Here is a 107526-nt window from a genome sequence, read left to right as displayed (position 1 = left end):
GGCGATCGAGTCGGGCGATCGGCCCGATCCAGCCGTAGTGGGCACCCCGTTGACCAGGCGCAGGCCAAGGTCTTGACGATCTTTTCTTTCAGTCTGATTCTTCATCTTCACCTAAGCCCCCCCCCCCCTTCCTTTGCTTTAAGTTATTTTTCTTAAAATTCCAAAAATATGACGCTGGCGTACCTAGGACGATTGCTGAGAAAGTTTATTTCACAATATTTCACATTTCAAATGGCTGTCCAGGCTTAGCAGTAATAAGTACTCTTTGGCAGGTTATATTTTTGTAGCGTAACGTTACAATTAGCCTATTTTATAACCTTTATGGTCCTTTATGCCAACTGCAGAGATAGGGATTACAATTGAAAAAGGTGCGTGCCTATGAGTGTAGTACAGAAACTGTATACATGTATAGACAAATTATTATTAATTGCATGGTAGGGCTAGATCTAGGCCTAGATCTACTGTAACAGTTGTATCATTTTTTTCCAACCCCGTCAATCATAGGCTAGGCCTTGGGGAAAGAATGTTTTTAAAAAACCTGGAATAAGGGTTTGCCTCGTTTTGAATTTTAGCCAAGAAGCCATCTTGAATTATTTATCGACTTCCTTTCTTTTTTCCCCCCTTTGTGCGTTCGGTGGCGTGGGAAGAAGCGGCGAGGAAGACGCCTTGTTTTTAGTTCTGTAAGCCGATTTTGGTAAGTTATTAACGTTGTATTTATGTCTGTTGATTTGTTTACTTTGCGTAATCTTAATTATGTCTTACTGAGCGCGCGAAGCTTCAAGTTAATTTGAGTGGAATTGGCTACTTATTCACCACGCTATGTAATCTACTCGCCGCACGCCGGCCTGCCATTGCATTGATTTCCTGCGTCTGCGTGCGGGTTGAATTTGAGCTAGAATCTAGATCTAGATCTACTTCAAACACCAGTGACGCTTCGTAAAGAGGAGACAATGGGTTTTATTACTTTTGTCTTGCTGCATCTGATAGGGTTTATTTGACATCAATAGATTCTAGAGGTCTTCGACCATTGGTGAAATCTTATCCATGACCATATCAAAGGCGGCGGAACCTGGATAGCATTTAACCTCCGCCGGCTGCCAGATATGCCCTTCGGCGCCTTCGCCTTCTCATCTTTGTGCGTCGATTTCCACTTCCATGTTAGATCTATAGATATAGATCTAGAATCTAGACTCTAGAATATATTACATCTAGATTCTAGATCTAATCTAGAGTCTAGAGTAATCGTACCGGGTCAGGCAGCACGTTTTTTTAGCTGTCGAGCACTGGAGTAGAGCACTGGAGTACAAAAAGATCGTTTAAAACTTTGTTTTTAAATCTAGATCTAGATCTAGATCTAGATCTAGATCTAGCCTAAAAAGAGTGGCACACAAACCTAAAAGCAACCTCCTTTACTTTAGTTGAAACAACGGCTTACCTAAACAACAGTTACGGCGATATTTTGCTAAAAATAGTCCTTAAGACAGCTTTTTCTTCATCAACTGAGCAAAACAGCGTGAAGCTCTTTCCCCGGAAGAGTTAACATTGGTTGTGGATGAAGGAGCCTGTTGTGGCCTAGAATCTAGAGTCACGACCCCACTCGTGGGCCACTAAGCTACCCACGTAGGGAAAATCACTCTCAGACTCAAATCCAGTTATCAATGTTTTTCTTTTAGTGCTGTTATGAAGAGTAACATGTATGCCCTTGGACCATTTGAGGGGTGTCCCATGCTTGGCACTTGGTATTTTATGTTAGTAATCCAACCTTTTTTGGGACAGTGTCAGAAAATCCTAATTACCCCCCAAATGGGACAGGCTCCTCACATGGGACACTAAGGCACCCAATATGGGACACCCCTAGTTTTCAGCTTGTTGGGACACTAATGTACTCAAACTCAACATGTAATTTCATTGCTTGATGTTCTGCTTTCATTTGTGCATGTAAATTTCATTTTCACTTTAAAACAGTGGTACTGATACACTGAACAATGACATATATATAGGTCTATTATATATAACATCATGCTCCCAACAAACATGCATGCTGTAACAATTTCACAACACATGGTGCAGGACACTTTTGATACTTGTAAATCCTCTCTGGACACTTGAGCAAACCTGGATCAACTTTGCTAATGTCTTGTTTTGCTTTTTTAAACCAGTTCAAAATTTTTTTCTTTTGTGACCGACGCTCTCTGGCTCCCATTAAGTGCTTGGGGTGTTCTGATTGAAATGGCATCCTTTTGTCTCTAAATAAAGCATACAATTTTAATACTGCTTGAAGGCTTCCCTAAAGCTCTTTTTTTTTGGGGGGGGGGGGGCTGAACAGCATCCACTGTAGCCTGGATGGCATCTTCAGAGTTGGCAAGGCGCTTTGATGGTGCCATAGTGCTGAAGAAAAAACTCCACTCTAGCATGAAAGTTCAGAGATCAATGCCAATTTGTCCCACTTAAAAAGATGTCATGGGTCAAAGGGCACGGTGGCACGGTCGTGATGACTGAAAAACCCGGTAAGAGACGTCAGTCGATTGCTGGCAGTTGAAGAGTGAGGACGTAAAAAACTGAGTAGGGGAGCTCGGAAACCAAGAATAGCGGGCCACTAGGCACCAGGGGCGCCATAGCGAAAGTAGTTCCGACCGGTGGTCCGGTAAAGTACAGTCTTACCCATAAAATCCGTAATTTCTCATCCTTGAGGCACATAAGATAATATAGCGCCAATGGTTATACAATAAAGAATGAAAGTGGCTATTCTCACCCGCCGGAAGTTCTCGCAAGATCAACTCCTCCCCTCTTCTCTCTCTCTCTCTGTCTCTTTCTGAATACTGTCTATCGGTGTGGACGATCAAATTGACCAAAACAAAGTTTAAAAATGATGTTAAAACACAAAAGTAAATTAATTTGGTTGTCTACAAAGATGCTACGGCTATTTAACTTTTCGAATCGAGCCGAACTACGCGGGTCGCCATTTTGTTTTGCCCGGAAATTCTCGCGCTACTCCTCTCTCTCTCCACTGCCCACAGACAAAATTGTACGCTTTTAGTAGGCTACAGTTGTAATGGAACGTTTGTTCACGGCACAGAATTCTACAATTTTTCTGTTATCACAGTGTAGAATTCTGTGGTTTAGGGTGAACGCGCACCGGGTGAGAATAGCCACAAGACTCGCCTGCACTATTCTCACTCCGGGTGAGAATAGAGGTGGCCATAAAGAATCAAGAATTTGTGCGTAATCTGAAAACACTATCTTTAGTTTTATACATAGATCTAGATCTAGATCTAATTTGTGTCTAATGGGTCTATTTATTGTTCTCAACTAATTTCATAGGTCATAGGACAAGCATCTAGTCTAGAGCTACGGTACCAACTTGGCGTGTTTTCAATGAGACGTAGGCCTAGATCTAGGCTAGCCTTAACATACACTTTGGTGTAGAACCAACACAGGCAATTCTAGAAGTAGGTCACAAACGCTCACAAACTCAAGCAGAAATTCACGTTATATCGGGGAACATAAATCGGGGGGGCGGGGGTCAGAAAAAGACACACACACAGGGACAGAGAGGCGAACGCGCAACACCGAGCACAATAAGCAAGATCTACCCACCTACGCAACGCAAAAGAGCTCCAATTTACTCGGTGGCAATTGACAAAAAATCAATTTTTGTCAATTGCCGCCGCGTCACTCTGTGGCAATTGACACTACCTTTAACACATTACACCCTAAGGGCCTGGACGGGAAGTCCATTGTTAGATCCTAAGCAAGGGGAAGGAACCCACCTCCCGTGAATACTAGCCTTTAAAAAACACATTTTAAAAATACTAAACAAATTCCAAAAATCCTGAAAAAATAAAAGTTAAAAAGAAAACTGAATGTACTTTCAGAAAAATATAACTTTATGTATGCGCAAACTGTTGGAAATGTTCTAACTTTAGTTCAATCGGGTGTCCGACCCGTCACTCTCACTCTCAGCGTCGCGGTCGGGCCCTAGATCTAAATTCTATAATTTCTCCGTCTGATCAATCGGAATCGCCCCAAACTCTTCCTACGTTTTCATCAAAATCTGAGCCATCTGATTTGTCACATGCTCGTTTTTGCTCAAATCCATCGTTATTTCCGTTTTCGAACTCAATTGTGTCGCTTTTCAACAAGTCAAGGCACTTTCGAAGTGTCGGTAACGCGATCGCACTTCGATCAGCTCTAATACTAAAACTACTGGCCCGAAAAATTTCGTTTCGGTATCAAACAAAAGAAGAAACTTTTTGCTATACTATACTATGCAAATCAAAATCCCGGCCCCAGAGTCTCGTCAAGGCGAGACTTTCGTTTCTAAAGACGCTGGGTCGGCGCGGGCGAGTCAGGGTGGAGCGCGTAAGGGAATTCCCGGGCGAGTTAGGGTGTAATGTGTTAAATAATAGTAGAGTCAGATACGGCATATGAGCTCAGTCAGACACCAGAGTGGTAAAGTCAGATACCAGCGTGTAATACAGTCAGATACCAGTGTAGTCGAGTGAGCCAGATACCACGTAGTAGAGTGGGTCAGATACATATTCATCAAAATAGCTATAAATGGTGAAAACCACTTTAAACAAACTATCATTGTGTCCAAGTGTTGATAACAAGCATTAAAAATCATGTTATTAAGCTTGCAAAGAAACAAATGTGATAATAATTGAAAATGACTGAATGTCAAAATACTGCCCGAATCCATGAGAGAAAAAAAATGTCCGAACGGGTAAATAAATCGGGCGTCACTTTTGCACCCAGTAAGGGCCTCAAATATGAGAACAAGCGGAAACAGGTCATTCCTGGGGTCATCCAATCACAGGACTTCCTGTAGCTGGTTTCGGTTTGTCTCTAGGGCAAGGCAGATAGGAGATATAAAGCTTTAAAGTCGACGTGCCTGTTTTCGTCCTTATTTTGACCGAACCTGTAATTTTACTGTAGATATCTTGATCTAGTTCTAGAATCTAGATCTATACGTTTGATGCTTGGCAAGCTAAGATATCAAACCTAACAACTGCAAAACATCAAATTATGGTAAATTCGGGGGGGGGGGGGGGGGGGGCAATTACGGCTCAACATGATAAAAGGCATAGCCTACAAAACCATATATTTTCTTTAAGTAAAGGCCACCTCTATTCTCATCCGGGATGAGAATAGTGCAGGCTAGTCTTTTGGCTATTCTCACCCGGTGCGCGTTCACCGTTATAGCCTAGATCTAGGCCAACAAATTTTGCGTTCACCCTAAACCACAGAATTCTACACTGTGATAACAGAAAAATTGTAGAATTCTGTACCGTGAACAAACGTTCCATTACAACTGTAGCCTACTAAAAGCGTACAATTTTGTATGTGGGCAGTGGAGAGAGAGAGACAGAGAGAGGAGTAGCGCGAGAACTTCCGGTCAAAACAAAATGGCGATCCGCGTAGTTCTGTAGACAACCAAATTAATTTACTTTTGTGTTTTAACATCAGTTTTTAACTTTGTTTTGGTCAATTTGATCGTCCACACCGATAGACAGTATTCAGAAAGAGACAGAGAGAGAGAAAGAGGGGAGGAGTAGATCTTGCGAGAACTTCCGGGCAAAACAAAATGGCGACCCGCGTAGTTCGGCTCGATTCGAACAATGAAATAGCCATAGCATCTTTGAAGACGATCAAATTAGCTTACTTTTGTGCTATAACGTTATTTTTTCTTGGCTTTTATCAATTTGATCATCCACACCGATAGACAGTATTCCAAAATGAGGAAAAGCAGGTCTTGTTTCGCACCGTGTGAGAATAGCCTGCGCTGGCAAGTCTCACCCAGGGTTAAAGGTAGATCGTTTTTCTATTCTCACCCCGGATGAGAATAGCCACTTCCTAAAGTAAAAGCTGATAGAATGAGTGATTAAAAAAGGCCGGCTCTATTTCTCCGAACGGTTTCCATTCTCGAGATTTGTTAGACCTGCCTGTTTGCCGACAATCGTCTGAAATCCGACAAAGTCACGAAGTATACAGACCCGGTAGGGGAACTCTTTTGTGATTTCGGAAAGTTTCAGCGCCCAGACCCGGTATAGTGTTTGTGTGTGTGTGAGAGAGAGAGATAGAGGTGCTAGAAGTCCAGTTGGCAGGAGGGAACAAGAGAAAGATAGAGTGGGAAATAGGTGGGGAGAGAGAAAGACAGAGACAAACAAAGAAAAGGAGAAGGCGAGGGATACACAGAGGAGAGAGAGAGAGAAAGGCAGAGAAATAGAGAGGGTCACTGCGTGATTGAAATAATGCATTGCACTTTTCTTCAAATTGTGATTCCTACAACTCCGAAACGGAGGAAAAACGATCGTTCACCGAAAAGACATCCGCAATCTTCATTTAGATCTAGATCTGGGCTAGCCTCGAAACTAGATTAAAGATTAATGATTTATGTCTCTGTCAAGATCAAGAAGAACCTAGGTCTACCCTGAGCGGAGTTCCCCTACCGGGTCTGTATACTTTGTGACTTTGTTTCCGGTTACCGGGTCTGTATACACTCCCAAATTTTAAAGTCAGTTTGGTAGTAACCTTGGTGATTTGCCATTGATCCTGATTTTTTTTCTCCCTGAGATACTGATTTTTTAGATTTCATAGAGTGGCAGGTCTGCATATTCACATCACTAAGTTTGTATTTCTTTCAGTTCAGATTTGGCCCACTGTTTATTGCATTCTCTCTTTATTATTTTCAGGGTGTTTTTTTGCTCAAAGGCGAACACAATGACGATCAAGATTTTCTTGGGGAACTTGAGTTCCGATACCACATCTGATAAAATTCGACCTCTGTTCGAAAAATATGGGCAAGTTGCTGAGTGTGACGTTCTCAAAAACTTCGGGTTTGTGGTAAGTAGTAAGTGCTCTATATTAATTTAGATGTTGTCCACTGAAAGTAAGCTACTGGGTGGGAACTTTAAGATATTTGCTGGTGGGTGGACAGCTCTGGTAAAGTTGGACAAATAACAAGTTATTCATGAAAGAAATTTTTAGATTTCGTTTATTTAACTAATTACTTTGTCATTGCTCCAGTCACTTGTCTTTAAACATACATAGACCTGCATGTTTGCTGACAATCATCTGAAATCCGACAATCGCGAACCGGCCGATGCTATTGCTAGGCCCGCCTGTATCAGTCAACGTGCGTAGTGCGAGGCTTGGCTGACGGCCAGCGACCTCTTTTTCTCCCGTCGGCACTTTCGTTTTCGTGCCACGCACTGCCGACGTCGGCGTTTCAGACATAATTGTCGGAACCTGAGTAGAAATGCGAATACGAAAAAGGACAACTTAAATTATCTACTTTCAGTTTCGTGCTCGAGCAGCCATTTTGAATTTCGTTTGTTGACTAATTCAATTGTTCAGATCGTGTGGATTCATTCAAGTCCGACTCTCTTGTTCTAATAGAATCTAGATCTAGATTTATATAGATCATTATAGACCTCAATGGAGGATTCATATTCCAATTCTATTGTGTCAAACCCTATCATAGGTTGTGCTGTAATATTAATATTGGTAAAAATAAGCATTTCATTAGGTGCGTGAATTATTCATTTATTTAGATCTAGATATAGAATCTAGACTCAGCCGAGTCCCTCTGTTCGGAATCGGATGCGGATTTCTAGTTCTAGGCCTATTCCTATTCACTTGTTCTACAAGATCTAGATTCTAGATTTATTTAGATTACTAGTATCTAGATCTAGATGGAGGATTCATATTCCAATTCTATTGTGTTATTGTATCAAACCCTATAGCAATGTAGATGTGAGCCATATAGATCTAGAATCTAGATCTATGCTCCTTGTTTGTTTTGGAGTGTGGTTTTTTTATTTTAATTTTTTTTTTTCCATTTAGGAATTGTTTTGGCCTTTTTACATGAGGCCCGTTGCAGGTTTTTTTGGGGGGTTGGGGTTAGGTCTCTTCTTTATTGAGTTTGTTGGGGTGGTCGCTCGTTACTCAGATGTCCTTCCTTATGACACCCACAAAGGCTTGGGGGGGGGGGGGTGTTGCGCAAAATTATCAGACAATCTGGTTGAGGCTCACATGCAGGTCTACATACAAGTCGTTCAGGAGCATTGCTGTGTCACATTTCGGCAAATTCTGTTTTTTTGTGCCATCTTTTAGTAATCTTTGGAATGGAGAATGTCTCTCAGAAATTTGGTTTACTCCAGGGACGTGTTGACCCTTAAAGCACAGACTTTCCCCTTATGTTTTCCCTCTGTGCTGAATTTATTTTGGAGAAACGCCAGATTTTTGCACATACGCTTCTTTTTTTTTGCCAATAACTTTTTTATTTGTCAAAATTTCTTGTGAAGGTAAGAATAAAAGTTTTAGAATATTGAAAGTTCTTTATGATTATGTTAATCAAAAAGTATTTTGTGAAGTTATTGTTGTAGTAGTGATGTTGAAAATGACTGAATAAAAACTGCCGGTTCATTAGATCTCTGGATCTAGACCCGAGTCTAGATGCTTCGTAGGCCTACGTTATATTCCACAAAGTACAAAGTGTTAGCTCTAGCATCAAAACCCTCGAAGTCATCTTCCGATCCAAGGAAAAAACGCGGAACATTTTCATCTGAATCTGATGCGACACTATTTTCATGTTTGTCGCCGGTCGCAATTGCGAATTTTCTGACTTCACTTTCCTTCGACTTTGTGAAGCAAAAAACTCCTCGCGCCTCGATCGAACCCTGTGACAAGAAAAATGGCGCCCGAAATCAATTCTGCGTAGCCTACCAGCCAGCAGTATAACAATTAGTACTCCGTTCTTTTCGTACATCGCGAACATTGCTGGCAGTAACACTCTCTACTCTGTAGAGTAATCAATGAATTACTACTATGACATCTCATAACAGGAGTGAGAGGTGGTGTTGGTTTAATTTTCCATGTATATTGTGCAAACATGATATCTCTGTTTGTTCGATTGTGAGACGGATGGTAAGACTGCCAGTTTTAAGAAACCATAATACGAGATTGTTTATATAAAGGTGATACCTTAGAAATAACTCATTGTATACAGTCAAACACAGTGTGGTGTCATTTTGTGTAATCTAGGATGTATTCACTAACTTGCATTTCATTGACTTGATTTTTGCAGCATATGGTGAACAAGAATGAGGCCAACAAAGCCATTGCACAACTTGATGGCTACAGTGTTGACGGAAACAACATCCGTGTAGAGGTATGTTTTTCTAAAGATGTATTTTCTAAGGGAAGATTTTGTTGACTTCAGGAGTTGGGGAATTTTATTTGTTCTAAATTGTCACAGCCAGTGTGTGTATTGTTTATTGCTTACGTATTTTGATAAATCTTGTGCATGCACCGACAAGAAGGTTAATGTCGCTGTTTGGTGAATGATGCGAAGTTTTTTTAAAAATGGTAATGCGTGTCAAGTGACTTTTGTGAAATGCTCACATATTGTAAAAGAAAATTTTGTCGTGCGTAATTTTTTGTTTCTTTTTTGTTTTTGTTAAGAGAACCGAGTACATTTTTTTACGATGTTGTAAAGTGAAGCATGATTCGATATGCTGATATATGCAAAGTCAATGAAACCTGTCGTCTTTTAACAAAATTTATATGCGGTGTTAATTCTGCGAATTGTAGTTATTACATTCTTAATATATTGTAAACCGACCAGGGCAGGTTTCATTGCACAGGCGTTACATATTTATAGCACACATTTTCATTTTTTTTAATCTTGCAGCTATCGACCGGAAAGAAAGGTGGCGGCGCCGGTGGCGGGAAATTCGACAAGAAAGGGTTAGGAAATTATATGCGTTAGATCGTATACCGTTATTGTTCATCTCCGCTGAATCCTGGTTGTGCCGTGCCGATGCCGTCTGCGATTGACATCCTTCGATGCGTGAGACGAATCCGGATCGGTATAACCGTGCAGTGTTTCAGCCGTAATGTCGAATTCAAGCGATTGGGCAGACCTTTCTTAGCACTGAGTTCATGGAAGGGTTGCTCCCTGAGAATTATTAAGCTGGAGAGCAGTATTTGCATCAGCAAATAGAAATTGTTGCGAAAATATATTGTTTGCTTTTTAAATTTTAATTAACATCTTGGCAACCTTTCCATGAATTAATTAAAAGTACAGGTAAGCAGAATCGTCTTAAGTAAAGTCAGATCGGAATGGAAGGGTGAAGGTGTCGTTTGAATTCTGCGTTGGTAATGTGAAACAACCCCCCCCCCCCCCCCCCTCTAAAAAATTAATTCCTTAAAGTTCGATAGTTTGGTGCTTTAGCTTACATTTTTTACCTTCTTTTAGTAGTTTTTTTTTCCCCTCAGCATTCTGTTAAGTATCTAATAGAGCTTTTAATAAATTTTGCTATTTCAAAGTGGTAAGTGCACTTAACCTGAATTATTTAGTGTTTGGTCCAAATTTGTCAGTTTTATCAGCGCGTTTGCGTCGGTGATTGGAGTTACGAGTAATACTGAGTTTGTGCTCCAAGCATAGTTTCTATGCTGTTTCTGGAAGGTAAATTGTGTCCCGTTTGAATAGGAAAAGATAATTTTTTTCCCCACCATATTGTGGCAAGGCATTGAGAACAAGTAGCCTCTTTGTATAGGTCGCTTTTGTTGTACTCTCTGTGTGACACACTGCATTCCACTTTCAGGTTTGGAAATCAGAGGCCGCGGCCTTACGGGCCACCCCCACCTGGACGAGGAGATCCCCGTGATTTCGATAGATATCCATACCCTCCACCTCCTCCTCTCCCGTACGATAGGTATGATCCCTATTACCGTTACTACTTGGATAGAGAGGCCTACTATGCCAGAGTAGCTCCCCTGCCCGGAGACAGGGGTGCATACCCACCTGCAGCAGCAAGCCGGGAGCGCTACCCTCCAGTCCCTCCCCGTGATCGGATTGCTGACCGCTACCCTCCTCCCCCTGACCCTAGGGACAGACTCCCCCCACCTCGATCATACCTGGAGGATAGGGCACGTGGCATCCCCCCACCAGATCCCTACTTCAGAGAAAGGGACCCCCTTGGAGCAAGGCCTCCCCCAGAATATTATGACAGGTTGGTATCCTTGAATTATGCATTGTATTTTGAGGGGATCTGCATTATGTCGAGGAGCCTTTCATTTGATGCTAAACTTTGTTTGGTCTGTACTGTGATGCCGCTATTTTCTTGTAGAGTTAAAAATCTTTTAGATAATTCATTGTATGTTTGTCAAGGACCTTAAATGTATCGAGTATCAGCATTTCATTTTGTTTTACTGTTCATTAGTTGAAGATTTTGTCATGCGAACCTAGAAAAATGAGAAAAATCGCTTTTATTGATTTGTCTTTGAAGAATGGTTCGACTGGGATCATGAAACTTTACCATAGGCATTTTTGATTCACTCATAGTCCACTTGAATTTCTCCTTTGTAGTTTTGTCTTTTTTGCTCCTCCCCTCCACTTCCTTCTTTATTGTACTTCTGCATTAAACCTTGAACTCTTTGAAAAGTTTTCTTTAGATTTGTGAGATATATATTTTCTCTCTGAGAGTGTGCGATACAGCCTTTGTTGAAACAAGTCAGAACATTTAGATATCTACTCATTACAGCTGCTCCCTTCAGTCTTGTGTTGGCTGCAACATACAATGAGGTACAATCAATCCTGCTTTAATGACAGCTTGTCCTAGATAATCACTGATGCAAATTATTACTGTCCATTTTGCCTTTCTTTTTTTTTTGTTCATTATAAGGACACCATCCAAGACAGCCAGTTTCCTCCTTGATGATGGGTGGCTGTCCTGGACAATTTTGACTGTACTTTGGAAATTTCCTCTTTACTTTTTGTTGTTCAAGCTGTTTGCAATATTTATCTTGTGGAACACTTGTGGCATGCCTTTTGAGCATTCATTCTTTTATTTCCTTGTGGCTTCACAAATTCAAGTGTAATCAGCTTGAGCTCATCACAGGCTTGTTCAGGGGGGGCACAAAGTTGTTCTTATTTTGTTGGAATCTGGGTGACTCTTTGTGTTTAGGTGTGGAATCAGATTTCTAAGAAAGTTTAATTAATTTGATTGTCAAGGAGTTTGCAGGTCTGTTGGGAAACATGTGGCCTGTTGTCCTATATATTGGCAGTCTGAGACCAGTTCTTTTGATCTGAGAATCTTCTTTTTATGTCAATAGGAAGCTTCCCCTGGCAGGAGGCCGTGGTGCAGAGTCAGTTGGAGCGGCCGGAGCAGCTGCAGGCAGAGGTGCTGCGCCTGGTGGTTTCAACGGCGTAGGCAGTAGCAGCGATTTCTATCGTGGCCTGGACCGACCTGGTGCTAGCCTAGGAGGAGCTGCTGGTGGTGGTGGTGACTATTTCCGACAGTCTGGCGGTGCTGGTCAGCAAGGTGGATATGGCAGAGTTGGAATGGGTGGACCAGGTGGGAAACCGGACAGCCAGTCTTCATTTGCTACTGATCCTATCTTTTTTTAGGCAAGTGAACTTGTTTGAACAGTCGGTTTTTTGACGTTCTTTGGTGCTTTTGCTTGACGAGCTTTTGCCCATGTCATAAAACCGATTCCCGCTCAGCTAGGATTCAGCAGATTAGTGTGGCTTGTAGGGGTGGGTGTAGGTTTTAACACTTTGCCATCATATTTTGGGGAAAATTCAAAGAAACTGATAAACATCGCCAATCGGTGAGGTGAGGCGGCAAAGTGTTAAATAACATTTTAACGTCTGCTTTTTTATTTTGTTTGCGTAATGGTAGTTTTCTGAAAGGTCTGTGCTTTGATTGTTCTGATCATTGCTGTTCATCTGCTTTAGGTATAGGTTGAGTGCATGAACCATTTATTATTTTGGTTGACATCTTTGCTCTATTGGGATGGTTCCATGAGTATTCTTTTCTTTTCACCAGACGGTTGTTATTGTGTCAGTGTACTTCTTGCTGCTCAACTATTCCCATGGTTTACCTGTGCATGTTCCCTGCTATGTGTTCCCCTCTTACTTTTACATTTGGTCAAACATCCCACAACTGGGGAGCAAGTTGACATTGAAATATTTCTTGAAAAAAACTTTCAGAGAAGCACACTTCAGGAGGCTCAGTTAAAAACAATTTTTGGTTCTTGAATTCCTCTTGTTGAACTGTTCTTTAACATTTGTGGTGGGTGGTTGGCGGGTGCTCTGGTGTGGTTTGTTTCTTCTTTCCTATCAAACATGTCTTTTTCTCCCCTCCCTCTTTTTTATATTTGTTACTCTTATAGCACCTCTAATCTTCTGGCGCTCATACGACCGTATGCAGTTGCGAGCGTCGTAAAACCTTTACTAAAACAAACAAAAAACATTTTTGCCACCAGTTTCCAGTTTGTCTTTTCAGTTGTATCAACTAAAGATTTTTAATTCTTTTGCTGATATGGATTTTCCAGGCTCCACCCTGAGTTTTTTCCTCTTGTCACCCTGCCCTTGTTTGCAGCATTAGGGGAGTACTTGAACTGTTGGAGGTACTCCAAGACTGCATCTGACCCTTCATGCTGTAGCATTGTCATTCTATGTCCCTGGAAATATGCGCATGATCAGTCCCATTCAGTGGATTGTTCCCACAAGCTCTGTAACCCGAGACCAAGTTCTCGGTATTTCTCATTCCTGTTTTCCATCTGCTGCAATAAAAGCTGATATGGTTCCTTTCCGGCAAGTGTAGGCCTATCGAAAATAGGCTTTCGTCGTGAATTTCTTGACCAAACCCTTGAATTAAAAAAAATTTCTCCTTGAAATAGATGGGAAGTTCATGGCAGGAACCCTGTCCAGTTCTATATTCATTTATGGTTATTTTGATGTATCATTTGACTAGGTGCAAACATATTTTTTGAGTTTCACCAAAGATTATTAATTTATTTTCAAATTTTATCCGCATCCAATCAAAATTTTGTTGCACAAACGTTTCTTACAGGAACAAAAGTTGAAAAATACTTAAATAAACATTACAGATGTATTCTACAAACCATACTGAAAATATTGGTATATAATATGTTATTTATTTGAATTTGTGGCCCCAAAGAACTTTTAACTTCCCACTAGTCGTCATCTCATTCGCCCTCCCGAAAAAAAAATCGTCCACAGGCTGAAAATAATATTTAGCGAATGAGTTAAGCGTCACTCCCACCCCACTAGTATGTGTATCATCACTGGTAGTTTACACTTGACTTGCCTTGCCTTGCTGCAAAACCCTCCGGAAAGCTCTTAATGTTGTGGATGGTATCTCTGGGCATTTTTGTTCTTTAAAAAGTTTGATTATTTCTTGTTTTTATTCCTTTTTTTCTTTTAATTTTGAGAATTTGGGTTTTCCTTCTGAATGTTATTGAATGTTCCATTTGCTTTTGTTCAAAGTTAAATTAACAGCTTTCAATAGCTTCAGTGGTTATGAATCTATGTAGACCTGCATGTTTGCCGACAATCGTCTGAAATTCGACAATTGCGAGCCGGCAGATGCTATCACTAGGCCCACAGGTAGTCGGCGTTTCTGACATCAGTGTCGGAACCCGAGTAGAAATACGAATACGAAAAAGGACGACGACATAAATTATCTACTTTCAGTTTCGTTCGTGCTCAAGCGGCCATTTTGAATTTCGCCTGTTGACTGATTGTTCAGATAGGTCTATGTGGATTTATTCTAGTCCCACTCACTTGTTCTACTAGATTTAGATTTATATAGATCATTATTGACCTCAATGGAGGATTCATATTCTAATTCTATTGGGTCAAACCCTATTATAGGTTGTGCTGTAATATTAATGTTGATATAAAGCATTTCATCAGGTGCATAAATTATTTAGAATCTAGATCTAGACTCAGCTGAGTCCCTCTTTTCAGAATCGGATACGGATTTCTCGTTCATGGCCTATGCCTATTCACTTGTTCTACTTGATCTAGATCTAGATTTATTTAGATTACTATATCATGGAGGATTCATATTCCAATTCTATTATGTTATTGTATCAAATCCTATTATAGCAATGCAGATTTAGGCCATATTATGCTCCTTGTTTGTTTTGGAGTGGTTTTTTTTTTTTAATTTTGGACTTGTACTGCTCTTTTTACATGAGGGCCGTTGCACGTTCTTTTTTGGGGTAGGCATAGGGTTGGGTCTTTTCTTTATTGTGTTTGTTGGTGTGGTCGCTCGTTACACAGAAGTCTTTTTATGACACCCACAAAAGCTTTGGGGGGTACGCAAAATTTTCAGACAATCTGGTTGAGGCTCACATGCAAGTCTATCTATGATTTAACCCTATCCGTACGCCTGGGATAATTTTGTACCCCAAGAGTTTTATTCTTCACATTTTAGAATCCTTCTAGTGCGAAGATCTCTTAGAAACTTTCAGTATTTCTAAAAAAATCATTTTGATAGACTGCTATGTAAAGCGTACGGATCGGATTAACGAGTAAATTTCCGCTTTGGAAATTGGTGGCACTGAGTTCCCCAAGTCGTATGGATACGATAGTAAAACACGACATGCGGATAGGGTTAAGGAAGACCTTATGGGGTCTTGAAAATTAAGTGCATTTCTCTTTTTGAAGTAATGGTGGTTCATGAAAATGTTTCTAGCTGTTGAACTTTTCTTTAAGTTCACAACATGGTTTTTTGGGGTTTTTTTTTAATTTGTATTTTTTTTATTTGGGGAGGGGGAATGGTTGTATGTGATTATGATAAGTACGCTATCATTCAGCTGAAATGTTTTCATCTTTGGAACCATGTAGCCTATATCAAGGAAATCACGCAGCCTCACATTTTAAATTGTTTGTGTAGTGGATGTTGGTCTGGACAGTATATATATAATCAGTGTTTCAACTTTTCTGTCTTTTTACGGAAATCTGTACTTTCTGCCAGTTCCGTACTTGTTCCTCCATCATTATCAACTCCCGTAGGAGTGCCGAAATTCCGTAGCAAAAGATGCGTACTTGCCTTCGTATCGTCTAGTACTAGTATACGTTACGGTAATTCTCTCGGCAATAAGTTAATGTTATAGAAACCTGCCAGTTTGCGCTTTTTCTGCAATCGGCCTTTATTCTGCTATGCCCCATGCATTCATTGCGGGTTGGGCGGCAGTACATTTTTACCTGTGGATTGATCAAAATCTGGCGAACTTTTTGTGCCAATTTCCTCCTTTCTATCATTCACTCATTCCGTCTATCTTCGGATTGTAGCCGCGGCTGGAAAATCTGCTCGTTGATCAAGTAAATTGACTTGTGATCTTAGAAAATTACTGCCAGAAAGAAACTTTTTTACAAATTTGTCTCGATCTTGAGAAACGATCAATACGAAGATTCTACGGCACGGGGAACTTGATTAGGACCGTAATGAAAGGAATTTATGCTAAAACCAGCCTAAAACTTAAGGTCGAGAATAATTCGAAATGGTGTTTGGAGGTTAAGACATGCGTGAAATTTAAGGAAAATTGGGGTATACGCTGGGTAACTGTATTGTGAAGGTACATATCTATTCATAACTCCTAGGTTTGTCTTTTATCAATGGTGCGATGACAAATTAATTGAATTATTATAGTAACAATGGAAGGGGAACCTGCTTTTAAACATTGCCATCAATGGAAATATATTATGTAGATCTTGGTGAAGAAACCAAACAAGACAAAATGTTGGTGAAAAATTAAATGTTATGCAGCAATCTCTTCAAACCAGGCTCCCAAATGCGATTTCCAACCCTCTAAAAGCACTAAATTTCAGTTTCTTCGGGGGCTTCACCCCCTGAACCCCCACCGAGACTCTTGTCCCTGGCCCCCAGACCCCCGGCAGAATTTTCCTTACTTTTCAGCTTCAGCTCGTGGAGACACTGATAATAGCGCCGGAAAGTGTTCAAGTGATGTGTGGGGCATCGTGGTGAAATTAAGCGCTCGTCAAAATTATGAAATCAAAGAAGCTGGCATTTTTCTGACCGTCTGGCAGTTTTGTTCTACTTTTGTTGTTGACTAAACGCTTTTTCGTTAATTTAAAACACATTTCTGTGTGGATTTTTTTCTGAAAAACATTGATTAGAGGCTCAAAAAACGTAAATTTTTAATTTACGAGGCCTCTCAAGCTATGGAAGTTAGCAAACTGGCTATTTTCTCGCGAATTTTGCCTCTTCCTACCTTCCTCTGGCTGGCCTCATTTAGGAGGGCGGCAGTCTGCCGCAGGCAGACAGGTAAGCGGCAACCTCTTGTGGCCTCGTCCAGAGTACATCCGGGCCCGGTCTGGCGTTGTTCTCCATAAGTGGGCCTCGATGTGCTTCCCCCTCTGAAACCAGATGACCTTCACCTCCTTCAATCGCAAAAATATCTCGACTTCTATTCAACGTAATTGGATATTTTTTTCACCCAAAGTAAGGCAAATGAAAAGGCTTTAAGATGATATCAATAACCCCATGTGCCCAAAATTTCCATCACGCTGTGCCACTATTATTGCCTTGACTGCTGACCATATTTCCCACAGGTTAGGAAAATTCTGCTGTGTGCAAGACGTCACAGGTCACAATCTTTAATCGACAGTTGTTCGCTTGTAGTATCATTTCGATCGGGCTAAAATCTGAGAAGTAACTCATTTTGTCAGCGCGCCTCTCAAATGTTTTTTTTTCTTTGAGAGGTCAGTAAAATAATTTGTCATCACCTTGATATTTTTTTAAGCTAGCTGACAGCTTTTATTGCAAATTTTTTTGCGACAAAGAAGCTCATGTATTGTAAGATCAAGTTGTAGAAGTACAAGAACAGTGCATTAACACTTTCAGTACGCAGGGGATGCTGCAATTTTCTGCATCAAGGCGCGAAGGGTGCTACCCCAAAACGGCTGTAATTCAGTCAAATATTCGTTTGTGTGAGCACTCAAACCATGTGTAATTGTACAGAAAATCGAAATCCGTGTGAAAATGGGTGTAGATCTTGGGGGTTGACCTAATCGGTACCCAAAACGTCACTTAAGTGGCGATCCGGAATCAAAGAGTTAACTCACTGCAGACGGTTCACACAACAGTTGCGCGGCGCTTGTGACGGCTCCTACAAGCCCTGCGTGACCAACTTTGGAAATTTTTTTCCGCTCTACAAATCACGCTCGGATCGCGAGACCCGCCTCGTACCCTTGTTTGGCCAAACCTGAGCTACTTAGACTTCGTTTCGTATCTCTGGGGCCGGTAGTTTTTAACACATTACACCCTAAGGGCCTGGACGGGAAGTCCACTGTTAGATCCTAAGCAAGGGGAAAGAACCCACCTCCCTTGAATACAAGCCTTTAAAAAACACATTTTAAAAATACTAAACAAATTCCAAAAATCCTGAAAAAATAAAAGTTAAAAAGAAAACTGAATGTAGTTTCAGAAAAATATAACTTTATGTATGCGCAAACTGTTGGAAATGTTCTAACTTTTGTTCAATCGGGGTGTCCGACCAGTCACTCTTACTCTCAGCCTCGGGGTCGGGCCCTAGATCTAAATTCTAGATTTTCTCCGTCTGATCAATCGGAATCGCCCCAAACTCTTCCTACAACGTTTTCATCAAAATCTGAGCCATCTGATTTGTCACATGCTCATTTTTGCTCAAATCCATCGTTATTTCCGTTTTCGAACTCAATTGTGTCGCTTTTCAACAAGTCGAGACACTTTCGAAGTGTCGGTAACGCGATCGCACTTCGATCAGCTCTAATACTAAAACTACTGGCCCGAAAAATTTCGTTTCGGTATCAAACGAAAGAAGAAACTTTTTGCTATACTATGCAAATCAAAATCCCGGCCCCAGAGTCTCGTCAAGGCGAGACTTTCGTTTCTAAAGACGCTGGGTCGGCGCGGGCGGTTCCGGGCGAGTCAGGGTGGAGCGCGTAAGGGAATTCCCGGGCGATCCCGCGCGAGTTAGGGTGTAATGTGTTAAGTTATTGAAGGTGAAGGACAGTGACCCCAACTGGGGTTGAACAGACCGGAACTCGCGCTTTGTTAACGGTCGAAGAAGTCGCATGAACAAGAATCACATAATTTCGCTGTTTTCTATACTTCTGTACGTTTTACTAGTTCTAGTGTCTCAGAATATGATGTCTAATAGTTAGGACCCTGGATATGTACCCGAACACTGCCCGAGTCGTAGTTCTAGGGCTAGATTTAGCACTAGTACTGGTGTTGTTTTTCGCGCAACGAAATCACATCGTGCCGTGCATCGGTCTCATGTAATTCAGTGTATGGGTCTGAATCAATGCACAGACCAGCTTTTATATTTTCACCAAGCGCTCGCACATGGATACAAATCAAACCAGAACACTTTGAACGTTTATTTTTGTTGTAGTGAATTTCATTCTACCTGTCACGTCTCTGGAAATTTTTCGGAAAATCAAATTCATGCCAATTTTTAAAAAATCATACAAATTAAAGTATGACTTAAACAACTTAAGTTTTTTGTATTAAGATTAAGCTTGAATGTTACTTTACTGTGTCAAAAAATAATTACAATAGGGTAATTCTGAGAGTTGTGATTTATTTAAATACCCCCAAAAACGCCATTCTTCAACGCTTGTGACTGGTGAAAGGGCCCAGTCGTAAGTGAATTTAAAAAATCGGCATAGTATTGAGCTTAGCAAGTCCACTGTTTTGTTAAAAAAACAAGTTGTAAAATAAACAAATTAGGATGAAACTTGTAATTTTAATTTAAAAAAGAGAAATTTATGGTCTGTTTTTCTATCTCTAGAGTTATTGTCAGCTTAATGATTGGAAATACTATTGTGCTCTCCTGCTTTTTTAAACACTGGCTTTTATGTTTGCCATAAGTCATCGCATGTGAGTATCACGTTGAATTGTTGTATGTATGCACAAGACAAGATTGCATCTTTTGAGTAATTTTTTTTCCTTCCTTTTTCAGGTCAAGGTGGATACTGAATTAATAAAAATGGAGGCAGTGCTGGAACCACACAAAGAATGTTAATAGGTTTTGTTTCATTTTTGTATAGAAGACTTGGATCTGCAGCAAAAGTAATTTTCAACTATTAACAAGTTTGTAAAAAATAAGTTGGATTAAAGTTGGGGTGGGGGGTGGGTTTGCACATGGAAAAATTATTGGTCTATGAAGTAAAATGTAATTAGAAAAGTATAGGATATATTTTTAACATCTCGTTGCTGTTACCATTTTTAAATACTCATGAGTACACCTTTCTTGTCGTCACTTTTTATTGTCTTCCTCCATTTTAAGTCTTGTGGCTGATCAGGTTTTGTTCATGTTGTAGACACTGAGTGTGTGGTAAGCATACTGTCCATTCTCTGTCATTCGCTGTTGAGTTTTTTTATGGTCTGCACCACCTACATGACATCCCTTTCATTTCCATTCATGTTGTAATTCATACCGGGGTAGCTTATTTTAAATGTTTTTGTGAACAAATGTATGTTTTTAAAATTTACTACGTTAACATTCGTACAGTGCCCACGATCTACTTCATTTTTTTGGTTTGTTTCTTTTTAGAAAATATCGTCGAGTTCATGTACAATAACCGAACCTCATTTGACTGAATAAAGTTGTCATTTTTTGTAATCTGTAGTTACTTGCTTTTTGAAAAGATCTGTGAATGAATGGGAGTTTGGCATTGTTGTTCTGACATGCACTTTCCCTGGAGTATGACTGTTTTCCATCATGTTTGTATAGTCTTTTTTTATCTAGTTTTCATACCTACTTGTTGGTGGTTGACGGGGGGCTCTGGTGTGGTTTGCTTCTGCTTTCCTATCAAACGACTATCGTCTTTATCTCTCTCTCTTGCCTTTTGTGTTTGTTACTCGCTTGTTTCACTTCTAATCTTCGGCACTTGTATGACTTAATTGTGTTGGTAGTGCCGTACAACACCAACTTCATACCTACTTACTTGAGCTTGAACCAAGTTATGACTGAAAACATGAATAAGTTAGGTTAGTATGTTATTTATTCAAATTTTGCACGGGTCTTGCTGTTTCAATATATCATGTAGGCCTACTGCTTCTTCAGAACGTTGGGACAGATCGTATGGGAATAACAGATGAGCAGGTTTTACAGTGCTTTGTTTTTAACTTGTTGATCTGTTCAAATCGGACTCTGCTGTGGGCGCTGCTGCCCTGTCTTCAATCAGTACACACCAGAGGAGACTCCATTCCGAAACCTCCCATTTTCTCTGTGGAGGCCAGTCGTAGAAAATCTAACAAATCTTTCCTTGTCCTTTCCGACTGTCTTACATCACCTCACTAACTACACACTCCTACTTCCAAAAATAGTTCGGTTACAACAGAGGATACACACCTTGACTGAAACCGAGAAAAATAAAAGTATCGTGTTCGCATGGCTACCTAGCCATGTGGGCATCCGAGGAAACGAGTAGGTAGATCTCCTGGCGAAGGACCCCTCGTCCCTTCTGTTGGGATCAACGTAAAAGACGAACACTACCTCAGACTGACTTTAAAAATAACGTTAAAAAAATACACCTCCAGTCTGTGGGAGACTCGTTGGAGAAATCAAATTAACAATAAACTTAACTACACCAAGCCCAAACTGGGACCGCGAAATCCTTGGGGCCTCTCCAGAAGAAACGAAGTCATTTTTACTCGATTAGTAGTAGTAGTCGGATTACGCATCGGACACATGGCCCTGACACATAAATATCTCCTTCAGGGAGAGCAGAAGCTGTTCTGGGTAGGATGCGACACAGATTTTACCATTAGACACATTTTAACAATGTCTAGACTTCGGAGAGACCCGAAGGAAATGCAGTATTTTAGAAATGAATAGATGCAAAAAAGTTGCAAGATCTCTTTTCCGTCGTTGATCCCAACATAATTCTTGATTTTATAAATGGCACATTGTGAATAAAATTGCTATTAAAATGTTTAATGTTATTTAAAAGTTAGATCTATTTTAAAACTAAGAACTTATCTACCTCAAATTTTATACATTTTAAAATCTGATTGTTGACCCGAGCCCAGTCGCGTAGTGAACTGTTGTGAATGCAACCAACTTGTTTCGCGCGCTCACTCATATATGGCCGTATGCGCCGTAAAACTACTCCTACAAAAACCCAATAAATGTGAGGGGTCTGCTGTACGCCATGTGTTAGAGTTAGAGTAGGCAAGGCGATTGATTCAAAGTCAAAGGACTTGTGGTTTCATAACTCCCTTTTCTGTCGTACCTGTCTCCATTTCATCGTCTGTCATTAGCAATAGAAATAGAATGCTTTCATTCTCTTGCTCCAGAGGACGGACTAATACAAATGGGCCTTGTTTTAGCAGGGCGATCTGTTATAAGCAGGTAAAAGTACATTTTCCAGGTATGCAAAAATGTTACAGTGAGAAACTAACAAGAGGCAGACGGGAGGGGGGTTGGAGTTGCGGTACCAAAGACCGAGTTAGCGCGAGGAGCACACTATACACCAGCGCCAACTTTTTTGTTTCACCCTTGTAAGGCCTGTTTATGGCCGCTTCCTGAAATGGAAAGGCGAGGCACGGACTCACTGACCATGGCACTTGCCAGCAACAGATTAAGAATAGAATGGGATGGGGAAGGGGAGTGAGCGATCTGGAGTGGGGGTAGGGAGGTGACGCCCAGCGCGCCAGACGCTCACGTCTGTGAGGCAGTGTACAGTGTTGGAGACTACACTGTGTTAGTGTAGGTAGGCCCTACATCGACTAAAGCCTGGTGTGTCGAAAAGGCAACTGGCGGGTAAGCGGACTAAATGTGAAGAACTAATGCGTAGACCATTAGCGTGGCTTTTCCTCCCATTTATGTTCGTGGGCTTTGCCAGGTAAGCATGTCAATAAAGCAGAGTGGGCAGTAAAAAAAAGTCGATATAAGAGAAATTGTTTAATGACTTAATGAAGATATTGAAGGAAAAATTTCGTAGTTCTTGGAAAACCTGTCGATATGTCAAAATGTCGATACATTATTATATAAGTGCAGTGGCGGGAGGCCGTTGGTACAAGAGCTCCACCTAACCCTGGCCCTCCCCGTTTCTAATTATTCTAAACCAGTCAGTGCAGTCAGTGCTCTAGATCTACATAGGCCTACACGTACTAGGCCTAGCCTAGCCTACATCCTGGCGACCCGTCACCCGCTGGCTGCATGCGCGCCAGTGAAGAGACAGACAACGAGGAAGGTTTATCATGCTTGTCGCACCGCTTGTGGTCGTGTCTGCTGGGAGCAAGCAAAATCTTTGCACCAAAGTTATTTTTGTCACTGTAGAAAAATCTAGGCATCGTTCTTCCCGCACAAGAAGAAAGGTGCGTGAAACTCCTCTTTGCAGCACCAAATTGGTGCAAGCTAAAAATTTGATCCAAATTTCCGCTAGGCTAGCATCTTATACTACACTAGTCTACGGTAACTCAAAATATGAAGAATGGGTATTGAAACTGTTGAGTCCCTCTATTGTGTAGCAAGCCCTGTTAAGGTGAATTTTCAAATTGAGTCTGGTTGTTGGTGCTGCATGAAGTAGATCTAATTAGAAATCTTTAAAACTTCTCAGATTGCGAGCATAGTGAGTTGTTAGTATTGTTTCACTTTATTGCAGCTTTTATGCGGTTTCATCTAGAAATAGTTGTAAATATCGACAGATGTAGATTACGGGGTATCTTGCAGATTCTAACTGACTTTCTCTAGAAATCTAGTTGAATCACGTTAACGCTTTGCTTCTTGTGCCATTCAGCAGGCTACAGTTAGAAGTTAGAAGAGAAAGTGCGCATAAAATAGCTTGGTCCTCATTAGCCGCGGGATTTTGAGCTCAAGAATAATGTTCGCTCTTTTTCCTGTACGTAGTACATTTGTATGATAAGTATGAATGGCTTACACTGAGCTTGTCCAAAAAGAAATTGTACTGTTTCCATTGTCTGCTTTTTACTGATCGATCAGACACTGACAAGGATTGGTCATCAATCACACTCACTGTCTCTTTGCTTTTCTCTCTGTCTGTCTGTCTTTCTCTCTCTCTCTCTCTCTCTCTCTCTCTCTCTCTCTCTCTCTCTCTCTCTCACACACACACACACACACACACACACACACACACACACACACACACACAAACACGCACAGAGAAACTCACAGAAAGCAATAGAAAGAACAGACCACACCAGAGCGCCCGCCTACCGCTCATTACAATTTTAATAGTAGCTAGTAGTAAGCCTATTGCCCATTTGTTCACTTTCCAAGTATGCACCACCTTGTCTACAACCCACGCGACGCCACTGTATAAGTCTTGTATAAATGGATTATACTTTCCTGTAATGAAGTGTATCACTTCTTGTTTCTTGATCAAGTCTTATATATATATATGGTGACACAGCGTTACATGTGTTAGTATTGTGGTAAGCACAAACTGGTACCCGGGGGCTCTCGTGGCCTAAAGGTTAAGGTGTTGGCCTCTCATTCAAAAGGTCCCGGGTTCAAATCCGGGTAGCGACCGAAAAATTTTCTTCTCTAAATTTGTCTCCTTTCACCTCATTTCCTGCTCTCTAGCAATGTTCTGTCGTCTGCTTTCGACTCCTCTTTCTGCCCCCACCCCCTCACCTCCTTCCTCTGGGCTCCTGATTCTTTCTGCAGCCTTTCTACTCCTTCGCTTCTTCTTACTGCTGTCTTTCAGCCACACCCCTGATCTTCTGGAAGGAAAGATCTACACCTAGCCTTTTCGGACAAGGGCGAAAAATCCCGGAAGGCCCGTGTGCAAGTTGCGCACGTTAAAGATCCCTCGGCGGTCTAAAATCGATAAGAGTAGGCTTCGGCCGCCACCTGGGCAAAATTCAAAATTTCCTACCAACTGAAAATATTAGGTGTGTCCCGCGCGCTCATATTACCTTATGCAGTTGCGAGCGCCGTAAAACACTTTACAAAAACAAAACAAACAAACTGGTACCCCTTGATTTCAAAATTTCACGTGGGTAGCGGGTACTGTCGCCCATTGCAATGATGCAAGCTTGGCATGTTCTGAGCAAATTAATCTTAAATTTAATCGTTGTGGCAGTGAATTCCAGTCAAATCAAAGCTTGGCCCAGTCGTTGTACATGATGTAGGCCTACAATGTTAATGTTGTTTTGCGAGGTCGCTCTTAAGCCCTCAGGGTGACGTGTGTTGAGTAGGCTGGCAATGGCAAAACATTTACATTTTGCTGCTGTACTGTAGATATTGCACCATTACACGGACAATGTGTGGGTGCGCATTGTGTTGCTGGAATGTGTGCATACATTTTTAATGCTGTGGTCGACGCCAATGAGTACCAGAATGTTCTCCGGACGTACTTGGTTTCCTTCTTTCAAACCCATAGAGACGTATTATTTATAATCACAGCATTAAAAAAAATACGGCTAAGTTCTGCGGTTGGAAGATATTCAACTATATTACACTGCCACCTCCTCATCTGTCTATTTGAACTACATGTATTTCATGCAAGTCTGCTGCTAGTCTTTCTCTCCTTTATGCCTTCAAACTCTCCTTGAAGAGAACTCCATCCTAGATGAATGTGACAATTCGCCTAGTCAGTTCAAACGTAATTTTTGGAAAGGTGGAATGTGTTTTAACGCCTTTGTATCCTGCAACTGCTGATAACTCTTCCAGTGTCTGTATTGTATGAAATTGACCTGCACAGCTGGTCGTTGTGAGAAAGCGATATCGAAGATGCCAGAGCAGTATCTGTCTGTCTTCTTGGGCAGTAGAATAGAAACCTGTGGTCTGCTTGGTCTGGGTCTGTCAGGTGTAACTCCAGTGACTTGGAACCAATCTTTCAGGATATTGATGGTAGGATGGGAGCAATGATGAAGCATCCGTGCCACTCTACAGTACTCTACTGGCTGAGAGTGCAGCTTGGAGTATTCAAAATCCCCAACAGCGCTCCTCGGTGCTTAACCTTGTCATCGTGTACAGCAATTTAACTTTAAGTCAAGAAAAACCGGCAGGAATGTGTATGTACTTGTTTTTTCGTTCTATAATCGCGAATAAAAAAATATGTTGATCTAAACACAATTTAGACGATTTCATAATTTCGGCGGAATTTAAGTTACATATTACAAAACAAGTTAATTTGGTAGCCTACATGGTGAGTGATGTGCAAAATTTCGCTCACTAAGTCAGGTGAACAAGGGCACAGTTTCAATAAAAACAAAGTGGAAAATTTCTATTGCCGCTGGACACGTCCAAATTTCAGTAAAATCTGACAATGTCACTGTGGAAGTTGCATCCTGAGTCAGCGAAATTTCGACAGGAAGAAACTGGAGCTGGAACTGGAAGAAGTGCTACGGATAACCCCTCACAGCTGCTCACTTGCATCTGCTACAGTAAGGGGCTGTTCAAATATAATCTTACACCTGGGAGGTGGGGGGTTTGGCTCCTGTAAGAAAGGGGGAGGGGGGGGGGGGTCTTGAACTGATGTAATATTACACTTTTGTGAGGTGAAAAAATATTTTTGACATACTGAAGAACACTGCCTTTGTTGATGATAACTATAGTCTATATATATATATCTCTCTCTCTATATATATATCTCTCTCCATATATATATATATATATCTCTCTCTCTATATATATATATCTCTATCTAATTTCACTATTTGTTTTCAGCATAATGATCAGAAATACATGTAACAGATACAGTGGAATCCTGATAGTCAACTTGCTTTTAAAGTCAACTCTTGCTTACAGTCAGTCAACACCTCACTGTGGTCCCGTTTTTTACCTTCTTTGTGTAATTTTCAGTAGATCTAATTGTGTTTCTGATACGGTCAAAAGCTTGAGTGTTAAGCTTGCGTGAAGTCAGCAATTTGGGGCTAAATCCCAAGATGAATTCATTTAAGAAGAGATATTTCGCCTGAGCTAGTGGTGTACGCACCTCAAATTACTTTGTTCTTTCATTATCTCTTGTTTTGGTGACAACTTCAGAATTATTATCCTCCCTGAAATTGAGATTACATCTTGTTTATTACCAGGTAGGCTACTTTGTAATTTTGTAGGAGTCATCTTCAATTTTCAATGGCCAGTACATGTAGTAGGCCTACAATGGATAAAGTCAACCTTGCTCAAAGTCAACATTTTTTTCTGTACGGGGTGTTGACTTTATCAGAATTCTACTGTAACTTGTTTTTATTTGTAATCAAGGCCCTTTTGTCATTGACATGAGTTTCATTTTTTTCCTTATTAGTAATAAAGAGTGTATGCAACATTTTGCTTGAATGATTTACTCTTGTGAGGCACCGTGGTGAAATCAGGCGCTCGTCAAAATAATGAAAGTGAAAAAACTGGCATTTTTTCCGCAGGTTTGGGAACTTTTATTGAATTTTTGTTTTTTCGCTTAACACCATTTACGTCCATATAATAACACATTTCCATGCGAAATTTACTGAAAAACGTTCATTAAATGCACAAAATATGTTATTTTTCAGTTTTAAAGGCTCTCAAGCTATTGAAGTAATCTAACTTTGGCGGCCGTTTTCTCACTAAATTTAACTCTGACATCAGGTGACCCACACCTCCTTCAATTGCAAATATTTTGACTTCTATTTAGCATAGATGAATATCGTTTTCATCAAAAGGAAGGCAAATGGACAGGCTTTAACCCTCTAGTGCCCAGGTATAGAAATCATTGACAGAAAAATTTCATATTCACAGAACATGTTCAAAAGGAAGTACAATAACCAAATTTGAAAGTTTCTTTCATCTAAAACTTGTATTTAAAAAGTTACAGACCGTGCCATAAATGGCACATTGGGCATTTGGGTATTATGTGCCAGATATGTCACACTGGGTAGCGTTGAACAAATTTATCATGTTTTAGGTCTTTGAGTCACATCTGGGGCGTTTGCATTGGTGTCTGTCGGCGTGGAGAGGAAGACGATCCATGCGATCGAGCTGTGAGTCAACAGTTGGGAACTTCTCTTGAGTGCTAGAGTGTAAGAGAAACTAAGGACTCCCAGCTACAGATCGTCCTGGCAACCTGTCGACGGTAACCTGACTGTCAGCAATCGACTGATGGAAGTCACATAGCTTGACTGGGGACTGCTGAAGCATCCTGCAGTGACGACGATATCCCAACCAACTGGTGACTACCACCATGTTGATTGTGTCGTAGAACAAATAAATGTACCAATTTCGAGTCTTTTGCTTTGTAGAGAGCGGTGAGACAATGAAGTAAATCTACCTCTCCCATGTGTTTGTTGTACGTGCGAATTACAGCAGAGCAATTCACTGCAGTGTTTTCATTCAGTCTTTTGTCCCACCTGGTAACATTCTCAACAGATTCTGGTCCAACATATGACGAAATGACATCCACTTTTTTGCTGTCGTACCATCGAACGACGACGATATTGGAGTCAGCATCCACTAGACTCTGCCTTCAACCTTTCAAGAGGTTTTCACGGACGGTTCCCACTTATTGTAGTCCTTTCTCCTTCAACTGTTTCACCATGTTTACGCTCGAAAGGTGGTTGTCGACAAAAATTTTGCAATTCTTTCCATCCTTCAAGTTCTTCACCATGTCCATGACAATGTCACCTCCCATGCCTAGTTCAGATCTACGAGTATGAGCTCCATTTGAACCTTGATACACATCAAAGTCATGCAGAGTGCCTTCACTTCCGCAACAAGCCCACAATTTGAAACCCCATTTGTGGGGTATTTTCCGAATGTATTGTTTCAGATTACACCGACCTTTGAAAGATACCATAATTAATTCATGAACAAACTGATGCTTAGACGGAATAATCTTTTTGAAATTGGATTCTAGATCATTGAGCCACGGACGGAGTTTCCTTACACGATCATTGCTTGTGCTCTCATCATGAGTCTCATTGCTGACAAATTGCAATCGCTTCAAGAAAAAAATTAAGTACCGGTAGTGCGTGTTTCACAGCTTGTACAAATACACTTGTATAGAGTAAAATAACTTTATGAACCCTTACATACAGTCTAAAGGCTGCTTACTGTATGTATTTACACTGAAATGAAGTCAATCTGCTTTTTTATTTTTCCAGTCAACTTGAACTTTTTGACATTTTACATTGAAACAGGGCTATGTGATAAAAATCAGGACTCAAATGCCCAATGTTCCACATCTGGCACACAAAAACGTCCAGGGCTGCCCAGTGTGCCATATTTAGACCATACCTAAAAACACCCCCATAAATCAAAATGTAAATGTTGAACATGGAATTTGATGGTGATAATATCTAAATCTACTTTGTTTCAAAACATATATTAGGAAAATTTGTATTAGGAAAATTTGGCAAAATTATGTACCTGACGGTTGATGGTGATAGACTGAAGAAGAGTGGGTGCGGTTGTCTGTTTCAAGCACAAGTGGTGGTAAAAAACAGGAAGTTGAAAGGGGAAATTATTACAGAAAAAAATCACCCAAGGGCACTCAGAGGATGATTCTCCAGTTACCTACCTCATGAAATTACCGAACATAACAAAAATTAATTACTGTTTCCCCTGAAGCTGGCTATTTGACATGTGCCAGATATGGCACTGTGGGCACTAGAGGGTTAAGATGAAATCAATAACTCTGTATGCCTCAAAACTGACGAGTGCCTGATCCCACCATGTTGTGACACCTATTATTCTTTAGTGCATATTATATTATTATGTGCATGTATGATGTGTATGCATGTTTTTCACGAATATTATGCAATGCACATAGAACAATGATTGTTTCACAGATTTGCGCGATATAAAATATATCATATTATTTTTATCATTATAAGCGAACAATGTAATATTACGGTTGGGGGGGGGGGGGGGGGAATGGAGAGGAGGCAAATGTAAGAAAAGTGTAAGGGGGGGGGGGGGGGTGTCAAAAAGTCCCAAAAAAGGTGTAAGTAGGCTACTGTAAGATTATATTTGAACAGCCCCTAAGCAAAACAATGAAACAACCTGATTTTTTTCTATTATCTCTATTTTAATTTTAATTCAGGATTCTAGGGAGGTATGAAAAAAAAACCCTCAGGATTTTTAGGGCTAAACATGTTCTATCATCTGCTTACATCTCCACTTTATCTCCCCCCCCCCCCCCCCCCCCTATTTTTATGCTGCTCCTGGCTCCTTCCCTTACTGCTGCTGTCTTTCTTAACACTTATTTTCAAACTCAAACATCCATTGTCTTTTTTATCTATCTCTTTTCCTTTTCTTTGTATTGTATTGATCTTGACATGGTAACACACCTCTAATCTTCGGCACTTATGCCGGTACTTAAAAAAACTCACTCATATTGACCAATTTGTATTGTAAACACTGTGAAACTTCTACGAAAACTAAAACACACAAAAAAACATATATTAACTAAGTATTTTCAAATAATTTATTTACAAACATAGATTTCCCAGAATCATAAGATCAAATAAGATTCATTTCAAAGGTGTCTTTGTGCATTTTCAACTTGTCCAGCTCTCGCTTGATGTTGGCATTCACATCACTCAGCCCTTTCATCTTCCTTGCAGAAATCTGGAGATCAAAGTCAAAAGAAATGGTGGACTTGCTGTGTCAGTGTCACAGAGTGTTGTTTGCATTGTATCTTACAATCTAATATGGTGTCATTACAGTAGTCTCCGCCTAAACGCACGCTATACAAAAACATGCTCTGCTCAAACGCATACTTTCGTCATCTGACGGGATTTTTACTACATAATTTAGACATACAAATACACGGTCACTCCCTCTAAACGCACGCTCCGATCCATGAAACACACCGACAGGTTAAGCTGAACAAAGGGAAATCTGCACGGCTTGCATAAGACACGCCTAGACAGCATGATACAGTGGAATCCTGTTAAAACGAGAGGGATTGGACGGTACGAAATTTCCGTTATAGCAGGATTCTCGTTGTAATTGTAAGGGATCCAGTAATAAATACAAAGGAAATAATAAAGTAGGCCTAATCTATGAGTTAGGTGTTCTGTTTATTTCTTTTTGTTATCTCCTCTGATGATGGCTTTGTTCAACATGACTTCTAGGTCTTACCTGATCAAAAATTGAATCAGGTTTCTTTCTCTAGCGTTAGCGATGTTGGCAGCTGGGCGTTGGCTATCAGAACGAAAGTTCTCTAGGCTAACTCGCTCGCTGTGTTTTCCCCCACCCCACCACACCCTGTGGTGCGTTTCGGCGTCTGCTTGCGCACGTCACACATTCGTTCCATGATCCATCACAGCACTGTGACCTCTCCATCCCCGCATCGGAGAAGTGAGAGGCATGACAGGCCTAGATAATCTCGACAATCAGTATCAGGCAATGTGTTCTGCTTCACAACTGCTTGTGTGCGCATGCCACTCCCTCCCCACTCATTCGCTCCGGACTTCATCGTTGGCACACATGGGCTCTCCCATTCTTTGTTTCGCTTGATCACCAAGTTTCTCAACTGGCGAGGTTTTCATCAGGTATAAACAGCCTATGCACCGTGTACAGCAGCAGCAATATTCCGCTATAACCGACTCGCGCGTTTATCTTATTGAGCTAGAGCAGTATTTTATTTACAAAGATAAAGAAGGAAAAAAACTGGGTATTAGAATAATGTCTTTATAACAGACTCCTCGTTACTTCAGGACTCGTTATAAGTGGACTCCACTGTATTTGGTGAGACAGCCCCTCACGCCGAACAAAGAGAGTGATGGACAGCGTTTTCACACTCAACTTTCCACAGATAGTACACAGGTCTAGGACTGGTCGGTGAAATGTTTGGGGGTTGGGGGACTGAAATGTTACAGTGGAATCCTGTTATAACGAGAGGAAGGGGACCGGTGCCAAATGTCCGTTATAGCAAGATTCTCGTTATAAGGAACCCAGTAATAAATTCAAGGGAAATAGTAAAGTAGGCCTAATGTATGAGTCTGGTTTTCGGTTTATTTCTTTTTGTAATCTCCCCTGATGACGATTTGGTTCAACATTACCTTTACGTAGTTTAAGTCTTACTTGATCAAAAGTCGAATCAGGTTTCTTCTCTAGCCCTAGCGATGTTGACAGCTTGGCCTTGGCGATAAGAAAGAAATGGCTCTGGTTTTAGGCTAACTCGCCCGCTCTGTTGTCCCCCACCCTACCACACCTTGTGGTGCGTTCCATCTGCTTGCGCACAATGGGAACATACCACACCCAGCCCTTGTCACACATTCGCTCAGTCCATCACAGTACAGCACTAGACCTCTCCATCCCCGCATCGGAGAAGTGAGAGGCATGGTAGGGTTAGATAATCTAGACCAGGCTGGCCTATCACACGATGCGTTCTGCTTGTCTGTGCATTCCAGACCCTCCCTACTCATTCGATCCGGCCTTTATTGTTGGCACACATGGGCTCTCCCATTCTTTGTTTCGCAAGATAACCAACAAATTTCTCAACTGGCGAGGTTTTGCATATATATATATATATATATATATTATATGAATAAATGGCCTATGGGCTGTGTACAGCAGCAGCTATATTCTGCTATAAAACCGACTCATGTGTTTGTCTGATTGCGGTATATCAGTATTTTATTTACAAAGACAAAGAAGGGAAAAAAACGGGGTTTTAGAATAGTGTCTTTATAACAGACTTCTCCTTATTTCAGGACTCGTTATAAGTGGATTCCACTGTATTTGATTGGTCACTGGAAATGTATCTTGCTTTGAGAGAAGGTTCTGACTGTCGTTTGGGTGACTGCATGTAATGATTGTAACGTTTAGTTAGACCTAGGCCTATGATGCACAACACGCGTGAATGCTTGTCCATGAATTTACGGTTGGGGGTGGTTGCTTGGAAAGCCACGTGGCTGGGCCGTCGTCTCTATGACTATCACCAACAGTTTCCTCTTACGCTATCTGCTCCTGACATTTTATCATTACATTGAGTCTGTATTTCTTACCCCCCCACACACACACCCATTCAACACCTTGGTATTCCTACCTACAATCGGAGAACCCTTCACAAAATCATCACGTGTCGTCACATAATCGGCCCAAAGTGACCCCCGCCCCAAAAGGAGGTCACTACAGTATCAAGGCAAAGAGATGACTGCGTCCCTTCCTCCCTTTGCAAAGGTTCAGGTAAACGCACGCTCCGTATAAACACACGCTAGGGAGCTCTCCCGAGCACCGTGCGTTAATGCGGAGACTACTGTATAATGTACTCAAGGCAGGAAATGGGAGATAGCCGTTAATACAGGTGATTGTCTTGTACTATAAAATAGCCATTAGAGCAGGTTCGATTGTATTCTATAAGTCTTTATGATGCAGATTTCAAAGATGTAGGCCTACTTGAATTATATTTCAGGTCAAGCCCCCCCCCAAAAAAAAAGAAAGTTAAAAAAAATTAATTAACATTTAGGCCCTACTTTACAAACTGAAAAAGATCTTTGACTTTGTTTGCACTATATAAGGTGTTATGACCCAAACACTCAAAGAAATAAAGGCAGGAAGGTTTCTGTGAAATGACATACAAAGTCTCAAATAAGAAACAATGCCTGAGAGTAGAGACCACATCTGAGTAGTAATGCTGGATAAAGTAGACTTCAAAGTAAAGCATCTTCCCATGCACAGGTCAGAAAAACGATTTTCATTCACCTTCTTTCCTGCTAAGTGCCCCCCCCCTCCCCATTCTATACTCTTGACTCCTTATTACAGGTGTCTATTGCCATATTTGCGACTCCCCTGATCTTAGAGTAGGTAAGATCGAGCACCTAGCTTTCTTGGATAACGGCGAAAAAAAATCGGTGGTCCCGTGTGCAAGTTGCACGCCTTAAAGATCCCTTGGTGGTCCTAAAATTGATAAGGAGTATGTGTTGGCCGCCACCCTGGTAAAATTTAAAGTTAAATTCCTATCGAAACTGAAAATACCCTAGTCAGTATAAAATAAAAACATACAAAGTACCTTCGAAGTCGGAATGTGGCTGCCTGAAGTAGGTACCAGAAACTAAATTTTCAAAGTAGCTGTATGCCAAATTTATCTGTTCCATAAATATGAAAGGCCTATATCTCCTGAGATTTTTGATACCATTCTTTAACCTCTCAGTCAATTTTAAAGAAAATGGTAGCTGTTTTAAATATTATCAAGTTTGCTTAAGTCACTAACTGGCTGCAACCCCATGTTTGACAGAAAATAAAAGAGTACCAAGTGCACCAAACATCTCCAAATTAACAGAGTACAATCACTATAACAACATAGAATGTAGCCTAATTTTTTTTCAAGACTGTGAGATCGTTACAAATTAGTAATAGTATTTTATTGCCTCAAACACAATGATTTATTGTAATTTCGACAAAAAACACTGATCACTGACCTGGCCGGCCCCGCACCGGCCCCCGTAGTGAGCGAGTCGGTTCCATACTGCAGTGTACTGAGTGCTTCCCGTGTGGGGGGTCACATGCTTTCCGAGTTTCGCGGAAGGATTGATGCAAAATAATTCTAAGCCGATGACTTTATTCTAATAGAAAATGAACTGATCTGTCCTTTTTTGAGCCCGTATTTTACATATTTCGAGCAAAAAATGATCTTTGAAAACTATGACGGTAATTTTAACTCCCCGAGCACCGCTCCCGCAGCATGCGCGATCAGGTAAAATTCGTGTCGCGAATCGCGACCGCAGCGTACGCGGGTTCAACTATAATTGACTATAAAGTAAACCCAGCAGTTTAAAAATGCTTGCAAATAGCCCCAGTGGTTTAAACAGGATATCGACAAGCTAGTTCTTTGTGGTTTGTGTATATTCACCACTTTTAGTGCGAATAAGCGGGTTAGTTAATTGTCCAACGGACAGAACAACTGAAAGTAAGGAACTTCTACGCAGTTCGTTGTTGTTTCTCATATGCGAAGCATGGCACGGCGAGTTGTGTCGAAGTTTATTGAAACTCTTGATAATTTGGTGAAGATTTAAGTGACAGGTGAAGTATCAGATACAGTGGAACTCGGATTCAACGAGATGAGATAGATTCCCCGTTTTTTTTCTTCTTTAAAATCAATAAAAATAACCCAGATTCAACGAGCACTTAAATCAGCGAGCTCGGATTCAACGAGGTCGCTTCCAGGGTGAACAGTCCCTGTAGACGAGGCTTCGCTAATTTTTCTCCCTGAACGAACTTTATCTATTCCCGGAAACCATCCATTGCACCTGCATCGTGAACCATTATTCACTTAGCTGATTGCATGCGACCAATCAGCGGCCTTTTTTCATACCAACACATGCGTTGTTGGCACGTGCACGTGTCTACTCTGGCGTGTGTCGGGGTCAGATGGGAAGTGGAACGTCGCAGATACAAACGTGTCACAGTCTTTTTTTCCCCTCGGCAACTGATCATTATTACAATAAGCTAGTCTTGACGTAGATCTACGTAATGAATTGTACGCTGGTCTATGGAATCAAAAGTTGCCGTATGCTAGGCTCTACACAGCAACTTAACTTTTGGTAAACAATCGAGATGACACAGGCGTGTGTATTTGAACGAATCGGTCTTTTTTGTTTGTTTACACAGCTCATAATATGCAGGCATTTCAGGCACTGCTTGTGACTTCTCTTTTAATACATTACTTGCTTAGTGCCCGTAATTATCTACACAAAACCTCATGTTTGCTATAACGAACACTCGGATTCAACGAAATTTTAGGTCAGGCCCGGCGACCTCGTTGAATCCGAGTTCCACTATAGATAACTTCATAAATCAAAATGTGAATTCGCCTAGCAGTGATGAAGATGACTGATAAAATGACATTAGACCTAGATTTAGACCTAGATCTAGACCAACATCATCTTTCAATCGTGAATCTGACTCGTCAGCGAGTAAGTAGCCTAGTCCGGCTGGGGATGATGATAGATCTAGCCCCAGTACTAAACTCTAGTTCAAATCAGCCCTCAAAGTAGAGAAGATATATATATAATGTACTAAGTCCTGGGACATCTATAGACAGATCTAGTCCTAGCACTAGCAGCACTGACAATGAAAACACTTCTCAGCCTGTCACTGAGGTAAATCTAGATCTTGACTATATTTTTTTCCTTTTTCAAAATTAATTGTCACTTACATTTTTATGCCACTTCACTCTTCACACTAATACTTCGTTCTCCGACACACAAACAAACACTGCCACAACCATTTTGTGTCAGTTTATTTGATTTCTGCTTGCTTTGTCACATCACTTCCTTTTTTTTTCAAATTTTTTTTTCTGGGGAAAATTTGTCCCAACTTTCTGTCCCATACATTTTTTTGTCATTCATTCTCCACAAAATGTGTTTTTTGTGTCTGTTGAACCCATATCTTATTAAATAGCACCAAAAATTTCAAAGAAATAGCCTTTCATTTCAATTATTTATAGGAAGAGGCTAGCCGTACTTATTCTAAATATGATGGCTAGATTGACCATTAAAAAAAAATAGGCCTACTGAATTGTAAATATAAATTTAAGCCGTACTTAATATTGATGGCTGATAATTGTAAATGAAATTTTTAGTTTGCTATGCCTAAATTATTTGTATTTCAGACAAAACCAAAAGGTGCCTTACTGGCTTGCATGTATTTGAACCTGAATAGTTGCTAGATCTAGATCTAATGAGACCTGTGTACTTAACAGGCTTGAGTCGATAGGGCCAAACCTAAATCTAAGTACGGCTAGACTGGCAGTCTAGGCTAGCCACTTTGTTATTTATATATTTTCAAAAAGTGGGGGAAATGGGTGGTCCCCTGGGGCTTGGAGGCAAATCGGGCCATGGTGCTCGGTGAGTTAAAGGCTTTCTATTTAACACCAAAGGCCAAAAGTATACCACAGGAAAGCCCTTTCAAAGCTCTACAGTTCTCCGCCAATGAAAAGGCGGTTTTAATCATCAATCCTTCCGTGAAGCATTTGAATGCACGCGTGTCAATTTTTGAACTGGCTGACCACGCATTCCGACAGCGAGGGGCTTCGCTTTCCACGGCAATTTTCCAGCTCCTAAAAATCGGACATACAAACAACTTATACCATTGTAATGAGGAAAGGCTGAACTTTTACAAGGTGTTCAGCATGTGGAGTATTATAGCGAAAGAGCAAAGAAACAGCCATCTGAATTAAACCCCAATTTCACCAAAACCACGCGCTCGGAAGGCCGTGAGTGCCCGCGAGGCCGTGTTTATGCTACCTACCTGAAGGCAAGAGGCCCTATTAAGTATAAGGTAGGAAAAAAGTCACATACGTAAAAATCAGTTGCCCTTATTGAAGAATCGAAGAATACAACCTACAAATGAATCTATGGGTAGGCCGGTTACTTTTACCTCAATTTTCCAAACCAAATCAACATCCCACTTGTGAGCAACGAACGAGGTGACATGTGCGTTCCGCGCCGTACCTATACGTCCCACTCTGCCCACACGGTGGATGTAGTCGGACATGAACTGGGGGAAGTCATAGTTGATCACATGACAGACCTGCAGGGGAGACAAAACCATAATTCTTCACGTCTTCACATTCAAGTCAAAAGATAAACGTGGTTGGGACTGAATTTTGGAGTTAGCTGCAAGAAACTCAGCAAACAAGTTGAAATTTCACTAGACAAAATACTATTCAGTCACAAGTCTACCTGTTTCAATAAATTGACATGCTTGCATCCTGATGGAAAGATGAAATACACTTAGTCGATGCCGCAGATCTATAGAATAGAAGGGTGTACCACAACAATAGGAAAGTGCGCAAGATATTAAACATTGTTTTCGGCATGGTACCATTCCTCATACACATGTATTATAATGTATCTGACAGGGTGAGGCACAAAACATGGGAAAACTCATTGACCATGGTAGAGAACAAAAACAGATGGCAAAATGCTGCTATCTCTAAATGGCTCTAATTCACATGTTCCTTGGCTTGTCGGTTCAATCCAATTTACTGTTTCAGCCCCTAGTGGATGGTATAGAGCTTGCTTGGAGGTCAAGCCTATCATTAATTATGATTATCATTCCCATTATATATATTTCTGCCTCGTCCATAATTAACAGAAGATTGAATTAACTCTGGAAAACATGGAAGAGAATCTTTCCAAAGGCTAAAGGACAACAGTCATCTGTTTTGAGGAACAAGGAATCAAACCAACTATCATCACTATGTAATAAGCCATAAAAAGAAGGACTGCTACTGTTGTCCAACCACTAGACTTTGAAGCAAGTTGTGGTGTCAGAAAGAAACCATCAAACTTCTTTTCCACCTCTTCACTCACACTCTTTCAGTACAGTGGAAATCAATATATATATAACAGGCCCGGGGAACCGGTAATAACAGGGATTTTTTAAACCCCCGTTTTTTCCTACTCTTTGTCTCTATTAAAAGTTATGGGCAATAACAGGGCCTCACCGTCGGTTATAGCAGGGACAAAGGCTCGTTAACAATGTGTAAAAAGAGAGAGAGAGAGAGAGAGAGAGAGAGAGAGAGAGAGAGAGAGAAAGAGAGAGAGAGAGAGAGACAGAGAGAGAGAGAGAGAGAGAGAGAGAGAGAGAGAGAGAGAGAGAGAGAGAGAGAGCCCATGCAAGCCACGCCACTGCAAGCACATGCAGCAGGTGAAGCGAGAGAGGGCATGGTGAGCTGCAGACTTCGATCTAGCCCTAAGCCTAGCTACACGCACTCGTAATGTGTCATCATGCGCAGGCCTGCCACAAGAGAGGGCTGCGAAGTGGCAAGGGAAACTACCCATGAATAAATACAGCTGGATTTGTCCACAAATGCTCACCTCACTTGCATTTCTGATTTAACACGGATCTGATATGACAGGACTTTTTCTCTGGTCCCACCATCCCTGTTATATCAGGTTTCCACTGTAATTGCCGTTGACAGTGGAGTTCGCTGATACCAAACATGATTAATTTTAATCCAAAAACGCTGAAAGAATATAAAATTCAAATTCCTGATTATTTTTCTTCTAGATTTGAATAACATCTCTTAAAAGGTGAAACCTGGGTAAACTGAAGAAAATATAGCAGTCCCACAGATTTCTGCTTGAGTGGACTCCACTGTGTCTAATAACTTGCAGGTACAGTAGTCTCCGCCTAAACGCACAGCAGGGCTTGGGAGGGCTCTATAGCGTGTGTTTACACGGAGCATGCGTTTACATGAACCAGTGCAAAGGGAGGGAGGGACGCAGTCATCTAATTGCCTTGATATTCTAGTGTCCTCCCTTAGGGGTAGGGGTCACTTTGGCAGATAATATACCGACACGTGACTGTTTTGTGAAGGATTCCCCGACTGCGATAAGAATACAAAGGCGTTGAAAGGCAGGGGGGGGGGGGGGGGGGGGGGGGGCAAAAAGACAGGCTCAATGTAATGATAAGCACAATAAAATGTCGGGAACAGATAGTCTTTAGAAGAAGAAACCGTCAGTGATAGTAAATAGAGACGGCGGCGCAGCCATGTGGCTTTCCAAGCGACCATCCCCAACCGTAAATTCATGGACGACATCAGAATCAGAAATCTCTACATTCAGAGAAAATTTTCTTGTGATTTGTTGAACAAGTACGTTATGAGTTCTTCGAGTGCTGCTGATTAGGCGGACTTGACTAGTCTTTAATCCTATAGAGGCCTTTCTAGTGTTTTACAGCATTCATGCGTGTAGTGCGTCATAGGCTTAGCTAAATATTACATGCAGTCAGAAATCTTCTCTCAAAGATGCATCCAATGACCAATCAAATCAAAACAATTTCAGTCCCCCTACACCCCCTCCCTCCACCCAAACATTTCACCGACCAGTCCTAGACCTATGTATGTGTCTGTGGATTGTTAGGTGTGAAAATGAAGTCCGACACTCTCTCTTCTCTTTGTTTGGTGTGAAGGGCAGTCTCATATCCGGTTTTTAGACTTATCTTACGAAAGCTGTGTAGGCTGCAGCAAACATTTCCTCTTGTCAAGCTTTACCTGTTGGCGTGTTTCGCAGATTGGAGTGTGGGTTTAAAGGGAATGACCGTGCGTTTGTATGTCCAAATTATGTAGTAAAAAACCCGTCATATGACAAAAGCGTGCGTTTGAGCGGAGCGTGCTTTTGTATGACATGCATTTAGGAGGAGACTACCGTATACACAAAACTAAAAAGAAGTCTGATACCTCTATGAATACAGCACAAATGAAGCAGGTGTTCATCAGAAAAAAGACAGTAAATGTCTTGGAAGCCATTGATTCAAATTTGCCTTGGTAGAGTATGAAAGTACACCTTTGCATGATAGCCATGACTGTGTCTGACGATGTTAACTTACATTGACAGTGTCCAAGCCTCTAGACGCAACATCTGTAGCTATCAATACATCGGAGTATCCTTCCATGAATTTCTCCAAGACTCCATTCCTCGCCTGGAAAAAATCGAAAAAAAAAAGAATAACTGTCACATATGTTTTGGAAAAGATAACAAATCATCATTTAAGGAGCTGATTCTCATCTCTTGTCAGCCCAATCTTTGCCTCTTTCCTAGGACAGCAGCACACTTATTCATTCATAACTATTCTTCAGAAGATCACTGAAGGAAAGTCTTAGTACTTCGGATACAGCGCACTCATCTACAAAGAACATTTGGTCGCTTTTAAGGACAAGCGGGCTAACCCAGATTTCGGGAGTTTCCAGAAAGGCTGGTGCTACTGGCCCGATGTCGGGTGACTAGCGCCAGGCTACTCGCCTGATGTCAGGTGGCTAGCGTCAGTAGCCTGACGCTACTGGCCCGTGAGGATTTCTGCGACCTCGGGTGGCAAGCATTTTTGCCCATCCGGAGTCGGTCACCTAGATCTAGTCTTAGTCTTATACGTGGTGCTCACTATGGCTGGATCAGGCCGATCGCCCGACTTGATCGCCTGAAACTGAGTTTGCTTTTTAGGTGACCGAGTCTGGCAATCCCATCCGTACTGGGCACCCCGTATTATTAGGTAGCGTAAACACGGCCTCGTGGCCTTACGAGCGACGTGAAGCTGTTGAGAGCACCTATCACACCTCTGTGATTGGCCCAAAATAGATCATAGATGATGTTTTTCCGCCGTCTAATTTTGTCGTCTTCCGAGGTTTCCCTCGCAAGTTGACTGCACTGTTGTAGATCCCCTTGATCTATCACCCTTTATTATTTAATTATTATCATTCATCAGAATGCCAGTGACAAAGTTACTAACTATAGAAATGCAGCGCCGTGATGTTATTAAAGATTGTCTACTACCAAGATGTTTCAATTGCCCTATCTCGCGTCTGAACGAGACATGGGCGCTAGATCTACCTCGTCTTCTTAGCGCGTGACGGCCCGGGATACGAGTGTAAACAAACGTTCCAGCATTGAGTTGAAAGTGATAAATTTTGTCTTCGGGCAGAGAGAGAAAGACAGAAAGGAGGAGGGGGGGGGGGGGGGGGGGAGGAAAAGAGAGAGAGAGTGTGTGAGAACGAGAAAGAGAGAGAAAAGGAGGTTTGTTATTAGAATTATTGATTCCTGTCGTTCTCTCCCTGCGTCGGTTCACAAGCTGACCCGGTGCAATACAGTCATTATTGTACACATTATGGCCAGTCCCATATTCAGCTGCCATGTTGACCGATCCGACTCTTGACTTGGAGGACAAGGAGTGAATCTTGCGTGATTGATCACATGAATTTTAAAGGAGCATGCGCAGAAATCCCCATGGGCCAGAACACGGAACATCCCAGAAATCCCCAAGGGCCAGAAGCCGCAGGCCAGGCGAGGCTAATTGACCGAATTTGTTCGCCCGGAACATGCGCAGAAATCCTAGATCGGGTGAGTAGCCTGACGCTAGTCACCCGACATCAGGCGAGTAGCCACTCCGTTACAGAAATCTTGATTTACACCAAAAGTGGGCTTTGCCCAACCTATAGGAGAAGTTTGGTTTCATTAGTGTGTATATTTGTTTGGTTATAGAGAAGACTCTCCTTGTCTTTTAAAGAGACTGAATATGGATCCAAAAACTTTAACTTCGGTTTTCTCATAACAGCATTTATCGGGATAGCCCCCTTGTGCTTAAAAGCAACCATTTGGCCATGCTTCAAGTTGCACAATAACAGCATACCTTGAATCTAAAAATACATCATAAAGACAAAAGTACAGCATAACAACAAAGTACATTTTTCAAAGCTTCAAGTTGCACAATATGAGCGCACCTTGAATCGACAAAGAACATCATAAACACATTAAAACTGCAATATCAACAGCTAAATAGTAGTAGAGCATAAAGACAGTCACCTCAACAGGCATGTCCCCACTCAGTCTCAAGCAATCCAGTCCTGTCTCCTCCAACAGTTTGGCCACGTAGTAACAAGTTTTGTTGTTCTTCACAAACACCAAAGCCGGTTGCCTTTTCTCCATCCCTCGCTTCAGTAGCTGAATCAGTTTCTCTGGCCACACCAGAACAAGACAAAAAGCAAGATGGCAGAGGTCAATTTTTTTTACTGTGTACAAATTATTTTTGCTATGTGAGCGTTTATATATATTTAACAATAATTTAAGATCAATATGAAAAAATTTGGGACTGAAAATCTCTAAGCTGAGTGAGTTCACTATGTTTGTGCTGGACTCTATTGTTTTTATACATAACTACATAAAACATACTTTCTCCGGAAGTTCATTGTGACTGATCATGAGACCTTGACAATCATCAGCAAAACTAGATCTAACGTAATAATGTACAAGCAAGATATAATTTAACCAATAAGAATAAAATCTTTAGAAACAACTTCTTCCAACCCGGTCTTCAAAAATCTAAATCTAAGCTTTACAGGAAACACCTACAAGCACAGTACATCCAGTTTCGTAAAATGTTCAAAAGAGCCAATAAACACATTTTTGCTTCTCAACAGCCAGTAGCTTTGGATTTCTTCAAAACACTTTTTCCGCAGATATCAATACCAGACTAAGGCAGGAAGGTGCAACATATTTTAAACTATTATCAAGTGGAATTGATAATTCAATTTTGTCCAAAACTGGACATATTGTCTTTTAAGATAAAACTCCACTACTATAATATAAGGTTGTTTGGGACAATAGGGCAAAAAATTAGAATTTCTTGAATTTTAAAACAGAAAAAAAGATTTCATTCTCATTTGAGGGATAATAGATACACTTCATGTGTATGTAACAACAACGATATGGCTATGAAACTATTTTTTTTAAACAACAGCAGTAGTCACTGAAAGCTCTGGCCTTTTATTTCTTCTATGCATACATGATGTGAGGCATCGAGATGAAATCAGGCGCTCGTCAAAATAATGAAATCGAAGAAACAGGCATTTTTTCCGCCAGTTAGGCCATTTTTATTAAAATTTTGTTTTTTGTCTAACACCTTTTATGTTCATATAAAAACACATTTCAATGTGTATTTTACTTTAAAAAGTACTGAGGTACTGAATTTGCTCATTTTTTGAAATGGCAGTCAACTTAATAATCAAACTTAAATTTTGATAATATTGGTTCATTTACGTTTGTTTGTTTTTGTAAAGTGTTTTACGGCGCTCGCAGCTGCTTAAGGTCATAAGAGCGCGCGGGACACACCTAATATTTTCAGTTGGTAGGAAATTTTGAATTTTGCCCGGGTGGCGTCCGAAGCCTACTCTTATTGATTTTAGACCACCAAGGGATCTTTAACGTGCGCAACTTGCACACGGGCCCTCCGACATTTTTCGCCCTTGTCCGAGAAGGCTAGGCGTAGATCTTTCCTACCAGAAGATCAGGGGTGTGGCAGAAAGACAACAGTAAGGAGGAGCCAAGGAGTAGCAGTAGAAAGGCTGCAGAAAGAGTCAGGAGCCCAGAGGAGGGGGCAAAGGAGGTGAAGGGGTTGGGGCAGAAAGTGGGAATGAAAGCAGACAACAGAACATTGCCAGAGAGCAGGAAAGGAGATGAAAGGAGACAATTTTAGAGCAGAAAATTTTTCGGTCGCTACCCGGATTCGAACCCGGGACCTTTGAATGAGAGGCCAACACCTTAACCTCTAGGCCACGAGAGCCCCGTTCATTTACCTTTATACATTATGTTATGATCTATTCTAAACCTCATCACAAAGAAACTACATCACTTTTTAGAAAGCATGCCTTTTTTTCTGAAGGCAGCGTCAATCGCCACAGAGTGAAGCGGTATCAAGTCTGAAAACAATGCTCTATCTTTAGCTTTCTATTCATAATGTGTTACGAACACATGAATTAAGTTATAGATCAAACCCCCTCTCTTAAGTTGATAAATCTTAATGAGTCGTTACACACATTCCGGGGTTCGAAAGGTAATAATATAGGGAGGCACTAAAACGGTTGGGGCTGGAAGGGTTAACTTTTAGATAGATAGGTATTTTTCCATTGAAAACAAGACAAATGAATAAGCTTTCAGGTGACAACAATAACTCCACATGCCCAAAAATTGATTCCACCACGTCATGACACGTCATTTTACCTGGTTTGCTATCAGGATTTATCCTAATGAACTTCTGGGGCACATGAGGCATAATGTGATGAAGTGCTTCTGTTGTTATTTTGTGCATGGCATCGACCTGGAACAAAAGAATCCAAAGTAAAAAAAATAGTACCAAAAATAGTCTGGTAGTGCTTGAGATCAGTATCTGTCCACAGTGGTGAGGTCACCATACAGTGGAACTCAGATTTAACGAGGTCGCCGGGCCTGACCTAAAATCTCTTTGAATCCGAGTGTTCGTTATAGCAAACATGAGGTTTTGTGTAGATAATTACAGGCACTGAACAAGTAATGTATAAAGAGAAGTAACAAGTGGTGCCTGAAATACCTGCATAGTATGAGCTGTGTAAAAAAAAGACCGATTTGTTCAAATGCACGCCTGTGTCATCTCGATTATTTACCAAAAAGTTGTGTTGCTGTGTAGAGCCTAGCCTAGCCTAGCGTAGGGCAAAGTTTGATTCCACAGACCAGCGCACAATTCATTACGTAATCTATGTCAAGACTAGCTTATCATTGTAATAATGATCAGTGCGAAGGGGGGGAGACTGTGACGCGTTTGAATCTCAGTAACGTTCAACGCCCGGACCGCTGGTGCCCCCCCCCCCCCCCCCCCCCGTCACACGTGTGCAAGCCGCTCTTTCCGACCCCGACACACGCCAGAGTAGACACGTGTGCGTGCCAACAACGTATGTGTTGGTGTGAAAGAAGGCCGCTGATTGGACGCATGTAATCGGCTAAGTGAATAATAGTTCATGATGCAGGCGCAATGGATGGTTTCCAGGAATAGATAAAGTTCGTTCAGGGAGAAAAATAAGTGAAGCCACGTCTGCGGGGGCTGTTCACCCTGGAAGCGACCTCGTTGAATCCAAACTCGCTGATTTATGTGCTCTTTGAATCCGGGTTATTTTTCATTGATTTTAAAGAAGAAAAAAAAAAACGGGGAATCTATCTCCTCTTGTTAAATCCGAGTTTTTGTAGAATCCGAGCTCGTTGAATCCGAGTTCCACTGTATTTGTCTTAAAAGCTACTCAAGATTTTAAGATTACAAGAAGCCCAAGACGTGAAAATTGTACTCGAGTCTCAGCAAGTACACCAAATTAGATAAAAAACTGATGAAAACAGAACATAAGGAAAGGCAAAGTGTGATAAAGACAGAGAGACGGGGGAGTGTATTCCACCAATTTAACACATTTTTTGCTAGGCGCACGCAAGGTATCCTACTTTGCAATGCCCGAGATTCCCTCTTCTTTAAGTTTGCCCCTCAGAATTATGTTTCCCCTTTTCTGTCGTGCGCCTAAACATGCTTAGACGAGAGGATAAGAATTTATAAATAATCTGAGTCTTCCCTCCTGTACCTTATTCTTGAGATAGTTCAGAAATCTCTACATTACAGCCTGTACAACTGTTCTTTTAATTTTCAGAATTTTTGGATTTCTCAGACTTTCAGTTGAAAACTGCCTCAGAAAAACGCGAGGTTGCATAGAAACATAATGGAGTATAACTCTGGGTGGCTTTCCTTCACATCACTCAATAGTAGCCTTTCTTATAGATTCAATGTCACTTTTTCTGGTTCGGTATGACAGTCTCAACCTGACACTGTGCTTAAAGACTCAACTCAACGTGTCTAAACAGTTGCATGCTTATGGCAAACTATGACACCTTGCACACAATAATTGTGTGCGTATAGTAAAATTTGAATTTCTGTGCATGCAATTGCGTGCGCAGAGACTCAGCCGAGAGACAAAGGAAGGGAAGGAGAGAAAGATGGAGGGGGGAGGGAGATGTGCCAGTGGCAGAAACAAAGAGAAGTAAACTGACAGAAAAGCTTTAAAAAAAAAAGAAAAGAAGAACAGAACCTTTGACTCCCGAGTCCTGTTGCAAGAAAAAACAAAAACTGCAAAGATAAAGATCACTTACTGGTACAATAGACCCCAGCACCTGACCCACATTCCTGGGCATGGTGGCACTGACCAGCACAAGCTGAGTGCCCAGCAGGATAGAGCTGTCCTCCGCGACCTGCTCAGCTGGCATGATCTGCAAGTGTGAAAAGAACTTTGTTTTAATAAGCCTTATTATACGGCACTTGATTTGCTACACAATTAGGTCATATAAGTGTCGAAGATTAGAGGTGTTACTGTTACAAGAGAGTAACAAACACAGAAAAGGAGGCAGAAAGATAGGGATGAGTTGTTTGATTTGAAAGAAAGACCAAACCACACCAGAGCACCCGCTAACCACCCATGAAAGGAGAATACCAACAACCCATGACACCTATTTTTTTCATCAAGATTATTGTTCAAACTCAAAGTAGAGTAATAACTTGAATGTCTCAGGTAGACCTATCAGTGTGAGAGTTGTAAGAACTGAGGAGGGCAAGATGCAGTGACACTGAAAATCTGCCAATCTTGAACAGAAAGCTAAAATATAGTAATAATTTACTCTCACTATCACCCATTCAAAGAAACGCAAACACTTTAGGCTTACAAGGTACGGCGGATCCCCATTCCACACAAGGCCTGCACCAAGGTGCGATATGCAGAGACATATAATAAATTCTAAAACCTGTAACTTATACAAGATGATACAATGGTGAGTATGGATCCTTTGCCCCTGGAATTTCGGTAGCCCTACTTTTAACATCGCACTTTTTCACGGATGGAGTTGATAATGATGGGGAAGCAAGTACAGAATTGCCAGAAAGTACAGATTTCCGTAAAAATACAGAAGATTGGAAGCACTGCGTATGCCAAATTTATCTATTTCATACAAAATGCCTAAATGTATCTGGAGAATTTTTGTATCTGGTCCCATTCTTTTACCTCTCAGTCAATTTTTTACGACAATGACAGCGTTTTAATATCAAATATTGCAAAATTCACTAACTGGCTGCAACCCCATGTTTGGTAGATAATAAAACAGTAGCATGTGTGCGTATGTGTGTGCGCGCATGTGTGTAGGCCTGAGTTTGAGCGGAGATTATATCAACGGCACTATTAAAGTATGAAGCAGCTCACATACGTTATTGTACTTGTATATACTTTAAGCCCTAATCAACACAATTTAGGTCATTTAAGGGACAGGCTGCTTCCACCTGTCTGTCTGGGTCAAGGCCAACTCTGGTTGAGAGTGATGCATCTCAGCAGACAGATGGAGATACTGGGCAAACTAACTTTCACCTTTAGGAATTAAATTCATGTCTTCCATGTGCTATGGTGAAAAGCATAACCACTACAACTACACCACAAACCCTTGCAGAAAGAGCTCAACCCAACTGAAAAAAGAAAAGACATGTTCTCAGTGGTGGGTACAAGTCCAGATTCATGAATAAGTTCAAAGACCAGACGAGAACTACGTCATTGTAGCAGTGAAAAGCTATTCAGCACCCACTTTGAGCTGTTTGTTAGAAAACTACCTGAAGGCGGCTGAATATTTCATTCAGATCTGCCATGAAGGAGTCATCCAGCAGCGTGTCTGACTCATCTATCACAATGTGCTGCAAGTTCCTTGCTTGGATGGTATCTGGTGATGAGACAGCATTGGTATAGAAATTTTGGATAAAGTTGATATTCACTCATGGGTACCTCAGAACTCTATTTATTAAATAAATAATTTTTAAAAAATGAGGGTGGTGTGGGGGTGGGTGGGTTTAGAGGTTGTTGAGTACTGAGTCAAGTAGCAATGCATATTTGAAGGCAGCAGGATGAATGTAAAATTTCCAAGGAACACACGAAAAGAAAAGTACAGTGGAATCCTGTTATAACGAGAGGGAGGGGACAGGTGCGAACAGTGCGTTGCACCAGGACTCTCGTCATAAGTTTAAGGGATCCAGTAATAAATTCAAGGGAAATAATAAAGTAGGCCTAATCTTTGAGTTTGGTGTTCTGTTTTTCTTTTTGTAATCTCACCAGATGATGATTTTGTTCAACATGACCTCTTGGTCTTACTTGATCAAAAATCGAATTAGGTTGCTTTCTCTAGCGCTAGCTATGTTGACAGCTCGGCGTTGGCTATCAGAAAGAAAGGGCTCTAGGCTAACTTGCCCGCTGTGTTGTCTCCCACCCCACCACACCCTGTGGTGCCTTGTGTCTGCTTGCGCACGCCACACATTCGCTCCTTCCATCACTGCATTGTGAACTCTCAATCCCTGCATCAGAGAAATGAGAGGCATGGTAGGCCTAGATAATCTAGACTAAGCTGGCCTATCACATGATGCGCTCCGCTTGTCTGCGCATACCACACCCTCCCCACTCATTCACTGCGGACTTCATTGTTGGCACACATGGGCTCTCCCATTCTTTGTTTCGCTCAAGGAGTTGTAAGGTCTTAGTTTTGCTAGATCCGAGGTTTTATATATATAACTGGCCTATGCACCGTGCACAGCAGCAGCAATATTTCGCTATAATCCACTCGTGTGTATGTCTGATTGCACTATAGCAGTATTTTATTTACAAAGATAAAGAAGGGAAAATAGTGTCTTAATAACAGACTTCTCGTTATTTCAGGACTCGTTATAAGTGGACTCCACTGTAAAATCAAAATTGTCCAAGATGGCCACCCATTGTCGAGGAGAAAGTGGTGGTATAATGGAAAAATGCAAGGTGGGGAAGTGGGAAGCCGTCCTTTGAACAAGTGATTGTCTTAGACAGGTGGTCGTTGGAACAGTTTCCACCGTTTCCACTGTACACGTATTCTTGGAAAGAAATACACAGAAGGGATGACACCACAGTATGGTGTTACGGCAAAGATTACAATATCATCACCCTTGTGATAAGACGTAACTCCAGTGGAGCAAATTATAAAGGAGAAGCAAAACATTTTTCAGTTTTCTCATGCCTCAACCTTACCAAGCAGATGTCTTTGACTGAGCATATTAAAAGGATAATGTACAACAGATTTGTCAAATAAAAAAGCGGATTTTTATCACAGAAGCAATGATAGGCAAATTAAGAAATTGAAAAAATAACCCCTTAAAACTTTAGAAAAATGAATTTTTCTGCACCCCCGAAAAAAAAAGTAAAAATCAAGACAGCACAAGAATACTAAATACAACAAACAACACAGGCAATATTTTTTAATACTCACATCTAAATAATAATGACAATAAAAATGGCCAAATCTACAACAGTATCAAAGAAAACGAGCAGTAGAAAGCATAAGAAATAATATTTAAATCAAGAGGAAGGATAAGCATGCAAACTGACGTAATCCTTCACTTACTCCTGTGCAGAAGATTGATCAGTGTGCCAGGGGAAGTCACCAGGACATCCATAGGAGCTACCATTCTCTTTCTGGTTGGACCCTGAAGACAAATAGTTCAACTTCAGCTACAAGGGATTTACAAGAGAGAAAGAGAGAGGGAGGGAAAGAGAGAGGAGGGGAGAGAGAGAGAAACGGAAAAGAGAAGAGGAAAAAGGTAAAAGGAAAAAAGAGAAAGAAATTTGAAAACAAAAATGGCAGAACAGAACGAAATTATCAGCACCAAAGAAATATTTTGCAGTTCCCATTAGGTCAAAATTACAATACAATAAAAGCTTAAAACCCTAGAGCAGCCCAATATAAGATATCAATAGTCCAAGTTTTAAAAAAATGTCAAAGGAAAGCGATATTTTATGTCGGTTATGTCATTACACTTTTATTTAAAGTACACATTACTTAAATCATTCATGAGCACAGGAGGACACAATAAAATGTTTTCATAAATCCGATAAATGTAAAATACATTTGAATACAGTAGTCTCCGCCTAAACGCACGCTTTTGTCATCTGACGGGTTTTTTACTAAATAATTTAGACGTACAAACGCACGGTCACTTCCTCTAACAAACGCTCTGATCCGCAAAACACGCCGACAGGTAAAGCTTGACAAGGGAAAATTTTCACAACCTGTACAGCCTGCATAAGACACGCCTAAGAAAGAGTGATGGACAGCGTTTTCACATCCAACTTTCCACAGACACATAGATCTAGGTCTGGTCGCTGCTGGAAATGTATCTTTGAGAGAAGGTTTCTGACTGGTGTTTGAGTGACTGCTTGTAATGTTTAGTTAGATCTAGGCCTGATGCGCGATATACGTAAATGCCGTAAAACACTAGATCTAGACAGGATAAAAGATTAGACAAGTAAGCCTAATCAGCTGCGCTCGAAGAACTTATAACGTACTTGTTCAACGAATCACAAGAGAAATGTTTCTCTGAATGTAGAGAATGATTCTGCTTGAATTTACCGTCGGGGGCGGTCGCTTGGAAAGCCATGTAGCTGGGCTGTCGTCTCTTTGACTATCGCCAACAGTTTCCTCCTATGCTATCTGTTCCCGACGTTTATAGTGCATAATAATGTAATTTATTATATTGAGTCTGTCTTTCTCCCCCCCCCCCTCCCCCCCCATTCAACGCCTTTGTATTCCTAACCTCAGTTGGGGAATCCTTCACAAAACAGTCACGGGCCGTCCCGTTATCTGCCAAAATGACCCCCTCTCTTCAAGGGAGGTCACTAGAGTAATAAGGAGTTGAGATGACTGCATCCCTTCCTCCCTTTGCAAATGTTCATGTAAACGCACGCTCCGTGTAAACACACGCTAAGGAGCCCTCCCGAGCACCGTGCGTTTAGGCGGAGACTACCGTACCACAGACAGCAACTGACCGAAGGAGAGTGACTCCCAAGTGAACAATGGGGGACAAAATCAGCATACGGTGTTAGAGATTCTGCTACACCCTGAAAAGGAACAAAAAAGTAATACATGTTAACAAAATTAATGTATACAGCGCCCACCACGTTATGGCTTCGGGCTCGTTGTGTTTATTTATAACCAAAAACAAAATGAAAACATGTAACATACTTTAAAAAAACAGCCGAGCGCATAACTTGTCCACTCTCTTACCTTTCCCTTTGCAACCCCCTTAAGGGTAGGGGTAAGTAACAGACTTGTGAAAAACTGGAAGAAATTGGTCAACTCTTTTTTTGTTCTAAAAACCACTGCTGAGTATGATCTGTGGGTTCTGAATAAAAATCAGAAGTCAACATGCACTTTAAATGGGAAAAAAGGACTGCGGTCTAAGCTTTGTGTCTTCTCTCATCTTCCAGAGATTTGAAAGTTTTTTTTCTACAGATGCTGTAAAATTTTAAAGAAAACAATTACATGGTTAAAGCAGAACATAATCTATGTTTATGTATGTGCTGGTACATCCTTCTCTTGTTTCTTGGCTTCCCACATCCACTGGCGGTGATCTTCTTCTGTTTATACTATAGTAGTAGTAGTATGAGGTGGCTGGTGAGAAAAATTTCACTTACCATCACTTGGCTGCAGAGCTCTCGGTTGGGTGTCATGATTATGGTATTTGGACAGTTGACATTTCCTAACTCTGACTGCTTCAAAGACTCTTTTGATTTCAGGATCCACTCAATAGATGGAAGAAGATAAGCAAGTGTTTTCCCTGATCCTGATGGCAGAGAAATCACAAAAAGACATACATTTTTTTCCACTTCCTAACTAACAGTTCCCTTACAGGACTACAGTATAGCATGAACCTAGCAAATTTTCATGTCCAGAATTTTTTAAAAAGACATGTATCTTTGTATTCAAAAGATATATGGTACCCGGCGAAATTCCTACATAACGGAAAGATTTCAGCGTCCTGTCTATTTCGCTGCGTGCCAGACTGTATCTATCATTAACTTGCACTTGTATCATAGTAAAGAAATAAAAATGTTGCAATGCTTATTTTATTTATTAACTCAATTTAACCAGGACAGTCTCAGTTTTTTGCTTTAGTTGATAAAACATACACTTAAAAAATCAAGACAGGAGGGCAGAATAAAAATTTGTTAAAAAAAACCAAGCCAGAATCAAGGAGAAAACAAGAACATCTGATCTGATGAAGCTGCAATGAGACTGACCCTGAATAAGATCTTTCCTGTTCAATGTATCATTATTGAATGGCAGGAAGGTTCTCACCTGTTTCTGCAGCACATGTCACATTGTTGCCTTGCAACAAGCTTGGGATTGCTAACCTCTGATGAAAGATCAGAAAAATAATAGAAGAGACACAGAACGAAACCAGCAAAACAAACAAACAACAGCTCCTGAAAACAATTTCAAAACAAACACATTCCCTGCAAACTCTTTGGTTTTTTTGTTTTGTTTTTGTAAAGTGTTTTACGGCGCTCGCAACTGCATAAGGTCATATGACTGCGCGGGACACACCTAATATTTTCAGTTGGTAGGACATTTTGAATTTTGCCCGGGTGGCGGCCGAAGCCTACTCTTATCAATTTTAGACCACCAAGGGATCTTTAACGTGCGCAACTTGCACACGGGCCCTCCGACATTTTTCGCCCTTGTCCGAGAAGGCTAGGTGTAGATCTTTCCTACCAGAAGATCAGGGGTGTGGCAGAAAGACAGCAATAAGGAGGAGCCAAGGAGTAGCAGTAGAAAGGCTGCAGAAAGAGTCAGGAGCCCAGAGGAGGGGGCAAAGGAGGTGAGGGGGTGGGGGCAGAAAGTGGAAATGAAAGCAGACAACAGAACATTGCTAGAGAGCAGGAAAGGAGGTGAAAGGAGACAATTTTAGAGAAGAAAATTTTTCGGTCGCTACCCGGATTCGAACCCGGGACCTTTGAATGAGAGGCCAACACCTTAACCTCTAGGCCACGAGAGCCCCCGCAAACTCTTTGTATCACAGACAAGAAACAAAGAAAAAACCAATACACAGTTCTTATGTTTTACAAATACAGTCGAACCTGCTCTTACGACCACCTGTGTAAGACAATCACTTGTACAAATGACCACTATCCACTTCCTCCATTGCATTTAAAAAACCTGAGTCACGACTCGCTGGAATCAGGCGCATGTCATATTTTGGGGATGTGCAGTTATTGGTATCACCTTAAAGTTTGCTCTGTTGTCTTGCTCTAGACGAAAAAAGTACTCATTAATCTTGGATAGGAGTCGAGATATTTGCAATAGAATAAAGAGGGGTTGCTTGGCTCCAGAGGTAGTTCTGATAGAAAATTGCCACCAAAGTTTGGTAACTTCCTTTGAGAGTCCTTGGAAATTGAAAATTTACATTTTGTGTGCCTAAAATTAACGTGTTTCAGTAAAATCCACACGAAATGTGTTTTTAAAAGGACACAAAAGGTGTTAAGCCAAGAAAACAAAAAATTCAATAAAATTGCCAAACTGGCAGAAAAATGAGTTTTATTCGATTTCATTGCTTTGACGAGCGCTTTATTTCACCATGATACCTCACATATCATAATAATGACATGGTTCAAGATGTTCACCAGTCTAAAACAACCACTTTTCTCAGTGACAATGGATGGTTATCTTGGGCGACTTAGACTGTATGTCTTGCTCACCAACTTCCTCTCCAAAAACTGAAGATACAGTAAAGTAAAGAAATATGGCTATCAATGGGACAATGACTTTCTAGAGCTCATTACTCGCAACAACAAAAACAAACGATTAAATCTCATTACGTCGAACAAGGTGTCACCTGTATTTCTGTAGGATTTTGAAAGCCCAGCTCCTCAAGTCCTGAACACAAGGCTTCGCTGATCCCTAAGTCACTGAACGAGATAGGTTCACTCGCTGTTTGTAAACTTGGATTCTAGAACAGAGATTGAGAATAAGTTCTGAAGCATGAGAACCCAAGGGAAAATTTTAGTACATGTACATAAACAGCAAGTATAACGGAGTTGTTTTAAAGCTTGTAATTTTTTTCTTTGATTGTGGAAAAGTAAAAAATGCAGAACTTTTTCAATCATTAAGCCTATGATGGTTACTGCATAACAAAGTGAACATTAACTCAAGGAGTTCCACAAATTTGGGTGGGCTTAAATTAACTAAGATGCAAAGATTAACAATCACAGAGCTTACTGCTCTCAGCCACTTTGGCAGATCAATGCTCCAGACAATTATTCAGAGACACAAATTTAATTGTGACTTATTTATTTACAGAAACATTTCTATTAGATATGAAGCTTATCTAACAGACATTTTGTTGCTGTAAATGAATAATTTTAAGGGAACAAGGCAGATCTAAAAATCAAATTAAATTAAAAAAAACAACAACAATAGAAGTTGACAAATATAAATTTGGGAGTTCTCAATAAAATAAGAAGTATTTCTCCTTTACCTTATCTGTCACAAACACATGCATCCCAAAAAAAAAGAAGTGAAATGGTATAAGTTTAACTATCAACACTATTAGGTTGTTTAAGAGGTGGACACATGTACCATAACAGCATACATTTTACATGAGTAATGATAGTTTTGCTCATAATATATAAAAAAAATACTCTGTGTGTGCACATCAATAAAAAAACAACAACCCGTGAACATGACGCTTCTTTTGAAATGTGACCCTCTTTGAGATCCAAGAGGGAATTATGAGTGCAAAGAGTTCAGAGGTAAACAATGCAAAAAATTGTTGAGAATCTTGCTGGATATAATTAATGCCTCACTAATGATGACAAACAATTCACAGCAACAGATTAACCTCAGGGCCGCGTTAACTAAGTGCGGGGCCCTAGGCTGTCCATGAGCCGCGGGGCCGGGGCCCCTCAATGACGTTGATGCTACTACTACCGCATTGTAACCCCGTACTGATGGAAAGCTATACTGTAAAACATGATAAGATGTAGGCCTACCGGTATCCACCAATAATGTGGATTAAGACAACGACAAGCACAAAATGTTATAGTTTTCGGCCTAGCGCCTAGCGTAGTCAAAAGACAACTTCGGAAAACTCATCAGCAGCACCCACAACAACAGCAACAGCGGTAGCATCAAAATCCTTCTCATCAACATCAACAACAACAACAACTGTAAAAACAACAGCAATACATGTGTACAAACAACAAACAAGAGGACAATTTTTTTTGTTTAAAAATATTTTTTAAACGTCGCGTTTGCGAGCGCGGGGCCCTCTGAGGGGCGGGGCCCTAGGCTACAGCCTAAACAGCCTTACGGGTAACGCGGCCCTGATTAACCTTACCTCTGAATGCGACATCAATGTGAAATAATCTCCGACTCTCTTGGAATTTTTCCATCCGCTACTGACCAGTGAGTGGACATCATGGTCATTAAATCGCTGACCCTGGTGAAAGTTGTAGGCTTTCCTCTTGCACGATATTAGAAGAGGACCTTTGGGTTTAGAGCGTCTTTGGTGCACTTGTTTGTTCATCTTTTTCTGTTTCAGTTTTTCCAGCTTTTTTACCATCTTTTGTGGGCATGTAACATGAGGTAGAGTCTGTTCCTGGTTTGTCTGAGGAATGGAAGCAAATTTAAAGACCACGAAGACGCAAATAAAAATACTGCACTCATTGTAACAAAAATTTGGGTGTCAATTCGGTGTTGTCTTTGGAACAAAACAAAATTGGCTTATCCATCAATCTATCGTGTTCATGATTAAGTAGATGTCCCCTTTCTACATCATGGCATTGATAAGAATGGGGCTGATGTGACCCTAGCACATTGAATGACCCATCGTATGAGGTGACTACATGGAGTGTTAAGTTGTGGCTGCTGAAAAAGAGAGATGGGTCACGGGGTTAACAATACCTCCTGTTGAAAAAGCAAATGTTGCAGAAGCACAGATAGGAGAAAACTATCTTTACATTTGGGAAGAAAATAAAGCTCATTCATATATAGAATATTTGATGGGTAATAGCCTCTCCACCGTCTGTCAAGTCTCTTCCGGTTGGTTTGTGGAACTTCCAACCTTGTGTAAGGCTGGAAAATTTGAACAAGTTGTCAAGGAGATGCACTGATACCACCTCCATATACTTGGAATCCGCGAGACCCACTGGAATCAGTCTGTACAGAAACATCTCCACTTGAGGGATTTACAAATCTTTATATCACCAGACAAGCACTACAGTGGAATCCTCAGGGAACAAGAGCAGGGGTAGACCACGGGAGACATGGAAACCTTGAGTGGAGAAGGACATGTTGAAAGCAGAAAATGGAACACTACTGGGGCCAGTTGCGAAAGTTTGCCAGAGACAGAAAAGGATGGAAATCTTTTGTTTGTGTCCTAGGGATCAATGATGATGATGGCCTTTTCTACTTGTACTTTTATCCTTGACTAATTACTGTGGGCAGTCTATGGAAGGGGAGAGGAGACAGTATAATTTAAGGAAGCCTCTTTCTCTTTCCATCCTTTTTGTTTCTAGCATGCATCTCTGAAAGTCTTGTTGATAAATCTGCATGGTTTCTCTGCAGTTCTCATAGCTATGTCAGACTATGTGGTAAACATAGAGGTAAAATTTGCCTTTCTCAGCAACCACTTACAAAACAGTCTGCCCTCTTCTAACATGGCTAACGGTGTGCACCGTGCATTATTAGAACAATTATGAAATACACAAATGAGAACAACAGAGTTTTTATTGCCATGTTGACTTTCAAAATACAGTCAAACCTGTGTAAAACAGCCACCCATTGTCATGGAGAAAAGTAGTCGTATAACACAGGTGGCCATCTTATGCAGGACTGATCAAAAGGAAGAAAGCAAATCATTCTCTACTGAGGTCCAAAGCGGGGCTGATTTCAGACTTAAGACTGCTGTAAGGCAAATTCAAAAGGGTGTTTTGTGTTGTTTTGCTGGTTTGTTTTTTTGTAAGCTTTCTTTTTGTTGCTGATTTTGTGCAAGAGTAAAATAAACAAAATATTATGTAGGTAAGACGAAGACCGAGTGCCATGGTAAAACACACACATGGGTCGCCACCACTCGGAGAACGAGTGGCGCTTCTGTTGCAAGCTCACGTCAGTGTGCATTGTTAGTTCATTACAGATTAGGTAATCAAAACAGTGACAAGTCACCTCACACACCATTTGTGCATGAGTTGTGGGCGGGGCTTATAGGTTATGACGGATCACGTTTCCCTCACAAGCAGGTAAATTTGAGAGTGGGTTGATAAAATAAGGTTGCTGCTGCCGCGTTGGACAGGCGACCGTTTTACACAGTTAAATTATATAGAAAAAACACAAGGGGGGAAATGGAAAGTGGCCGTTTGAACAGGGGGCCGTCATGGCAGGTTAGACTGTACTATCTTTTATGATAAAGTATCAAAAAAGTTCTAAATGAAAGACACAATGACCCCATAAGAGCCAAGATGTTTTACTACATTCAAAGACACTGATGTAACTGGAAACAACTACTCACATAGTTTGAGAACAGCCTACACATGAGCAGTCTGTGACAGCACCAAAAGGATACTCTTTGCCCAGAGCAAAGCTCTTTTCCACTGAGAACGTGCAGCATCTTCAGCTTTCAGTTCTGCAAAAGAAAAGAAAAGTAAAGATCAGACTAAACACATTAATATCCAGTAGACATGTACACTACTAGTAAAAAGTAAAGTTGTTCCCGCATCTGATCCGGACATTGGGGATTGCCTTGTTAGTGAGACAACTTCCTTGGCTTTCAGTATATATTGTGGTAGAGTGGCCAGTTCCTCTCCAAGCCGCCTTTACTTCCCAAACTCGAAGTCAGGTATCCATTACTGCTGGGTGGGAAGGAGGGGCGAAAATATCCGTGTCCGATCTGAGGCTCGGAGACTAGCGCACTAACCTCTCCGCCACCATACCCTCTTCACTACTAGTACATTAATAAATTATATATGGGATATAATCATTCATTAAAATAGTAACTTATGACATCTATCATTTGTGTGGCATTATAGTAAAATCAGGCCCTAACCAAAATAATGAAATTGAAGAAACTAACTTTCAGCCAGTTGGCCCATTTTCATCGAATTTTTTTTTTGGGCTCTAAACCTTTTAAACAGGGTTGGGTTGATTTAAATCAGTTGATTTTTAAAATTTAAATCAACTTGATTTTTAAAATAAAAATCAGTGATTTAAATCACTTTAAAAATTTTTTATTTTTATTCAGTTTTTACACGGGGGCTCTCGTGGCCTAGAAGTTAAGGTGTTCGCCTCTCATTCAAAGGTCCCGGGTTCGAATCCGGGTAGCGACCAAAATATTTTCTTCTCTAAATTTGTCTCCTTTCACCTCCTTTCCTACTCTCCAGCAATGTTCTGTCGTCTGCTTTCGTCTCCTCTTTCTGCCCCCCACCCCTTCACCTCCTTTGCCCCCCTCCTCTGGGCTCCTGATTCTTTCTGCAGCCTTTCTACTGCTACTCATTGGCTTCTTCTTACTGCTGTCTTTCAGCCACACCCTGATCTTCTGGTGGGAAAGATCTACACCTAGCCTTCTCGGACAAGGGCGAAAAATCTCGGAGGTCCCGTGTGCAAGTTATGCACGTTAAAGATCCCTTGGTGGTCTAAAATCGATAAGAGTAGGCTTCGGCCGCCACCCGGGCAAAATTCAAAATTTCCTACCAACGGAAAAAGTTTAGTGTGTCCCGCGCGCTCATATGACCGTATGCAGTTGCGAGTGCCGTAAAACACTTACAAAAACAAACAAACAAGTTTTTACACATTTCAACATTCAGAATGCCTTTCCTCGGTTTCATAAAACAGATATACGGTTTAGTAGACTAATATAATCATGCTTAAAAGTCTGCTTTCCCCCCCTTTCACTGTAAAATAATACAGTCTTCAATTTACTTTTTTTCCATAATTGAAATCAGAGCTGGGTTGATTTAAATTCGTTGATTTTTAAAATTTTAATCAACTTGATTTTTAAAATAAAAATCAGTGATTTAAATCACTTTTCAAAAAAATGTATTCAGGTTTTACATATTTAAACATTCAGAATTCCTTTCCTTGGTTTTATTAAACAGAGAGGTTTAGTAGACTAATATAATCATGCTTAAAAGTCTGCTTTCCCCCCTGTCACTGTAAAATAATACAGTTCTCAATTTACTTTTTTTTTCATAATTGAAAACCAGGGTTGGGTTGATTTAAATCAGTTGATTTTTAAAATTTTAATCAACTTGATTTTAAAAATAAAAATCAGTGATTTAAATCACTTTTCAGGTCGATTTAAATCAGTTGATTTAAAAAAAACTTAAATCAACTTGATTTTAAAGTGATTTAAATCACTTTTTAAAAATGTATTCTGTTTTTACATCTTTAAACATTCAGAATTTCTTTCCTTGGTTTTATAAAAAAGATAAAAGGTTTAGTAGACTAAAATTGCTTAAAAGTCTGCTTTCCCCCTTCTCACTGTAAGTAGTAAAATAATACAGTATTCAATTTACTTTTTTTTCATAATTGAAATTAGCATTTTCTTTTTCTTTTTAGACAAACACAAGCGCGCGCACACGCACACACTGTAATAAAATGCAAGTTTATCTATGCATAATTACCCCCCCCCCCTCCGTTCCTTTTAGACTGGCATTTTCTTCATTTTTTGTCTGTAGCCATAATTCACTGATATAGCAGATTAAGGCTTTCTTAAATTGCAGTTGCTTAAATTAATCATTAGTTAAAATAAAGACAATGCATTTTGCACTAAAAGAATATACTTTTAGCCACCAAAAATCCCAAACTGTGTCGACATTTAAAAACAAATTAAAAATTTTTTAAAAAATCCGATTTAAATTTAAGAAACCTGATTAAAATTTTAAAAATCGATTTTTAAAATTTTTATTTAAAAAAAAAAAAAAATCACCAACCCTGCTTTTAAGTCCATTTAAAACCACATTTCTGTGAGGATTTTATAGAAAAACATTGATCAAAGGCAAAACAATTTTAAAATTTAAATTTGCATTTCCAGGGACACTCAAGCTTAAAAAGTCACCATACTTTGGCAGCCATTGTCAAGCTAATTTTACTTCTGACATCCCCACCTTCTTCAATCGCAAATATCTCAACTTCTTGACACGATAGATGAGAATTTTTTTTCCACCAAAAGCAAGAAAAAGCTTTACAATGATAGGCCGGATCAACAACTCCATATTATATTTAAAAACCGACGAGCGCCCGATTCCACCCTGTCATGACACAGTCTTATATAGCCAGCTTCAACTGGTATTTTTCAGTTGAGCGTTAAGTTAACTTTCCCAAAATAAAGCATAGCAAAAACTACTCTAAGCTGCGGTGCCTCAGCCTGTGTCCGTCTTTGAGTCTGAATAAGTCAGACATTGGATTTGATCCCCGCCTGCACTGTAATATATATATTAATGTTGTTGGCTTGAACAAAAATAGATCTAGACCCAGCTGTAGAATAGTAGAGAAGGTAATTTTCCAGTCTGGGCATTCTCTTCAGACTTGTCAGATACCTTGCCTTGAGATTTCCCTGACTCCAGTGGTATCAACTTTAACAGCCACCTGTCAAAGACAATCTATTAATATTAAGCTTAAAATATTCCCAGACTTTTTACTACCCTGAGTAACTACTGACGATCTCTTAAAGGGACCTGCCATGTTTCTTTTTCTTTATCTTGACAACACTTTTTTTCCCCCCTTGCCCATTTATATGAGATTGACGCCATCTGATTAGTAGAAAAAAGTGCATATGATTGTGTCCAATAGTGTATTACATGCATACTTAGTATATCAATTAACTGTAATAGCGGATAGAGATTCCAGGATTATACATGTAAGTCATTGATCTGAGAGAGGTGATGATTTTAGAATTAATAGTGGTGATGAGTGATGATGAGGGATTGCGTTTAAGTAATGTTAGCGTTAGTCCTATCTTCCTCTGCTCCAATGAGTCATGAGGGACGTGGGCACCCTCTATCCCGTTCCCTACTGGAACCATCTTTACGGTCACCATGAAGTTCCGAAATGGTGGGCTCAGTCTCTGCTAAGGTGACATCGTTAGTGTTAGCCTATTCTATCGGGCCAAGACAAGTGTAGAGAGGAGCTAAGAGCTTGACAACACTTACTTCTATCCAACATAAGTGCCTTTGATGCATCCTATACTCAATACATACATGCGCCTATTTAAGAAAATCAAATTTCTGAAAACAATAGCAAGTCAGAACATTTACCAGTAATATCAGGGAAATCTGAGGTTTTCATGGTTCAATCTTTATACCTACTGGGCCAGAATTCACCAACTTATAGGTCAAGTAGAAGTCTGAATAAAACATTCCACACTGGAAAATTAATGAGATGAACTGAATAGAAACTATATGATGATTATTTATCACAACAAAGTGGCTATTCGGACTCGAGTCTGAATAATCCCATGGCTATTCGGACTCAAACCCCAATGCGCGGTATAGTATTGTCCAGATTTTATTTGAACATCATGTAAAGTATGCTGTTGGAAAAGCTTTTCCTTTAAACCAGTGTTACTTTGAATGACTGACTTTTGTTCCCTTTGGAAGGGTTTTAACTTTTCTCTGCTTAATTTCTGACTGGACTTCCAATTGATCAATGATTTGTTGTCTTTCTCCTCGTGAAATAAAGCGGGTTTAGACTACTCATTGATAGAGTTATAATTCTTCGTTGTTCTGAAACTTTGATTTTCAATTTTATTTTTTCACTGCTTTGAGCTCAGATTGCCGTTTCCCTGTTTGCCTTCGTTGTGTAGTATTTCAGATTTTGCAACTGTTGTTCACTTTTGAAGTCACTAATACTTTTCCTAATTTTTGTTGAAAATTTTTGCCACATATCGTAGAAACCGAGGAAGGCTAAGGACGAATTGCCTGTCCGCTTCACATCCAGTAAACCTGTTGATTGCGCACGCGCATTGGAGTTTTGAGTCCAAATAGCTATGGGAGGCTATTCAGACTCGAGTCCGAATAGCTGCGGCCTTATTATAAAATTATGAGTTCACATTTAGTGACATCTGTAATGACTACAGTCTACATCTAGATCCTAGAATCTAGGTATCTTCAGATCTAGTCTAGATCTAGAAATCTAATCTAGGCTAGTACAAGTAGGCCTACAATTACAAGACAAAGCTAGATCTAGTTACAATCAGTGGCTGTGGGTAGTGATGGGCTCACAGCCTTCAGCCCCCCTCCTCACCCCCCAACTCTAACCCAAAGCAAATGAAAAAAACGAAATAAGCAGATGAAACCGTTATGATCGCACGCAATGAACATAGAGGGATCAACTTGGCGGCTCGCTCGTTTATCCAATCACTGTTGTCACCGCTTACAACTACAGTAGCCTAAGAGCCAATCAAATGTCTTAAGGGCTCAGCAAAGGACGAGCCCCTTCCCACGATCCCTCCTCAATGAAACCCTTCTTGTAAAAAGGTAGAAGACTTGAAAAAAATAACACTGCACAGAGGGCTCACGCTCTCCCAGCCCTGACAATGGTGTGAATGTTTACGACACACTTTCCCCCAGTGACACAGATACCTATGCGCTCATTGGACCTTTGTTAGGCGCGTTCTACTTTCCGTGACTACACGGCCTAATCCATCTCATAGACGGTAAATGTTTGGAGTGTGGGGTACGCATGTTTGTTGTTGTGTGCAGCAGAGATTTAACAGTTACTAGATCTAATTACATCAAACCACTTTTGACGCGACTTTTTCATCAGACGAAAATTAATTAGGGAAATTTGGAGGTGAAACGGCTTTGTCCCCATCATCCACAAGGATTAAACTTGATCTAGAACAACAAAGAGACGGAAGACAAAGATGATTCTTCTTGTGCCGTGGCTCGCCGTGAATAAAGAAAAATCATCACAGTTTTGTTCTTATTGCTTGCTATTTGGTGGTAAAGAAGTGGAAGCAACCTAAGCCCCACCCAAATTTTGGTCCACCTACCCCCACTGGACCTGGTTACAATCAGATAGTAGTTAGGTTAAAGGTATCAGTGTCAGATCATCATCATTGCCTTTCTCACCCTGCACCAGGGTACAGGCCACGGACAAACACCTTCCACCTTTCTCTATCCTGGGCTAGCCTCTTGATGTTATTCCACGTCTTCCCACTTTTCTGTACATCGATTTCTGTGATTCTTCTCCAGGTTCCACGTGGTCTTTCCCTTGATCTCTTACCCTGTGGGTTCCAATTCAAAACTTCTTCGTTATGCAGCTGCATGACTTCCTGAGAGTATGTCCAATCCATCACCACCGCTTTCTTCCTACCTCATCTCTGACTGGGATCTGTCTTGTTTTCCTTAACACTTCCACATTGGTGACCCTGTCTGTCCATCTGATCCTCAGTAACTTTCTTAGACACGTGTTCAAGATAACCTGGATCCTCTTTATGCAAGTCTGTGATACGTTCCATGTCTCACATCCATACAACAGGACCAACTTCACATTTGAATAGAAAATCTTGTTTTGTTCGAAGTGAGATATCTCTGGTCTTCCAAATCCTATCCACAGATATGAAAGCAGCCTGTGCTTTTCCAATGCAGGACTTTATTTCAGCACCTGTTCCTCCCTCTCTGTCAATTATACTCCCAAGATAGCAGAAGGATTCAACATTTTCTAGTGTCTTTCCTTCTATTGTGACCTGCTCCTTTCATAGTGCATCTGATCTGTCCTTAGGACCTTTGACTTTCCGGGGTGGATCCTCAATCCCACAGACTCCGATAGGCTGTTTAATACTAAAGTCTTTGCTTGCATCTGTTCCTGGGTGTGCGACAGAAGCGCCAAGTCGTCTGCAAAATCCAGATCGTCCAACTGTGTCCACTATACCATTTCTGTGTCCTCTGGAGGTTTCCTTCATCAGCCAGTCAACTGCCAATATGAGGAGGAACAGTGATAATAAACATCCCTGTCTCACACCAGTCTTGATGTCAAAGCTGTCTGTGAGCTGGCCATCATGTACAACCCTGCAACTTGTCCCTTCGTACATGCTCTTGATGAGGATCACCAACTTCTGTGGGATTCCGTGGTGTCTCATTATCTTCCATAGTGTTGCTCGGTCTGTACTGTCAAAGGCCTTCTCATAGTCAGGATAGTTGACCATCAGCTGGGAGTTCCACTCCAGGGACTGTTCCACAATACACATGTAATCCTCAGCGTGGCAATCTGGTCGGTGGTTGAGCGATTTTTCCTGAAACCAGCCTGTTTATCCCGTAGTCTTGGATTCGTAGCTTGTCTTGATTCTCCCCAGAATGATTCTGTTGAAGACCTTACCTGGTATTGAGAGAAGAGTGATCCCTCTGTAGTTGCTGCAGTTGCTGACATCCCCTTTTTTGGGAAGCTTCACGAGGTGTCCTTCTTTCCAATCCTTTGGGAACTTGCTCTCATTCCAGATCCCGGTAAACAGTGGGAGGATGATGTCTGCCGTCACAATGGCATCTGCTTTTAAGGCTTCAGGTGGAATCTGGTCAGGACTGGCCGCTTTACCTTTGTTCAGCTTCTTAATGGCATCCAGAATCTCTTGCTTTGAAGGAGCATCACAGCAGATTGGTAACTCATTTCTTGCTGGCAGGATGTTTGGTGGGTTACTCGGTGGTGGTCTGTTCAGGAGACTATTGAAATGCTGTACCCATCGTTTAGACTGAGCATTCTTTCCAAAAATGGTTCCCCCTCTTGGTCCTGTACTGGTACTTCAGGTTTCCCGTATCTTCCAGCAAGTGTCCTTGTGGTCTGGTAAAGGATTCGCATGTGCCCTCCTACCGCTGCTTCCTCTGCCAGCCTGTTCATGAATTCCTCCTTGTCTTTTCTTAGTGATTTCTTGACATCTTTAGCTGTTGTCCTGTACTGCTCCAATGCATCCGCTCTTGATCCTCTTGTTCTTCTTGCATTCGCTTCTGCCTTCAGCTGTCTTTTTATCCTAATTAAATCCAATGAGTGTTGGCTAATCCATTCCTTGTGCTCCCATTTCTTCACACCGAGTATTTCTTGACATGTTGATGTAAAGATATCTTTGACCTTGGTCCAGTGTGTATCCACCTCCGTGTCCTCTCCGCCAAGATCAGCCACAGGTTGAAATCTGTTCCTCAGCTGCAGCTGAAACTCTTCTTTCTTGTGTCCGTCCAAGAGACTTACTTGGAACTTCATTCTTTTGATTCCTGTGCTGGCTCCGTGCTTTTTGAGTCGAAGCTTGAGTTTTGCCAACGGTAGATGATGATCCAATCCAACATCTGCCCCTCTCTGTACTTTTACATCTTCCAGTGAGTGCCTGAACCTACGAGAGATACAAAAATGATATATCTGGTTCTCCGTCACTCCATCTGGCGAAACCCAAGTGGCCTTGTGAATCCTCTGGTGGGGAAAAACAGCCTCCAATGACAAAACTGTTGAAAGCACATATATTTGCGAATCGCTCACCGTCCTCATTCATTTGTCCCTAGCCATGTTGTCCCAAAATTCTTTCATCCCCACGTTGTCCTGACCAATCTTGGCATTGGTATCTCCCATTATGATGTTGACATCCTTCCTTGGTAGTTTGTCGATGACCCCCTGGAGCTGGCTGTAAAAGGCATCCCTGTCTTTATCCGAAGCATCATTTGTTGGGGCGTAGATTTGGACTATATTCATGTTGATGCTCTTGCTCCTTGTAGTGAATGAAGCCATGATGATCCTTTCTGCGTGTGGTTCCCATCCTCTAAGTGAATTCTGTGCATACTTACTCAAAATGACTCCCACTCCTTCCGCATGGTACTTGTCTTCCCTCCCAGAATACAAACTCGTTACCCCGAGCTGAGCTGCTTCTGTCCAGACTGTATCCAGTGTGTTTCGCTGACTCCTAGTATGCGCAGCCTGTATCTCTTCATCTCTTGTACTACTTGAGAACTCTTTCCTGCTTCATACAAGGTGCGAACATTCCACGACGCAATCCGGAGAGACTTGTTCGACATATAAGGTTTCGGGTCAGAAGAGTCTTTTCGGCTTTGTTCGCTGTCCTTCATTGTTCCTGCTGATGCAGAAGCTCCTCCGTCTCCCAAGACAGAAAAATTAAAAAGCTGTGTTTGTCCATGTTTCTGTAACTTACTGTTCTTTACTGGGTTGGGTAGTTGGCCCTCTGCAAACTCACTGGCACTTTTCGGGCGACCAGACCTTTGCACTTTTAGTCGCCTCTTACGACACGCAGTATCACGGCAGGCGTATTCTTTGCTCCCCCATGGCCCATAGTATAGTAAAACTATGGGGCCCCCCACCTGCAGGGGCAGTCAGTGTCACAGTATGCATCATAACATTCTTCAAGTCACACTCACTGTCGTCACTGCCACGGCATATATATTCTAGAGATCTAGATCTATATTTATATTTTATTACAGACGTCAAAACTTAGAAAACAGTTGACTCTATACAAGTCAAGTACAGCGGACAGCTCACTCTGTCACTTTTCTTAGGACAGGACTTTCAACTTGAGTCTGGAAGATTTTTTTTTCAAACCGGTACGCTAGACGCCTGAGCCTGAGCCTCAAACCTAGATTTCCAGATCTAGAGTCTAGACCCGCTGCAGTTATTCAACTATAAATACTAACTTTGTAAATTCACAACGACAAATTAAAATATTAGAGTTTAAACACGCAACCTGGATTCTTTGATCTTCAATCTCCTCCTGCTCGTGCCTGCTATCTCTACTTTCGTTTTTAGAAAACGGAAGTAAAACAGGTCAGAGTTGAGAGTTCAAAGTTGAGTTTGTGGAGTGGATCCGTCCGACCGAGTCCGATGAGCCGAAAGAAAAGTCTGTCTGTAGACCATGAATACACGTAGATCTAGATTCTAAGCCTAGAATCTAAGATCTAAATTTCTAGTAACTCAACAATCAGAGACATTATTAATTTTATAGCTTTCTTGTCTGTGGCTATGTGTGACAGAGACAAACAGTGCCGAAACATACATTTTGTTACCCGCATGCCCCAATCATGCTTAGAAGTGGTACGTATAAAATCTACATTCATTGCATTGTACTTCTTTTACTTTTATTGGATGGAGACCTTCGTCTTCACAGTCACAACATCTCGCTTCCTGGAGTTCCAGGCTCTCTGACCTGGTCCTGGTTGCACATTTATGAACGTTGACTGATAAAGAGAAGTTTAATGAAAATGCATTGATTTAGAATCTATATTTTATTTAGATACTGGTGACACTTGTGTGTGTGTGTTTGTCTGTGTGTGTGTGTGTGTGTGTGTGTGTGTGTGTGTGTATGTGTGTGTGTGTGTGTGAGCAATTTAGTCTAATTCACAATCGGTCTAAGGGTCTAGATCTAGATTCTAGATCTAATTGTAACCTCCCTCTAGTCCTTGGGATACTCCATATTTTTAGAGTGGCCTAAGTTGAAAAAAGAAATCATTTTTTTAGGGGGTACCCATTACGAATGGGGTCGGGGGGGTCAGGACGATCAGACGGTCGCGCCCGACTCGCAGACTCAAAAACACATGCGGTTAAACGTAGAACGACGCAAACTATTTTTAGGACTAGGTAAGGCGACCATCTTCATATCTTGCTTGACGTCAGACCAGGATGCCACTCCGATCACGTGACTACATATAAGTATAGCCCACCGCATGGCACCAAAGATGGAAGTGTCTACCTCTCGCTGTTGGAAGTTTTGATAGCCGAATGGACAGCGTGTCTGCGTTTGAAGTCATGCAATTATTTTATGAGCGGTTCGATCCCGGTCCCGCAAAGTTTTTTTTTTTCTCTTCGCTCCTCCTGACTGACCAACAGTTTTATAAATTATAGTTTGTTGCTTAGTAGTTTTTTTTGTTTTTAAAAAAATGTATATTAGTGATGAAGAATACAGGAGGGGGGGGGGGGGGGGTGATCTAGATCTAATCCTCCAGAGTCTTTTTTGCAATTTTCGTACGGTTTATTGTTTTTGCGTTACCGTTTTTCAATTTCAAACATCAGCGTTCTTAATCTTACTGTTCTGAGCATCAACGATCTAGATCGAAGCGATTTCCATCATATCCAAGTACTAGATCTAGGAAATCTGAAATGATACCAAAAACACGTCATTCCATGCAGTACCTCCATGGCCTTCTTAAAATAGTCTGTGGGTATCCCAGGAAGTGATGACATCACATTACTAAAATTAGCAGCCAATCCGGAAAATGCTTCTTCTATGTTTAACGGCATGTCTCAAAAACAAATGCGTTTGTTGTCATAGGTGACCGAGTTGGGCGATCGGCCCGATCCGCCATATTGGGCGCCCCGTATAAGGTTTCAGAGCTGTATTTAATTATAACTCCCATTTTTGTAATTAGTAAAAAATGGTGGTTGGGAAGAAACAAAAAAGTGTGAGTGGGGGATTATGAAAGTGGTTTATTATGTATGTGGTAGTCATGGCAGACTTTAAAAAATTAACACTGGTCACTATACTAGGTTATTGTGTGCTGTGCCAGATATGCCAGCTAGGGAAGGCTGGTTTACAGAACACTTACTGAGTTTGAGGTCTTTTTTGGGAGAGATGAGCGAGTTTACAAATCGTATGCTACATATTTAAATGTGACGTTGACAAGAATGAAAATGGAAGGTATTAAGTTTGACTTATTCTTGTTTCTGTATAACACACACACATATATATATATATATAAATATATATATGTATAAATTATATATCAGTGCACTTATTGTCTTTCAAATGTTTTGATATCACACAAGCGATTTTCTTATTTTTATCTGAAATAGTTAGTTGGAAGTGTCATCTCTTACTCAGCGAGACATAGGTTAGCCTGTAAAGATACACGATTTACTACAGTTGCCTGCTGTTCTGGTGCACTGTTCCACCGAACGTATGACTATATTTTGTCAGTCTGTTGTACTTAGCAGTAAAGCAGTTCAAGTCTTTAAGGGAAGACCCGGGTCGGCGATCCAAGGCAATATCGATACAATTTTTCAAACTATCCAACTTTTGTTTTTTGCGGAAAAACATCCTTTGACATCTGTTCTATCGAGTCAAAATGAAGAAACTGTTGAAAAAACACCCTAAATGACCTAAAAGGGCGTTTGAAAAGTGCAAAATGCTTTGAAAATCCTTAAAAAAATCCCTGTTTTTTCTGTTTTTCTCAAAATCTGCTTTTTGACATATGTGACCTCCTGGGTGCAAGGAGTTATCAAACACTACAGAAGCTAGAAGCTTCAAATTTGGTGTACATGTGCTTTAAAATCGATTCTGGGGATCTATGAAAGGGAATTGGGAAATATGGGTAACTTATGGAAATATTCAATTTTTTTGTAATATGTACCCCGAAATTTCGTCAACTGACTCTAGGGGGTCCACTGACTTTGGGCTCACTTTTTTAGTTTTAAAGATAGGTCAAAATCCTTTCATAGATCCCCAGTTCATATAGGTTTGTACTTGTGTGCGAAATTTCAGGCTGATAATTCAATATTTACTATGAAATTCTTCTGCACTTAGAAACTGGTTTGAAAATCCAAGATGGCCGCCACAGAGACCCATTTTTTAGAAAAATTCAACAAATTCACCCCTAGTACATCCTATTTACCTATGAACCTCTTGCACAATTACTTGAAATTGAATAAAAGTCTTTCGTTTAGAAAATTTTTCCGGGAGTGTACGTCTCCCCTTAAAAAAAAAGGGGACCCATGTAAAGGGCAACTCAATAACCCATATTCCCAGTGAGTGTATCTCGACTTCTGTTTGATTGTTACATTGTGAGATATTTTCAACTATTTTTTCATTTCTTTTTTTTTCTGTAAGTCAGTTAGTGAGTTCAACACTGTTAATGAAACACACACACACACACACACACACACATACACACACACACACACACACTCGCTTACACATACACACACACACACACTCACACACACACACACACACACACACACATGCGTGCACGCACGCACACATGCACACACACACACACATGCACATATGTACATGCACACACATGCACACACACACATATAAACAAATGCACATGCACACACACACACACACACACACACAAACACAAACACACACGCACACACTCACAAACACGCACACGCACACATTCACAAAAACGCACACTCACACACACACATACACACACATAAACACCTGCACAAACACATGCACACAGAGACACTTCCAAAGACACACACACACACACACACACACACACACACACACACACACACACACACACACACACATATAAACACTCTCTCGTGCGCATAATTAGTTTAACTCATTTCCTACTACTAGGTAGAGTGACCAGGAGAGGTTTCCCCGGCTGAAGTGAATTTTTTAAACTTTTAAGCTAAGATGTGCATGTCTGGGCATACCAGTGAAATGTGGTGCTAACTGATTATCTGTGAAATTCCTCTCAGTCTCAGTCTCTATTTAGTATATCACTTTCTTGTCTCTGTACCTTAATAATAAAAAGCGGATGTTATATTTGTGAATATATGAAGAACAACGACTTACCTGTCTGATATATGGCTACCTCAGAATTACAAAGTTCTATCTGTTCAGTACCTAGTTTTGAGAAATTTGACTTCAAGGATTTTGAGTTTTACATCATGTCAAGCTTTTTGAATGCTTTTCTTTGAATATCTTGAAAACGACTCCGAATAATCTTACGATTTTGATAGAGCAGATGAAACATTTTATTTTTGGCCTCATGGTCTTAGTAACTCCAAATCTCAAAATGGCCAAAAATGTCGGATAGAACTTTGTAATATATCAAGTGTTTAAAAGTTCAACCAAATTTGAGTAGAACACAAAACAAAACTTTGCAATTATAAAAAATTTAATCTTTGAAGCCTTAAATTTGCCTTTCAAAATTACAGTGCTCTACTGACTGAAGGTATCCAAAGGTTATAATTCCTCTTTGTCTATTGACTCTTTGTGCACTGAAGAGCAAGTTTTTATGTAAAATTGTCATTTCTAAATAAACTTGCGGAAGGTTGGTGGCTATTCAAATAGTATGTTCAAGGTGTTGACCATTTCTCTCTAGACAAGCTCGAATATGCCCCACGAAATTTTAAATGACCGTGTGGCAGGTGTCTTTGTTGTTTCTTTGGGTGTCCTGTTGAACATAATAGAATGCAACAATTGGAAATGACATCTTATATGTATTATATTAGTATTAGAATAAAATATTGTTTTAAACAACCTCTCTATCTGAGGAATGTAATGAAATATCTTCAAAGTACTGGGGTGACACCTGTATTTTATTGCCTCTGGTCTATGGATGATGTTTGAGGAGGGAGTGATGCATCTTTTCTATACATAAATCTTTGATGTAATGTTTTCTGTTTGCAGCATGCTCTCGGAGACTTTATACACTAGCACGGCATGTGGTCAGTGGGAATGGACAGCAAGTATACTTCAGTTCTGATGTGAATGCAGGGCAGTCCATTAGGGTTGAGCCACGGGTATGGAAACAAGACTTAATATGAAAAAGCATATTTTGTTATTTATTAATAGTAGGGGCACTCTCTTTTTCAGTATGGAATGTTTATGTTAAATTCTGATCTAGTTTTCCTTTTATATTCCCAATGATTGTATCTTGTCTTCTGTTTGAGTGTTGTGAAATATTTTCAACTTTTTTATAGTTTCTTTTTTGTTTGAAAGTCAATTAATGCATTCAGTAGGCTACACAGTTACTTGAAACACACACACACACGCACGCACGCACGCACGCACGCACACACGCACACACGCACACACACACGCACGCACACACACACACACACACACACACACACACACACACACACACACACACACACACACACAGGGGGCTCTCGTGGTCTAGAGGTTAAGGTGTTCGCCTCTCATTCAAAGGTCCCTGGTCCGAATCTGGGTAGGAATGGAAAAATTTTCTTCTCTAAAATTGTCTCCTTTCACCTCCTATCCTGCTCTCTAGCAATGTTCTGTCGTCTGCTTTCGTCTCTACTTTCTTCCCCCACCCCCTCACCTCCTTTGCCCCCTCCTCTGGGCTCCTGACTCTTTCCGCAGCCTTTCTATTGCTACTCCTTGGCTCTTACTGCTGTCTTTCTTTTGGTCTAAAATCGATAAGAGTAGGCTTCGGCTGCCACGTGGGCTAAATTCAAAAATATCCTACCAATTGAAAATGTTTGGTGTGTCCTGCTCGCTCATATGACCTTATGCAGTGGTGAGCGCTGTAAAACATTTACAAACCCACCCCCCGCCCCAAGAACCCCCCAGACACACACACACACAAACACATTCACTCATTCACACATGTATAGGCGCACCACACTCACATACTTACATGTATGAATACTACACTGACCATTCATATGATCAAGTCTTCTTCTACGGCCTCCAGGCCCTCTCACGAAGTCTAGATCTCACTGGCATAGAGACTCACAAAGTTTTGAAAGAAACCCTAGAGGAGGTGAAAGTGGCATGATTTTGTGGGCAATTGCCTAAATTATTATTCAAGCATGTCATCTTTCAGAATGTTGGCCATGGTTGCAAGAATTGTGTCTCTGTCAGTGGCACATCATGCAAGTCTTGATACCTCGGGTGGTAGCTTTTTATCCAAAGGCATCAGAAATTCTTCCTGCTGGATAACGCAAGACCCCATACTGCTGGTGCCACACAAGACTTCTGAGGCAGAATAATGTTTACTTGTTGCCTCATCCAGCGTGCTCACCAGAATCAATCCCATTGAGCACCTTTGGGGTGCCTTACATAGAAGACTCAACCATATGCACCCAAAGTCACAAATAGCAGCATAGTTGGGCAGAACAGGGAAATCAACTCTCAGATTACATATGTGATTCATCATGATGAAATCAGGCGCTCGTCAAAACAAGGATATTGAAGAAATCACATCTTCCCGGCCGTTTGGTAATTTTTATTGAATTTTTTTTTTTTTTTTTGCTCAACACCTTTTTTTTTCATATAAAACACATTTCTGTGTGGTACTTACTGAAAAACATTGATCAGAGGTATGAAAAATGTAAATTTACACTTTCTAAGGACTCTCAAGCTTTGAAAGTCACCGGCTTTGGCGTCCATTTTCTCGCTAACTTTACCTCTGAAACCAGGCTATCCCACTTCCTTCAATGGCAAATATTTCAACTTCTATTCAAGATTGATGACCATTTTTTACATCTAAAGCAAGACAAATAAACAGGTTTTATGATTATACCATTGTCTCCATAAGCCGGAAAACAGACGAGTGCCTAATTCCACAGCGTCGTGACACATATGTGCATCCATTATAATTGCAGTCCAAGTGGGCCATACAACTTCTATTGGAGTACAGTCGCACCTGCCCTGACGGCCACCTCTATAAGACGGCCACCTGTACAAATGGTCACTTTCCATTCCCCCCTTGCGTTTTTTCTATATAATTTAACTGTGTAAAATGGGCACCTGTCCAACGCGGCCGCGGCCACCATATTTTACCACACAACCCCTATCACACAAAGCAATAACACCTGTCTTAGACGGCCACCTTAGTGACTCCATTACGTTTTGTCATAAATCATGCATTGGCCCCTGGCGTTTTGGGCGAGCCGTCATAATCCAATCATCTGTCGTTGTTGTAGGTAGTCCCTCCAACCGATCAGGTTGCGTAGGCCCCTCCCACTGTTGACCAATAGGTAACAATACATTTTCAACTGCTGATGAGGGAAGCATGTGATCCCTTATAACCCATAAGCCCTGCCCAGAACTCATACACAAATCGTAAGTGAGATGAGTTGTCACTGTTTACCCAGTCTGTAACAAAGTAACAATGGACGTCAACATGAACTTGCGGCAGAAGCGTCGCTCGTTCTCCGAGAGGTGACAACCCATGTGTTTTTTTTTTTTACCATGGCACTCAGTCCTCCTACTCCTTGTTTGACACATTTCGTTTTATTGTCACCCTTGCACAAAAGCAGCAACAAAAGAAAAAAAGAAAAGATAAAAAAAACTAGCGAAAACAACAACAATAACAGCAAAGCAGCTACCATCGGATGGGACCTCAGAAAGGCATGGTTTGTTTTCTTCATCTTGATCAGTCCTGCCTAAGACGGCCACCTGCATTATACAGCCACTTTTCTCCTTGACAATGGGTGGCCGTCTTACACAGGTTCGACTGTATATTATGGAGAGGATCTACATACTTGTTTACATTTCCGATTTTATTCCTGAATTGTTTCTTGTCTTGCCTCAGCCCTGTTGTATGACAGTTATTGTATGTACAGCTAGTTTTCTGCATAAAAATATGCTTTATTTCTTTTATGGTACTTTGTAGCCTTAAATTTGCCTTTAAAAATCACAGTGCTCTACAGACTGAAGGTATCCAAAGGTCATAATTCCTATTTTGATATTTAATTCTTAAATGACTCTTGTTTTTTTTAATATGTGTAGCAATGATAGTGACTTTCAAAATATGAATGTATTATTGTTTCTGTTCCTGATATACACCTTTCTAAATGACTTGTCATTAATTGTTTGCTAGGTTGCACTTTATGATGACAAAGTGGACATAGCTTTAAGTGGATTTTCATCACACGAGAAAGTCACAGTCCATGGGCAATCTGTGAATGGAGAAAAAAAAATCTTGTTTGGCTCTTGTGGACAGTACATAGCTGATGAGAACGGCTTTGTGGATGTAACTAAACAACCTTCACATGGCGGCACCTACACTGGTAAATTCATTAGAGTAACAGTATCATGCTGTTCCCATTGCCACTTCGCTACCCTAGAACTACAAAGTTGTATCTACTCAGTACCAGTTTTTGAGATATATGATGTAAAAAATTTTGAGGTGCACAACGTGTCAAGCTTTTTCTAATGCAATTCTTTGAACGTCTTGATAAGGACTCCAAATAATCTTACGATTTTTATAGAGTAGAGAGAATATTTTGTTTCTGACCTCATTGACTTAATAACTTAAAAAGGCCAAAAATGTCTGATAGAACTTTGTAATTCTAAAGTAACGACTCCTTGATGCCTAAAGTGGTGAGTGGGCTGTTCATAGGACAGCAGGTGTTGACCTCTCTGTTGGACAGTGTAATTTAAGCTCTGAAATATATGGTCATGTAGTTAATGCTTACTCCATAGTTTATTGATTTTAAAAAAATGAGTTCCATGAAATCAAATCTTTTATTGTCTGATGTTTGCAAGGTTGGCCTACATATTCTAAAAGTTTTATCTTTTCTCTATTCATAGTGGAAAAAGTACTAGATGTGTTTTGCTTTTTTTCTGCTTTAAATCTAGATTGTTGAAAGTGCAATACAGTTAATAGGATTCCTGGTAAATGAAAGGAATTTAGGTATTGGGATCCAATTGGTTGAGTGGTCAGTATATGCTAATTCAGAAAGAATATAAAAACAATGTACAGTGCTGTATTTCTGTGACCAGCAAAGTAAAGGCATTACTGTATTTGATTTGGTTGCGGTTTGCTTTGTATTTTGTGGCTGGCATCTGCAGTGTAATGGGTTTTTTTTTACCATGCTTGTAAAATATGTGACGAAATGTCTTTGTGTCTGTTGTTATGGAGTGTAACCTTTACCTCCTGGGTTGGGCCTGTAAGGCCAAATGGAAACAACCTGCCTTCTGAGAGCTTTTTTTTGGGGGGGGAGTGGGGGGATGGGCGGAGAGGCATAACATGTTTGCTACAAGCAATTACAATTGTATTGTGTGGTGCAGTATACTGTGCAAATATTTATGTTCGTGGTTGGCGGATGCTCTGGTGTGGTTTGCTTTTTCTTTCCTATGAAACATCTATCGAACATCTATCGTCCTTATCTCCCCTTCTTTTTTTTTGTTTGTTACGCTCTTGTAACACCTATAATCTTCTGGCGCTCATATGACCTTATGCAGTTGTGAGTGCCGTAAAACCTCTACTAAAAAAAATCAAGTATTTATGCCCCATTTTAAATTTATTTCTGCAAAGACAAGTAACTGTTGTCACATTTAAATCAATGCCTTATCTCAGTTTTGGTTGTGTTTTTATAGGTGTCGAGCCCATGGGAATTGTGTGGAGCCTCCAGCCAGCCCCAGGGCAGCCTCAGCAAACCCGCATGGCCATCAACTTCACAAACCGACCTGGTTTGATCACCCTGAACACCTATGCAGGACATTTAGATTTGACAGATATATATGGAGAGTCGGGCATTCAGCCCTCGAGTTTAGCATCTATTGAAATAGAACGCTGGTTCAGACATGAGGATGTTACTCGAATTGAGATTGAAGAAGGAAATGTCAGAGGGGCCCTTTTCTTGCCTCCTGGTATGTAACACGAAGAAAGCTATTATAAAATGTTGCCTTGTTTCTGATTGCCTTTTTGTTTTGTTCAAAAGTCAAGAATCATAATATAAATCTCCAGTTTCCTAGATTTGTTTGATCTTGCTTTTAGTGAAAAGTTGGATGAAAAACTGACAATTATGTCTGTTAACCAATCTTTGAAGTTAACTTCTATTTGAGGCACATGGGTATATGGCCTTTTTCTTCCTATTTTAAAGTTTCCCCAGAGGTATTGGAAACTCTTCAATGACAAAAAGCAATCAACAAAATGTACATGTATGCTTTGAGATATTTTTCAGTCATGCTGAATTTTTTCCCCGAAGTCTTTAAATGGAAGCAATGGCAATACTAGGGACGAAGTTCACGATTGCTGCTTATATGCTTGAATTTTTTCTGCAGTGCAACTGACTTTTCTTGATACAAAACTTCATGACTTTTTGATTTTTATATATTGTAAGCTGCTCTTTTCAGTATCAAGGATTTTTCACTTATGTATTGTCGACCAGCTGTTAAAGTGTCCAAAGGCAAAGCCCAAAACTCAAATTCTGAATGTCAAAGAAAGCAAGAAAAAATGCATAAAGTTAAAGAAAGTCCAATTGTTACAAGAATGAAACTTTTTTCACTCTCTTGAAAAGTTTTACCTTTTGGGCTCAGGACATTTTAAAAGCTTGCCAACGATATGATTCTTGGCTTTAGTCTTATGGTAGAGCTTACTAGTTTTGGCAAAGTAGGTATTTTTCTTTGCAAACTGTAAATGTTTATAAAGGTTAGTGTTAAAGCATTATAAAAACAGACAGACCATAGTATTCATGAACATTTTATGAATAAGATCTAGTATAAATGGTAGTATACATTTTTGTTTGCTTCAGAAGTCATGTCAGTTATATCACTTCACCCCACAAAAGTGTGGCCAGGAAAAACAGTGACCATACATAGGACAAAGGTCTGAACTAGTTGGACTCTCAGGTTCTGTTATTTTGTAGAAAGGTGGCAAGGGTGAACTTTTTATGGCTTTACTTAAAACCCACATATTCCAAAAGAAATAAAACATTTTGGACAAAACATGGATGCTCTTGATTGATGATTACAGATTCTCTGGATAGAAACAAAATACAGTCAAAATTGTCCAAGACGGCTACCCATTGTCGAGGAGAAACGTGGTCGTCTTTGACAGGTGGATGTCTTGACAGTGTCATTTTGATATATATATATATATATATATATATATATATATATATATATAAAAGTGGGGGAGGGGGGATGGTAGTGGCAGTTTTTACGGATGATTGTCTTGAACAGATGTGGCTGTTACAATATGTTCCACTGTTATAAAATGCTGCACTTGTAACATTCATCTCTCTGTTTATCAACCTAGTGCCAAAGTATGGCGTCTTTTTTCTGTGGACAATCTGATCTGTTAGTTATACTTTTTTTTAAATGACAGTCATTACGTTTTACTGATATGGAATGTTTTATTTACAGGGGATGGCCCGTTCCAGGGTGTGATTGACATGTTTGGTTCTTCCGGAGGCCTCATTGAGTACAGGGCTGCACTACTTGCCTCTCGTGGTTTCGCAGCCCTCTCTTTGCCGTATTTCAAGTACAAGGATCTGCCTGCAAATTTACTGGATCAGGGCTTTGAGTACTTCGAGGTATCGGACTTGATTTGTTTTTCTTTTCATTACTGTATGAATATTTAGCTTTAGATTCCTTTTGTTCCTGAAGAATTTCTATCTGTATTGTTTTAATTTGTAAGCTTTCTGTCCTTGTGTCTCCTTCACTCCTTTAAAACCCGAGTGGATTGTTGGGGGGGGGGGTGCCACTGGTAGGTCTTACTTCTTTACTTTCCCTCTGTTGTTTCTGTCTATCTCTCTTAGTTTTTCTGAGCACAAATGATCATTGTTGTGTTTATCTGCTTTTCTTAACTCAAACAAACAAATGAATTAAAGCTTGTAAGTAAAGAAGAGGGATGAAAGTGAGAATGTGGCACAAGTACTGAATAAGGACGGGTATATTTTCTTTTTCCTTTGCTCAGTTACAGGGTACAGTTGAGCCTTGACATATCACCCTCTCATACTGATGGTACTGGTGTATCTCTGTTGAACATTTGATCAACTACAAAAATACATTTGCTCACATTTTGATACATTATACTGGCATAGAGACATAGATCAAATCAGATTGTTTTGACCTCTAAAATACAAATCTATGCTTAAAAAAAAAAGTAGAATTGGTGATGCCTTTAATTTGCTACGCTATTTCGTTATGTTTTCCAAAAGCAGCAAATTATAAAGGACCGGCATTATCTTCTGGGATGAATAACCCAGCCAGCAAATTTGTAGGCAATTAAGAGACCAGGAACCTTGTGAATATCAGAAAACTGACCAATAACCAGTTGTTGTTACAGTGAAATGAAGGGTTGGATTAGATATTCAGCCTTGAAACTGAAAAAGAGAGCCTTTTGGAGTTGTTTGTTACATGTATTCTTGGAAGGGATGAGGTTTGCAAGAAAGAGGGTCAGGTGTTTTTGTAGTCTGTCCTGAACAAATCATAATATAGGGGGTCTCTTGTGAGCAGGGGAGAGTGAATCACTTCGTTGAAAACATATTTTTACACTCTCAGTCTTGGATTCAAAGACGTTGGCAGGAATGAAGATATGTTGGACTTGTACCATGAATAGTATAGCGTCTGTTTTTCATCTGTGTGTTTGACTGGTCAGAACAATATCTGGTTTTGTCACAGGAAGCTGTGAACTGGTTTTCCAAACATCCAAAGATTTACCAAGGAGGAATTGGAGTCATTGGTGTGTCCAAAGGAGCGGAGTATGTACTGTGTATGAGTGCCTATTGCCCACAAGTGAGCATGATAATTACTTCTGTTATTAGCAGGCTTTAGGGTAAGGAGTTACTAGTTGGAAAATTTGGAGCGTGGTAGATTTCATGTTGAGTATTGAGTAGAGACACTTCACCTCCAGTCTGTGGGAGAGCCACTGGGAAAAGCAGAAAAACAATAAACTATATGAAATAAAACCCAAACTAGAACAGAGAAATCCTTCGGACCTCTCCGGAAGAGACGAAGTCATTTTTACTCAATTGCGCATCGGACACACGGCCCTGACCCACAAATACCTCCTACAAGGAGATGAGAAGCCGTTCTGTGTCGGATGCGACACAGATTTTACCGTTAGACACATCTTAACCGAATGTCTAGACTTTGGAGAGATCCGAAGGAAATATTATGAATGCAAGAAATTGCAAGACAATTTTTCCGTCGTTGTTCCCAGCAGAATATTGAATTTTATGAAGGCCATTTTAGCTGCGAGCATTTCGCACTTGAGGGAGGCATTGCGCTGCCAAGAGCGAAATGCTCGCAGCTAAAGGGATTTGAAAACAACAACAACAACAACAACATGAAGGCCATTGGCCTCTATGGCAAATTGTAAAGTGAAATCGTACTATTTAAATTATTGTTTATTATAAGAGTTGTTTTAAATTGAAAATATATTTACACGGAATTTTATTATTTTAGCATTTTAAAGTCTAATAGTTAACCAATCGTGCAGTGAACTTTTGCGAAAGTAAACAACTTGTGTTTCGCGCACTCATATGACCTTACGCAGTTGCGAGGGCCGTAAAACCCTATACTACTACTACTTCTTTTTTTTGGGTGGTGGGGGGTGGTGGTGGTGGTGTATACATATGGCAATTTCTCAGCTCCGTTAATGAATATTTCTTGAGCTGCTGTATTGTATCGATTTTTTTTCTTTCTTTATTTTTGTCTTTCTTTCTTGGCACTGCCTTCCAATAATGACTTCCACTCCGTTTTATCTGCTGTTCCCCACATCCTGATTGTACCTGTCTGCTCTGTAATGTGATCTTGAGACATTCTTTCTGGCCATCCTAAGGATTGTATTTCAGTTCTTTTTCTCCATTCAGGACATCTTTTTGTCCACCTATTGTTCTTCATTTTACTAATGTGACCTGCACGTTTCTGATTTTTGTTGGAGTACAAATTTTGGGACGTCTGACACTCTTTTTTTTCTTTCGTATTTTTTGTGCTTTATTTGATCTTGAACTCTTATGCCCAGCATCTTCCTTTCCTTTGCTCTTTCTGTTGTCCTGTTGTATTGATAAAATGTGTAAATGCTGACCATCCTCCTCTTTAAATAAAATAGTGCAAATTTAATTTCAATTGTTTTATTTGTTGTTGGCTTGGTTTTTCCCCCTTTTTTTTCTCTCATTCTTCTTTTGCTAATGGTCTTGCATTTTTATTACTCATAGGTGACTGCTGCTGTCAGTATAAATGGTTTATTCAATATGTGTATCGGTGATCTGAAGTACAAAGGAGAAGTGTTGCTCAAGGGGTCCGAGTGAGTTATTGTTTTGCTTCGATATCGTAGAGTTAGGTATGAGCATAGCTCATGACTCAAATCTTAATTATTTTTAATGGTTGAAACCAAGACTTTCCATTCATCACTGAGAGGACAGAGTTACTTATGTAAAAGCCTAGAAACTTCCTGGCCTTCAAAGTTCAAGAATTCCCCATTTGTGGGTTATACCCTGAGTTGGCCACTCCACATTTCAGCATGATATCAGCTGAGCTGATAGCATAATCTGTATTGTCAGCCCAAAATAAGATAACATAGAAAAAAAGGCCATTAGGACTTTTCCTGATCTTTTTATTTGAATTTCATTCAATATTTCTGGCCGCTGTCTCCAAGTAGTCACTATGTGAAAGAGGGAAATTATGTGGGACCGTGTTAAGAGATATATGTGATTATATTATATTTAAAAAATCTGTATCACAACTTTCATTGTCTTTTTGTTACCTGCTTCTGTTTTTTTTATAAACAGAACAAAATGCCTTAAAACTGATTCTGTGGTCTCCACGTAAGAACCCAGTCAGAGGAAGACAAAAATTTTTTATTTTTTTAAAAAACGCGAAAAACGATTTTTAGGCTTATGTCAAGAGGCACCATTTGGCTCATGTTAAAAAGTAGAGGGGGCTTGTGAAAGTGCCTTCTCTTCTCAAGTAATGATAAATAATACCTACCAAATGTGTAAAATGTTTTTTACTTATTATATTCTCTCCAATAGTAATTTTGGTAGTGAGTAATGTAACTGAGACAACAATAAAGTGCTTGACCTAATTTGGTGGCTACCCTGTTACAGTATGGGTTTTATTTTAACCTCATCAACACAATGTAGACCATTTTGATCAATACTGCCTGTCTAAGTCCTGCCTTTGCAGGACGCATCCCAGAGGAAAGACAGATACTTGATAAAATACCTTTCCCAACTGGAGCTCAAGTCTTCTGTGCTTAACATGAAGAATGATGATGAGAGTTAAACCTCAGACATCAATACCCTGGAAGTGAGCCATGAATTGTTGTTGTGAGTACTTGAAGAAAGAGTAATGAGTACTTAAGGGCACCTTTGCTTTGGACATGTTTGTTTGTTTAATAAAGTGTCTCTTTTGTCATGTGTTTATACACTTCCATGCTTCCATATATAGCTTGTATTTTAGAAAATGCCCGACACCTTGTGTTCATATAATGACAGCCCCTTATTTTGCATTCCAGAATTGACCTCAGAGATGAATACTTTACTGATGACGGACTCATACTGACGGACGCCTACCCAACGAGGGGAGACCTCATCCCGGTATGAGAGGAAGCTTTTCTTAAAATGGGCTTGCTCTTGTTTTTTGCACTGTTTTTTAATGTGGTTAAACTGAAGCAAATAAACAAATGAACAAATTGCAAGTAAGGATGGAAACAATTGTAGGTCATTTCTGAGATATAAACTACTGTATAGTGTCATTTTAGGATTAGACTCGGTAGGTGTTTTTTTGTCTTTGTTCTCTAGCCAGGTCTTTTAAAATTCATATTGGAGAATACTAACACATGTAAAGAAACACACCCACGTGCACATCCACTTAAACATGCAAACGCACACACATGTGCGTGCACACACACAGACACACACATATCTCTCTTTGTTGTGGTTAGACATTACTGTGTATGTTCTTTTCTCAGATCTGGAAGGGCAAGGCGAAACACCTAATGCTGGTCTCCATGGACGATGGTCAGGTGAACCCGGAGAGCTATCAGGTCCTTTATGATGCATGCCCAGAGGAGAAAAAGAAGGACATAGAGATTGTGAGATATCCCGGTGCTGGCCATCTGTTGGAACCTCCATACAATGCTTTGTGTAGGGCTTCTGTCAACAGAGTATTCGGTGAGAGTTTGTTGTCCTTTTTTCTCTATAACTGTCTAGCACACTCATAGTGAGTGAGCACATAACACAGATTTTCAGAACCAGATTTAAAAAAAAATGCATGTAAATTCATTGTATTTGAAATATGTACTTGTACAGCAAAATTCGTTCGTAACGAAAAGGTTACACAGTGTGCGTGTTAAACTGTAGACACACACACATTTATATCAGGGTGGCCAGTGAAGTCGGAAAGTCGGAAATTGGTTGGAAATTTTTGTTTAGGTCGGATAAGTCGGATTTTTGTAGGAAAAATTTTGTTCCAACGGAAATGGTTGGATAAACGTCGGCAATAAAAGGAAATTTGAGGAAATCTGTAAGTTGCCTCGCGAAAGACCCGCGAAAATACATAAAAGGTCTCGAATATTTGAAAACCAAACCCGATAACGTCCCTAAGTTCATTTTGTCGGTCGCGATCATTCAGCTTTTCCCGGTCTGAGAGTACGTTTCATCCGAACAGGCGGCTATGGCGGCAAGCGGAAGTGTACGAGTGATGCCGAGGCTCGATCGGGAAAATCTAGATCTACTTTCGCTTTCACTACCACCCTGAAATTTGCCGGTAAAAGTCTGATAACACAACATTGTTGTAACATGAGGTTTGTGCATTACAAAGGCTGAGTCGCTGTGAAAATGAATCAATAATTGTCACTTGTGTAAAAAGAAAAGAAAGTTATACAAGCGTCTTGTCGTGCTAGCCATCGTGACCGGTCACTGAACCTGCGCGTTTGTATGTCACACACATGATGATAGGGCGTCGAGTGAGTACCGCGAATGTTAGGGTCACTAAAGTTCATTTTAAGTCTGAGCGTTGCGAAGTATAGGACTCCGGAATGGCGGGATTATTAATTAAAAAAAAAAAGATACACTCGGGTGGGGGGGGGGGGGGGTTAAAGGCAACACCAGGGGGAAAAACTGAACTTGGTAGCAAATTTTAGCATTAGCATTTAGAATTTTGATTGCAACGAGAGCTTTCTGCATAGCGCATGTTGTGCAGGACTTGTGTGGAATCGGGATCCGTCATACCTTGTAAGCTGTGTTATTGAACTAAAAGGTTGGTCATTCAGGTGTAAAAGCTTTGAACACTCACATGGTACCTCAAAAACACATGAAAGCCCAAACCAGCCATTGTGGTGCCAAATCTATTCTTAAGGTTACCAAGAACAGAACAAGTGTTGTGAGAGATACTGAAAGGAGCACCAACAGTAATATAATAGTAATCAACTAGAGCAGTTGTTGACACGAGTCTTCTCATTCATGAGATGTTTTCAGGCTGAAAAATAGCTGAGATTTCAGTGTAGTTGCACAAAACGTGGCTACCTTGGAACATTAATTGGGATTGCCCCAGTGATGTAGTCGGCTATCCTAAGATGTGTACAAAATAGCTCCTTCTATGTGATTCTCTTTGACGAGAGCCGTAACACTGACAATGGCAAGAAACAGCTTGACTTATAGTGGTAGGATTTTTTTGGGTGTGGTAGGATTTTTAGGAGGAAAATTTCCCTGGCCACCCTGTATATTTTAAAAAAGTTTTACCTCTCTCATATGAGCACTGACAAATTAGTTGATATTGGGCTGGACAACAGTGTGGAAAAACCTGGTTCAAATCATCAACAAAAAACTCTTGAACTTGTGTGAGAAGTTTTCAAGGAACTGCACTCACTTCGCTTGGCTATGTCAAGGGTGGATATTTTATTTCGAAGACTTGAAGACTTCTTATGACCTGTCTGCATTCGTAGGGCCATATTAAATGATATTGTACCTTTTATTTGTATAGTGGGGTCTGCTTAAATCATACACAGATAATCCAAAAACAGCAGCAAACCGAAAAAATAAAATTCTTTGTTTTTTTTCTTCTTCCACCCGAGCAATCTCTCTAAATTGAAATTTCAAGGTAGTCTTTGCAAATTTTGGTTTCAACAGACTCCATTGTATGTGTGTATACATATATACAGTCAAACCTGTGTAAGACGGCCACCCATTGTCAAGGAGAAAAGTGGCCGTATAAGACAGGTGGCCGTCTTAGGCAGGACTGATCAAGATGAAGGAAACAAACCATTCTCATCTAAGGCCCCAATCGAAAGTAGCCGCATTGTTGTTGTTTTTGCTTTTGTAGGTGCTGATGGTGGTGGTGGTTTGTGTTTTGTTTGTAATTTTTATTTTGTTGCTGATTTTGCACAAGGGTGACAATAAAACGAAATGTATCAGACGAAGAAGACCGAGTGCCATGCGTGTTAAAACAAACACATAGGTCACCGCCACTCGGAGAATGAGCAACGCTTCTGTCTCAAGTTCATGTTGATGTCCTTTGTTACTTTGTTACAGACTGGGTAAACAGTGACCACTCATCTCACTTACGATTTGTGTATGAGTTCTGGGCGGGGCTTATGGGTTATGAGGGATCACATGCTTACCTCACCAGCAGCTGAAAATTGGTAGCTATTGGTCAACAATGGGAGGGGCCTACGCAACATGATCGGTTGGAGGGACTACCTAACAACAATGACAGGTGATTGAATTATGACGGCTCGCCCACAACGCCAGGGGCCAATGCATTATTTATGACAAAACGTAATGGAGTCACTAAGGTGGCCGTCTAAGACAGGTGTTATTGCTTAGTGTAATAGGGGTTGTGTGTTAAAATATGGTGGCCGCGGCCGCGTTGGACAGGTGCCCGTTTTACACAGTTAAATTATATAGAAAAAACGCAAGGGGGGAAATGGAAAGTGGCCGTTTGTACGGGTGGCCATCTTATAGAGGTGGCCGTCAGGGCAGGTTTGACTGTAGTTGTTTAATATAATGCCAGCTTGAAAGGAAGTATTTATACGATATCCCATCCGAGTAATGTTCGGGGTCAGTATATTTCAATGCCCTGGTCAGTTATTCATTTCTAGTAGCCGTGACACCTTAAGCAGGACAACAAGGGCCAGCTTTAAATGTTTCTCTGTTAGACTAAGAATTAAATCTTCTTCAGTGAACCCTTGTACTCAGCCCTGCTCTGTCTGCTTCCCTTTATTTAACATTTGCAAAGTGACTACTTCTTTATTCTTTGTGCTTACTTTGGCAATTTTATAGACATTTAACAGGGGTGGTTGGAGGTGTCCTTGGTATTCCAATGGAAGGACCACTTCTTTTCTTCCCCCCTCATTATTTTCTGTCTATCTTGCTTTATCTTTTCCCTGCACTAAATGACCATTTCAGTGTCCCTATACTTTTCTGTGCTTGAAATTCCATCTGAAATTTGACATACTATTTATTGCTGAGCCAGGTTTCAAAGAGAACATTGCATCGCACATAGATAGGAAATTCAATAGTAATTATGCTTAAAAACTTTTGGATCAAGATAATACAGTCTAGCACTCAGGTAGCTTTTAATTGGCGGAACGTGGAATCCTTTTCGTTATCATTAGGAATTTCGCTATTCACATGTTTTGAATACAAAGAATGTACATGTAATGTATGAAAAATAATTTATTTGGGACGTAAAAATCTGTTCGCTATGTGCGTGTTTCGCTTTATATGTGCATGTTTGCTATGTGTGTGCTAGACTGTAGAATAATTCAACAGAGCTGTTGACTGGTGTTGTGTCTACCCAGAGCTGCTCACTGAAGGGTTATCAGATTCTGTTAGTCTTGTTGAGAGATAAAGCATTGTTGATTCAATGAGACAATGAAACATAGAAAGAATTTTTCTAACTCAGTTGAAGCCACTGAATCGATTGGTGCTAAGTTTTGCTGGAAACTTTTTGTGTTTTGAAAATAGGGTTTTTTTGGGTTTTTTTTTGGGGGGGGGGGGGGGGGGGTTAGTTTTTCTAGGAATTTATTATTTTTTTCATGTCTCTTCTTTCAGGTGTGGTTATGTACTGGGGTGGACGTCCTAAAGAACATGCCCATGCTCAAGAAGATTCCTGGCAGAAAACCCTAGAATTCTTAAGAGAGAACATTCCCAAAACTCTATAGTTGGTTCTGTGGTAGGCAGTGATAATGCATGTTCTTTGAGTGTGGTTTGTATAGATAAACAGAACCTGCGTATATCAGTCGAGCTGTGAAATGAGGAAAATTTGTGCAGCATGAAAGTGGATTGAGTTACTTTAAGGTCCCTTTTTTCAGGACACACCTTGAATTTCTGCAATGAGAGAATACTCAAGATTACTGTTTCAGGTTTCAGAGCTTCTTGTAAGCTTAGTGAATTTAATCTAAGTATGTGTTTTTGTATGCTCTCTAATAAATGCCAAAGATCATGTCAGACCACCACCTTTCCTACAGATTATAGCTTGTTCACTTTTGCATGTCTATGTTTAAAAAATATTAGTTCAAATATTAATTTACCAATGCCCACATAACTAACTGTACATGGCACTCCTGTAGGCCAGCAACCAAAGAAATATATTTTTTAAAAAATCTTGATCCAGTTATTTCTTCATTTGGGCCCCCACATTAAACATCTCCCTTTTGGGGCAAACATAGAATCTCTGCACTACAATAGATGATTTTATAGTTATCTCACCTACAAAGTGCCTGTTTTGAAACAGCAACATCACCTATTTCAGTGTAATCTTGTAGATTTCTTCCCACCAGTGTCTAAACATCTCCACACGAGTCTCGAAAAGCACTTAGCCATATGTTGCACCGTGTGTCATTGGCATGCGTTAAAGTATGATGTTGATGAAAATAGGTCAACCTCTTTATGCTTTATGTGTGTGCTGTAAATCCCAAATTATTATTTTTATCCGTTTTAGGCTAACATCAAAGGAAATGTGTAGGAACCTTAGTTTGCACTGATCTTCATGAATGGACTTCTAGATTCTGTTGGTCATCCAGCTTTCAGACCCGCTAAAACGTGAGAACATGAAATAGAGTGATTTGTTTTTATCTTTTTTTAACCATGGTCAGATGAAAGTGAACAAGCTATAGTTAGCTCTTTAATTATCATCTCATACAAATCACTGCAGTTGGCTACATTCCTACCACTGATTCGTTACAGGCATGCCTGGTATTTCTTTGGCAAGTTGTTCAAATGGTCCAAGCCCAGAGAGCAACATTTTTTTAGAAGAGAGAAAAAAACCTGTTTCAATTCTATTGCAAATTTTTCCTACGTTATGCATCTTATCACTTTTTTTTTCTGAACATTTAGAATTTGAAATTCCACCAAACATTTGACAGCAAGTAAATGCTACAGATAACAAGGTCAAGTAACTGAAATGTATAGAAAAAATGAAATTTTGGGCTTAATACGTCTGAACAGGTGGCTGACAATATGTGGACATCTGGATAGTGAAAGTGGAGGGTAGTATGCAGGTGGGAAGGTCACTAGCAGTTGAACTTTGTCAAGCAAACCTGCAGAGAGATGTTGAATTGTCAATATAGTGGACAGGAAAGCTCTTCCTTCACTGCCCTGATGATTAATTGCCTACTTGCTCATGAAAGAAGTTCCTGTTCATTCCTGTGTGACAAGTTCTGGCTTTCTATGCAATTATCCCTAAATGTTGAGTTATCAATGTTTATACGAACAAACTGGCCATTATTCTTTACAAATACATGAGCATTTGAGAGATCAAATTATGTTTCTAATGCTGTTAAAACAAGAGCAATTACTATTCAAATGAATAAAAGAAAGGGTGAATGTATAACAGAGCGTGGCAGATAATATTTCATGGCCTTGGTTTTACATTTGGCCATTATCTACATGGACAAGTCGAAGTAGAGGTTCCCTGGTTTTTGACAGATGGTTGTGAAAAGGGACATGATGAAATCATAGACTCTTATTTGCGAAGAAAGTAATTGTGATAATGTGCTGACATATAAATGTACACGACTAAATGTTGGTCTCAATCTGTTGAAAGTGAATGTGTAGTAAATGTGATGAAGAAATTACTGCTACATGAGCAATAGGAGAAGTGCATATTTTGAAAAGTTGTTAATGCAAAGTTGATGTAGGGTTGCTTTTTTATGATTGTCTTGGAGTAGGCTTGAAAGTATGATTTGTAAGAAAGAGAATACATGATGTGTTTGTGTATATGGGCATATTTAAAAGAAAAAAACTGTTATATTGTTCAGTAACAGAAATGTTAAAAATGAAGAGGAAGCATATATGCGAGGCATCGTGGTGAAATCAGGCGCTTGTCAAAATAATGAAAGTGAAGAAACTGGCACTTTTCCGCAGGTTTGGGAATTTTCGTCAAATTTTTTTGTTTGTAGCTCAACACCTTTCATGCCCATGAAAGAACACCTTTTTGTGTGGATTTTACAAAAAAACATTGATTGAAGGCATAAAAGATGTAAATTTTCAGTTTCCACTGACTGTCAAGCTATGGAAATAACTCAACTTTTGCGGCCATTTTCTTGTTAATATTACCTCTGAAACCAGGTGACCACCCACCACCTTCAGTCGCCAATACCTTGACTTGTATCCGAGATAAAAAGATATTCGACAAAAGCTTTGACTTCTTCTTCAGGAATTTCTGGTTGTTGAGCACCATTCTTAGTTGCTATTGACAGTATGTCTGCCAACACTTGTTCTGTCCCTTTCTTATACTTGATTTCAATGTTGTAGGGCTGAAGTCTTTGTATACTAGAGGGACACTTCGCATATAGTTTCTTGTATACGGCCACTATTGGTTTGTGGTCTGTGTACACATGGGTTTTTCGCCCATACACATACTGATGAAACTTCTTTAAAGCAAACACAATTGCAAGTTTCTCTTTCTCTATTTGAGCGTACCGCTGCTCTGCTGCAGTCATACTTCTCGATCCTGTTCCGCTGGTCGTTCATCTTGTAGCAGTACAGCACCTAGGCCATCTTTGCTTGCATCACATTCGATGCTCACCTCCTTCTTGACATCAAAGAACTGCAGGGTTGGGCTATTTGTCAGTGCTCTCTTCCGCTCATCTGTGGCTTTGTCATGCTTGTCAAGCCATACCCACTCACTGTCTTTTTCTAAGAGCTCTCTAAGTGGTAGGCCCTACTGTCAACGTTGACATGTCTTGAATCAACTTTGAGAGGTATGTTATCATCCCTTGGAATCTTTGTAATTCCTTCTTGCATATTGGTTTTTACATGTTTCGTATTGCTGAGACTTTCTTTATGGAAAGTTATACATGTAAAATAGATTATATGAAATTTGTAAGTGTTATTTAGAAAGTTGTTTTAAATTTTAATTTAAATCTAAAATTTATTTACACTCGATTTTTAGCGTTTTAACAATTTTAAATAGAAATGTTGACCAGTATCAGGCCGAGAAATGAACTGTTGAGAAAAAACCAACTTGTTTCGCGCGTTCATATGACCTTATGCTGTTGCGAGTGCCGTAAAACCCCATACTAAAAAAAAAAGACTTTCTTTGGGTCTACTTTGTAAAGTAGACCGCTGCCACCATGTTACGTTTGTATCAACGTGAAATTAGAAACACAATGCCAGAGCTTTCAGAACAGACATTTTATTGGAACTCAGTTACACCGGAAGTGTTTACAACAATTGTGCGAGGATCTAATTAGAGTTTAGACTGAGCGATTGTCTTTATGACGCTTCTCACTTTATGTAGGCCTACCGGAACTGAACTTCTTCACAAACATAATAAATCCTCAACACACCTGATTCCTCCACGTTGTGACACATATGAAGTCCTTTTAAATACGATCAGTTGGTCTGTCAGTTTTATTGGCTTTGCTGTTTTTGCTCAGTCTTATGCCCTTTAAGACACAGAATAGGTCATTTTGACTGTGGGTTATGTACTCCAACAAGTCTTTGGGATGCGAGGAAATTTTATACTTCTGAAATAAAGGATGGGTGAAGAGAGGATTATCCTCTTCTTCTTTCTTATCTTCTTGCCATTTCTGTCTTCTATCTGTCATTTCAGTTTGTTCAGACATTTTTATGTTGTGTGACCATCATTTTGTTACGTCTTCATCTCACCCTAGGGAATGAAGATTCGATTTCAGGTCCAAGAGGGTGTTCCTCTCGCAGTGATTTTTCTTCAAAAAAATATCGAGGGAGCTTTCTTTCTTTATTGTTTTACTGTGTGAACAGTCGAAAAAAAATCAGTCGGAACTTTAACTTTAAGTGAAAAATGGTGCTTTATTAAGTGATGTTTGTGTGATCTTTTTGATTTGTTGACGCCTTGTTTACTGCTTTTATCAAACAAAAAATTATTCTTTACTTTAGAACACGTTAATTCTGCTATTACCAGTGTGTCTTGCTTTAATTTTCCGTTCATGCTAAGCTCTCCACCGGTGATTTCCCAGCAATTATTGGATATTGTACACATGATGTATGTATTTGTGATACAGAATAAAAACAGTGTTATTTCCAAAATATTCAGGAAACAAAAGTGTGTTGTTTTTTTTAAATATTTTTTTTTATGTGGCACTCTTTGACTCCATGTTTTTCAAGGTGTTATTATTGGTGAACAGATCAATTTTGATCAGTGAGGTCGGTTCGTGTTGGTTCCTCCGTGCCTCCCATTTTGGAAGAGTTTGTGATAGTTTTTAATAAATTTGGAATGAATGCATTTTACTGCAAGTTTTTCAAAACAATCATTCATTGTGGAGAATTTCCTAAGCTTCTTGCCTACGTTTGAGGGATTTTTTTGCCCTTCTATCCATTCTGCAATGTTAGCGTGAATTGAAGAAACTGACTGTAAATGATCTGGGTTTCATTATTTTGATTGAATTCCCCTCGCTTGTTTCTGTGGTGTAAACGTCATGGCTACTTGCCTTGCAGGCAAAAGACAAAAATTCAGTTGGTTGGGGGAAATTTATTTGTTAAGTCTTTTTGTGTTTCTGCTGAGGTGTAGTACTGTATCCCTTTCAACCCGGGGTGGTTTGCTCCTTCTTTCCCATCAAACACCAATCATACTTATCTCTTCTCTTCCTCCTCCTCCTTTTCTTGGTATATTACTGTCTAGTAAGACAGCAAAATCAGACGCTTGCAGAGGATCTTCTGCCCAGGATATGCAGGAGTCAAATGAAATGAAAGAGCAGATAAGCTAGCAGGCTCTGCAAACATAGAGGGAGAGCTTACCCTTGACCCTCCAACTATAGTAGCCCTTGTCCGAGAAAACCTAGCCAGCAGCCACGACGAGGACTCCTTCACGAAGGAGGTTGTGATTGCGAAAGGAGTGCAGCTTGGTGAAGGTAGGAAGAGCAGGCTGCGTGACCCCATCAGACGCTACAACAACCAGTTGATGATGGAGACAATCAGCCTGCCCACACTGAAATGGACCCTCATGAAGAGGGGCGAGGAAGCATGGAGCATCCCGTCTTCCTAAGACCCCAGTTCAAGATTCAAGTAATTCAAGTAAGTAATTACTCTTTTGTAACACCTCTAATCTTCGACACTTACGTGGCCGATTTGCGTTGTAAGTGCCGCAAGACTCCTACTAAAACTACGAAATCTTGACCCAGTTGGCCCTGACAGGCAGCATTAAAGCTGTTGGTCTCCTAATTAATTCAGCTATGTTGATTGCGGCGTAAAACACGTATATTATTCAGCCAGACTTTCCACCTGTTACCTTTTCTTTGCTGTACCTGTTTGCACTTTAGTTTCTCTTGATCCTCTGCGAGTTTCATAGTACATGTAGTAGCACTGGAGTTATGGAATCTGAATGAGCAAAATGGTCACAATTTGATTCTTGTAAACAGAAAAGAAGAAGATAGACCTCTGCCAGCTCTATTAACACAGTCGACTACGGATGAGTTGATGTCGTCGTGGGAGTGAAAAAAAACAAAAAAACTCATCCAAAGTACAACTTCACCGTTGGGAGTTGTCAAGAAGAAGAGGTGCTGGGACCCGAGGAAAAGAACAACTTAACTGAAAATTAACTAAGTCAAGTTCAACACAAGCGGAGTCGACTGCATAACCAATATATTATAGAGTGTCTTTAAAAACAGGGACCAATTTAAAGGCCAATAATTCTTTCATGTTAGCACCATTTTCATCAAAACTCCAAGTTAATAAAATCCAACCAAGGGAACATCAAACTTTTCAATATGATAAAAATCAATTTTGTGTGTTCGAAAATATAAAAGTTAAAAAACGGTCAATTAAAATTGAGTAAAAATGCAAGACTTCACTATTTTTAAAAATGTGTTTTGGTAAGTGTTTCATGTCACTCGCAACTGCATAAAGTTATTATGAGCACGCGGAACGCATTAACGATTTTTAATAGGAATTAATTTTGAATTTTGCCCGGGTGGTGGCCGGAGCCTACTCTTATCGATTTTGGACCACCAACCGATCTTTAACGTGTGCACCTTTCACAATGGACCTTCGAGATTTTTCGACCTTATCCGAGAAGGCTAGATGTTAGATCTGACCCATCTTAAGGTCAGGGGTGTAGCTGAAAGACAACCAAGGAGTAACAGTAGAAGGTCTGCAGAAAGAACCAGGAGGCGGGGGGGGGGGGGGGGGGGGCCAGACGACAGAACATGGGTAGAGAGCAGGAGAGGAGGTGCAAGGAGGACATTTTAGAGAAGAAAATGTTCTGTCAGTGTCATGTTTCGAACCCGGGTCCTATTGAATAAAAGGCGAACACCGTAACCTCAAATCCTTGGGAGGCCCCTAAACTTTACTTTAATAGCGCTGAGCTGCAGGGACGTGACCGGCCCATTCTGGTTTCAGGACAAGGACGGTAAAGCCACAACCGCCACATTAATCTATAAAGGGGGCTCTCGTGGTCTAGAAGTTATGCTGTATGTGTGGATGTATATATCGATCTACTGAGAAAGTATCGGAGAAGTTGTTTTTTTTTTGGGGGGGGGGGGTTATGCTGTTGACGAGGCCTGGTTCCTACAGGGTGGAGCTACCCCAAAACGTTCTTATAACATGTACTAACTCTGAGCTTCTAGGGCTACACCCTACACATCACAAGAGTAGCCCTTGCATGGTTGCTAGAAAGGTTTGAGAAATGCCTTATTAGCCGAAAGCTTACATATGAATGGTAACAGCATTCCCCCAACTTGAAAGCTCCCCTGTATTTTCCTTTAGGCTTTCTTTCATGACATAGTCTATGGAAACAACCTATAAACTATTATAACTCAATGTTGAACTGGTGGTCCAAAGAATCGAGCCAGAATCACGCTACGGGGTTATTCAAAATTCTCAGTGGCATATTCGTGCTTGTCTGGAGTGGATCGAAGATATAATTAATTATGGTTAAACACAAGGAGCATACAGTTCAAGTTCAATTAATAGCCATCACCTTCCTTGACTTAATGTGGCTCTATGCCAGTTTTATTTGTTCATCAGTGCACAACTACGCACTGTGTCTGATTTTGAATAGAAGCTGCAAAGTTTTGTGCTTCACTCTGTTTTTTTCGACATCTTTAAAACACGATATTTTTTAATCCTATCCGTACGCATTGGGGTCATTTTGTATCCCCAGGGTTGTATTCTTCACATTTTAGAATATTTCTCGTACTAAAGATTTCGTTGAAACTTTCAGTATTTCTCAAAAAATAATTTTGACAGACGGCTATACAAAGAGGGTGCGGTGGCGATGCGGTTTGTGCGCTCGTCTCCGAAGCGGAAAGTCCGGGTTCGAGCCTAGGGTCGGACGCGGATTTTTTTCTTCCCCTCCTGCACACCCAGCAGTAACGGGTACCTGACTTCGAATTGGGGAAGCAAAGGCGGCGTGGAAAGGAACTGGCCACCCTACCACAATATGCCGAAGGCCCAGGAAATTGTCTCACTAACAAGGCAATCCCCAATGTCCGGCTCGGATGCAGGAACAACTTTTACTTTTTCTTTTACTCTGCAAAGCGTACGGATCGGATTAACGAGTATTTCCCCTTTGGAAAGTGGTTGCACAGAGTTCCCCACGTCGTATGGATTCGATAGTAAAACACGACGTATGGATACAATAGTAAAACACGACTTATGGATAGGGTTAAAAGAGAAGAATGATTTTCTTTGCATTAACAAATTTGACGTCTCTTTGGGTGAATTTCGTTTTCTTTCAAGTTTTGTTGAAATTGGCCCTCGGAGGACTGAGTTATTGCTACTGTATTCAAATAGGTCCTCTTTTTTAAGGCACCCGCTGTTTTGACTTATCATTTGTTTTGTGTTCACTTTTCCTTTTTACCCCTGTAGGCCCACACTGTAAAGAATGTTACCACTGACTGATGTTCTTTGGAAAGAGAAAATGGAACAAAAGAAATTTCCAGACATCTTGGTTTGTTAATCTTATTTATTTTTTGTACTTGTTTTATTTACATTTCCATAAACAATGCAATGTATATATATATATAACACATTAATTTCCAAATTACCACATGGCTGATGTAAACAGATGAAAGAAAATAAGTAATTGTACAGTTTTCTAAAGTAAATTGTACGGAATGGTAGGGTAAACAGATGAGGTTACCTTGCCAGTTTGGCAATTCCGACCTTATGACTACAATTTTGAGTGACAGAGCATCATATCTAATGACGTTCACTTTGCGTTTTGACCGTTTGGAGTCAGACAAAGTCACACCTTGTCATGTTACTCTTGTGGCTCATGCTTGCTGAGGCAAGCTTTCTGAAGTTTTTAGGATTCTGTACGTTCTCAAAGTAATACATTCTCATTTCCTTTTTTCCCCAATAAGTGTAATACGGGGTGCCCATTGGCAGGATCGGTTCAGTTCGGTTTAGTTTGGTAGTCGGGGCTAGCCAGATTGAGGGCGCAAAGCGACCATCGTGACACAAACCGATCGGCCGACTCGCAGCCTCAAAGGCAAATCAGGCGATCGGTTCGTCGATCCCCCAGTGGGCACTGGGTATTACATTAGAGTTCGCTGGGAATCCCTCATACTTTGACCAAGGCTGATTATGCCCCTGTTTATCGGCACAGAATCATTATGAACCAGTTGCTCGATTGACCATATCTTGTAGAGGCCTAGGTTTGTCTTTACTGAGTTCTGTTTGATACACTGGACAGTTCTGCTACCCTACCTGGTCAGATCATGCACACCCGACTTGCTGAATGAATGTGGTCTGACTTAGCACAGAGCCTCAGCTCGGTCTGACGTTGTGTCCTTGGGAAAGGCACTTTACGTACATGAATTTCCCATTTGACTCGGTCCTTTCGGAGAAGGGCGTTAAACTCGGAGGTCCCTCCTCTTACATGACCTAATAGTGTTGATAGGGGCGATAAACCTATATACCATTTGACTAAACTCAGGCGACAGACGACTGTCCTTTTTGTAAGGTTAATAAAAAACAACCTCAACTAATATCATCCATTCCACTTCAAACTCAAACTATGAGAATTGGGATAACCACCGGCAGCATATGCTTCCTGCCCGGAGAAGAACTGCTTCTGTTTCTTTAACTTTAAAAAAAGCCCTTGAATCCTGTACCTTTAGGTCTATTGTCTCGACGTTTCCCAAATACCCGTCCCTGGACTAATCGATTAGTTGAAAGTGTTGAGCCAAAGGTGCACCCGCCTTATGGGATGCCGAGAAATGCGCCTCTTGGCGGTTTTCCCGGCCTTCTGGGTTCAAAGGACTAATGGTCGGATCAGCAGTTTGTCCATTTAAAACATCACAATGTGCCATTTAGTTTGCTACTGTCTTGGTCTTGTAGCTCGGCGACGGAATCGTCTCCGTGGATTGTTTTCTCTACTTCTAGACTGGAGAGTTCTTTGAGAAAGTCACGTGTCAGTCGCGCCAAGTGGTCGTCATCGTTCTGCTGTGGGTGTGTCTCAGCGCCGCGGATCAGTTCCTGGTGGAAGAGGAGACCAGAATGTTATGTTAGCATTGAAAACAAAATACAATGTTCAATAACACCAGCAAAATCAATTGTGGATTTCATGGCCGCATACAGCACGATTACCAACACACAATCCAGCACAACGTGCCTACATAAAAAAATTCGATGGCAACAAGGCTAGAGGGCGACCTAGAAAGACCTGGATAGATGAAGTCAGGGAAACATTAACCACCCACGGCATCCCCCTGACCCAAGCTCTCCGGCTGGCGACAGAGAGAGACATCTCTTTTTTCCCGCGACCTCCAAAAGGGTATAAGCGGCGGATAAAAGTAAAGTAAAATGTAACACTGTGAGATTATTTGGGAGAGGGGTGGTGGGGAGGCGAGACCTCGAAATTTAACGTCCATCTCCTATTGGACCGAGTTGTGTAGTGGGGAGTCTTTTTAGAAAACTCCGCAAACAGTCCAAGTTCAAGAAAGCTCTACTGGGGATTCGAAACAGGTTCATCCGCTCCAACAAAGTCGAGCAAGATAACATCTGAGCCTGCCCCCCCCCTCTCTCTCTCTCTTGTTAGTGTGTGTGTATGTTTGTGTGTACGTGTATGTATGTATGGTGTGTATGTGTGTGTGTGTGTGTGTGTGTGTGTGTGTGTGTGTGTGTGTGTGTGTGAGAGAGAGAGAGAGAGAGAGAGAGAGTATGTCTGAGCGCTTACAGTGGTACTTGACAAGGTAATACCTTAAGCTTGTGGTTCTCATCCCTAAGCACCATGATCTCGTTCTTCAGCATGCTGTTCTCACTGCTCAATGTGTCCATCGTGTGGCTTTTCAGTGTCCCTAGTTCCTTGGACACTGCGTTCTTTTCTTTCAGAAGTTCTGAGTGGTAAGAGAAAGGAAGAAAATGAAGCTTATTTCGGATTTGTAAGACATTTACATCATAAACGCGTATTATAAAATTGATTAGCAGATTCTTACGTCATCTTTAATACGGTGTAAAATAACTATGCAGGGGTAAACATCATTGACCGGTGCCTGTGTTGTAGTGATTAACGGCGTTGCTGTCGTACACAGGAGACCCGAGTTCGATTCTCGAATGTGGACAATTTTGATTGAGTATCTCTGTCTTTCTGCTGAAATGATGTCTCCTCCTCAGCTCGGCTTGGCCCTGACAGGCACTGTCAGAAGCTCGCCTCCTAAATGATAAAAACTGTGCTGATGGGGACGTAAAATTGCCCATATTAAAACCACCAAAATCATTGGTATGCTTTAAGGACGTTGCTATAACAGCCAAGTGTTTCAAGAAGTTAATTGTAGCAATAGTATCACTGAGAAGGAGAAAAAGACCTGAAATACACACACAAGAAAGCCAACAAGAACTCGCTTAAAAGTGATGATAGCTGATGTTAGTCACAGATAAAGGGCACGCCAATTAGCTTACTCGGTTTCGGCTGGATCATCGTTATTCCCCCTGTTTTTCCGAGTGTGTTGAATTTGACACAAAACTACATCCGCGATCAAAAGTTCTTTTCTAAAAGATTAGTTTGCATTATACTCAGCCTCCATTGTATATATCCTGTAAGTTTGGAGCTATAACCATGGATCTGATTGGTCTGTGTTCAAACTAACCCGTTCAGTGTTCCAGTGTCTGTGGTGTAACGGTTAAGGGCGTCGCTGTCGCACACAGGAGATCCGAGTTCGATTCTCGAGAGTGGAATATTTTTATCGAGTATCTCAGACTTTTTGCTGGGATGTTGAGTTCGTTTCTGACTGGATTGACCCTGACAGGCAGGGTCGAAGCCTAAATTATCCAAATATATTAATTGTGTCAATATGGGAGTTAAAACACCTACACGAAAGAAAGCCAACATACAACTATTTCTATTCAACGCCTTAAAAGGACGTTCAACTTCTCAACTCCTGTTTGATGAGCTCTCTGCCTCTTCTATTTATATATCGGCATTAGAATTTGCCATAACCAGTCTTTAAGCAAAATATGATCTTATTTTGCGTTGACTAGCTGTTCACCTATCCAAAAAAATTCTTACGTAAGACAAAACCCACCCCCCCCCCCAAAAAAAGACCAACAAAAACAAACAAACAAACAAACCAAAACAACAACAACAACAACAAAAAACCCCAACCCCACACAACAAAAATACCAAACAATAATAACGATAAGTACCGGAATATTTTTGCGTGGCGTCCTCCATACACCGCTTGTGTTCGGCTACTTCCGCCTCCAGATTTTCTTGTACTTCCTGTGCCTCTACCAATTGATTCTCCAGCTGTACCACGCGCATGCTCAGTGCGTCAACTGTTTGGTTCAGAGAAGACTGCGGGACAAAAGATTGGATACGGATAAGAGCTAATAACAAAATTAAAAGAAACACGTGCAATAATAAATGTTGCTTAGATTTTGACTTGTAAATGTACAACCCATCTACTGTACATGTATTAAGTGCATATTATACAAGATATTTTGACTCAGTTGGGGGAAAAGGGAGTGTGGGGGGGGGGCGTTCAAATATTTTTCTACTCGTCCTTTTGGATGAGCAGGTTAATCAGTCTAAACCATTATTTCAAACTTCTTTCTATCTTTTGATCTTGTTTAGAACGGAACAATAAATCAATAGGGCTGCAGTTCTATCAAGGAGGGCATAAACACTCTTTTACAGCTTAAAAAAAACAACGAGAAACAATTTATAACGGCCATTTTCACGGAAAAAAAGAAGGAGGACCCGAGAAGTAGACTGAGATTTATGGACAGACAAGATAAGGACATAATAATACAAGGGAAACAATGTTTGAACAAAGGGACATTTTGCATACCAAGACAACAAAGCCTCACCATATCACTCCTGAGATGGGACTTGTAGTCTTCCAGTTCTCCCATCTTGAGCTCCACGCTCATCTCTCGCTTACTGAGTCGCCACTTCTCCCTTTTGAGCACGCCCACCACATTGCGGGCAGACTCCACGCCCTCGTGGAACCGCTGGATGATGCTGGCCCTCGCGTCGTCCACCTCCTCGTTCTCTGCGCTCTGTTGGGGTTTACGTTTTATTTTTTGATAAGAGTTATACGGCACTTAAAACACAAATAGATCATATAAGTACCAAAGGTTAGCAGTGTTACTAAAGAGTTACATACAAAAAAAAAAGAAAAAGAAGAAGAGCTACGGATGATAGATGTTCGACTGGAAAGAAGGAGCAGGACCACAGCAGAGCACCCAAACCAGCGACGATCAGTGGGGTACACAAGTGAAAACAATAAACTATTATTACGTGGCTACTTTAGATATGGTACGGTAAGGAAGACCAAGAAAAAGATGGACTGAAAGAGTCAAAGAGACTCTCCAAAGGAACAACATGAGGACCAAAAAGGCAACATACCCAGCCCACGTCCGAGACAGTTGTACACCTCCTCAATACTTGGGGGGCAGAAGAGGACAGAAAAAGTAAATAGTAAAGTAAAGTGAAGGTTAATGTTTGGGTTAAATGCCTCTTCAACACTGTAAGGTTATTTGTGACAATGGACTGATAAATTTACTGTCTATCTTTGATAAAACTGGCTAGTTTAGAGCTACGGAAGCTCCCCAAACAAATGACGCCCAACGACAAAGTTCGAACCAGAGTCTTCAGCCTCTCAGCTGAGCAAGTTATCAACTCAACCAAAATGAGGCTGACATAAATTAGCAGCCACTTCCACAAGAGGAGCTCCTAGTTCAAAGACAACTTTTGGTGAACTGTTGTACGTTTTTTTATTTAGAAAGAAAGCCCTCCTCATAGTTTGACTGCTCAAAGGAGAAGTTACGTAAACAGCAATAACTTTTGTCAAATAATCCTTTATCGTGATGGAAAACGAACTGAGGTAATTTCGGAGTGACACTGATTCTAAAGATTAAAACCTTCAATTCTTGGAAGAATGAGTGCAAGGCGCCAGAGTGGCGTATATCAAAGGTATCAGAAGATCAAGCCAAACATTTTTGAAAAGATTTGCTTCAAGTTAAAATATAACGATTCTTCAAAGAGTTAGACCTCTATAGGTTTATTAAGGTGTTAGCTGGAATGCTTCTATGAAACTGTCTTCCTCGAAGATCGATCTTAACCGAAATTCAATTTCAGGGTTTTTAGAAAAGCTCATCAAATGACAATGACGCCTACTGGAGAGTAAACGCTTCCCCAAAGCAAGCTTGACTGCTCAATTATCAGTAGCCATTTCTTCTACAGTGAGGGTCTTATTTTCAGATAACCTACGACTTTTGAAGTACTATGGTCAACCTCTTTTTACCAGGAACGGGTTCTCCAAGAGAACCTAGAGCAGCTTTCAGACATCTAATATTATTTTTAAAATGAGATTTCGTTCACAACCATTCTCTCCTTCACATCGCCAGTGGAAAATGAAGCTTAAAGATTGAACGATTAAAACCCCCACTACATTCACTGTAATTCCCAAGATCCTACTGTGTGTTGCTTAAATAAAAAAACAAAACAACAGAGAGTGTCTTCAAAGAAAACAATTCGACCACATGGGAGATCTGGAACCATTCAGGAAAGAAGCTGCCCAAACACCTGGATATACGTCGGCATAAATACATTAAACCTGCCTCAACGGGTGTCGAAGAGCTATAAAAAGCCCCCCCCCCTTCCTGTTGAGTAGCCAAAAAATGCTTTTGAAGGTTCAAGCATAAAACAAGAAACACCTCACAACATTTTTTGCATACTCTTCTTAAAGAGAGACCTAAGTACAAAATATAGGTTTTTGTATCAGAGACATCGTATTCATGAACTCGGCAATCCGCGATAGGAAATATTCTATATAATAACAATGGAAAACCCCAACTATACACAAAATGGACCTTGCCGGTAAAACAAAAAATCTAAAAAAAAATAAATCCACAACTCGGAGCTCATTGTGACATTAAATTTAAGCCTCTAAAGATTGACATTCTCTCAACACAGACATCTACTGTTCATTCTTCTACATGCATATGATATCGAGGCAAAAAAAATGTAGGCCTCACCGTAATGTATTTGTCGTCTATCTCAGTGAGTATATCAGCTACATCCTCTAAATTATCCAAGAGGTTCTCAGCTGTCGTCATAAGACTCTCGTTGCTCGCTTGACGCCAGTCCGCGAAAGACATGTTGGACGCCATTGTCTGCTCTCCACCTTCCCTGCTGGTGATGGACGCAGTCAGGCTGCTCAGGCTGCTGTTGCTGCTGATGCTGTCGGCGTTGCTGTTGTAGATATTATTGTTGTTGTTGTTGCTGTTGTCGTTGTTGCTGCTGCTGCCGCTGTTAATGATGAAGGTGTCGGGGCAGCTTGTGGAGCCGGGGGAGGGAGAGTTCTGACCTTGCCTGCCGCCTCTGTTGGCGCGCTGGATGGTCGGCGAGGACACCGGCGAACAGGCTCGTCCGATCACTTGAGACAGGTTGGACCACCTGGACAAATACAAAATACAATATAGTCCAAACTGTCTAAGACGGTCACTCATTGTTCAAGAGAAAAGTGGCTGTCTTAGACAGGTGGACGTCTTGGACAGAGTCCATGATAATTATAAGAGAAAGAACAAGCAGGAAGTGGTCATTTGTGCAGGTGGTTTTCTTGGACAGGTGGCCGTTAGCGCAGATTCGACTGTGTCTGTGAATGTACAATATGGGAATTATTACGAGCGGTGATGGTCGTTTGGGGGTCTGGCTGCCGGGATAGTATCCAATAGGTCATGGGTTTGAATCCCATCAGGGGCCCGACGCTAAGTCCTCGGGAAAAGCACTTAACATGGTTTTTCTTCACTGCTTTTTCAAAATGAGGATGACAGGAGGAAGAGGAGAAATAAGCAACAGAAACAGTAGAAGAAAAAGAAGAAGAGAAATTTTATCAAGCCATCACGTACCGGTTTGAACCCATACCTTTGGCATGAAAGACGAGTACCATTCCTGTAGGCCACATTTCCCCCAGCGTGGGGTATACACTATCTGGAAGGATCAACGAAACAGGGAAGAATAACACATGTTTTTCTTTTTCAAACATTCACCGATTTTGAAATAATAAATTTGACAACAAAAGTAGTTCAACTTTCAGTTTCTTTTTTAGGTTTAATTTCTTCAACACAACATAATCCATTGCTTCTCAAACGTTCAATTAAACTGTTAATGACACGTCTCATTAATTGCCACCCTTTCCCAATCACTGTAGTACTGTAGTAAAAGTACATGTATTCTTTTTAGAGAGCTCCGGTTTTAGAATCTTTGGAGTGCAGTTATTTCTTAGACAATGTTTGAATTAAGAAATAAAACCCCTCTCTGGAGACATCATTAACCACCTTACTGTGAAATTAAGTGCAAGGTATATGCAATCTCTCATTCCCCTTCGGCATGACCTTTTTATACCTAAAGACAGCGTTTGTACGCTTACCCTTCCTCTCCCCTATAAATACACAAACGAGAAGGCTTGGCAAAGCTGCAACTCTCCACACATTCATAAATCCACCGAAAAAGCCTCCCTGCCCCTCAAAAATCTTTTCTTTTTACCAAGCAGCAGTGTTCTGGTCCCTTTAGTTCGAAATGCAATAAGCAATAAGGTAGATTATTGATATGGCCGACAATGGTGGGTTGAAAAATTAAAGGCTCTTAAAATTGAAACTTAAAATTCAAGGCATGTGCCAACAATAATGCAGTGTAAAGCGCATAGGGCTTGTTGTTGAGCGGAGATATGGGCTATACATGTGCTATTTATTATTCATTTACAATTTGGGACCACACCATTGTACCTGGAAACTCGTTTTACATTATGGAGTAAGTTTTCTAATTGAAAAAAACCCAAACCCAACAGACCGTTATTTCACTACTTCTTTCATTTCTTGCTCAGCCGGATAGCCAGGCATGAGATAGATTTTCAGACTCTTAAAAAAAACCCCAACCCCCAACCTCCCCCCCCCCACCCCCACAAAAAACTACCAACCCCAAAAGAAAACAAAGAAACAAACCAAAAAAGCCCAAAAAACAAACAAACCGAAAAAAAAAGCAACCACAAAATGAAAAGAAAAATTCCTAGCATCTTCCTCACTATTGGCAGCTTTGAATGCATCTTACAGTTTTTAACTGATAGTCTTATATCTTGACAATAAAGAAAAAATAATACACGTATCTCCAAGACACCGAAAACCATGCACAATTATGTTTTTTGTTAGAAGTTATAGAGTTCTAAAAAATGAATGTCCAAACCTTGTCAAAAACTGTTTTCTTTGCCGCTGTACTGTGAACACATATTCTTCCAGCTTTTGTAATGCCTAAGTTTGTGATTTGGGCCCGCTGAAACTCTGATCTTATGGCATACAATTTCGCCCCTGGACTAAGAAGGTAGTGCACCCCGTCTCTCGACAATGCCTTACCGGTGACCCTGAGTTCACACCAACGTCACCACGTCAAGGAGCAATCTGTCTAGGGTCATCAAATGGTAATTAAGTACTTTTCTTGTCAGCTTACAGCTAATGTGCAAGGGAAACGAATGACTCTTTCGTTGGAACACAATGACTCTATTCACAGAAGCCGAACAGAGAAAGGCAAACAAACCAAATTTTCTGAGGTATTCCGAGAGGCGAAGGGTTCACTGTTCGTTTTGTGGAGCAGAGTTTTGCACATTACTATGTTTATTTGGCCTATTAGAAGCGACTGAAATACTTTGAAAGGAAATTGAGACTGCTATAAACGACCCAGTTGCATACATTTTCAAGTGGACTTTGGTTTTTTGATGCTTTGCGTGAACAGTTGTGATCGATAGTCTGCCCACAGGGACCATAATGGGCTGTTTTCGTCTGAGACTGGTTGAACCGGACATCGTCGAAGAGAGAGAGGGAGAGAGAGAGAGAGAGAGAGAGAGAGAGAGAGAGAGAGAGAGAGAGAGAGAGAGAGAGAGAGAGAGAGAGAGAGAGAAAGAAAGAGAGAAATAGAGAGAGATAGAGAGAAAGAGAGTGAAAAGAGAGATTGAGATAAACATGCGCGCACACATAGTCATACGAGGGAGGGCGTGCGCGCACGCACACACACACACATACACACACACACCACACACACACACACACACACACACACACACACACACACACACACACACACACACACACACACACACACACACACACACACACACACACACACACACACACACACACACACACACACACACACACATAAACACAGAAGGAGAGAGACAGAGGAGGGGGAGAATGTAACATAACAATAACAATAAAATTGCTTACAATAGCGATGGCAATAATGATATTGGTATATTAGTCATAATACACTAAAGTAATAACAATAAATTTGATTTATGACAACAACATTAATAATAGTGTGATAAATTAATAATAATTATAATGATGATAATAATAATAATAATAATAATAATAATAATAATAATAATAATAATAATAATAATGATAATAATAATAATAATAATAATAATAATAATAATAAGAAGAAGAAGAAGAATAACAATAGTAGTAATAACAGCCACAACAACAACAACATCAGTAATAATGATAATAATAATAATAAATAATACAATAATAATACAAACAACAAATTATTACTCTATCAGTGTGAATGATAATAATGAGTAACAATGTTATTGCTAATAATGATTGTAAAACAGTAACGGGTCGTGATGACATTATTTAGTTTTAATTATTAGATTATACTTTTGTTATCTTTTCAAAGCATATTTACTTTTACCAGTTATGCATATTATCAATGACTTTTGTGCTCTGCATGAACATATTTTTACACTTAGACTAGTTATAGGGATAAAACTATAAGAAACATTTTAAAGCAAAGCAGGATCATATCGGGTATATATTGATAAAATACAACTGTATAAACTGTTCCTAATTCACTCAATTTTGCAAGTGACTAAAAAAACCCCAAAACCCAACCAACCGAAAAATAACGAAACAAACCATTCAGGCTCAAACTTCTGAAAAACCAGCCATAACTTTGAAAAGCACATAAACTCCATGGGGTTATATACATCACAATTGCATAAGACTGACAGAAAAAGAAGAAAAACAGTCATGCAAAAAATATGGATAGAATTTTAACATTTTCACTAACTTGCTCCTCTCCGCCATAACTTCGTTTAACCTCAGCTGGTCCACTCCGTGTGTGGCGAAAAAGGAAACGCAACTTAAAATATAATCCGTTACCAGAGGGTCAAATGAGTTTACTACCTCTCAAAGCAGGAGAAACTGAGGACGTCTTTGCTCCTCACGTCAACCTCACCACTGTCCCCTAAGAGAACAGATGGTATCTCTCTCACTTAAAGAGAGAGACGACGCAAGGGCAAAACGGGGTCACATGCAATAAAAGGCGGTGACCTGCGGCAGTATATTGCACGAGAGATCAATTTGAGAGTCAAGGAATGGAAATGAGTAAGCGTGTTCACTGGTGTCTCTGAAAGCGATACTCCTATATGTCTTCAACACGTCAATATTTCCAATTTACTTTCTTTGCGGAAAGGTTAATAGGACTTGTAATCTCTCTCTCTCTCTCTCTCTCTCTCTCTCTCTCTCTCTCTCTCTCTCTCTCTCTCTCTCTCTTTCTTTCTTTCTCCCCCGCCCCGGGCGCCCCCTTCCCAGCTCTATTTAAGAAAATCCCATTTCCGACGAGATTAAAACCAGCTTTTCTTGTTTTCTTGTGTGTTGTAATGGTGTAATCTACTCTTGGGCCTTGATAAAAAACAAATGTGGTCCACCTCCTAAAACATGGGTTAACGTTAGAAACAAAGATAGATTGCTTGTAGGCCAAGACACGAGACGGGCGGATATATCTAGAAAGACAGCCTGGGAGAAGCGGGAAGGTAAGGTAGACAAGAGAAAAGGGCAAACAATTTATTCTCAGTTAGTTTTTTTATGTTAGGAGTGTGGGTAGCATGAAAGTGGATTACCAAAATGTCGACGAACAAGCGTTTCTCCGTTAAAAGTATCTGTCCCGCTTCTTGTATGTCTGTCTCGTTCTGTATTTCTTCTTTCTTTCCCTCTCTCCCTCCCTCCCTCCCCCTCTCTTCTCTCTCTCTCTCTCTCTCTCTCTCTCTCTCTCTCTCTCTCTCTCTCTCTCTCTCTCTCTCTCTCTCTCTCTCTCTTTTTGTGCGCGCGTGCGTTTCGTGGTCTCTCTTTCTCTAAATCTGTTTCTATCTCTTACCCTCTTTCTCCCTTCGCTCTCTTTCTCCTCTCTCTCTGCCTCTTTCTCTCCCCCCCCTCTCTTTCTAATGCGCAACTCACATCTTTTAACAAAGTGAATGTCTGGTTGCGACAAACTCTACTGGGACCTGCGCCAACTTATTGTGCTTATAATGTGCATGCATTATCACTGCCTGAAGCAGTAACTCAACAGTTAAATAATCGACTGTCCTTTGAAATATTTACTTCAATTCATGATTTGCTTCTGATTTTTTCCCACTGTACTTTACTTAGAAGACCAAAGTTCACTGAGCTACGTTGTCTCTAAAAGTTTTTTAAAGCAATGCCCCCCCTCCTCGCCTTTTTGAAGAAAATAACGCCGTCCTACTCCTCTCTCCTTCACCCCCCCTCCACCAAAAACAATAGCAGCAACAACAACACAACCAGAATAAACTCCTATAACCATGTATCCCCCCAAAAAAACAAACAAACAAACTTACAAACAAACAAGCAAACAAACAAACAATAAACGACTAAACAAACAGCAACGACAACGACAACGAAGAAAAACAACAGCCCCTTCTTGAACGGCTAACTACTCAAACAAGAAAACACAACAGCAACAATAACAAAACAGAAAACAGAAAAGAACTACAACAGCAGCAAAATAGCAAAACGATTGCAAAATCAGCAACAAACAAGAATATCGACGATAAAGCAAAAAACAAAAACAAAACGCTGTACCTCATAACCGATGTCATCACGATGAGGCCCAAGGATATCTGAACGATGCTATCTCAATGCGTCAATAATACGCGACTGCACTTTTCAGTAAGCCTACTGTGGTTTTATACTGCTGGTGACAATAAGATGCAGGAGCAATTACATACAGACGTATGACGTAGTGCATCATCTTATCTTCTGTCTACTTAAACCTTTTTTCTAATGTTTTCTCCTTTATCTCAGTCATAGGTTTCAAAACTACAGGTATAACGAAACGCATCGGATCAATTTCTGTTGCCGGTGGCAAGAAAACTGATTTCGTGACGTCTGTTTGTGAATTATCTTACCATCTCATCATCTTGAAATCTAGGTCAATCTTAAATTATGTTGAGTTTAAGGTCAATATGTTCTGCCCCACCCCCTTTTCTCCCTCTTCCTCCTCACCTTCTTCTTGAGGCACCCC

The 107526-nt window shown here is 40.5% G+C and overlaps 4 protein-coding genes across 9 annotated transcripts in view; 2 read left to right on the top strand and 2 right to left on the bottom strand.

Annotated features, from left to right (window-relative positions):
* Positions 1–587: 587 nt before the first annotated feature.
* LOC101846552 (translation initiation factor IF-2) lies at positions 588–20460 on the top strand. 2 transcript variants are annotated; one of them, XM_005090752.3, is made up of 7 exons: positions 588–694; positions 6696–6846; positions 9092–9175; positions 9698–9753; positions 10614–11021; positions 12124–12365; positions 19798–20460. In XM_005090752.3, exons 2-7 carry the CDS (start codon positions 6724–6726, stop codon positions 19812–19814), a joined length of 930 nt encoding a protein of 309 aa, XP_005090809.1. In that variant the 5' UTR covers positions 588–694; positions 6696–6723; the 3' UTR covers positions 19815–20460. The 2 variants fall into 2 exon arrangements, with proteins under 2 accessions (XP_005090809.1, XP_005090808.1); XM_005090751.3 differs by having other exon boundaries at positions 12124–12418.
* A 9731-nt stretch (positions 20461–30191) lies between these two features.
* LOC101846328 (probable ATP-dependent RNA helicase DDX28) lies at positions 30192–66627 on the bottom strand. The gene is made up of 15 exons (XM_005090750.2): positions 66562–66627; positions 57406–57519; positions 55237–55506; positions 53734–53847; positions 52197–52254; positions 51533–51681; positions 50885–50956; positions 49464–49545; positions 47659–47765; positions 46164–46280; positions 44229–44325; positions 42036–42187; positions 40072–40164; positions 37114–37266; positions 30192–30354 (listed from the first exon to the last, which is right to left on the bottom strand). The coding sequence occupies exons 2-15, from the start codon at positions 57502–57504 to the stop codon at positions 30247–30249; spliced, it is 1671 nt and encodes a 556-aa protein (XP_005090807.1). The 5' UTR covers positions 57505–57519; positions 66562–66627; the 3' UTR covers positions 30192–30246.
* A 40-nt stretch (positions 66628–66667) lies between these two features.
* Positions 66668–86871, top strand: LOC101845974 (acyl-coenzyme A amino acid N-acyltransferase 1). Of its 3 annotated transcripts, none has more exons than XM_005090748.3 (10): positions 66668–66908; positions 71254–71366; positions 74420–74609; positions 75922–76194; positions 77692–77861; positions 78952–79065; positions 80490–80578; positions 81791–81872; positions 82247–82448; positions 86331–86871. In XM_005090748.3, the coding sequence occupies exons 1-10, from the start codon at positions 66896–66898 to the stop codon at positions 86438–86440; spliced, it is 1356 nt and encodes a 451-aa protein (XP_005090805.1). In that variant the 5' UTR covers positions 66668–66895; the 3' UTR covers positions 86441–86871. The 3 variants fall into 3 exon arrangements, with proteins under 3 accessions (XP_005090805.1, XP_035828116.1, XP_035828114.1); XM_035972221.1 differs by lacking the exon at positions 66668–66908 and adding an exon at positions 68327–68508; XM_035972223.1 differs by lacking the exon at positions 71254–71366.
* An 8663-nt stretch (positions 86872–95534) lies between these two features.
* The window catches only part of LOC101845744 (uncharacterized protein PFB0145c), a 23655-nt gene continuing 11663 nt past the window's right edge, over positions 95535–107526 (bottom strand). The window contains exons 1-6 of one of the 3 annotated variants that reach the window (XM_013087612.1): positions 105393–105438; positions 101187–101607; positions 99015–99206; positions 98349–98499; positions 96906–97042; positions 95535–96182 (exon numbers count right to left, since the gene is read on the bottom strand). In XM_013087612.1, coding sequence (XP_012943066.1) covers positions 96003–96182; positions 96906–97042; positions 98349–98499; positions 99015–99206; positions 101187–101321 — 795 coding nt within the window. In that variant the 5' untranslated portion in view covers positions 101322–101607; positions 105393–105438 and the 3' untranslated portion in view covers positions 95535–96002. Of the gene's footprint in view, positions 96183–96905; positions 97043–98348; positions 98500–99014; positions 99207–101186; positions 101608–105276; positions 105373–105392; positions 105439–107526 lie in introns of those variants that run through there. The other 2 variants (XM_005090747.3, XM_013087607.2) reach the window with 2 other exon arrangements.

Source organism: Aplysia californica, unplaced genomic scaffold (genome assembly GCF_000002075.1).
Source record: "Aplysia californica isolate F4 #8 unplaced genomic scaffold, AplCal3.0 scaffold00021, whole genome shotgun sequence".
Classification (NCBI taxonomy): Eukaryota; Metazoa; Mollusca; class Gastropoda; order Aplysiida; family Aplysiidae; genus Aplysia; species Aplysia californica.
The sequence above is the reverse complement of the archived record's forward strand: the minus strand, read 5'-3'. Positions and strand labels throughout refer to the sequence as shown.

What these genes read in the sequence shown, in the direction of transcription:
- LOC101846552 (XM_005090751.3), top strand. Translation starts at nt 6,724, where the DNA reads ATGACGATCAAGATTTTCTTGGGGAACTTGAGTTCCGATACCACATCT. An exon ending in GAAACAACATCCGTGTAGAG is followed by an intron (nt 9,176 to 9,697) that starts GTATGTTTTTCT and finishes TTAATCTTGCAG; the next exon opens with CTATCGACCGGAAAGAAAGG. An exon ending in CCCCCAGAATATTATGACAG is followed by an intron (nt 11,022 to 12,123) that starts GTTGGTATCCTT and finishes TTATGTCAATAG; the next exon opens with GAAGCTTCCCCTGGCAGGAG.
- LOC101846328 (XM_005090750.2), bottom strand. Translation starts at nt 57,504, where the DNA reads ATGCTGCACGTTCTCAGTGGAAAAGAGCTTTGCTCTGGGCAAAGAGTA. An exon ending in GATCAATCTTCTGCACAGGA is followed by an intron (nt 47,766 to 49,463) that starts GTAAGTGAAGGA and finishes TCTCATCACCAG; the next exon opens with ATACCATCCAAGCAAGGAAC. An exon ending in AAATCCTGATAGCAAACCAG is followed by an intron (nt 42,188 to 44,228) that starts GTAAAATGACGT and finishes TGGTGTGGCCAG; the next exon opens with AGAAACTGATTCAGCTACTG.
- LOC101845974 (XM_005090748.3), top strand. An exon ending in ACATGGCGGCACCTACACTG is followed by an intron (nt 74,610 to 75,921) that starts GTAAATTCATTA and finishes GTGTTTTTATAG; the next exon opens with GTGTCGAGCCCATGGGAATT. An exon ending in GGCCCTTTTCTTGCCTCCTG is followed by an intron (nt 76,195 to 77,691) that starts GTATGTAACACG and finishes TTTTATTTACAG; the next exon opens with GGGATGGCCCGTTCCAGGGT.